At 39.8% G+C, this 135000-nt stretch overlaps 18 protein-coding genes and 1 long non-coding RNA gene across 23 annotated transcripts; 8 read left to right on the top strand and 11 right to left on the bottom strand.

Annotated features, from left to right (window-relative positions):
- Positions 1-29: 29 nt before the first annotated feature.
- On the bottom strand, positions 30-981 carry LOC110052164 (prostaglandin E2 receptor EP4 subtype-like). The gene has a single exon (XM_089280505.1). It carries the CDS (start codon positions 840-842, stop codon positions 30-32), a length of 813 nt encoding a protein of 270 aa, XP_089136631.1. The 5' UTR covers positions 843-981.
- Positions 982-10015: 9034 nt separating this feature from the next.
- On the bottom strand, positions 10016-12262 carry LOC149097724 (cytosolic Fe-S cluster assembly factor NUBP2 homolog). Its single transcript, XM_089280416.1, has 4 exons — positions 12238-12262; positions 11862-11932; positions 11660-11729; positions 10016-11159 (listed from the first exon to the last, which is right to left on the bottom strand). The coding sequence occupies exons 1-4, from the start codon at positions 12260-12262 to the stop codon at positions 11014-11016; spliced, it is 312 nt and encodes a 103-aa protein (XP_089136542.1). The 3' UTR covers positions 10016-11013.
- A 2983-nt stretch (positions 12263-15245) lies between these two features.
- LOC110052175 (uncharacterized) lies at positions 15246-16486 on the bottom strand. Of its 2 annotated transcripts, none has more exons than XR_002297024.2 (3): positions 16224-16486; positions 15743-15883; positions 15246-15334 (listed from the first exon to the last, which is right to left on the bottom strand). It is a non-coding gene; the product is annotated as an uncharacterized LOC110052175 (long non-coding RNA). The 2 variants fall into 2 exon arrangements; XR_002297025.2 differs by lacking the exon at positions 16224-16486 and adding an exon at positions 16130-16217.
- Positions 16487-20994: 4508 nt separating this feature from the next.
- Positions 20995-23846, top strand: LOC149097725 (heme peroxidase 2-like). The gene is made up of 4 exons (XM_089280417.1): positions 20995-21144; positions 21437-21693; positions 22373-22666; positions 23645-23846. The coding sequence occupies exons 1-4, from the start codon at positions 20995-20997 to the stop codon at positions 23844-23846; spliced, it is 903 nt and encodes a 300-aa protein (XP_089136543.1).
- A 1829-nt stretch (positions 23847-25675) lies between these two features.
- LOC110051806 (uncharacterized) lies at positions 25676-29825 on the bottom strand. The gene is made up of 5 exons (XM_089280024.1): positions 29522-29825; positions 28673-28768; positions 28263-28298; positions 27636-27864; positions 25676-27256 (listed from the first exon to the last, which is right to left on the bottom strand). Exons 1-5 carry the CDS (start codon positions 29642-29644, stop codon positions 26628-26630), a joined length of 1113 nt encoding a protein of 370 aa, XP_089136150.1. The 5' UTR covers positions 29645-29825; the 3' UTR covers positions 25676-26627.
- A 1090-nt stretch (positions 29826-30915) lies between these two features.
- Positions 30916-45005, top strand: LOC110051803 (uncharacterized). Of its 3 annotated transcripts, none has more exons than XM_020757870.2 (21): positions 30916-31127; positions 31401-31491; positions 32309-32403; positions 32838-32917; positions 33046-33198; positions 33397-33427; positions 34415-34469; positions 34805-34871; positions 35576-35605; positions 36490-36618; positions 37227-37340; positions 37855-37880; positions 38411-38513; positions 39114-39218; positions 40260-40418; positions 40848-40940; positions 41419-41951; positions 42369-42643; positions 43454-43690; positions 44034-44116; positions 44728-45005. In XM_020757870.2, the coding sequence occupies exons 1-21, from the start codon at positions 31058-31060 to the stop codon at positions 44863-44865; spliced, it is 2667 nt and encodes an 888-aa protein (XP_020613529.2). In that variant the 5' UTR covers positions 30916-31057; the 3' UTR covers positions 44866-45005. The 3 variants fall into 3 exon arrangements, with proteins under 3 accessions (XP_020613529.2, XP_020613532.2, XP_020613533.2); XM_020757873.2 differs by having other exon boundaries at positions 43454-43666; XM_020757874.2 differs by lacking the exon at positions 33046-33198.
- LOC110051808 (EARP-interacting protein homolog) lies at positions 44991-51723 on the bottom strand. The gene is made up of 10 exons (XM_089279898.1): positions 51643-51723; positions 50540-50623; positions 50184-50260; positions 49458-49513; positions 48820-48982; positions 48475-48574; positions 47782-47918; positions 47312-47479; positions 46549-46704; positions 44991-45677 (listed from the first exon to the last, which is right to left on the bottom strand). Exons 1-10 carry the CDS (start codon positions 51682-51684, stop codon positions 45503-45505), a joined length of 1158 nt encoding a protein of 385 aa, XP_089136024.1. The 5' UTR covers positions 51685-51723; the 3' UTR covers positions 44991-45502.
- A 45-nt stretch (positions 51724-51768) lies between these two features.
- Positions 51769-59780, top strand: LOC110051804 (uncharacterized). Its single transcript, XM_020757875.2, has 15 exons — positions 51769-51938; positions 52082-52158; positions 52577-52649; positions 52870-53011; positions 53723-53860; positions 53945-54054; positions 54443-54538; positions 55452-55535; positions 55941-55996; positions 56170-56240; positions 57000-57105; positions 57758-57860; positions 58618-58697; positions 58997-59071; positions 59473-59780. The coding sequence occupies exons 1-15, from the start codon at positions 51851-51853 to the stop codon at positions 59554-59556; spliced, it is 1383 nt and encodes a 460-aa protein (XP_020613534.2). The 5' UTR covers positions 51769-51850; the 3' UTR covers positions 59557-59780.
- A 1019-nt stretch (positions 59781-60799) lies between these two features.
- LOC149097726 (uncharacterized) lies at positions 60800-64590 on the bottom strand. The gene is made up of 4 exons (XM_089279896.1): positions 63819-64590; positions 63025-63384; positions 62197-62230; positions 60800-62115 (listed from the first exon to the last, which is right to left on the bottom strand). Exons 2-4 carry the CDS (start codon positions 63373-63375, stop codon positions 61265-61267), a joined length of 1236 nt encoding a protein of 411 aa, XP_089136022.1. The 5' UTR covers positions 63376-63384; positions 63819-64590; the 3' UTR covers positions 60800-61264.
- A 140-nt stretch (positions 64591-64730) lies between these two features.
- LOC110052083 (uncharacterized) lies at positions 64731-68646 on the bottom strand. The gene is made up of 4 exons (XM_089279895.1): positions 67795-68646; positions 67029-67388; positions 66273-66306; positions 64731-66193 (listed from the first exon to the last, which is right to left on the bottom strand). Exons 2-4 carry the CDS (start codon positions 67377-67379, stop codon positions 65343-65345), a joined length of 1236 nt encoding a protein of 411 aa, XP_089136021.1. The 5' UTR covers positions 67380-67388; positions 67795-68646; the 3' UTR covers positions 64731-65342.
- A 476-nt stretch (positions 68647-69122) lies between these two features.
- LOC110051805 (uncharacterized) lies at positions 69123-72682 on the bottom strand. Its single transcript, XM_020757877.2, has 3 exons — positions 72110-72682; positions 70879-71239; positions 69123-70237 (listed from the first exon to the last, which is right to left on the bottom strand). The coding sequence occupies exons 2-3, from the start codon at positions 71227-71229 to the stop codon at positions 69371-69373; spliced, it is 1218 nt and encodes a 405-aa protein (XP_020613536.2). The 5' UTR covers positions 71230-71239; positions 72110-72682; the 3' UTR covers positions 69123-69370.
- Positions 72634-74177, top strand: LOC110051810 (F-box only protein 36-like). Its single transcript, XM_020757884.2, has one exon. The coding sequence runs from the start codon at positions 72686-72688 to the stop codon at positions 73298-73300; it is 615 nt and encodes a 204-aa protein (XP_020613543.2). The 5' UTR covers positions 72634-72685; the 3' UTR covers positions 73301-74177.
- Positions 74178-74538: 361 nt separating this feature from the next.
- Positions 74539-82734, bottom strand: LOC110051802 (cytosolic carboxypeptidase-like protein 5). The gene is made up of 13 exons (XM_020757869.2): positions 82209-82734; positions 81172-81516; positions 79564-80651; positions 79336-79471; positions 78840-79024; positions 78361-78509; positions 77976-78166; positions 77839-77889; positions 77477-77586; positions 76973-77112; positions 76681-76741; positions 75983-76085; positions 74539-75158 (listed from the first exon to the last, which is right to left on the bottom strand). The coding sequence occupies exons 1-13, from the start codon at positions 82578-82580 to the stop codon at positions 75042-75044; spliced, it is 3048 nt and encodes a 1015-aa protein (XP_020613528.2). The 5' UTR covers positions 82581-82734; the 3' UTR covers positions 74539-75041.
- A 525-nt stretch (positions 82735-83259) lies between these two features.
- On the bottom strand, positions 83260-101062 carry LOC110052081 (ATP-dependent DNA/RNA helicase DHX36-like). 2 transcript variants are annotated; one of them, XM_089279893.1, is made up of 30 exons: positions 100857-101062; positions 99694-99848; positions 99384-99594; positions 98654-98883; positions 98293-98331; positions 97710-97784; positions 97356-97451; positions 97175-97254; positions 96622-96696; positions 96109-96210; positions 95458-95522; positions 95154-95235; positions 94394-94582; positions 93900-94002; positions 93207-93294; positions 92994-93049; positions 92596-92660; positions 92005-92059; positions 91326-91414; positions 90640-90757; positions 90270-90368; positions 89527-89700; positions 88214-88300; positions 87622-87699; positions 87251-87350; positions 86683-86767; positions 86210-86333; positions 85213-85365; positions 84313-84462; positions 83260-83779 (listed from the first exon to the last, which is right to left on the bottom strand). In XM_089279893.1, the coding sequence occupies exons 1-30, from the start codon at positions 100975-100977 to the stop codon at positions 83732-83734; spliced, it is 3192 nt and encodes a 1063-aa protein (XP_089136019.1). In that variant the 5' UTR covers positions 100978-101062; the 3' UTR covers positions 83260-83731. The 2 variants fall into 2 exon arrangements, with proteins under 2 accessions (XP_089136019.1, XP_089136020.1); XM_089279894.1 differs by lacking the exon at positions 100857-101062 and having other exon boundaries at positions 98654-98845; positions 99694-99832.
- Positions 101063-101081: 19 nt separating this feature from the next.
- Positions 101082-105022, top strand: LOC110051811 (Rieske domain-containing protein-like). The gene is made up of 3 exons (XM_020757885.2): positions 101082-101320; positions 102320-102354; positions 103061-105022. Exons 1-3 carry the CDS (start codon positions 101137-101139, stop codon positions 103310-103312), a joined length of 471 nt encoding a protein of 156 aa, XP_020613544.1. The 5' UTR covers positions 101082-101136; the 3' UTR covers positions 103313-105022.
- On the bottom strand, positions 103027-108914 carry LOC110051807 (GPN-loop GTPase 3-like). Its single transcript, XM_020757881.2, has 8 exons — positions 108756-108914; positions 107809-107917; positions 107569-107656; positions 107234-107313; positions 106311-106551; positions 105471-105564; positions 104827-104955; positions 103027-104466 (listed from the first exon to the last, which is right to left on the bottom strand). Exons 1-8 carry the CDS (start codon positions 108912-108914, stop codon positions 104416-104418), a joined length of 951 nt encoding a protein of 316 aa, XP_020613540.2. The 3' UTR covers positions 103027-104415.
- Positions 108905-114789, top strand: LOC110051812 (ubiquitin-conjugating enzyme E2 L3-like). Its single transcript, XM_020757886.2, has 5 exons — positions 108905-108966; positions 109385-109480; positions 110470-110547; positions 112061-112169; positions 113059-114789. The coding sequence occupies exons 1-5, from the start codon at positions 108940-108942 to the stop codon at positions 113211-113213; spliced, it is 465 nt and encodes a 154-aa protein (XP_020613545.1). The 5' UTR covers positions 108905-108939; the 3' UTR covers positions 113214-114789.
- A 265-nt stretch (positions 114790-115054) lies between these two features.
- On the top strand, positions 115055-120670 carry LOC110052080 (retinol dehydrogenase 16-like). Its single transcript, XM_089279897.1, has 4 exons — positions 115055-115867; positions 117952-118134; positions 118618-118851; positions 120002-120670. Exons 1-4 carry the CDS (start codon positions 115540-115542, stop codon positions 120208-120210), a joined length of 954 nt encoding a protein of 317 aa, XP_089136023.1. The 5' UTR covers positions 115055-115539; the 3' UTR covers positions 120211-120670.
- Positions 120671-125664: 4994 nt separating this feature from the next.
- Positions 125665-130828, top strand: LOC110051985 (retinol dehydrogenase 7-like). Its single transcript, XM_020758103.2, has 4 exons — positions 125665-126063; positions 128310-128492; positions 129300-129533; positions 130253-130828. The coding sequence occupies exons 1-4, from the start codon at positions 125736-125738 to the stop codon at positions 130447-130449; spliced, it is 942 nt and encodes a 313-aa protein (XP_020613762.2). The 5' UTR covers positions 125665-125735; the 3' UTR covers positions 130450-130828.
- The last annotated feature ends 4172 nt before the right edge of the window (positions 130829-135000 follow it).

The following is a 135000-nucleotide window of genomic DNA, read 5'->3' on the forward strand; positions in this document are numbered from 1 at the left end:
TTCACCCCCCACCCTCCACTTTCCCCAAGTTATTTTATATAATTTCTTACCACAATTGGCAGCCAACACAAGGAATACGACAAAGCCATAAGTCCTGTAAGGTTGGACAGGATGATGGACTCTCGATCTCCGGCAAATTGAGCTCTGATCACCCCCACACCTACAGGCCGGTTCATTTTCCTTAAAGCTTTCAAGACTGATACGTTCATGATAAGCATCAAAATGATGGAGAGCGAGAAATTACAAACAAATGCGTGCACCACGACTGTTTCGCTGAAGCTGTGCGACGTAAGCGAGTATAAACACACAGCTATGGGCTGCTTTGTGAGTTCGACACTATTCAACGTCAGAGGAAGACTAGCGAGTATGGCCGAATGTACCACGGTGTAACCAACTGCTGCCGTGATTTTGCGAAAGTCTATCAGTTGTTGGTAGTAGAACGGACAGCACATGGCGATGAACCTTTCAGCGGACATCACCAGAGTTATCATCACAGTCATAGTTCCAAAGAACAGCAAACAAAACGTGCCTAAGAAACAACCGACACCGCCTACCGGCCATTCACCCGTCAAATGGGCAACCGCCGACCAGTTGTAACCAGTGAGCGCCAGGAAAATTCCCGTGACTGCTTGCAAGCCCATCAGGAAGTTGTTGTATTGCTTCTGGTTGAATTTCGAGGCTTTCTTGAAGACAAGCAAGTAGTAGGCGGCTACAGAGTTCACCATGATAGTCACAAATGCAAAGATGATCATGCAAACACCCAGCAAGAGGTTTTGTTCAACTTCATATGCAATCGTTTGATTGAGACCTTGGCCCCGCTTGGTTGAAATTTTGGTCTCCATCACAGGCTATAAGACAGTCCAAAACCCAGTGAGCGTAACGAGTGATTTTCGATAACTTTCCAAGTAAAGTATATGCCGTTTAAATTAAGTCTTGTTCTTCCGACTAGTCAGACGCTTGCCTTTGATGCCGTTTCCCTAAAAAAAAAATCTTAAGAAAAAGATGTCATTCAGAAATGGAAATGGTCAAGATTTCGATTTGTTACCTGAATTTAACGTGAGGTAAACGAAAAACGAACACATAGCCGTTATGTGACCTGATGGTCGCTCACCACTAGTTTGAAAAGAGGCACAGCAGCTTCATGGCTTAAGTTCAATTTTTAGTCTTTAAGGTTAGCGGATATCGAAAGTACCACTCTTTTCGAAAATCTGCTTGTGTTATGAAAATTTGTCGATTTAGCTGAGAATCTTGCACCTGTGGTGATTAGTTCGGTAATAGTACGCAGTAATATGCGTCATACTTTTGGCATTAATAGTTTTGGTCTTGTGTGTAAAAGACAATGGATGCATTTATATGAAAATCGGTTTTAAAGAAAGCATCCATGTTCATTTTGTATCGATGAAAGAATGATTTACATTCAAAAGACGTTGACAGCAGCCTGATGAAGTAATTTTATTCAGTATCAAATCAAAGCTGATCGAAATTCTCCGCTCAGGTGGATCAAAAAATTGATTTATATTGAAAAGTTTTCAAATACAATGAAGCGATTATCAGCAGGTAAATGGGAACCTGATTTGTGTTTTTTTAATCTCATTTCTTTCTGCGCAAACACAAATTACTTCGGGATTGAAACACACATTATCAAAAAAACAAGGGATAAAAAAACAGCTTTGAATTCAGCTGCATAGAAATCAGCGTGATTTGAATTCAAAAGGTTTTTCCATTAAGCACGTTCGTACTGAGACAATAATGGCGTTATCATCGAAATAGGACACAAAAAAAGGTATTGTACTCAAAATTGCTTTGGCAAATGGAAACAAAAATTGTTGCAAAATGAATCCTGAAATTAAAGCAACTTTTCCTGTTTCGACTGTTTCCTGCATGCCATCATGAGTCTGGCGATTAAAAAAAAAACTTTTTAAGTGGATCGGAGGAAAGAGGTTTTGCCAAGAACGTTAGAGAAAATATTTTTGTTGTTAAAATGTAATGTTGTGCATATAACAGAAGATGATCGATCAAAATCAACTTACGTCAGGCTGTCATTAATGCATTTATCGTCGGTAATTGCGAGAAACGAATCATGCAAATCTCTGATACATCATTGCTAGAATTTGCTACAGGGCTTGGTTATTTAATTGCGCTTTCCATCGGATAATTCACCGTCTAGTAGATAAAGTAGTTGGTTTTGGTAACACCTGCCCACTGCATGAATAATAATTAATTCTGGGGAGAGGGTTGAACAGCCCTTTCAATAGCAGTGCACAGTTAGTGTACAGCAGTTGAGTATATATGTAATCCGCGCAACCAAGGTCTAGCACGCATGCTTTGGCTAGAGTAGACTACTATTTTCAGTTTAAAGCAAAGCCACATCATCTTTAGCAACGAGATTTCTGTGCGGCTGTACCATCGAGATCAGATTGGAATTCGGAGATGTTGGTTTTTGCTTAGGAAAACAGGAGAACCCGGAGAAACCATCACCCCCCCCCCCCCCCGCCCCCCGCTTCGATCCTGAGCAAACTGCGAGAATTAAACTAACGGCAAGGGCTTTTATCCAACATATGACACTCAGTCACTTTGGTACCAAGGCAGTGTTACTGTAGCTGTCACTAAATACTCTATTGGACTCTGTTAACTGGCCCCGAATGAAAACATGTACCCTCCCCCCCCCCCCCCCACCCCTAGGTCTGCATAATTATTAGCATAGTTCTTTTTGAGAAACAACCAAATTGTAGGATTTCTTGATTGTCTTCAAAAAATAAATGCTGTGCTTTAGTATTTCGGAAAACAAAGACTTCTGTATTAAGCTAATCCGGTGAAATTTTGAATCTAAAGCCGAATCCCAGAAATAAATTTTCTTTTTTGGGGGAACTTTCTCAAAGAACAGAGGAAAAAATCTGCAAAGATGGCGAAGTAATACGTTTCGTCAGTTTTAATCGGCTTTCAGTAGCTGGAACACATTACGGAAAATTTTACTTTCAATGAAGCTTCTCTACCAGTATTTCAGTACTAGCTAATAAAAGATTCTGCGGAGATCGTCTAGACAGGAGTGTCGTCTTTGGGCTTTCTAATTAGAGCAAGTGGCCGCGGAAAGAAAATATTTTCAAGGTCGAACATCAGCCGAGTTGTGTTTAACTAAAACGTAAAAATGCTGGCTTTTTTCGCATTGAGATATAACCGTGAGTTGATAGTAATGTTGGTCAAGCGTGCATTTGATATGCATATTCACAGTTTACAGATACCCGGTTATCTACTAGTACTGTTGATTTTAAAAACAGTATATGTGTCAGTGAAAACATGGTCTCGAAGAAAGTCGAGTAACGTAAAAGTCGCGCTACTCACCTCGGTTTGCAAGTCACCAGTCGCTGAGAGCACACGAGTCGACGCGAGGGAACAAACAAACGTACTTAGTTACTGTGTTGCACATGTATCAAGATTTATTTAAGAGTGTGATTTGCAACTGTAATTAAGCGACTCGCTCGACCCACTTACGGAAACGTTTTTCAGTGAGATGGCAGCTCGATTGCTTTATTTTTCAAAACAAGTAATCATACAACAGCTTCGAGTATATTTTGCCGCCTCTTCATTCGTTCATTTCTCACAGTTGTACGTCATCTTCGAAGTGTGACGAAACTATGACCTAACACGGTTTGACGCAAAGGACAGAATTATTAGTGTGTGTCAGTTTTTTTTTTTTTTCTTTTTTCTTTTTTCTTTTTTTTTTCTTTTTTCACAAAGGAACTCATCACCAAGTCTTTACGGCGACTTTTTCCCTCAATTATGCAGGGCGAATGGACTAACTTTGATTGCACGAGACGTGAAACTACACCTAATAACATCGCTTACCGACCTTAATTCATTGTTAGGTAAATCCAGAACTTAAGTAGCATTCAGCGTAAGACCTGCTGTTACCGCCGGAGTCAGCTGGAGTACCGCGTCGGTGAGATATTTTAAGAACACAGTCGGATTTCGGGCAACTTTATGTAAAACTGAAACTTTTTGTCATATGAAAGGTTTATACTTGCCTCGGGTTAAACCGCCGCGAATATTCAATTAGAATTCGAAAATGACCCGAAGGTATTAAAGTTGCTTTTCCATGTGGATTTAATCTACAGCAGGAGCCATAATCGGGGACGGAGACCGTAAGCGCGCGCCATTTCTAGTATTGGGGTTGTCCCCATGATATGGGACAATAATTCTATTTTTAGAACAAATTGGGCCATCGCCTGCGGCACACGCGCGTACATGCTTCGAGCATTTTTGCGGATGTCGCGCGGGGGAAATGGCGTCCGAAATTCCCGAAATTTTTCACGTTTTTGGCCCACAACTCAACGCGTTTACGTCTGTTGGAATTTTGCTTAAGTATTTTCGTCGTAAGCTGCTCCAGTTTGAGTGAAGTAAGACAGTGTCGAATTTAGGTATGTTCCGCTGTAAGCTTATATATATCGCTGACCAAGTTGTGTTCCGACGGATGCTTCTTTTACATGAGCTGTGCATTACTCCACTTTAAATTTCACATATGTTGAAGGTTAACAGCTTTTCCATTACACAGCAAAAAACTAGCTGGATATATTTAGATATAGCAGAGCTTCAGGACCTCATAGTTTCCTAGCTCCTCTTGCCACACGCTTGCGAGGAATTTGTCAGTCTATCGCGACCGAAAAGTAAAACAAAATAATTGCTAGTTTGAGTTTCGCTTGAATTGTAAGCAACGCTTGATGTTTCATCAAGGCCCAATAACTTTACGTCCGTAGATACTGCTCAGTTGTATTCGTGTAAAAGTCCAGTAAATTCTCTGTTTGTCGATGAATGAGAGCGTCCGCCGATGCGTGTTTTGTACAGTCAGTAAACATGACAAATTGTACTTCCGCCGCACTTTCGTGTGAAAGCGTACATCGAACTCAAACAATAATTCTATATTTTTTAAATATGTTTGAGATTAGTAAATGTTTGAGAACATATTAAAAGCTAAGCTGAAAATATGTGAATAAAGCAGAAATAATCAGCAAAGTTACGATGACGCTTTCTTTAATCAACTTGGAATAACGATTTCGATTTTGTTGATCGAGTTACCAAAACTCCTTGTCTATTTTCATTTTCGTAGTGTAAAACTTCACTATGCTTATGTTGAAGAAACACATATGATGTTAGTAGCCTTTTTTGCGTTCGTGAAATTTGTTACAGCATCTCAGCACAAAAGATAACGAAATAAATCTTTGTCAAGATTTGTTGACAATTGAAACCACCGACTCGGACTTGAAAGTGCACGAGCTGCACTATGCAAATGAGCAGCTTTTTATTTAAATATTTCTCATTATATCAGTATTAGGTATTTTTATAGGTATTTTAAAGCTGACGAATTTTGTACCGTGGATAAATAAAGATTATCTATCTATCTAGCTAATTGTACGCGTCAGACTTTCCTTTCAAAAACTTTTGCAAACTCACCAAACAAGCAGAAACAATAAGAAACCGTCAAAACAGGTTTTTGTTATGATTAACCATTGTCTGAGAAACTCACAAATTAACTCGATACCAGAGTAGAGAGTTTTCTTGTTATATTCTTAAGTCAGAACAAACGCAAAAACATACGCGTAAGCTTACAACTAGCGTGAGCAGATCTTATTATTCATTCCCAGCGCGAGATTGAAGTCTTGTTTTCCACCCTGAAAAAACCACCTTTTCCATTAGCTCAGAGCATAAAACTACATATAAGCGCCCTGGTTCGTAATCCCTGCCTTATTCCCTGTCTTCCCTGTCATCGCTGTGAAAAATACGCAAGAGAATCTCTTAACTCTCACCATTTGATCACGCAACGTGACAACATCCACGCGAGAGCCCCCGACATGTGCGTGAATCCGCGCGGATATATGACGTCAGGATGGCGCAATTTGTTCCAAAAATAGAAAAATTGTCCCATATCATAGGTGCGCGCGAATCCTGAGACTTACGGTCTCCGTCCCCGATTATGGCTCCTGTTGTGATTGAATACAAAGTTCTCACAATGCACGACAAAGGATCCTATTGGCTGGTTAAAAACACGCCACAGTTATTTGAGCGACAGTTTTTGCGCCAGGTTATTAGGACCACGCGGAAAAAGTAGATCTTTGCAGGGGCTAGAAAAATTGGGGTAGCAACGCATTTTTTTGAGATAAATAGCCTTGAATCTCAACAAAAATGCTGACATCACCATTTTTCTGAGAAAGAAAAAAGAAAAGGATATTTCTTCACAGGTTTCCTTAGAATTTGCCTTTACATACAGAAAAACAAACACATTTGTAAAGATCTTAAAACTGCATGACACATGGTAACTTAAAAACCATTTTTGGTATGTTTTTAATAACAAAATCATTGCAACAGCGCTTTTAGCGTCTCTGACAGCCTTTCCCTGGTTCAGCTAAAATACAAGCTAAATACCTTTTGCTCACAACCAGAAACTAATCACGTCTATAATAGGCTTCTCACTGTCATTTCATAACATAAAATGTGGGGGGGGGGGGGGGGTAACCACGCGCTTTTTAAAGTTATTGATCTTTTTCTGGAAACTTTTACGGTGCCTGTTACATTTTCAGTTTCCTGTCACCTCCCCAGTAAGGAAAACATTCGTGTATCTCTCACTTGTTTTGCGTGAGCACTACGCCATCTGTCAAAGTAAACTACTTTGACAATGTTATGACGAAATTTATTTTCAGGAGGACAGATGCATGAAAAACTAACGTCGATTTGTTTTTTACAACAACAAATTGTCAAATTTTACATTCGCTCGTTGAGCGCGCAAGAATTTCTTCAGTCATCGTAAAAAGACTATTATTTAACAAATTAAGAAGCCTAAGCCGTGTATTACACTGTGATAAAACACGACGGGCATTTGAAAACATGAGGGAAATGTAGAAAACACGAGCCGCAGGCGAGCGTTTTCTACTTTTCTCGAGTGTTCTCAAATGTCGGGAATGTTTTATCAAAGTGTAATTCACGGCTTAGGCTTCTTCATTTGCTTTATGATATAGAGGTAATGTGGGGAAAAATAATAAAACACAATTTTTCTATGTTTTATACTCTGATAAAATATGGGTTTTTGACCAATCAGAACGCGCGCAGGGTCGTCTATAAACCAAAAAAAATTTTGCTCCGCGAAAAAAGGCCTACAGTCTCCGACAAAAGTCTTGGCACACCTTCCCACACCTTCCCACTTCCCACCTTCCCACTATCTGTCAGGGCAGTTTATCAGTTCGCCCCCTCCCCCCCCCCCCCCATTCAATGTTGTTTATCGTAATGAAGTCGCCATTGCCCGCTTACAACATTGACGGGGGGGAAGGGGGTTCCCTATTGTAATGATGTCATTAGGTATTGTCCCAAAAACACCTTGTCAACGCATTTTCGTGTTATCTGATCCAGGTGTGCCAAGGACTTTTGTCTAGGATTGCAGGTACGAGTTTTATCGCTACAGTGTTACGAAGGACATGTAGGTCGTGTAAGAAATGACAACAGAACACAAAGGTAAACTATTCATTCTTTTCATTCCTTTATTAACTGTCTTCCTACTCAACAAGATTGTGTGCTCCCTGTGGACATACCTAACTTCGACACTGTCTTACTTCACTCAAATTGGAGCAGCTTGCGACGAAACTACTTAAGCAATATTCCAACAGACATAAACGTATTGAGTTGTGGGCCAAAAGCAAAAAAAAGTTCCGGAATTGCGGATGCCATTTTTCCCGCGCTACAGCCGCAAACATCCTCGCAGCATGTACGCGCGTGTGCTTGACGCGTGTGCCGCATGGGATGGCGCAAATTGTTCTAAAAATAGAAAAATTGTCCCAGCTCATGGGGACAGCCCCAATACTGAAATAGCGCGCGCTTACGGTCTCCGTCCCCGATTATGACTCCTGATTAGAATTTGAGGCGACACAGTGGTTCTTTCGTTTTAAAACAGATTCATTGCGCGGTTCAAAGAGGTAAACTTACGTCTCTCATTAAGTGACAAAACTTTTTCTGTAACTGACGTTTTTTGATCGTGACTAAAACACCACACGAGTACATACGAGTACATACGAGTACATACGAGTACATACGAGTACATACGAGTACATAGAGTAACACACGAGTACATACGAGTAATAAACGAGTGACAAACGAGTAACATACGAGTACATACGAGTACATACAGATACATACGGTAATATAAAGGTTATATAAGAATGCATTGGCTACATACGAATACACAGGAGCAACATTCAATGCCAGGAGGGTAATAAACACGAAATGTACCATTTTTCTCTTAACATTTTATTTTTACATGTGCACGGGTCATGTCTTGCACACACACGTGAGCGCGCGCAAGTGTCACACACGCACGCGTACCACGCCCATGCACGTGTGCCACATTTTTTTTTGTCGCCATACGCGCGCCACACACGCACAAACAAACCTGAGCACTGATGTGATATGATGCGACGTTGCGCGTCAAATAAACGCAGATTACGATGATTGCACACAGGATTTAGCCCGCGCAAATGTCTCATAGAATTATTTTCTTCAAAGTAATAGCATAGTAAAAACTTCGGGGTGTGTGGCGTGCTGTTCAATGAATTGAACCCCAATCCCTTTCCTCAAAAAAGGGGTGAAATAGTCTAACTTTCCTTCAAATTTACAAACTTTGGTTATTCCCTTAAAAATTAAATATCCATATATATTTTAATCCAGATCAAATTTATTGGTTATGTACAATAATTTACTCTTCCATAGTGCAAGTCAGAAAACGGTTCAATAAAGGTTGGAAATGATAACATTACTTTGAAATGAATTTTCCACTTCACAAAGTATTAATCAATGTATATTGAAAATTGGCAATAACCTATCTTTAGGCGGGTAACTGTAAACAGACATAGTCGAGAACTGCAACAAACCATAGCGCTATGAAAACAAAAGATAATGATTGGCCTACACGGACTTAACCCTCGTGAATTGTGATAGCGATGCATTTTACTCGTTTGTACTCGTATGTTCCTCGTATGTACCTGTATGTTATTCATGTTGCTCTATATACTCGTATGTTACTCGTATGTACTCGTCTGTTATTCGTATGTACTCGTATGTTACTCGTATGTACTTGTATATACAAGTTATAACATATATGTTACTCGTATGTACTGGTATGTTATTGTATGTACTCGTATGTACTCATATGTACTCGTGTGATGTTTTAGTCACAATTACGTTGTCACCAAAAAGGCTCTAAGGTGTTGGGAAGGGTAATGTGACAAGGAAACTTGCCAAACTCTGCAGATTTCATGGTTTTTTATGTGTTTGGTTGTTTCAAGTCTCAAGTTAAGTAATGCTGTTTACTTTCAATAATGTCTTCTTGTTTAAATGGGTTTTGAAATCGATATTAATTTGAAGTGGTTTTGTGGATTTTTTTTTGGGCATATCAAGACCAAAAAAAAAAACTACAATCATTACTAGCAACAGAATAAGACCATGCTATTGCGTGACGATGTCAAATTTAAATCGGTTCTTGTTATAAAATGAGTCAGAAAAATTATCCAGAATCAAGTTAAGTCAACACCAATCTGTCGTTTACCATTAGCTACTATTACAGACTGCATAATGTTTAGTCACTGATCAACTGTTAAAATCAAACCTTGATAAAAGTAGGCCTGCTTGATATCACATTTCCTAAGGTAAAACGAATTCTTAAGTTGTTTTCTTTTTCGCTGTACATCGTAACCAGACAAACTTGTTGCATCAACTTTATCATTTAACTGTAAGAGTCCACTGAGTGCTGCTACCTCCAGGGGCTTTTAATTTACGCTTGCACACTAACCCACTTGGTAAATTAAAAACATAATAATAAATCTGGTGACCCCGCGTTAATTTCTCTTACACGTAAAAGTAACTCAAACGTTGATTATTCACGTGAACCCATTGTCATCCCCTTCTTCCACTCCATATTATCTTTCCAGGACGTGTTGGAAAAATGACTAGTTTATGCAATTCTAACAATCACAAAATACCAAGCTGAGGCAGTGCCACTGGTATTTATTTCCATTTTTTTTTTTTCATCGACCTTTCAGCTGAAACATTTTATGAGTTTCTGAACAAAGAATCTTAGGCATATTATTGGCCATGTAAAATTATGATTTCAACTATCTGGATTAAGAAAGACCCCATTTAAATTATTTTTCTGAATGGAGATCATTTCTGCAACAGTCTGCTTGTCAAAATCACTAAAGTAAAACCACTTAACGTCATCTTGCTAGAGAAAAACTGCATTCAAATCTTACTTTAACACACAGTTACACTAATGTATACAACTGCAAAACTAGTTACGTTTATGACCCCTTAATTTGGTCCCCATAACAGATTTAAATCCAAGGTGACTTCATGTAACCATGCATGAAATATAAACCTTGATACCACAAGCTAAACTAATAATTTTCATTTTTATTTCTACTTATTTATTTATTTACTGGTTTATTTCTATCTTATTATTATTGTTTCTATCTGGTTAAATTATTGTCAGTTGTTATTATTCTGTATCAAGTAATATTTTTCGTGAATGGTTACATGAAGTCATCCCAAATTCAAATCTTTACTAGCGACCAACTGAAGAGGTCACAGACAAAGCAAGTCTCGAAGTCGCATATATTATGTAACTGTGTATCAAAGGAAAATTCAAACAAAGCTTTTCCCAAAACAAGATGCTGTTCAGTTATCATACTTTCTTGCTTTAACAAGTAGAACTTTGTGATGGAGGCTATTGTGCGTGGTTTATATGCTCCCACAACAATACAATGATTGGTTTAAGTGAGTGGCAAAAGCGTCCATAGAGGGGTGAAGCCATATTTTTCTATGTTTTCTTCATTAATGACTAGAGCAGGGCTTGAAAAAAGTGCTGTCCAGTTGTCCACAACAAGTAGATTTTGCTACCGGGCAAGTTACTTTTCATTCTCAATCAGCCAATGGAAAAGGGTCCAGGCAAGTCGTCCTCCAACTAAATAACACTTGTTCCTTCAATCACTGATCTCCATTGCTTTCCATTTGTAACACTTTGGAAGTGATTACATTCACTGCATTTAGTGTTGGTGAGTTAGGAAACAAGTCAATAAAGGCTTGGCCATCTCCTAAGGATTGCGTTAGACTGGGATCCAGTGGAATAGAACCTACAAAGAAGAAAAAAATCATTCTTTCAAGATCTAAAAGCAAGATATAGCTAGAAGACTCTCCTCTGTGGAAACTGACTGATTTCAATGCCAAATTGAACACATTGCATCAGTGAGAATTTTCTGCAATTTGTAATGACTCCTAGCTAGACTAGATCACAAACAATCTGTTCTGCTATGTGATAAGCTTGACACAACAAAGAATTTGGTTGACATTCCTTAAGCTTCCAGCAAACAAGACCTTCGCATTTCCAGACAACGTACTTCACTGCTTTTTTTGTTTAACAAATAAAGAAACTTAAGCTGTGTATTACACTGTGATAAAACACGACAGGCATTTGAGAACACCCTCTAGGGAAATGTACAAAACACAAGCCACAGGCGAGTGATATAGACTGAGGTAATGTGGCAAAAAATTTTACACGAAACATGATCTAGATTGCCCCTAACCTCTCTATCCCCCTTCCTGTGTAGGCACTGATGTTAAGAAGTATTTTTACCTAAAAATGGAACATTGAAGCTTTTTGCCAAGGCTTCACCTCCTGCTTTTGAAAATGCATTTGTGCATTCCTAAAAGAAAGAAAGTGGAATATTCTTACATACTATGAAGATGAAGAAGTAAACTTTCTGAGATCCAAATAAGGCTTATAAATAATTGACAGCAATAATTTAGAAAGTTTATAATAAATACTTTATGCATACCTGAGGAGTAGTGACAAGAATTGCTCCATCTGGATTATATAATGTCGCAGATTTTCTACCACTGTAATGTGCTCATCAGATGTCACTGGATTGAACAAAACCAATCTTAGAACAGAGCAATAATGATAGGATTACACTGCATACTGCAAAATGAGATGCGTACTATTGTACTATCAGCAAAGTAAACAAATCGAATAAAGAGTATATCTACTCTGATCAAGGGAGGTCAACTCCAGTCTCCTAGTATGGAGTATTGTCCCCTCCCCCTTAATCTCCTTAACATCCCTGTCTTTTTGCAGTTCAGATTGCCCAACAACTTGTTAGTATTCATTTCTCCTCCTATGTGATGAGAGGCATTGCAAGTCAAGTCTCTCACCTACGAACGCAGTACAAAGACCCATGGAATCCAGGCCTATTGATCTAGAGTGTACGACATTAACCACTGGGCCACTGTACCTCACACATCATATATTGTTGTCATACCTGGAGGTGTATCAACAATCTGGCAATCCAGGTCACCCCAACACACATCTGATAGAAACTACTTGATCGTTGCTAAAAAAAAAAAATACCAATAAAAACTGTTGCGTGAGAATTCAAGGAAGTCTGCCAGAACATCAAAATGTTTGTATAAGCACTCTATAGAATTTGCTCCATTTTAAAAAATCATTAACATGAAAAGCACATTGCAGACAGTATGGTGCACTGGCCTGGAACAAAGTTGTTTTAAAATAACAGTAAAACATTTTGCTAATTCATTTTCCTTTCAATCAAAAGCCCAGAAAAGCCACTGTGATCTCAAAATAATTTGCATAACTTTTGTACAAATTGTTACACTGTAGATCCAGTGGTGACCAGCTGTGGTATCGCTTAAAATATTTTGCAATATGTATCAACTAAACATAATACCACCCCCAAAAAAGTAAGTACTGTTTGCTCGCCATCAACAAAGCCTTATTATAACTACCCTTACTTAGAAAACATTTTTTGAGGTTTCCTGCATTTTAAACTAAGGGTAATTTTGTGCATTACAAAAAATAACTCAATATGTGGTGGCATAGCTCCTTGAAGTGATTTCAGTAGAGTTTCACTAATGATGAGACACTCAGATCTAGCTTTGATTGACAAGCTTGAACAGGTCAAGGTAAGTCAAAAAATATATAAGCTAAGAGCATAAAGGAATAAATACCCTTTTTCTTAGGTCCTCTCCAGTCAATGACATCATCTCAGTCTGTTGTTAAACAAGAAACCAATTGACATAACAGCCAGTCGTTGGTCCTTGTCTGTGTAAACTGGAACCCAACTAAAAGGAAAGGTTCAGGTGATCTTTAAAAGATACTTGTAAACACCTTCGGCAAAGAACACAGGGAAGCTTTGATTTCAATAACATATCAGCTGATCTTATAAAAAAGTTTAGAAGGTGAGGTATGTATATGAAAAGTATGATAATTAAAACACAGGAGCGTTTATACCCGGGGGGAGGGGAGGGTACTCCCAGAAAAGTTGGGTGGTGGTGTGCCGCCCACTTCCCAAAACCCTTACCCTATTTATGACCACAATCTGTGATTTTCCCTACTCTATTTATGACCTGGCAAAACATTTGATACCCTTCTTGTGACCGTTGCCAATGGCACAGTTGCCCTAAACATAACTTATGAAGGGCTTTTGTTGAAGGTCTTATTGATAATGATGAAAGAGTAGCTTCTTCTAGGAAACACCCAATTCAAGACTAGTGCTAAAACCATACCCTATTTAAGACCAAAATGGCCAAAATCAATACCCTAGTTTTGACCAAAACGCCTGCAAAACCCTCCCCTTTGGGGCTGCACATACCTATATAGCCTATATAAGGGAGTACCCCCATTCCCCCCTCCCCCGGGCATTTATAATGTAAATACTATAATTTTTGTGAATTAAAGAAGTTCCCAAGATCACGCAAGTTCACAAAAGTTCCAAGGAAGTGGGGTAGTGGCCCCTGACAGACCAGCGTTTCATGCAGGAGAAGTTGCAATACTTCATGTCAGTTTCTTGCTATCACGCTGGAGATAAGGAATTCTGCTGTAATGAGCCACTGAAGTTCATAGACATGTACTTTTTTACTGCTACATGTATATATCAAACACAAGTATGAGTGTTGTTTCACAATGTAAATTAAAGTTTTTAAGGAAAACGACCACTTTTTTAAGTTTAAAAGACATGTTTCGACAGAACTTCTGTCATCTTCAGTTGAATGAATGATTACAAAGCAAGTTGAATAGTAAGTAGGCAAAATGCTAATTAAGACAAATAGTAACAACAGAACGGGAAAAGGTGTAAATTAAAAGGATAATTTTAGATTTACATGGTGTAATTGCTGATTGAGGCAAGGTAGTTCTTTTTTAATATTTAATTTAATTCTACCTCTCGGTTGAATCGCAACGAGACGTTAAACAAAACCTTCGCGTTGAACTTTCTTCACAGGACATTTGCTCTTCCAGCTGACTATTTTGTAAGAAAAGCATCTGGAATGCAGCCCTGTAAGTTTCTAGGGAATATTAAATTCTCAAAAAGAACCTTTTCCCTGCCCATTTAATTGAAAAAGTGGTTAACCGTTACATCACTGGGACCCATAGCAATCATTGTCCCCGGGGCTACCCCGTTACCACCTCGCCCACGTTTTACTTTAACCTGCCGTACATAGGCCATTTTTCTGTCATCACTCAGAAGAAGATTCGACACTTAATCAAGCGCTATTGTAATGATTTAGACATCAAATTAGTTTTTTCTTCCTTTAAGATAGGTAACCTTTTTGGTGTGAAAGACCCTATCCCCGGCAGGCTTCGTTCACACGTGGTTTATAAGTTTACATATGCGGGCTGTAATGCCTGTTATGTCGGCGAAACCTCCTGACATTTTTCCACACGCGTACGTGAGCACTTAGCCATTGATAGGGACTCTCACATCTTCAAACATCTTCAGAATTCTGAACGTTGTCGCTCATTGTGTTCAATAGACTGCTTTCATATTTTAGCTCACGCCACTACCAGCTTTCAACTCAAGATAAAGGAGGCTATCCATATTCAAAAAGAACTACCTTGCCTCAATCAGCAATTACACCATGTAAATCTAAAATTATCCTTTTAATTTACACCTTTTCACGTTCTGTTGTTACTATTTGTCTTAATTAGCATTTTTGCCTACTTATTATTCAACTTGCTTTGTAATCATTCATTCAACTGAAGATGACAGAAGTTCTGTCGAAACATGTCTTTTAAACTTAAAAAAGTGGTCGTTTTCCTTAAAATCTTTACATGTCTGCTGCTATCTAGACCTTTTGTAAATTAAAGTATATGGATAGCTCCCACGGAATGGCTTACGAAGACAATCCTTTATGTTATGACTTACCCAGTGTATATCTTTTCCCTCTAAATTCATCATCCTTGGAATGCTTGGTCCACATAAGTCAAGACACCATCCTGATCCAGCATGCCAACCTGGAAGATAAAGAGATAACAAAAAGATTAGCCATTTATTGTGATCAAGGTAGTACTGCTGTAACAATACATCCTTGAAGACAATTCTCTGTTACCAGTGGCAGATCTACAGATTTTCACCGGGGTGACTCTGGGGTAGGGGGGAGAAAGACAGAACGTGCTGGGAGGAAGGCAAAGTGAATATTTTGAATCCGAGACAGGATTTTTTTCTTAAAAGTGTCACCAGTTCACACATCATGTGGCCAATACTGTAAATATTCTGATAACAAATCTCTCCCAAACGTAAAACATGAAAACAAGACCAATCCAAAACATAGAAAATTGTCCGATAAATTTTCTCCCCGCACCCCTTTCCCAACCCTCCCAATGCGTACGAATCAGTGACTGAACGCAACGATATCAGCTTACCTTCTTTCCTTTGCGCTTGCTGTAAAGAGTCCCTGCTATCTGTGTCGTAACAGTACTTTTACCAACTCCTCCTTTACCGGACAACTAGAATCACGTGCTTGATAGATTTTATCACTTCTTCAAGAGTTTGCTCTGACTGACCTGAAAGTTACAAACAAAAACCACATCGTAACACAGTGGGAATTACAGTCAGCGCCTTTGCTGTACTCTGCTCGGACTCTAGAGAGAGAGGACAATGTCGCTAAGCATGCCAATAACATATTAAGTCTTAGTTTGTCTTTAGCCTTCAGACAGAAGGAATTACCGCGACTGAGCACATTTTCCAGCCCTTTTCCGTAGAGGAAGCTGGAATTTTTTTATTCGAAAAAGTAACATAAAAGGACTTACACTTCGGCCTAGTTTTACTTTAAAGAAAAAAGAATAAATACACCCTTTGTGCAAACAGCAATTTTCAACAGATTCGTTGTACGACAGTACTCACCCGTCCGCCATCTTGAATTTGAGAAGGAAACTGCTGGTCATCCTCTCCTACAGTCGGCTCTAGAGGCTTTCCAGCACTCGCGCTTGGAACCTCTAGCTGAAAGGTCATCCTCGGAGACCCAGGGGCAGTTAGAGTTAGTCGTGACGACGCAATATTCTCGGTCGACGCGATATTTTCTAACTGCCCCTTGGTCTCCCAGGATGCTGACAGGTTGGCCTGAAATGTCAGTCATCTTCCGCCTTCAGCCTAATCTCCAGGGGATTAAGCTGAGGGTGGGAGATGATCGGCATTTCAGGCTACTGAAAGATATGTACGAAACCCATATGAAATCAGGGACCGTGGAGGAGGAGGAAGGGCTGTAGCCCTACAACTTACTTGTTTGGATTGAGTTTTTCAGGGTTTCAAATGACATGGACAATGTACGAATTTTGCTACTGGACTGGACTGAACTGAAATGGCCGAACAGTGACCCCTTTATGGAATAATTATATCCCACGAGACACTTAATTTTTTTCGGTACAAACACGAGCCTTTAGCCGAGTGTGTATACCAAGAAGATACAAGTGTCTCGTGGGATATTCCTTGGTATACCACTCGAAAGCGACAGACAGTGCTCGACTTGCCAGTCAGTCGATCGTGTTATAAGTCGATCTGGTCCGTTGAAAGTGATAGGTCAGTTTAGCCATGATGATATTGGCTGAAAGACTCCTTTTAAGGTTACCGAAGATGTTTCATTTGCCGAATTAGTCGAATTCCTCTGGGGGACAGCTTACTATTAGAGTTATCTTCATATTGTTATAGCGTAGAGTTAGAGTTGCAAAATCCTGAATTCAAGATTTTGGAGGGCCAAAATCCTCCTGAATTCAAGATTTTGGCGGGCCAAAATCCTGAATTCAGGATTTTGGCCCTCCAAAATCTTGAATTCAGGATTTTGGCAGTCGTTAACTCTAACTCTAAGTCATAACTCTACTGAAATAACTCTATTGCTAGTCAACCTCATTTCTTTGGGAGTACTCGATTTTTCCGAATTACTCGGATCTTCGCGGAGGTTATCGAAGGTTACCGAAGATGTTCTATTTGTCAAACTCGTCGGATTTCCAAATATTGACTTCTTCGAAGATGTTCGATTTGCCAGATAAATCGTATTTCTGAAGATATTCTTAGCATGCTTTGACAGTGCTCGATTTGCCGAATTAGTCGGATGACCGAAGATGTTCGACAACGCTTCCATTTTTCTCGGAGGTTACCCAAGATGTCCGAAGTTTTCCGAAGGTCACGAAATATCGGACGATGAATAATGAATGATACCGTGAGCGCAGTTCCTGTCTTCAGTTCCAGTTTCTACAATGCGTATAGGTACAGTTCGGAGGATTCTAACACCCATAACAAGGCTTCGATTGAGCCTGGAAAAAACGTGGTATAAGCCCAATCAAAAGTTAGAAATAGTCACAGAGAGTCATTTTTCACGCTAATTTCACGCTTGAGCATGACACAGCCACACAGGACTATATAGGTCTACATAACAATACATTTTCATACAATTGAGCTGCTATAGCCCCACCGAGAGCCAGTTATAACATCTTCCTGATAACAACACAAAGCCTTTGTAAACTCATGTAACCACATACAACCAAACTTTAAGCTAGCTTGGTTACATTCCAGAAAGAACTTTAAAGTACATTGTCATTCAAAACCTTACAAAGTCCTACAGGACCATACATCATTAGATATTCCCCATTGTTTTACATAGTCCAACATAGCATTACATATAAGTTATTGACTAAGCGTGAGGTCAAGAGAGCTGGATATCAGCCAAGTTCTTTGTTCGTTGAGGCCGGGAAATCGCACTGGCTTCATCGTAGAGAACATCCTGAGGATAGAGCAAGAACCTTTTTCCTGTCGTTTGTAATTTATAACAAGTCAATAAACTGTTTAGAAACAACAAAAGAAAATAATTAGTAACTTAACCACAAACCCATAAATTTTATCGTAACTTCAGTATCATCCATAAATTTTCTTTTCACGAAGAAGTTCTTCTAATTCTCGATTACCGGCAGCAACCCAATAAATAAGTATTCCTTCTTTATGCAGAAAATAGAAAGACAACATGCAAACGCTGCCTAAGCACACAGTCCATTTTGACGTAAGAAAGACTCCAAACCAGTCTTAATCCATGTCATGCATTAGGTCAGTGAAGCATTAATTCGACATAAAAACTACTCCTGACCTTGTCAGTGCTTCTAGAAGCAAAAACTATAATATCAATTCACATTTTAGCCAATGGCATTATTGCTGTATATGAACATTAATAAATTTACTGATCCAGTTCGTTGTTGATCATACAATCCGCGGATATTGTGTCCACATTTCTTCCTTCCTCCAAGTTACTGAGAAGTACAACTAGCTCTTGAAAAACCCAGATCAAGTGCTTATTCATTAGAATTTTGACAGCAGAAAAAAAAGCAACAACAACAACAAAAACGAAAACCTGCAACCCCAGCTTGAATACAGACACAGTCCTCGGGGGGATCCATATAAGCCAGAAGCGCTGAGGCAGTTCAGGCCCGGTCAGAAATCAACCACCCTATTCCGACACTCCTCCCAGACTCATGTTTCCAGTGGATTGTCGCATGGTAATCATGATACCTGCGTGCTGTGTCCAACAGGATAGGTTTCCAACTTGCGAGCACGGAGCTGGACTAGTCGACTTCTCGAATGCAACCACACCTCTGGACGTGAAAGTAAAACAAGCACTAAGAGGAGCGCGCGAAACTCTCCACCCAGCTTAGGAATGCATGATTGCCGTCTGCGATCATTCCGATTTCAAAATGGACGTTTTATTGGCTCGTTTTAGCGCGGATCTAGGATTCTTCTAAGAAACAAGTTGATAACTATGTCCTTAATTACTTATTATCCTATCGTTACCAGAATTGTTCACAGCCGGGTACGTTGTTCTCAGGAAAGACTTTTCCACTTGCCATCCCACTTGAAGGTTTTCTCAAATTTCCTGCTTCCTTGCATCCATCTCTTCGAGACATTTCTCCGGCCAAGAATCACTCCAGTTTTTCCATAGTATGGATCCTTATGAGCCACAAGTGAACCAAGCTTATGATCAGTAGACTGTTGCGACACCGATATGCATGTGATGTACGTACTGTACAGTCATCAGCGCGTCAAGGACCAATCTGGAGAAAAATAGGTGTTTAGGTTAATAATTCACGATGGAAAATTAAGTTTAAACGTTTCATAATTACATGTTGTCTTTCGTGACTTATCACATAGAATTTTTATGAATGAAACTTATTTACGAAGAGTGTAAGGGTAAATGTGCGAGAGTAATCTCCCCGGATAAAGTAACTGCTTTCCATATACTTGATTTCTAACTCAAGCATTTTAATATAATTTTAGGATCATTGTTCCACGGTACTGTTGTTGAAGTTTTTCTAGGAGAATTAAACATCGAGTTTTTGCTGGCACTGTGAATTGTTGTTGAGCCCGAAAGTCACCTAGAGTTACTTTCTTAAAAGATTGTTTAGCTTTTTAAATATCATATGACCAGTAAAATATCAAGAAATGCTATTAGAATAATTATTATGTTCAATCTATTTGCTAATTATATTGAATGAGGAACTCTTACCTTACCTCTAAGAAGGCTTTTTCCATTGCCTTGCCCCTCTTATCTGTCTCCGCATACTTCAACATGGTGACTGTTTCTAAATGTCTCACCGGTGAAGAAGGAATTAAGGCGGATTACATCGTTCAGCACCGTTTATCCTGTTTGTCGGTTTCCATTAAAGATTACTACAGTACAGTTCTAAAATTTCCTAAGTGGTGAGAACCACAGAGCCCAGCAATGCTTGAAACAAACCGTGTGAAGGAACGTTGCCATCTTGTCAAGCGAGCTTTCAGTCTCATGGCTTCAAGAAACTTGTTCACGTGAAATTGCAATCTTGCTCAATGTTCAAACAAACCTCGCTGTATCCCTTTTTAAAAGCTTCGCTGGCATCGGTTAAAGTCAGCAAACCTGACGCGAAGTAGATACAGCTCAAACTGAACTAAACGTCGGTTGAGAAATTTTAAAATGACATTTGACTAAGGTGCGCATGGACAAAGGAAACTGCGTTGTTAATTTTGAATTTCATTATCAAATTTGTGAATTTCTCGCGTACAGCAAGGAATTTAAAAGGTATCAAATCAGCACAGTTAAGTTTTCATTACATCATTTACATAATAGGCAAAGTATTACTTCAGAGACCACTGATTGCCTCTTAATTCCCTTGGCGTTAGTTTCTAAATATACTGGTGCATTTTTCATCTCGCTTTTGACCGCATCACATTATGTTGCCTTTCGCGCGGGAAAACGGGAGATGGAGCCGTGGCGTTGCCACAAGTGTTAAACTCACGTGCTCCAGCGAACGAAGATCCCACGAAGTCCCGAAATCAAATCGCTCGACATTCGGCCAAAGCGATTTGATGTTAGACAAGCATCCATGATGGTACATGTAGGAGATTTTTACACCACGTATCTATGCACGATAAAAAAATATATATCTATGCGGGCTTTGACGAGGAAAACAAAAGGAGAATGACTCCGTCGACGCGACTGCGCATTGCCAGCGATATTCGTTTCAGCAATTCTTTAGTTCGTTCAAAGGCACAACTTCTCCTCCAGCTTAGCAATTAAAAGTTAAACCAGGAGCCATAAATAAGTGTTATGATTGGCTCTTTTGCACTGCTCTATTACCGTATCAAGACCGAAGCGTTTCTAGATATGATTATGTGCTACACGAATTTCCTGAGTGCCATGGGCTCCATTACCAGCCGCTGTTCGGGACAGGAGCCCGCGTTCCGTTCTTGTCGGGGAGGACCCTCGGGAATCGGACCTGAGAGAGCGGCGGAAATCGAGCCTGTGTTCGCCAGAGTTTTCGATGAATCCACGAATTTTCTAAAAACCCACTTTGTTTTCTAGAAGAAAACGGTCATCGAGGCAGATCGGATCTAGTTCAATTTCACCAGGAGAAAATGATAGCAGAAACGTCTAATCAAATTCGCGGATTCACTGTAATTCACCGTTGATTTCGGCTATCGGGGAACATCCATCTAAACAATGCAAATAAACAGTCGGAACATTTAAGATTTTGCCTAATATTGTTCTAGTCATGGCTACCTTGGTGACAGATCTTGTTAATTGCAGTTGCCCTTGTTTTTGACAGCTAAAGAAATATGACCTAAAAATCGAGAGCTATTGCGGCTACAATTCATCAGTTGATCCTACCATTGCAAACAGTTTTAAAGCAGCTGTTCTGAGATTCGGACACAGTACTGTTGACAACGTATACATACGGCCCGGTCACTTTGATGTTCCTATCAGCGACTTTCATAACCCGACTCCATTATACGATTTACAAAGCGGCGGAGTTGACGGAACTTTAAGGGGCTTAATTGAGCAATCTGCCAGGAAGATTGACAGGTGAACTTTATGCCGTTATTTAAAAGGGCTTGATTCACACGTGTGTTTTGCAGTACGTTAAACAAGGTTCGCTAGATAGCTTTAGCTACACTGGCGCCATTCTTTGGAACAGTCTTCCTTGGAACGTAAGGGAAGCAGGGTCCCTCGGGCAATTCAAAAGTCTATTCAAAGAAGAACAGTAACGCACGGCATTCGTGGAAAGCGGCTTTTTAGCTAAATATTTTACATTATGTTGAGTATAGATTAGTTATTTATAAATTGTTCTTTGAAACTGATAGATTTTACCGTGGTTAAATAGACCATGTTCGTATTCTCGGTATTGCACTGGAACTAGCTTGCAGCTGAGACTAATGCGGGGAATGACATTAATCTCATTCTAATGATACTCCTCGGTACGAGCCTTCATTGCAAGCTAGTTCCAGTCCAATCCTGAGAATACCAAAGAAAAAGAGACGATAGTTGAAAATTAGGGAAGGATAACAAGCTCCAGTTTCCTTCAGTAACTATTCTAAAGCCGAGCGAATAGTGAAAACCTTTTTTCAAGTAGTTCTTTAACTAGTTGAGAGAGTAAATTACTGAGATACTTGGGGTTAAGTTTATTGAAAAGAATGCTTTAAGCGATATTTAAAGGCTGAATGTGATCAGCTGCTGATTTCCCTATGGCTGTGTTATTTTCAAGGTACTTTTCTTGGTCGGTGACGAAAAAGTTAATTCCTGCACCTGGAGTAGTCGATGATCTCGTAGCTATAAATATCCAGCGAGGCAGAGACCACGGGCTTCCTCCGTATGTAAGGTTCAGAGATTTTTTCGGCGTAAGCAATGATAGCATTCCAGCAGATGTAATGACAGAGCTGCTAAATTTGCACGCTAACGTCAGAGATGTCGATTTATACGTCGGTGGACTCTTAGAAAAACCCGAAGATGGCGCAAATATTGGACCAACATTCTCTCATATTTTAGCTGAAGGACTCAAGTAAGTCCTCGTGTTACCATTGCTGTAGCTGTTCTGGTTCTTCTCGCTAAAGAACATTTTGTCGTGACGATAAATCGATTCGGATCTCTTTACGATATAATAGATAAGTCAATTCCAAGCCCGCTCATCTCCTCACTCACTCCTAGGCCTTTGACGCAATGGGGATTTTGTACGTGCCAGCTGCTCCACGGTGAGGCATTTGCCAACTTCTGAATACAAAATGTCAAACACCCTGAGAAAACTACAAATGCCCCACCCATGGGATAGCGTCAAAATTATATTCTCTCGCACGTGGAAGAACAACATGAATTTTGGGGGGTGGTGGTGGGGCATAAGCTAGTTTCTAAAAAAGACTTAACAATAACTGCCGAAATTCTCGCGCGCTGGCTAAATTTTATTGTCAATATGCGGACAGACATATGAATTTATAATTTGTACGATGCGTCAACGAGCGAGAGCGGACAATATGACAATTTGTTCTTGCAGAAAACAAACTGACGTCAGTTTTTTATGCGTCTGTCCTGTTTTTGACAATGAATTTCGTCATAACATTGTCAAATTAGTCTGCGGATCCACAGCTACTTTGACAAAGTTATGACGAGATTTATGATCAATAACAGAACAGACGCATGAAAAACTGACGTCAATTTGTTAAATTTGCATTTATGTTCTTTACGTAGGGTTAATCCTTTCGATGTTTAATAAAGCAGGCTTTCGTTTTTAAAAAATACCGATTTATAATTCTTCGTATTTGACTAAACTGTCAGATGCGCCAACCCCCGGGGCCTGCGTGGCCCTTTGCGTGCGGATGCCCCACGCATGGTGGAGACCTACAACCTTTCAAATACCCGTCAAATGCCCGGGGGGAGGGTGGGCGGGCTTGGAATTGACAGAGCCATAATCTCTTTTAAATTTCCCTTTGAAGTTCCTATTTGCTACTTTCGAAGGACTGTGGGAAATTAAATTGTGTTGTTTCAGGAAACTGAGGTTGGGTGACCGTTTTTGGTATCAAAACATTGGTGGTTCCGCAGGATTCAGTGCTGCTCAAGTGTGGGAAATTCAAGCTACTTCCCTCGCAAAAATAATCTGTGACAACAGTGATGGCATATTGGAAATCCAGCCTCACGCGTTGTTAACAGAAGGCCCCAGTAATGAACTTCCCTTCATGGACCTCACATAATGGAAAGAGTAGGTATACTACGTGATATGTTCTTCTTCATTTCAAACTGGGTAAGAGGATAATGCAATTCAAGGATTTTCATTGGCTTAGCCATCATGGTATATGAGCCATTAAACTATGCTCTACAAATATGGTTAGCGTACTTGAAATTTTTAGAGCGTTTTTATCATTATCTTATTTAGTTTTCTTTATTTTGGGGACGTTTTTAATGAAACAATTTTTCCACCCGTTGGATATGGAGTGATCACAGCCCACTCGGTGCTGATCGTCTCGTTGGCTACCTACCATCTCGTATCCAACGCGCGCTTGTGGAATAACTGTTAAATAGACTAAAAATAATCAATTTCTCAGTAGTAAAATATGTTCCAAGTAAAAAGTTATCGATGAAATAGAATAATAGCATGCAAGAAACTCAGAAGAACACTAATGATCTCTTTGACCCTAAAAGCCAACTGTACAGCCGGTCACACCACAAGTAACTCCGGAGGATCACTTCCCTTTGCCAGATTCTCTGCCAGATGCGACCTTCAATGATGTGAGTATACAATTTTCTTGGTCACTTTTACCCAGGTACATTGATCTGCCATGCCTGAAATTTCTATACACTAGCTAGTTCAATTGTGCCTTCAGGAGAGGGGATGGGGGTCTGGGGAGGGAGCGACGATGGCGCAAGTCATTCCGTGGAAGCCACACGTATAAATACCAGTCTGACCTAGACTCCCACTCATAATAGCGCAGATTTAAATCCTAGAACTGGTCCATATTTTCCACTTCCAGGTCAAGGCTGAAACTGATCTTGAAAAAATCTTAACCGGCACGCTGCCTATGCAGAAACCCTTCAAAGGTAGGTAGCTTGAAGTATAATCAGGTCTAATTGCTGCCAGTTTTGGCGGTTTCTTACCGGTCAGTGACGGTCAATATAATTCTTTTTCGGGTGGCACTTGATGCTCTGTGCTATGAAGGTCTCGGCTTAGGTTAATATACCTCACTGGTAAAGGTCTTTACTCTCAACTTCATAGATTTTCTTGTTGCTGTTAATTGTTGTACGTGTATGATGACTATCGTCGATAGCAGTGTCAGTGATCCTCTGGTCTGTGAACAGACTCTGTAGCCGTGAATAGTTTGAAGACAAAAGCCAGCTAGTAAGGAGTGGAGAAAGGGGGGAGGGAGGGGGTATGGGATACTCCTCGATCCCAAGTTGAGAAAACGATTCTCATCAAAGTAAGCAGAAGCGTGTTTAATTTTTTCACGCGCTTTAAATCTTAATCATTCAAAGAAATGTGAACCATGTATTATATTGCCATAAAGCACTGCAGGAATTTGAGAACACTTATAAATATTTCGGCCGTGTCTTATGACAGTATAATACATGGTTCAAGCTTCTTTAATTGTTAAGTAAATCAATAGAAAACCCGAAGTGTTGGGTGCCCTAACTTCTGAAAACTTCTGAACTGTCGCCTGTTCTTTACAAACCACCACCCGTCGCATTCGCCACTTTTAAAGCGAGAAGAAATCTGGGCTGAGTTTCAACTCGAGGCTCCTTCTGGGACCGGTTCTGGAGACGATATGACTCTTCACTGCGTTGTCCCAAGAAAACGGTACCAAAAGAGACTGCGAGCTGCCACTCGCCCCAGATTTCCTCTCGTGTCGGTAAGGGTGACAAAGATGATCCTAGTGTACTCCATCCAGTAAAACATGTCAATTGAAACAGCTATGTTACTGTGTTCTCTTTGAAGAGAAAAGACAGATGCCAACAGAGAGTACTAGTGTCAGAGAAGAAGCAGACATCATTGGAAGTGCAGACTTCAGGGAAAATTAAAGCATTGGTGTTCTCTTAATTATGTGCTTAGGTTGCTTGAACCAAATCATATTGTTTGTATATTCGCACTATTCACATGCATTAACCCATTCTGATTGGGAGACGGGAAGTCCCCGCGCTGAGTTAAATTATTTCAATGTTCGAGTGAAAGCCTCTAATCGGCTTTAGTGTGACATATCATTGCCTCCGTGGCAACCGTACATAAAGTAGTTATGTTTTGGTTTTGGCTTTGGTTTTATATTTGTTGTCATCTTTGAAACTGGTTCAAAAAAAAGACACATGCAACATACTCCAACCAATCAGAAACAAAGGCGTAGTTTCCCAGCCAGTTAGGAATTGGCTGAGGCGGCGTTTTCCCGCGCTTGCCCCTGGTTGCGTGTTTATGCTTCGGTTTCTGACTGGTTCATAGCGTGAGTTATGTTTGATATCATTGTCGAGAGTGATCAGTTTTTTGTTTACAGCGACGGAAACGCTACTTTTCAAATGTACGCATCAGCGTCATGGATATTACGCACATTAAAATTATTTTTGAGAATTAGTGTCTTACAGTTTTCTTTGTACTGTAATTAAACAAAGTCGCAGATCACAAGTATTAACATTGGGAGAAGTCTAGTCTAGGACGATTCTTGACAGTAACAGTAAAAGATGCGGTTCCTCGGACGCGTTCCCTTGCGACAAAAAACGGATCTCCGGCTGGTGTTTCATCCCACCGAAAAATCTTGGTAGAAATTGTTACATAGTTAGTTCTGAAATAAAAAAAACCTACTTCTTAACATAACTTGAAGCTCCGACATGGTAATAATAATTGTCATAGGATTGTATGTTTCAAAAGCTCTTTCCTTTGTTCGGACCGGTACAGAATCTTAGTAGCAATCGCAAATAATTTGGTTCTATTATCTAAACCTTAATTAATTAAGTCGACAGAGTTTCCACTAAGCTAAGTCTCCAACTTAAGTTTGTTTCTATCGCACCATCACCCAGATAGGTTTGTTAAGATAACAGTAGCCTGCGATACACTTGGTACCAACCGCTTTGTTGTCGTCAGAAGTGACGTAATTGTTTGAACTCTCAGCACTATTCCACATGTCAATCCACTTATCAGTGCCCGTGTGCGCCTCCGAAATCCCCTGGTTGTTTGAATAGAAGTGCAGTTTAGTTATTGTGACAAAACCTTCACTGGGACTCCTGCCGTTATTGTTTATAGGGTCGTACTTATAAAATCCATACACGTTCTTTTCCAACTGGGACGATTTCCCCATTAGGAAATCTTCGAACTCTTTCTTCTCATTTTGTGGTGCGCCTGCTTTCCTGTTGTAAATAACCCGGATAGTGTTGACGTCAGCAAACCGGAACATAACTTCTTCCCAGTCCCCTATGTCGGGATGGATATGACTCGCGGCATCTGCGTATTTAGTTTGCGCAGCCATTGCGGAAAATGTAGTTTTGATGAAGGGGAACCCTGGAGACACCTTTGTAGCGACTAGGGTCCAACCTCCGCTCTCAGTTTCCATGTCGCAAAAAGCTTGGAACGAGTCATCTGTTGACCCACCGTTTGGATCGATCCAGTACAGTCCACTTCCACGACTCTGACCTGAGAAAACAGAAATATATCTTTGCTACAGACGAATGTGAACCTAATAACTACTTATTGACCGAGAGTGAAGTCTTTACGGGAAAATAGCCGAGACCTGGCCGTACGGCAAGGCCGATGTTTGAGGTTTTCCCGTAAAGACCGAAAGTTCAAGGTTAATAAGTTGTTTACTATCAGTGGCTTTTTGCTTTGTTTTTGCAGGCCCGTAATCGGCCCGTGGGCATTACGGGAGAATAATGCTCTAGACGTAGCCAATCATTATATCGGCTGCAAACACAAGCCATATTAATAATACACAGTGATAGACAGCTAAAAAAAGCAGTATCTAGCACTCAAGTATACTATTCAAACACACTGATCTGCCGCATTCAAAATTCACCTAAAGTTAAAATATCCAGACAGTGACGGCCTGGGCTATAAGCCACGTGACCCTTCCCAGCAGTCAACACCGGTAACCAAGCACTGCCATCACAGAGTAGCAATGAATTCTGGGAACTGCTGTAACGAACAGTTCCAGCGGTACTCAATGTGCACTTGTCAGCGGTGTCGCTAAATTTGATAGCACCTTGTGGTGTCTGTCCCGGTGGACCAGGTTCTCCCTTTTGCCCCTAGATAAAAAGAAAGGACTTTGGTTGGAAAATCCAGAAACCTATTGTAGAATTTTGACAGAACTGATTCCAGTGTAGCCGAAGACAGGTGGTGTCAGGTAACGATAATGGCCCAACTTACGTGACAACAGGACTAGAGAGAAGAAAAAGAATGGGATTTGGAGTGGGGAGGGGCTGAAACAATCTCATTCCTTGAGGACGGGTGGAAAGCGGGAGAGTGGGCTCCGGGTACTGATACGAAATCCTGGATAGGGCGCGAGCAAAAAATGGAAGGGGAGAACGCACGTAAAGGTTAACGTAGTTGCTGTCGTTGTTGTTTGTTTTTGAACTACGGGAGCTCGTACGTCAATCAAGACTAGTGTCACAACTCACAGAGGTCACGTGACTGAAAGACATACCGCTTTCCCAGCATAACCCTGTGGTCCACGCTGGCCCTGAATCATAGAAATCAGAATAAATTAACAAATGAATGAATTAACGAGACCATCAAAGCTAGAAAACATGGCAGATAGAAGAGAATAGCTGAGCGGACGTCTGAATAAACGAATCAAGAAAAAAACCTAGGGCATCACCGAATGCAAAGAAGAGGAAGCCTGAACGATTAACAAGTATTCCATGAAATATTTGCTGCCATTACTCAGTCCTTCCCCACCCCCGGGTAGTGAGACGTTTTTAAACTAACTTTCAGGAGATTGGATTTGCGTAAATAAAAACATAAATGAAATGTGACATAGAAATTGAGACTGGTCGGAAATACAAGCAGGGAGATTTTTATGCCTTTTTTTTTTTATCAAAAATAATACTCGACCTTAGCACCATCTTTGCCATCTTTACCGTCTCTTCCGTCCCTTCCGGGGGTCCCGTTGTGTCCATTTTGACCATTACTACAGGAGCAAGGGCATGTCTGCAAAAAAGCAGATTGAAATAATCTAACAGAGTTATTCGACCTAACATAAAACTTTCGCGTGACTTAATTCCCGTACAATCCGTTTTATCTTCGTTTCCCCTTTTGCGATTATTTTAAATGCGTATTTTTAATTAAAAGTACTAACTTCCAGAATAACCCAGTGAGGATTTCGATTATTTTTTTTGGGGGGGGGGGGGGGAGGGGGAGGGACAACGCAAACTCAGTTAAAAGCAAACTTGATGATGATTATAGGTGTAAAATTTTCCTTTCATTTCCAGACTACATGTACATCAGTAACATCTCTGACTGAATATACTCTTTTGATCCTATCTCTATCCCTCCCGTAACAAAGCGTTAGCATCAGTTGACCATCTGTTACACGAACTAAAAGGTCAGAAAGGATGACCTCCATTAAATTTCCTTAAACCGAATTCCTGCACGCAGTAGAAACGAGTTCATGCTTGTTTGTCTTAACCTGTGAAACGTGCATTAAAAGTCTCTGCTTCGAAAGCATTGTTTGATCTCCGCAATAAAACATCATAGGGTCAATACAGAAAGATAAAAACAAATTCAAAACATTTTCTTTAATTTTATAATCATGAACGCACTCAGTTGCGTGCGAAAGTAGAACTTGACTAGCAACAACGCTTTCGCCGGGCGCTTTCGATTACTGAGACATTGAAACCAAATCTGTTTAAATCTGTTTTTGCATTATACAAAAACGTAAAAAGGAAATTTTTAAACTCTAACCTGGTCCGAAAAATTATTGGCTTTTGATTTCTTTCCCTCAGCTGGTTTCTGAGTCATTCCTGGCTCAATTCCAAATACCACCAAGAACACAAGAAAACACCACAAAATGGCTGTTGTGCCCATGTTTAACTGATTTTCCCTAGCACAATTTCACAAGAAATTGCCGACAACACAACAAGACGAAACTTTTAAGCTGACAAAGTCAGAAACTAGAAACCAGACCATTCAAACACAGTGCATATTCTATCAATCTGCGCAGTGACAGTCATATGATAGCGGTGACCAGTTTGAAACGAAAGAACAAAATGATAACTGGCATTCCACATTGTGACAACCTGACTCGCAGCCTGCGAACGCAGACGTATTTCCGGCTGTCGCTTGTCTCCGCCGAAAATAACCTCTGCGAGCCAGAACCAGGAAACGATTTCTGTGACGTAGGAATTTTAAGCCAATCACAGTTTAGCTCAAGTAACCCCAGAACTACTGCGCGAGGTATTCGCCGCGAGGAGCACTCGAGTTTCATTGTATCGTGGAATCTGATTGGCCAAAGAGAAACAAAAGTCATTACATTACAGAAATCGTTTCCTGGCTCGGTTTCGTAGACGTTATTTTTCGGCGGAGACAAGCGTCAGCCGGAAATACGTCTGCGTTCGCAGGCTACCTGACTCCGAGAAAGTTCACATGGCACAACACTAATTTCCTAACCATCCGAGCTGATTGCAAAGCAATGTGACTGGTTAATTTAAAAAAAAATTAAAAAATTAAAATGGTTCAGTCGTCCCTAATAGACCTTTCCCGCATTCCAGCAAACAATAGCACCGAGTCGAGGTCAGGGTGGACAAAAATACCATAAATGTATGAAAATGTCCACCTCAACCTCCCTCTGGTTCTATTGTTCGCACGCACTGAATTGAAATGGAATGCGGGAAAGGTCTACAAACGGCTGTTGTGCCACATGAACACGTTGTGCCTGGGATCCCGTTTTTTCTCTTATTGGCTTCCGAAAATGTTTTCAGGACCTTCGGTTATCTTTCCTTTGAAATGGTAAACACATGCATTTTTTCGTTATGTTCTAGGAGCTTATCCTATGGCTGGAGCCGTACACAAAAAAGAGATGTGATGAACAAAGAGATTGATTTTGTTCACGTCACGAAAGAGAGAGTTCTGGGTATGAGATTCATAATACTGGGGAAGATAAGACGAAAGAAGAATTCCTGTCTGCATAACTTTTTATCTGCGAAAAAATCTGCTGGTAATACTAGTAAACGCCGTTTAGAGAGTAGGATAGGAAGGCCAGGCTAGGGCCTCCCCCGAGGGGGCAGCTAACTTGTACCCAGATTTCCACAGCCAACAAAAATAACTAATGATCGACTTACCCCACTCCAGACATACCAACCGAAAATGTTAGTTTCCAGTTCGCACGTGGGCAACATGGCAGACGAAGTGAGGTTCTATCCAGCTGAGATTCCGTGTTATATTCCGCCTTTTACGTCGTAATTGAAGGACAAAAACATTCGAACTGTATCGCTGTTGAACATGGCTAAGACAAGAAAAAGATCAGGGCCAGAAAAAACGGCCAAGAAATCCAACAGCTCCATGAATCCAGGTAAACAAGCTCTTACGAAATCGTTCATGTTTTTATATAGCTTTTTAACCTTTTTACCTTTTTAAACGCACTAAGCTCCAGGAATGTCATTCCCTTTTGGATTGTTTCCATGTGATACATATTTATGTGTAGTTTTGCAACTGTAGTCATTGAGCATTTTTTTGTACAGTGACCATTTTCACAACTATGAGACACGTACATGTAGCTTATCTCAATTTAAATGTCTTTTCAGTCTTTTCATGTTATTGATGGTATATTATAATTTATTTTCAGACCGTGCAAAACCAGCAGCTGGTTCCAACATGCGAGACAAGTCAACCGTCAATAGGTTGAAGATGTACAAATCAGGAGGAAAAGCTGTGAGGTGTACAGACTAGAAAATATTTAGACTTGCACCACTTGTAGTGACAACAACAACAGCAGCAACAATCTTCATTTTCGTTCAGTTTACATTTTTACAGTTAGAGTTAGCTAGTGCTTGTGTACATGAGTCCAGTTGGGCCAGTCTGTCAAGATCTAATTACAAACGTTTTTATCAATGAGTAGATTACAAATTTAGGAAAAAGTAAAAAATTGGCAAGGTGGGAGAAGAATGAATGATAGAATTGATGGGTTATCAAAATAATTAGATAATATATGTACATCTATCATTATTTTATTTATTATATGGCTTGTGTTTGTAGCGGATATAATGCGGGCTCTGATTGGTCAATTGTGAGGCATTATTCTCCCGTAATGCCCAAGGACCGATTACGAGCCTGCAGAACCAAAGCAAAAAGCCATATAATAAACAACTTATCAACCTTGAATGTTCGGTTTTAACGGGAATATCTCAAACATTGGCCTTGCTGTATTGACCTGGCTTTCACTCGGTCAATACAACAAGGTCTCGGTTTGAGATTTTTCTGTAAAGACCTCACTCTTGGTTGATAAGTACTGGAAGTTATTAATCTTCAGTACTTCAGTAGTGATCTCCAGTACTGTGGCAAAGCAGTTAACTTAAATGTTTAGAAATGACTTCAAATGTCTGAAAAAATTCCTTGACACTACATGTATTGTTGATGCTCCTGTTCTAGCATATATAAATTCCTCTTAGAATACCAATTAAGCTATGTCACCATTTCCATCACAATAACCCTTAACAGTAAATAAATTTCTTAGTTTTTGTTTTATTTTTTCAGAAATAAGAAGGGAAAAATTGTGAAGCCTGCACCATTCCAGAGTTCAGTTACATCAGGAGAAGTTGCAAGAGTTGCTCCAAACAGAAAGTGGTTTGGTTAGTACCACAAACTTTGTTCAATTGAATAGGCCAATTCTGATGTATTAAAATTCTAACTTAGCTCTGAGGCTTAGGGGAATAAAACAAGAGAAATTGCATTCAGGATGAGGGATGAATAATTAATTTCTTTTGTTTTATTCCCCTAAGCTTCGGAGCTAAGTTAGAATTTTAATATATCGGAATTGGCCTATTTATCACAAATTCATTTTGTGTGTATTCATTTGCATTCCTGTGTTGCCTAATGTTAAGTGAACTCATTGTTTTTATGCTGCTTTTTTTACTTTTCTTGTAAATCTGGCAAAATAGAATGGTTGGTTGTTAATGTTATTGTACAGTCATGTTATGTTTGCACTTAAATGGACTCAGAAGCTTTTAGAGTTGGAGGATCAATGAATTGTAATGTAATTATTTCCATCTTTGTAAACCAACAGGAAATACAAGGGTGATATCACAAAATGCTCTACAGTCATTTCAAGATGAAATGGGCAAGGTGCTCAATGATCCATATAAGGTATTTCAACTTGATTCTCATTGGTCAGCTTTTGAAATGATTACTTTATAGAATTATTAACAATACACTTACAAGTCATATCTAATTGAAAATTGTATTAATCTGAGTATTATTTCTATTGCTAACAGGTCGTGATAAGGCAAAGTAAGCTACCGTTGTCCCTTCTAAATGACAGAGCTCAGTCTGCTAGGGTGCATATTTTAGATACAGAAGGTTTTGAGACAACATTTGGACCCAAAGCACAACGCAAAAGACCAAACCTCAAAGCAGCTGATATGAAGGTTTCAAAATATTACTCCTTAATTAATTAAATGCAAAGCCCATTTCTGTAACCTATTAATATGCACATCATAATTTCACAGGCATTGGAGATACATAGAGAATTAGCAGATGTATGTATTTTTGAAAATTGTTAACATCTGGAGAGAGTTTCCAAACTAGATTTAAGTTTACAAGGAGGTTTCTATTCATCTTTTCAGGGCTTTTTGGAAGCAGCCCAGTTGTCTTCAGGTAATTTATTTGTTATTACATGTGTATATGACAAGGTTTCCTAACAAATTCACTGACCTATTACATGCATATTGCAACCCATACAGTTTTCCTTATTTATGTTAATGCCTTAACAGTTTCAATTTGTCATGGATGATTGGTTTTTGTACAGTGTAGCTTTACTGATGATTATACAATAATTAAGTGAAAACTAATTTTATTATAATATAGAGGGGACCCTGCACTTGCTCTGATTGGTCAAAAACCCATGTTTTACCAGAGTATAAAACATAGACACAGCATGTTTTATTGTTTTTCGCCACATTACCTCTATATCATAAAGCAAATGAAGAAGCCTAAGCTATGTATTACACTGTGATAAAACACTCTGGACATTTGAGAACGCTTGAGAACTGTAGAAAACACTTGCCTTTGGTTTGTGTTTTCTACATTTCCCTTGTGTTCTCAAATGTCTGGAGTGTTTTATCACGGTGCAATACACGGCTTTGCCTTAGGCATCTTTATTTGTTAAATGAAAGGGTATGTTGGTGCATCTTGAGTCTGATTTCTAACCAATCTTCCTAAATTATTCCTGTTCTGTCTAGGTTTGTTGTCACTTCTTTAATGTTTTTCTTCCTTTAGTTAACTATAAGTAACTGTGAGGCCAGGGTTTCCTTTGATTTAAAGTTGATGTATGTCACAAAAAAAGTTCCTCTAGTTAATTACAATGATACACATACAGTAACAGGTGCTTAAAATATGATCATTCACTACCACTACTTTCATAGACAGATGTACATAACACAAATATAAGCCTGACCTCAGCTACTGACACATGGGAGGGTAGAAAGGAAACCAAACACTCCCGCCCCTTCCCACAGTATTGGGTTATGTTGTTAAACATTGTATTTATTTGTACCTACCTGCTATCCTTTTGGTAGATAACTATCTGCACATATTATATTGCAATTTTGTGTACAATCATGGACATGCTTTTTAAACTTGCAGAAATGTATGATGAAGAAAAAGACATGAATCTTGTAAGGGAAGATGATGGTGAGAAGTAAGTTGTTCAACTTCAAGCTTTCCCTTGATTGGAGGTCAAATAAATTACTGACCGGGCATAAATTGCATCTGTCATACATATTGTTTTTTACATGCCCATAAGTGTTTTGGACCAAGCCCTGTTCCTGCCAATTGATGCCGGTGTAGTTACTTAGAACTGTACCACTTGGATTTGCAGACACAGGCTGTGTGATTATGGTCATTGAGTTGCAGATCTCACGCAGTGTAGATGATGCACTGATTACAAAATTATAAGTGTTACTAATTAAACTGTTGGGAGTTATTTGCCTGCAGAGTATGTTTCTTAACTGAATGACAGAATTCTTCTTGTAGAGTGGAAGCGAAAGAATCGCTGTTTACAAAAGGCCAATCAAAACGAATTTGGAATGAGTTATACAAGGTATAGAAGATAGATGTACATACATTAGTCTGATATAAGCTCCTGGTTATAAGGCTGCTTTGAAGCAGCTGCTGAACATATTATATTTTTAATATTACTTACTAGATTTTAGTAGACTTGAATTGACTAGTTACTATTTAATAGACTTTTTTTATCACATAAATAATTTTAAATAAGTTATAAATAAATGTCTTGACAAGAATTTGTTTGAAGTTCAGTTACATTTACCCAGCTTTTCACACCATGTTCTTTTATAATATTCAGATCTAGATCCCTGGGATAGGGGACTCCCTTGTAAAAAGGACGGGGGTGCTCGTCATAAATTTAGAAAAGAACCCCTAAGAGGAACCAAGATCTTGTTTTGTGGAAATGACTTATTTTATAATTTTTTTTTTTGCCTTTAAGAGGTACCAATTCTAAGGCAACATACATTTTCCTGTCATATTTTTTCAACTCAATACCCTAAAGGGTACCGCAAGAGCTCTTACTGTGGACCTTTTGTGGCTGAACACCAAAACCGCTTTTTTAACCCCTGAAAAGGTACAACGTTTTAACCCCTTAAAGGTATGACTAGCACACATGCCCTTTTTGTATGGGAGTTTCCCCCGCCTCCCCAGGATCTAGATATGGACCTTCTGGGTGTGAGCCCCTTGAAATTCTCACAAAAATGCAATTGTTAATTTTTTTTCTCTGTTTTACTTCAGGTCATAGATTCCTCTGATGTTGTCATACAGGTAGGAAACTTCATAAAAAAGAAGTACAGGAATCGGATTTAATTATTTAATGTGAAAGGTCATTCAAAATTGAAACCCCAGGATAAAGTGCCAACAAACCCCACCCCACTTTGAAAATAGTGTATTGATCAAATGATGGAGATGTTTCAACACTTTTTATTAGTAAAGAAGGCAACAGTTCATGAAAAACGTAAACTTTAAGAACACGCTAAAGAACTGAACAACTTGTCTTATATATTTACAGTATATTACACCTTACATATTTAGAAAATAGTGAATTGGTCATGTGGTGCCTGCAGAACTTAAAATCATCAATATATTAACTTCTGAAGTGGCCTCCGTAATAAGCCTGGTGGTTTCTTTTGGAGGTCTCCTCGCCACTTTTTGAGTATTGTCAATATCTTAATTTGTTATTATTTACGTGGCAAATAAATGATGATGTTGATGTTATGCAGGCAATACTAGATCTCTTGAGTACCAGCTCACCCCTTGGCAACAGGTATTAGTTTTCATCGTCATCTTCGGGCATCGTCATCATCGTCTTCATCATCATCATTGTCGTCATTGTTGTCATTGTCGTCGTCATCGTCGTTGTCATCGTTGTCGTCATCATTGTCGTCATTGTCGTCATCATCATTGTCATTCCTTTATGCCCCCTGGGGAAGCATAGGGCGTTCACAGCTATAAGTTTTAAACCCTAACTTTCATCAAAGAAAAGGGTCACTATCTAGTCTTGTGCTATCACTGCTCTCTTTCACAAATCAGTGCAGCAGGGATGTAAAATTTTATGGCTGGCCATGATAAATAGAACTGTGCATTGAAAATTTATCATTTGTTTTATGGCATGCTGTTTACAGATTATTAGTATCTGGTTTTCACCTCAGGTGTTAGATGCTCGTGATCCAATGGGGACACGGTCCAGTCATATTGAATCCTTCATGAAGAAAGAGAAGCAACACAAACATCTGATTTTTGTTCTGAACAAGTGTGACCTGGTGCCAACCTGGGTAACGGTAAGAATCTGCCATGTTTATCATAAGATTATAGCAAGCAAAAAGTTATAAAGGCGAAGTGGAGTTGTTGTCTTCCTCTTCCTTCTCCCCACTTCCTCTCCCCTCCCACCTCCTCCTCTCCCCTCCCACCTCCTCCTCTCCCCTCTCCCCTCCTTCTCATGTAGAGCAGTTCCATATGAGGTCATGGCAGCCATATTGGTGTTCCAAAACAATTCAGCCATGTTGGTGTACCAAACGGATCCTGTGGGAGTTGAACTCTTTTCTTATGTAAACTATTTTGTTCCAATAAATATGCATGGTAGCTGGCCATGTGAGTGAAAATGATCCATTCACAGCTGGCAGCAATATGGTATCACAACACCAATAGTTCATTGAATTTCTGGTCCAAAAATATGAGTATGAAGTGTTCAAAAGGTACGATAGTAAGTTTTAGGTGTAGCCCCTTTAAGCAAATTGAAATTTCCAACTGTGAATGTGAATACGACTGTGAATGTTAACAGAGAACTGAGCTTGTTAGTTCTTTAGCCACTTGGCTGTTTAAACAGATGGTAAGCATGACAACCCTTCCTGTGATAGACTAAGTTAGTTTTCTGATCTCCACTTTACAGCAAAGATGGGTGACAGTTCTGTCAGCAGACTATCCTACTCTTGCCTTTCATGCAAGTGTTACAAATCCGTTTGGTAAAGGAGCCTTGATAAACTTACTTCGACAATTTTCAAAGGTATGGCTAATTAATTTGTAAAACGATGCCAGAAAGTTTCAGAAGAAACTACCCATGCCTCAGAAAGGCAGCGTGGCCGAGTGGTTTAGGGCGCTAGTGTTGTAATCCAGAGGTCCCGGGTTTAAGGCCTCCACCCTGCCACTAGCGGGTTTTGTTTCTCGGTAGTCCCAAGTTCAAATCTTCGGTCACGCTTTGTAAATGGCCAACTGGTCTGCCTCCTGCCAGTTGGGATTTTTAATTATGTTACGTTTATTTGAAATATTTGTTTCCTTTGTTTCCTTTGTTTCAGTGGCATGCCTGGCTTTGTGCTTCTATAGCTAAGTGCATGACCACTATAAATAAGATTTACATTTTACATTATAGAAAGTAGCAATAAATATCACGTTTTTCAAGAAAATTCTGAAAGTAGTGGTCTTCCTATCTTCGTTTTAAGCCTATCTCAAGCCTAAGGCTTTATATTTTACATGTAGCGCCTAACTCGTATGACCTGTGCCTTTTGCTTCCTGTTTCACAGCTTCATACCGACAAGAAACAGATAAGGTGAGATGGACTTTTTGTTGTTCCCAACTTGAAATTTTATACGACTTATACCGTAAAAAGGAAGTTTTCTTTTAAATTACATTGTAAAAGGCTGTAACCTTGTATTGTGTTGATACTTTGATTTTGTTCTGGGAGTGAACACGACAGGTCTGTAGGTGCAGTTGTCAACCATCATGAATCTCATTCCAGTACTGGTTAATCAATGATTAAAAAGTCATTCTTTAATGGTTTAGGTATTATCAAAGTAGGAATTCTCTTCATACATTTCCTTTAATGACAGTCGTACATAAGAATGCAGTGATATATCAGCACGGGTTTACGGTCACTGCGCTCCATGGTCACTTCGTTCCAAGTCACTTTGGAACGAAGTGACCAACGGATGGAACGAAGCGCCCATGGAACGAAGTGGATATCATCAGCACGGTAGTTATCCCCCTGTGGATGATGATACTCCATATTCTCCTCACCTGCTTGGTTGATATTGTGTTGACTGTGATGTTGTAAGGGGAATTTGTTTCGTTCCTTTTCAGTGTTGGCGTTATTGGTTACCCTAATGTTGGCAAGAGCTCAATCATTAACACTCTCAGGGCTAAAAAGGTTTGCAACGTGGCACCGATTGCAGGAGAAACAAAGGTAAACGTAATGTACTTTTCTGCTTGAGGTAGAGTTACGTTAGAAACAGCTCTTACTAAAAATAGATTTGTTATAATCCCTCGTGAATCGTCAAACAAGACATTGTGACTGAACGACAAGCGCGTTCTTAGGCCTATTCCAAACGTCGTGCTACTGCCGTGCCGAACTAAATTTTAAAATAAAATTCGACTTAAGCACGGCAGTAGCAAGACATTTGAAAGTCACTTCGGCAGGCTGAATTAAGCGAGACTTAGCTTCAAACGGCTTACTCTTGCCGTGCCGAACTGAATTCACAGTCTACTGCATCAGCTGCCATTGCTTTCTAACATTTAAAATGGTCTTTAGCAAAGCAAACTTCTTCCGATCTTCGGCGCGACTTATTTGTCTTGCCACTGCCGTGCCGAACTCGAATGAGTTCGGCACGGCAGAGGCACGAAGTTTGGACTAGGCCTTAGTCAGATCAGGAGATCGTCCGCCAGCTCTGCAGATAACGTGATCTGAAAGAAACTTCAGAAACCCCTACTTACACGTGTGAATTTGGAAATACATCTATATTTTGGCAGGCAGACTTAAAACCTTTTGTTGTCTCTCTTTTCGCAGGTGTGGCAATACGTGACGCTGATGAGGCGAATTTACTTAATCGATTGCCCTGGAGTCGTTTATCCGAGTGGTGACAGTGAAACTGATATCATTCTCAAGGGAGTGGTAAGTGAGTTAGTTTAGGACCTTCATCAGGGTATAATAATATAGACATAACAAGGGGGGTGGAATCCCGGGGGGTTCTCCCCGAAAATTTGGGTGGGGGTGTGCGGCCCGCTTCCCAAAACCCTTACCCCATTTATGACCAAAATTTGGGATTTTCCCTACCCTATTTATGACCTGACCAAAAATTCGATACCCCATTTATGACCTGACCCTTGGATCAATACTCTGTTTCAGACCTGCCGTATAATTGCTTCCCTAGTTTAAATCAATGATCTTACCAATAATGATGAAAAAGTAGCTTCTTCTTAAAAACATACCTAATCCAAGAATAGAGTGCAAAAACAATACCCTATTTATGACCAAAACAGCCTAAAAACCATACATAACTATACACGCATACTCCTATATAAGGGAGTACCCCACCCCCCGGGGAACGGGATAAATGGAGTAAAGGAGCCAAGGAGCCTGCGTGCAAAATTTGGCGCTAATCGTCACATCAAATCTCGGCGATTTCTCAGGCCCCATCCACGCTACGCCGGAGGAATTTGAAAACGGAGGCTTTACTCTGACTAAACGCATCAAATGTTTTCCGTCCACAATACGCCGGTGGAATTTAATAACGCAACAATCGCCGGTCATTTTGGCTTCGTGTCTGAAACCAACTCGGGCAAGGAAATCACGTGATTGACGTGAGGTCATCGTTATCAAAAAGCGCCTTTTTCAAACTGTTTTCCGTCGAACCATAGTTAACTATGGTCGAACGCACGAAAACGAAAAGCTGGCGTTTTCAAATTCCTTCGGTTTGAAGAGCGTTTCCGAAAAGCTCCGTTTTCGTGACGGATTAGTGTGGACGGAAGGACAATCCGTAGAAAAAAAGCTGCGTTTTCAAATTCTCTTCCTCCGGCGTAGTGTGTGGCCTCAGCTATCAGTATTTTTTTGGGATCTCAGATCCCAGCTGTCGGTAAAAAAAACTCGCCATTTTTTAACTGTTAATCAAAAGACGTCCTTACCGTCTTTTCTGATCTTGTGTCGTTGTCACAGGTTCGTGTGGAGAATGTCAAAGATGCAGCATGTCATATTCCTGCAGTATTGGAGCGAGTGAAGCGGGAATACATTGCTAAGACTTACAAGGTGTCATCGTGGAATGACCCAACAGACTTCTTGGAACAAGTCGCTCAAAGGACTGGTAAACTACTCAAGGTAGATAACGTCACGTGTTTTGTTATTCTAAATATATCACTAACTCAGTTCGTCCTTTGTTTTTTGTTGTTGTTGTTTTGTTGTTTCATGTTGTCAATCATTTCGTCAGACAACTAATCAATGGATATTTTTTAGATATAATAACTCTCTGGACACATTTAAAAATTGACGTACTTGTTGCCAGTCTTGTTCCCATTCTTATCACACCATATATTTTCAAAGTGGTGTATGTGCTGCAATATTTACCCGATAGCCTGTAAAATCTGGTGTTCAACTGAGGAGTTATACGATACTAATTTTACCTAGACAAGTTACTGAGGTCTGTTCTAGAAAATGAATGAAACTACCTTGCTTGACATGTTCTATTGTTCAAATGAATTTATTTCATTCTGTTCCGTAACCTGCCGCATCCAACAACTTTTCTTTCAGGGCGGTGAAGCTGACGTTAACACGGTTGGGAAAATGATATTAAACGATTTTCAGCGGGGCAAGCTGCCATATTTCGTGGCACCACCGAGCAAGGTAAAAAGGTGTTGTAAAATCCTGGATAAGATTGTCGGCCTCAGTGGTAAAGGGAGGGCGGTCTGATAGTAAGCGCGCACTCTGCTTGAGGTCGAGACGCTCACGGCGAGTGTAGGTGTAGTAAGGCTCATAGTGTGGTGTTCTTGGGCAAGACGCTTCACTCTGATGGCGTGTCTCTCCTCACTGGAGTATAAATGGGTAGTGGCGTACTGTAAGGACAACCTGACTGAATTCTGAAGGGGGGGGGGGGGGGGTGAAGGTACAATCGATGGATTGGCATCCAATCCTCCAATCCAGGTGGGGGGGTTACCGTTAGTAATTCTCGTAGTTACCCAACGCTACAGAAACGCAACGATGAATCCTCTGCCTGGCTCCCTGAGTTTGGAATGGACTTTCTCCAGTACTCATTTGCTCTCCTTTTACAATCTGTGTACTCTTGTTATTAGAGTCTCAAAAGTCAAAGTTTACTCTTTTACAGGAAGGTGAATCAAATTCCGAGGAAACAACGAAGAAAAGAAAAACAGCGTCACGTATTCCACCGCTTGCTGAGAGTTTTGTTAAAGAAGCAACCTCCACCGCTGCTGACGAAAACACGACTAATGAAGAAACGGTCGAGGATGATGGGAGCAAGGAAAGCAATTCTTTTAAAGACTCGAAACAGGAGACAAATACAAATACAGATACAAACAACAAGGACAGCGCTGAGGAAAATTCCCAGAGTAATGAAAGTACGAAAGATAGAACTGGTACAAATGGAGAGATAAGTGAAAATACCGAACTTTCAGTTCAAGAGTCAAAGAATGTAAACTTACATGTGAAACAAAACTTCGGGGCCATTAACGTGGGACTTGAATACAGCGGTGATGATGTGCAGCCTTTAGAGGAGAACAGCGAAGGAGAAGAAAACATTACTGTTGAAAGTGAATCTGAAGCTGAGGAGGATGAGAGCGAGGGTGAAGAAGGGACTGGTGAACAGAGAGATGATATACGAGCTGCGTATGGGAAATACGAGTGAGTATTGAACTGTTCAGTGAGAAAAAAGCTATTGTAAGCTAATCATGACTCAATATATTACCATTTTACAAATAGCTAAAAAAGCAGAGATATTTCAGCCGCCGGTCAGAGATGAATTTGTTTTACTTCTTCTCTGGAAGAAATAAACTTCTTAATTTTCCACGGTTTTTTGGTCTTCATGTCATATCTTACGAGTTTATCGCCCTTTGTAAACTTCAATACGAAGGTTTTTGTGAAATTAAAGATCGTTTTGTTTGGAATTAAAATACTTCAGATCTCGCGCATATTGTTCACTGATTTCTTACCCACCTAGTCAAAAAGGAGGGTCTTAAGTTTGTGCGAAAATCAAACCTCCTATGATGTTATTGAGTGTTTTGAGTGGAAGTCAATTTTTGTTGTTGCTGTGTTTGTTAGAGATGAAGAACTCGGAAGTGAAGAGGAGGAGGAGGAGGAGGAGGAAGAACAAGAAAAAGGCAACGAAAAACAAGCAAGTGAAGTGAAAGTGAACACGACTGAAAACAACTGCGAGAGCGATAGTGAAGATGACGACTATGAAGATGATAGCGAAATATCAGATGAGGAAGAAGAATCCGAAAATCACGAAGCTCAAAATGATTCCGTGACTGAGGTAAACACGGAGGATGAGTCAAAGAAACAGAGGTTACTCGACAAATACAAAAATTTACCAGGTAAAAAGCGTTGAAACAAGAGTTAAAAGTTAATTTTGATTTAAAACGATAAGAAGCACCACACTGGTAATCTTTTTTCACCATGTTACTGTACCCAAATTTGTAATCAGCCAATCAGAAGCCGTGTCTACTGTCCTGATATCCTGAGATATCAAGTCACTGACCTGATATGGATACGCTTTCATGGTCACTTGGCCAAAATGATTTAGGTTCGCTAAATACCTAATCGTACCTTTTTAGCAGCATACGAGGCTCGTTTGGTCTCGCCATGGTTCGTATTTTGGCTCGATTACGAACCATGGCGAGACCAAACTCACCTGCTATGCCACCGAAGCATACCAAAAAGGTGCGATTAGGTATAAAAATGCAACCGACGTGGAGGGAAAAGTTTATCGCAGAAGCTGGGAGGAGAGCAGTATTGCTAAGTAATCTAGCCACTAAACAGTTTGTTGTAAACAGAATATAATGGATTATGTGCAGGACTGTGCAATGACTGCGGGCTGTTTGTTGAATTTCACTGCTCGTCATGTTAACCTATTCATTCGATCACAAGAGTGATCCACTTAGGAGATATTGCCCTCATGTATCATCAAGTTCTCATAACTAACCTTTAAAGAAAGGTATAGGAATCAGTAAGGAGAATTCATATTCGAAGTTGGGAATGAAAAGATTTATTTTCTGGTAAGATCGCCAGAATAATGTTGTGTTTGCGTAGGTGTTCTGGCCACGCGAGACAGACCATCGAAGACCTACCGAGCACTAGTCAGTGAAGATTTGGGTTAATCGTGTTTTTTTTTTTTCGACTATTAGACGCTCGACGACTGGCATCTCGTCAAGTACAGGAGTGGACCACGCCCACTGAAAAGCGATTCTCGGTTTCCGTCAGCCCTTTCATCGCGTGCGTGGAAGCGGAAAGAAGTGAGGAAGATGAACAAAACAAAAAACGCCATCACAACATGAATGTAAATAACACACCTAAAGCACGTCCAGGGAGACCAAAGAGCGCAAAAAGAGAAGCTGCAGGTATCAAAAAGAGTTCTAAAATAGGTGAGAGGAGATAAATGTAATCTTTTTACCTAACCTGTATATTATTTGCTAGCAGCGGAAAATGTCAAGTCTCAGGATCATATATTAAGTCAATCAGTGGGTAGTTCACTTCACAACTCTAAATCGGATGGTCACGTTGCGTAACTAGAAAGAAGGGAAGGGCCTGGGACTATTCTTTTGTTCGAGGAAGCGATCGCGCCGTGACTTCTGCGTTAAATTCTACATGTGTTTTGCTAGAGTCATTTAATCAATGCAGATACTGTCGTTTCTCGCGTTATTCCTTAGTTTACCTTGATCATTCAGTTACACTTCCCTGCTTATCTTCTGGGTTTGTAATCAACAGATGATAGAGGTAGTGGCAGCAGAAGACGCGGTAAACGGAAAAGTGACGACGACAATAGCGTTGATGACTCCCCTAAATCCAAGGTAAAGAGAAACAATTTACTTTTCCTCAAAATCGAGAACGCACACGACGTTTCTACGTCAGCCGGTGCCCCAACGACACATCCTGTTACTTACATATAGTAGTAGCCTTACTAGCCAAAAATACTGACAACCGCGGGCTCACTTTATTTGCTGAGTTTGTGGTTACCATAAATGAGTAATAAAACAATAGCCTCAGTACGAAGCTCTGGAGAATAAACCCCACAAACTCTGTAGTTATTCCCCAGAGCCTCGTACTGAGGTCTATTGTTTTAGGCTGAATTTTAATATATCGAAATTGGTCTGTTTACCGTAAACTTCCGAAAGCAACGACCCCCCTCGAAAGTAGCAAGCCAACCCTCCGAAAGTAACGTCAAAAAATTGTGGTCGCAAGTAAATCCCGAAAGTAGCGTTTCCCCGAAAGTAGCGACCCCCCGAAAGTAGCGACCTTCGAAAGTAGCGACCCCCGAAAGTAGCGCCTGGTTTTTATGCCTTGCCTAGCGATGTTACAGTAAAAAACGTTGTGTACCACTTATCTTGCAACGCCGTCACAATTCTTCCGGTCATGTCGCACGAAACATCGCGCCTTAAACCGCCATCTTTTGTTGTTTCAGCACCCACGGTTGAAGACGAACAAGCAGAAAATTGGTGTTCGTTATTACGAGGCAGTAAATGTGAAAAACAAGAACCGTAACAAGAAAGCGAAACATAAAGAAGGACAAACAGGAAGAAAGGGAAGAAAAAGACAGTGACTGAATGAAATCTGAAGTGGACATCATACATGATATAAATAACTAACTGTAATTGTGGACGAAATTCCCGAAATAATGAGAGATAACTTCCCAGTATTCTTGGAACCTAGCTCTCCAATAAAGAATTATTTGGAAGGACAGCATTTTTGTTTATTATGACTGAAGTAGAATTGCATTTAAGTAAGTCTTTTTTTTTTCAGTGGAATCAGTTCAACCGTGGCGAGAACACCTTATAATCTATATCTCATAAATGTACAACGAAAGAGGAAAATGTTTTTAAAACTCGAAAAGATTTTTTGCATCGTAAATTTCCCGATGGGACGTTATGTTTTTAAAAAGTATTACTTTTTTGTTTTTACTACTTTTTTGCCTTGATTCATTTGGCAACCACTAGGTCAAGTCATCAACAGAACAGTTGGCGTTCTCAGACGCAAATTTTTAACGGCGACAGCTGTATGGAAGGAATTCAAATGTACCTATTTTACACGTAACCGACAGCAGAGAACCCTCGAACTGGTAGAAACCTATTTTCCAACTCCTCTCCTCTTGCACGTTTTCCTTAGGCAGGAATGACTTTGATCCCCAGATAACTTTATTCAGTTGATGAAGCCCTTTTCATACACAGCACCACGTTTCTCTATAAGAGGATTTTGTATTTTTCTGCTCTGGGAACTCTGTTGATCACTAATCGTCCATCGTACGACAGCGATGCAAACACCCAGGGGTCAGCGGTAGACCACTCCACAGCATACACACTGTCTTCATGTTCATCAAACGTTGCTATGACGCCATCTTTTGTAGGCTCTCGGGACCTGGAAACAGAAAAGACGTAGAGGTAGAATATATTTTTGAGCGGCAAAATCAGTGCGCCCAGCAGCAAAAAAAAAAAAATCCAGGCATACTGACAATTTTGTAGCACTAACGTTTCTTTCTTCTCTGCTGGGTAGTATTGAAATGCTAAAAATGACCATCCTCCGAAAAAGCACGTGTCACTCAACTATCCAAAATGGCAATTCGATTTTGTAAAATGGCAATCGACAAATAACAAGTACCCATTACGAAAGATATGTAAAAGAAATCTTGAGGATTGAACACGACGTAAGGGTCTCGTTTTCAAATTTTGAATAGAATACACACTGATTAGCTTGTACAGTGAACGCGCTCATTTTCTGCCCCGCTGGAAAGACTTCTGGGATTCCCGCCAAAAAATGCCAAACTGATGATGACGTAGTTCTAGATGGATTGTCTCTGATTGGTCTCTCAGCGCAGGTAAAAAAAAAAACAATCACACGGAATTACACGGATCTCTGTACAGAGTCCTTTCGCTTTCAATCGAAGTTTATTCTCAAATGTGCAAAAAAATGTTCAAATGTTGTTGTTGTCAATGTGCTTAGCTACACCTAGCTAGTTCACAGGCATGCCACTTTAAATGAAAGAAACAAATACATCAACTAAACGTAATAGGCTTAAAAATCCCAACCGGCGGGAGGCAGACCAGTTGGCTATTTACAAGCATGACCGAGCAGTTAAACTAAGGTCTACCGAGAAACAACTCCAGCTAAGTGGTCAGAGCGGGACTTGAACCCGCGACCTCCGGATTTCAAGTCCGGCTCCCTAACCACTCGGCCACACTGCCTCCTCGAAATTTCTTCTTCGTTTATTACAGATTTAAATCCAACTCACCCTTTGTCTTGCATTCCATCGTCTTCGTCTTCCTCATCCAAATGACCAAAAGGTTCAGATGATAATGACACGATGTTATTTAGAATAACTCGACTGTCACTGCTTGATGTCAATAGAAGCTGATCGTGGAAATGATTATATCGCACACTCCACACCCTGGGATCAGTAAAATAACGACAATATAAAGCGAACTGCAGTGCTCTTGAGGAGTGCTGTGACTTAATGGTTGGTGCGTTGAACTTCAGATTGAGTGGCGGGGGTCAATACGTTGTGTTCTTCGGCAAGACACGTTTCTTTTTATCTCACAGTGCCTTTCTCTATCCAGCAATATATTAAAATTAATACTAGGAAATTCAATGCTAGGGGGTAACCATGCGATGGACTACCTAATGCATTGAAAAACTCATCATATCCAGATTGAGGGTGTTTTTTAATTTGCTTATTCGTCGATGTATGTTGCACGTGTAATGCTGTGATGGTGAACATGCGAGACGGGCAAGACACTTTACTCTCACAGTACCTCTCCCCATGCCCTCTCCCAACGCTAAGTCACCAACGTCCTCTAAAAAGAGTCAAACCCAAACCTCACTCGTCAATATGTAGTTCAAAAACCCCACAAGATCAGCGTGGCAATCTGTGTAATTTTTGCGATTAGGATCTCTCCTCTTTGTGCTACTTGCAAACAACGTTTTAACAGTGGATAGATGGAAGAGCACGTCGAAAATGGAGTTGCATATAAGCAGACAAGGTGAGAAATGTTTACCAGTGTGAGTGATCTTGCAGCACCATCAGGGGATCTGTGGTGTTCCTTGTGTCCCAGAACCTCATTTTACAATCATCCCCACAGCTGACCAGCACATACTGCTTGTTCGGATTAAAGTCCAGGTCACGAACCAGTTGGCTATGAGCGTTCTCTATTGTATAGACAGGCCTAAGAGATAACAGAAGTATTTAATATTAAATAACAATCAGACTATGAGCCAGAGTTTACAGTGAACGAAGAGACAACAAGCTACAGTCCAGGTGATGTCTGTTAAGTTCCTGAAAGTCACAGGTGCAGCAGCTCTCGTAAGCTTGTAAAGCTTTTCACAGTTGACCCATTGTTAGCAGCTGCTATTGTCGTGGAGCTAGGGGCATTTTTTCTGTTGTTTGTTCTATTGTCCTCTCAAAGGGTATCAAGCCATTCATGTGAGACCTCACGAGAGCTGCTAGCAGATCCCTTCAAATGCTAACCTCATTGTCCTGACATCCCATCCTCTGATGGTTGCATCATTTGCTGTTGCAATCTGGGAACCGCTGTGATGAGGGTTCCACCGACCTGTGGTGAACTTGGGTTGACCTTTACCCTCTAGACGAGCTGAGTCGATGGACTGTGTAATAAAAAAGTATTCACAGACACTCTCTGATATACAGGAGGGAGGGTGGGGGGAGCAGATACAGGGGACAATACAAAGTCCAAAGGGCAAAAATATATATCAATCTTTCTTGTTAATGGAGTAAGAAAGAGCCACCTTGAATCCTACCATTTTTGGAATTATGTCCATTATCACTACAGTATCCCTCTTTAGGTAGTCTCCTTCAAAGCCGTTATTAGGGTCATCACACAATGTTCCTCCCTACTAGGGAGAAGCATTATGTGACAACCATAATAACAGCTACGAATTGAAGCCAAGAAGACTACTATTTGGGCACCCCTGGGTCAAGCAAAAGCACAGTGCGCATTTTATGATAACTCAGTCAACTTCTCTCTGGAGAATTTGTGAAGCCAGGAGATTTTTTTCCCAAGAATCTCATTTGGGACTCTAAATTTCCATTATATGCATAACGTTTTCCAGAACTTCATTGGCACTTCCCCTGTCTTGTTTTAAGCATCGTCTTCTCTTGTGCGGCACAGTCACATGAACATCATATTCAATACAAACACACCTCTGCAGTTGAAGCACTTCTGTCAAGATCCCACAACTCAAGATGCTGTTCGCAAACAGACACAACTTGACTTCCATCACCAGATGGATTCCATAACACACTGTAAGAATTCAAAATCACCTATTATGGCTTTATGTAAAAATTCTGAATGAAAACTGTTTTGGTGTCTCTGCACTAAGCTAGGCAAGAAGAAATCAAAGCATTCCTTTCCTCCGAGGTAGCTAATCAACTGGCACAAATTTATGCATTTTTAGACATTTTTACTAATAAAATATAGTCTCTGTTAACTACTGCAAGGCTAACCAGAGACTAAAATGTTTACAATGTACATGTACATACACCAACCTTCTAATATTCTCATGCTTGTTATCAAAGTTACAGATAAGCTGTAATGATCGGGAATGTCCACTTCCAGGGGAAATTCCAGGAGAGTCTAAAGGGGGCTCAGTGTCATCCACCGGTGGAATTCTCCACAGAGCTCCTTGTATCTCAGCCTTCGACTCAGACACTGCATCATTGAGTCAAACAAATTTTATTAGGAGAGATTCACTTAGGCTCAAATGTTTGATTCTTAGACTTAGAATTTTAGTTCACAAACGACTGTTAAAACTAATATCAAAAATTATATGGGTTGTGAAAACTTGGTGGAACATCAAGAAAATATCTCCTAATTGATGAACTTCTTAATTCTCCATAACTGACTGCTTGGTAATGTGTTGACCTTCAGAGGAGAATTTAGCCTGCAAACACAGACGCATTTCCAGCTGTCACTTGTCTCGACAGCCGGAAATACATCTCCGTTCACAGGCTCAGAGTGAGGCTAAGGGGACTGCAGCACAGATCACTATAACTAGGCAGTCAGACTTGAGGGCATTTGAAACAGCACAAGATAAGAACTTCAGTTCAGGGAATTGGCTCCTTGTACTGTGTGTGTGTCACCATTTAGTTATTGTTGGCTTAAAATGAAAAAGATGGATTCTCACCATTGTTGTAACATGTTGCCAATATAGTTTTGTCAGTTGGGCTTGTGTTCATGGACCTAAAATATTTAAGACACAGTAGATGCAAAAATCTGTATACTGCATTTCTCTGCACTTTGAGGATGTATGGGTTATTGACCAAGTGTGAGGCCAAGATGGTTGGATATTGGCCAAACTCTTTTTTCACGTGTTTATGGACCTCGACTCCATCTCAGTCCATAGACTCGCAAAAAAAGAACAATGCCAATATTGAGCCATCTTGACTGAACAAGCTAAGGATTGATTATATGGCTTTCACAGAAATTTTTCTTGTGGGACACGGTGGGTAGTCCCGAGCGGGCAAGATAGCTCCATCTTGTCTGCTCAGGTAGCCAATCACAGTGCAGGATTTGATTCATTTTGCCTGCTCACGGAGCTAGCCATATAATAATGTTTGTTATATATTAGGTTTGGGATGGTAGAAAGACAACATCAATGAAGCCATGAATAAGTAAACTAAAACAAAACTTGTGAGTTATTGTGGTACCCAAATAATGAAGAGATCATGCCTTCCTCAGCTATATCACACCTAACTCAGGTATTTTGCCTCATTACAATACACTTGTACACACAAGTGTTGGGTAATTATTTTGCTCCTAAAATGGCACAAGTGTGACGTGGTGAACGTTTTTGTAAATTACAGGTTTGTGAACATGTGCTGCTTGTCAGTTTATATTTAACAGCCCTCACCATATTTCTCCAGCAGAATGCATAAACACATTTTTATTTATCACATTGCTTTCATCATCAAAGTCTATCAGATGGACCTGAAATTTGCAAAAATTCAGATTTCCATTTTCCCAGCACTGATCTCCATTTTTTAAAACTTTTTTACTTGAACATGTATAGTTGACATGAACAATGCACAGTTTTCTTTTTCCCGATAAATCAATTTTAATGTGTAGTCTATTTTCAAGTGCTTTGTTAGTAACTAATCACATGATTATTCTCATGCAGTTTGGAATAGATAAGTACTCGTAAATTTTTCAATGAATACAAAATTACGATGCACAGTTAAGAATATGGCGTATCAAGATTGAATTTACCTGGTTTTCAAATTTAAGTGACTGAGTACCAACAATAAATCTGATCACATCTGTTTCTGCATGCTGAGGGACCAGAGCTCGAGCCTGAATAAACAAACGTCTAGTAAGTAAGTGAACACAATGGGCAAGGTTTATTCTTCTTTTCCCATCATCATTATCATAATTTAATAGAACATCATGCATGGGCATGCAATTATCAGCATTATCACCTTGCTATACAACATGTCTTAGTGGATTTGAAAAGAAGATATTTTCAGTCCAACCCTTCCTATAGACAGTCGAGTGATATTCAGTTATCTTGATCTGGGGAAGATCACCACCGCAAGAATGGGAGGGAAGGGAAGAAACTAGAACAATAAACAGTACAGTACAAATGGTACGAAAATCAAAACTGAATGATCTGAAAATGCAAGCCACATGTGGCCTCTCGTATGACTGCCGCTCTCATGTCTAGTTAGTCTCCAGTCTTGTTTCTTTTGCTCTTTTTTGGGGGTGGGGGAGGGTTGGGTTTGGTGGGTGGAGTGGGTTATTTTAAAGTACTATGAAATTGTTTTCAGTTGTTAGTTTCATTTGACTTGTACCTACATATATTCCTCCAAATAAATCTCTCTTTGTGCCGAATGGAGCTTTTTGTGTTCTTTGGTTAGTTTTATATTGATTATGTTCCTGTTCCTCACTTCCCAGATTTCTTTGGCAGACACTGACATCCACACATCATGCACCAAGTTAGAAAATCCATCGGTGTATGACATTTACAGACTGCAGACTGCAGACCGCAGAATGCAAACTTCTCAACTCGTGTCATCGTATTCTCGAGTATTCCCATTTCCGAGAGCTAACCGCTATTCAAGCTAACCTAAGTGATATTCAGGCTAACCAGAACGCTGTTTTGGCCCAAATGTAGTCTGCAGTCTGCAGTCTGCAAATGTCATACACCGAAAATCCATCAAGATCAGACCCCGCTGACATCTGAAATCTCTTCATTTCAAACAATTCTTTACAATCCCTGCGTTAATCAAATTTTATACAGAGCAGGGTCCCTTAAAATTATTAACAAAACTTGTTTGTAACACAAAAAGTAAACCAATAAATCGACTACTTACATTTAACTCTAAGCCATAAATAACCGGAGAATCGTCCTCCATTTTGAATCTAACGAAGAAGCCGCTGAAAGTCTGCGGACTCAGGCTGATTCCAGTCTCCCCTCCAAGCCTTGCAGTGCCTGACACAATTTGCAAAATCATACGATCTCTGCCAAAGTTTTGTTTTCTGAACAATTATACGAGGATTATAGTCTCCCATTTCAAAATCATGTCGTCTTTTGCACCACCGAGTAAGAAAGCCAGACGATCGCGCAGCAACGGCACGCCAGTTGACAGCGATGGAGAATTTTTTCCAGGTAATGCGTACAGATCGAGTATTTCTTTCTGAGTGGTCCATATAAAGTTGTCATCTGGGCTCGTGCGTTCTGCGAGACGGCAGCTTTGTAAGACAGGGTGTGTCATTTGACTGAAGTTTGGATGTTTGCTTGCATTCTTCTAGGAATAAGCAAGATTGAATACAAGCCTGATGCAGGGCCCGGAGATAATCTCTGCTTCAAACACTACAATCCGCAAGAGGTAATGATAATTTTGAAGATAACTTATCACGGACCCACTCAAGCGAATGGGCGGCGCTATGCGCGGCTTATTGTTTATCGGCTTTGAACTCAAAAGGATTGATAGAGGACACCGTAACAGTGAAATTTAAATTACTATAATTTCGGATAGAGTGACTTTATTGTTATATAGAAATCGTAGCTAACTTCTTATAGCGAATGGAACTGGTTGTTCACTGTCTTACGATAATAGACATCACATGTCTCATCTGCATGCTGAAGACCTCCCAATGCGAAGAACTTTAGAATCATGATATGCTGATCTTGCAAAGGTAGCAAAAGCAAGAGATAGTAGTATCCCTGGGAAATTTTCATTGATAGCCATAGTAATTCTGGCCAGTTTTATGTTAATGCAATTTTGATATCGTTATAATCAACAGGTGGTTATGGGAAAAACAATGGAAGACTGGTGTCGATTCTCAGTCTGTTTCTGGCACACATTCAGGGGCACAGGTTTGCCATTCTGCTTTTGTGTCTTAAATGTATTTAACTGCATAGTCTAATTGAAGCTTGGTGGAATATCTTCTGAAGTATCTGGTTCCTGAGAACAGTAAAACCTGACTTACTGTTCCCAACCAGCTGCAATTAGGAGTACTTCACATGAACAGCTGAAAACACTTTTGTGGACAACTACTTATAAATTTGTTTTGTTACTGATTTGGTTTGATATTAGGCGCTGACCCATTTGGTTTTCCTACAATTTCAAGACACTGGGATGATGGAAGCAACAGCTTAGAAAATGCAAAACGAAGACTTCAAGCTGCATTTGAATTTTTTGAGAAACTTGGTGTGAAATATTATACATTCCATGACAGGTAACATACACTATAATACAGGCGGGACAACTGTGGGAATTGAATTGTGGTGGTGGAAGGTGTAGTTGCCTAATGACTCAGGGGGTCTCCCATATGAAAAAGTCAGGGATGCTCGTAGGAAACTTTGAATCAAACCTGTAAAGGAGATCAATCTAGGTGTGGCTTGAGCTTTATTTGACCCCTAAAAGATACCACTTAAAAAAGAATAGGCTCGATTACCAGCTGATGTTCAGCAATTAATGTTCAGGCAAGGAGTTCATGCTAATAGACTAGCCCAGACTCGAAACACTGGCAGAAATCGAGCCTAAGAACAGAAATAAGAGCGCTTTTTGTGTTAATTACAATTTCTTTAAGTGTACCTTAAAACACCCTAACTGAGACCAGAATCCTTTATTTATACCCCTAAGCGAGACAACGAGCATCCCAACGTTTTCATATGATAGTAACCTGGGCCTAATGATTTTTTCGTGGGACTTTGGTTCAATATGTTGTCTGGGTTCTAGCTAGGCAGAGGGGGACCAGGAGTCTTTGTGACAAATGTACTGTTTTCTTAGGGATAACTTGCAGCACCACGTAGCCATGTGTATAGCAGCAAATTGTTTGAGAAACTGGTTAAGAGTTGAGTAGGTAGTTGTCAAAGAAAATGATGACTGTATAGGAACCTTTTTATTGAGACTTGGAAAAGTTTTTCAAAGTTATTTTTGCATTTAGGGACATCGCCCCTGAAGGAGAAAACTTGGAAGAGACAAATGCTAATCTAGATCAGCTCACTGATCTTGCTCTTGAGCTGCAAGAGAAGACTGGCGTCAAGCTACTTTGGGCAACATGCAACCTTTTTGCCAATCCAAGGTATTATCATATGGTAATTTATATATTTCACTCTGACAATCAATGTGCATTTTAATGTAATTAGCAGAGTGCTGTTTTTAACAGGTACATGAATGGAGCAGCTTCTAACCCTGATGCCCATGCATTTGCTCATGCTGCTGCTCAAGTCAAGAAAGGGCTGGAGATTGCCAAAAAACTAGGAGCAGAAAATTTTGGTAGGAACAATAAACGATGTCTGACAGTGAAATTAATTAATAAGTTATCCTCGACACTTTGTATGCCCATATGAACTTCTGGTTTATGGAATAGTTGAAATGCTTTCATTGTTGATCACAGTTGCAATCCATCACTGAGCAATTTTTGGAAAAATTAGTATTATTAATAAGCTATTAAATAAATAAATTCACTTTTCAAATGTGAAAATCCTGAACAATATGCCAACTAGAAGGTAATAACAAAAGGAGAATAATTGTGTAAAACTGTCATTGGTTGCTGGAGTGAGAGTCATTTTAATTAGCTGTATTCAGTGACTGAATGATTGTCGAACTCATCTTCACATGAAAATGATGTAATAATGCTCCATCATAATTATCTTGTTTGCAGTTTTCTGGGGTGGACGTGAGGGTTACCATACCTTACTTAACACTGATGTCCGGAGAGAGCTTGACCACATGGGCAGGTTTTTCCAGATGGTTGTAGGTGAGTACAATAGTACATCACCAGAATTGCTGGATATATGTACAGTCAAATCTCTTTAATAATATGAATACTTAAGAGCATGGCGATGATATTAGGAATTCAAGGTTTCCATATTATGGGGATTTAAATCATTTACATCTACGTGACTCCTCATAATTTTTCTCTGTGAACAAGTGAACTAGCCATGACCATGTAATATAGAGGTGTCCCAAGCTAGTTCGTAGGTGTTCTCGGCACAGGGCAGTCTGAATCTATTGTGAGTGGCGACATCACAACTCACAACCTCGAAGCACTTGCCAAGAAGGCAGCCTAGCAAATATTCCCAGATCCATTATCAGCCATTTTCTCACCAATCTTACCAGACAAGACAGTGAAGAACCCAAGGAACTAGGCTGGAGGTGTAAATGTAAAAAATGTCAATATAAATCTTATTTATAGTGGTCATGCACTTAGCTATACAAGCACTAAACTTAGCTAGTTTACAGGCATGCCACTGAAACAAAGGAAACAAATATTTCAAATAAATGTAACATAGTTAAAAATCCTGACTGGAGGCAGACCAGTCAGCTATTTACAAAATGTGACCAAGGATTTGAACTCAAGACTACCAAGAAACAAATCCTGCTAGTGGCAGAGTAAAGGCCTTGAACCCAGGTCGGGGACCTCCAGATTACAACTCCAGCGCCTTAAACCACTCAGCCACACTGACTCCTGTGTCTATAAATTATTATGGTGTGCATAAGGAGACGTTTGACTGTACCTTTGTAGGTTTGCATTCCTTTCAAACAGCTCTATTGTGCCATTTTGCTATTGCCTGCCATGCTTTATCTTGTTATTCTGTTTAGTTTTTATATTTTATTTTGTGGACTGAAGCTATTTCTGATATTGTCTGATGCTGTCATCACATTTTCAGACTATAAAGGGAAGATAGGATTTACTGGCCAGTTGCTCATTGAGCCCAAACCAAAAGAGCCAACCAAACACCAGTATGACTATGGTAAGTGTGGACCAATTTGAACCAAACTCTCCTACAGTTAAATAGGAGGGTCAAAAATTGTACAAACTGCCCAGGACAAAGCAACAACAAAGTCTTCCTACGTATAACGTTTGGCCAAAATCAAACCTCGGGATATCGGTTCAAGGCAATTAGCACTTCTCCAAGTATATGTTACTGCTGCAATCCCCGTTTTTTTCATAAAAGTGTCATAGACGATTTGTAGAACCTCGGTATTGGAGACAGCAACTCCGCCTATAATCTGAATGGTGTCAAAACTACTTTGCCCCAGCCGGCATGATAAAGACCCAGTAATTTGACCTGGTAAAAAACGTTTAATATCCTGCAGTCTTATCTCAGTCCCAGAAGTTGTTGGACAGCTAGATTGCATTCTTTTGTGCATTTCAGATGCCCAGACGGTGATCGCTTTTTTGAAGACATATGGATTGGAGGATGATTTTAAGGTCAGTGTTTGTAAAAATCGTTATGTTTACTTGCTGCCTTGATCACTCTGTTAAAAAAACTTTCTCTGCAGACAGTCCGAATGCCAAGCTTAAAGGTGAGTAGAACGTCGGTAGTGATAAAAGTTCTCCTAAAAACCAATTTGCAAATAAAAGTCTCTTTATCTTCTTCACAGCTGAACATCGAACCCAATCACACCACTCTGGCTGGGCACTGCTATGAACACGATGTTGTGGTAGCGTCCAAGTAAGTCTAACCCAGTAGAAGAAAGCTCAGGAGTAGAAACGTTAAAAACGGTTGTAAACAAGTAAACGAAACAGCGGGAAAACATGTACCAATGGAAAAGCTCTTAAGAAGTCAAGTGATTTAAATCTAAAATGGCTTTTAGAGGGTCCTGCCCAGCCAATGTTTTGCCCAAATCCCATTTCCGAAGCCATTTTCTTGCCCAAATTCCAGTCCCATTCCCAAATGTTTTCTTTGTGATTCCCAATCCAAGCAGGCAGTGAGCAAATTCCCTTTCTTCCAATTAAAAAATAGGCAAATCCCTGGTACAATTTAACTCCTTCAGGGCCCTCCTTTGTATTTTTTTTTAAAGATAGCGTCGTCCCTTTGAAAGGTTAGAACGTCATGCGCGATTTTGTTCTTGGTTCATTTTGTTTTTCCATTTTTTTTAGCCGTTCTGTTACTTTTAAACGTCATCGGAAAGCTGCTTGACTGTTCGCAACCCTCTATTTTCTCGTATTTTTATTCTATCGTTGAACTTGTGGGTAGTATCGTGAGAGAACTGTATGCCAGCGCAAAACGGGAGACTTGACGAGGCAGGGACTTCGCGCTCGCTTTTTCCTTCGCGTGCGCTGAAAAATAGAGAATTCACAGAGAAGCTGTGAAAGTCTAGAAGGCTGCTTAATATTACTAGTAAGTCAAACAGTAATATGGTTGGTTCAATTTCACATTTTATCTCTTGAGTGTCCACCGCGTTTTTTTTTTTGTTTTTTTTGTTTTCAGATTTGGTTTTTTAGGTTCAATTGATTCCAACACAGGATCACCGGATCTGGGCTGGGACACGGATCAGTTTCCCATGGACATTAAAAACTGCACGTTTGTTATGAAGGTTGGTGATTTCAATCAAGGTCTTTACCAGATTGTTTATTAACTGAAACCACGAGGAAGAGAAACGAAAAATATTTGACCCTATGTGATCTACTGAGCTACAAAAGAACAGATGTGAGCAGGCCGTGCGTAGGTTTTTCGTAGTTTGTACAACCGGCACATTTTACAGGCATTCAAACTATTGAGTAAACGAGTGAAAGGGTGGTAAAAGAGAGTAGAATAAACAAGAGACGATGAAATTCCCTGCCAGTGTTTTTATTAATCTAAATGTTTGCTATTAAAGAAAATAATTGAAATACGCAAAATTCAGATGATAAGTTGTTCAACAGGCTTGCGCGTTGGTTGGTTTATTTTCAGAGGTGCTTTTTATCAGTGAAGGGGACGGGCGTGATTATAGCGCATGATAAAACTCCGTAACATAACGATATGACACACACTGAAAACACTTTCAGTACGGTCGTTAAGAAAACATCACCCTTCTCTCTGGGCATACTCTAACGACAAAACATGCACAAAGAAAGCTCGACAATGCGCGACTTAAAATCAAAAGAAGGTAAAGCTTTCTTCAAAAGCTAGTTCTTAATACAAGCTCGTGGGCGTAGCTCTTTATTTCTGCTTTTATTTCACTGAATGCCTTAACTGTTTCTTTGCAGACGATCATTGAACAAGGAGGTCTTGCGCCAGGTGGACTCAACTTTGATTGTAAAATCCGCCGTGAATCCACTGACCTGGAAGACATGTTTATCGCTCATATCGGTAAGCTTACGGTTATAATAATAATAATAATGATAATGATAATGATAGTGATAGTGATAGTGATAGTGATAGTGATAGTGATAGTGATAGTGATAGTGATAGTGATAGTGATAGTGATAGTGATAGTGATAGTGATAGTGATAGTGATAGTGATAGTGATAGTGATAGTGATAGTGATAGTGATAGTGATAGTGATAGTGATAGTGATAGTGATAGTGATAGTGATAGTGATAGTGATAGTGATAGTGATAGTGATAGTGATAATGATAATGATAATAAAGATCTTTCAACAGGGAGCCCACTTCACATACATGTGGTTTTCAGTGGGGCCCTGCAAAATACAATCCCTGATCATTAAAAATCAGTGATACCAAAACAGCTGGAGTCACAGGAGCTCGAAATAACTTCTCAAACAAAGGAAATCATGACCGTGATTTTTTTCCTCCATTTTCTCCTTAGTTTTAGTTTCGATTGAGAAGATATATTAAACACTCAAGACAGTGTTTGACCACATTTCCAAACATCTTGGAGTTCGTCAAAAATACTGCGCTACGCCTCGTGTTTTCGGTGTTTGAATATCCCGATGAAACTCTGTCTCTCGTGTTTGATATATTACATATTACTTCAGCTGTGTAAGTATCATGTAAATTTTTAATGTAACATTTTAAACTTAAATGACCGACACAAGATGCCGCTCATTTTAGTGTCTCTATATTTTCAAGATCACTATCAGTGACCTCCTTTTTTGTGTTTTTAGGTGCTATGGATTCATTCGCTCGTGGACTTAAAAATGTTGCCAAGCTCATAGAAGACGGGACCTTGGACTCCTTAGTCAAGGTCAGTTTTTTTGCTTCTTTTTGTCTTTATTTCGCCTGGAGAAGATAAAGTTTTTTTTTTCGTTACAAAGAACATGTGACACGTTACCTCGCAACGACATTGCTTTGCCACATCAATAGCCTCGTTTTGAAGGAAGGAACACCAGCACGCTTGAAAATTGGTCTTTCACAGCCCCTGGATTTCAAAGATTTTCAAGAGACGCGCCCTCAAAATCCCTTAGTAGCTGACATCCTCGACTTTCCTCTCGTGGCTCGCGTTTTTAATCATGATAATGACTGTGTCTTTTTTCGTACTGCCAGGAGCGTTACTGTAGTTTTGATGAAGGAATTGGAGCCAAGATCGAGAAAGGAACAACTTCTTTAGAAGAACTTGAGGTATGTAAAACTATTTTTGCCTCACCCTCTCCCCCCAGGCTGTAGGTGATGGCTTCCGCAATAAGGAATTAAGTTTTCCAGTCATAGTATACGAGAAAATTTGAAACACTTGGTTTTAATACACATTTTCGTTGTTGATGATGCGGTGGCCTACCGCTGCGCGTTAGACTTTGGATTTCGAGCGCTGGCCATGGTCAGTGTTTTTTATCTTAGGCAAGACACTTTACTCTCTCAGAGCCTCTCTCCACCCAGGTGTATAAATGGGTACCCGCCGGAGAATTGTATAGGCAGCCGGACTTTGATAGGCAACCTGGCGTCTGACTAGCATCCTACCCAAGGAGGGAAACTATACGTCGGGTATTTATTGTTTATTTAATTGTTTATTTGTTTGTTTGTTGTAGGCTTTCATTATGGAACATGGAGAACCAAAGCTGATATCAGGAAAACAGGAGAAATGCGAAGCAATTGCCAATTATTTTGTGTAGATGAAGAAACGCTTTTCCGGCAACGAAAGATATATCGGAAATGATCAAGATCATCACAACTGGAATACAATTTTTTTCAGATAAATTATTGTGATGGCAAACGCACCAAAATAGGCAGCAATTTACTTGGATTTTGGGGATAATATATGGGGAAGGGGACAAAAATACTGTGTTTTAGACTAATATGTCATATTTCCCGAAAATAAAGTGGGCGAGAATTTTAACTCGGCTCGTGATTTTCAAGAGTTCTTCCCCAGTGTTACACAGTCAAACCACAGCGTGCTTCCGGACAACGCGTCCTTATTATGTTTAACAGGGAGTTTAAGGTCTGGCGTCCACACTACGCCGGGGGAATTTGACTGAAAGCGCAGCTATATTTCTACGGTTAGGCCCACCGTCCGCATTAATCCGTCATGAAAACGGAGCTTTTCAAAAACGCTCTTCAAACCGAAGAAACTTGAAAACGCCGGCTTTGCGTTTTAGTCGGGACAAAGAACATTTTGAAAACGGAGCTTTTCGAAATCGATGACATCACTATAATCACGTGATTTCCCTGTCTGAGTTTTCCTCAAACACAAATCCAAAACAACCGGTGATTGTTGCGTTTTCGAATTCCTCCGGCGTAGTGTGGACGGAAAAAAACTCGTTTTTAGCGCAATTTTTGTGTGTTGTTTGTGTGTGTGTTTGTGTGTGAGCCATTATGAGTGAAGTAAAAATTGTAATATTGTAATACACCTCAGTAAGTGTAGGTGCCTTTGGGAAAAACAATAACATATGTTTAAGTAAATTTAAAAAAAAATTGATGCGTTTTAAGAGGGAAACTTTCGTATTCAAATCCCTCCGGCGTAGTGTAACCAAGACGGCGACGCCGAGGACGATGTCGATTAAGAAATAAATTTATATTTTGCCCATGAACCTCGCGATACTCTAAAGTCATTTTTGTATCTTTCTCACTGTCAAAATAATCACGAAACTGAATCTGGAACACAGCGATAAATTTTAAATAGAAACTTTAAAAAAATTGCCGTCGTCACGTTCTTCAGACAACGTAGACTTTGGTCATTTCACGTTGTTGTTTTGCAGAGGACGGCAAAGAAATGTACCAAGAATTATAACGCACGAGCACAGCCATTGTTCTGCTCATTAAACCTTTTGTTTAGCGACGTTCCCGTTGCTGTTGCCGTCGTGGTTTTCTTAAACTCCCCATTAACAAGTCCAGAACCAAGTCTATAATAACATCAAGTGGCACTCAAGCATCAGGATAATTTTAATTGAATTAAACAGCGTTTCCTACGGTACAAGATTAAACTGGAAAAAAAAATTCTCCACACAATGCCTCAAGACAGCTACAACATGAATTAAAATACACAGTGCAGTATGCAGATCTCTTCATTGTTCGCAAAATAAGTAAGAAAATATGGACATGGAGTTAGCGTTGAAGTATGTTTAACGTAAGTTTCCGAATCTTATTATAATTGTCGGTTCGATGATGAATTAAGCGATCATTTTGAAATTTTTCACGCTAAGTGAATAAATAGCCATTGATGAAGTTTATCATGATGTAAAACATATCTTGGCTTGTGTTGTTTTAATACCACAACATGATTTTCCCCATTGCACCTCTTCACAAGCTACCTTCTGTGATTAAGAGTTTATCATTATGAAGCTCAGGGCAGTTTTAAGCGCGTAGCCCGCTCATGGTCTTGCTTTAAGTCTTTAATTTGATAATAACTTGCCCGTGGCCTTTATTAACACCCGCCATGTTCAGTTGATTTGTTCCGCTATTGTACGATCCCCCTCCCCCTGCTACACCACTCAATGAAGTCCCAACAACTCCCCCACCGGAATACCCACCCCCACCACCACCAAGGTCAAAGGCGAATGCGCCCCCACCAAAGCCCCCTTGGGATACCGGACATGTTCCCCCAGTTCCGCCATTAATAAAACTTGAGGCCGTCTGTACAATTCCAGGTCCCCCGTTACCATCCCCCTTTAATCCCGCACCTCCCCCGGCCGCTAAACCGTGGTCAATGTTCCCCGTAGTAAGGTTACAGACTTCTCCACCGGACCCTTCCGTCCCACCACACCTGGTGCCATTCTCTGTTGCCTGACCAGGGTCACCGTCTTCAAATTGTTTGCTCGCCGTGGAGCCTCCACCCCCTCCCCCTCCTGCAATGATTAGCGGAGTGTTGTTCAACAAAGCCACAAAGCTTCCACCTCCCCCACCTCCTGGGGCGTCGACACTGAAGCTCACACCACAATGACCCTCTTGACCAACAAGGATTTTAAGTCGTGTTCCTTGATAAAGTTTGAAAGTTCCTTTTATCTTGGCTCCAAGGCCACCGAGCTTCCAAGATACGGGATCTTTGTTACCATTCTTGCTACTAGCGCCTGAAGCACCTGTCACTTCAATGACATAGATTCCAGTCACGGGAACAGTCCAAATTTGGATGCCATAGTCTAATGTTACTTTACCTTCCAGCGATGTTCCCGAATACCCGGATGTGCTCGTCGGTCCAGTTTCTCCTCGGGCGCCCAGGGTGGTGAAGACAAATTCATCTGAAACGTATCGATCAATAAGAAAATAATTTAGTCAATTTGCTGAGCTAATTTATACGTTCTAATAAATTAATGTCTCACCGGTTTGTCCTCCACTGTGTGAGAAAACTGGAATCTGTAAAAAAGGAAGAGAAAACAGATCTTACTGTATGGTCGATGGAGAAAAATTCAGCATGTACAGCTTTGTAACAGCCAGTTCATATCATGATATTTTCGTAGTAAAATTGGCATTCTTTGGAGCGCAAATTAGAAGAAAAAGCAGACCAAGTCTCCCGCTTGTTTCAACGCGAGACATCACTTTTTTTTTCTGCTTGAGCTCGATAAACGTATTGGCAATTTAATACCCAATTAGGGACGCGGTGGCCTAATGGTTAGTGCGCTCGTCTCCGGATCGAGCGGTCCGGGTTCGAGCCCTGGGACCCGTTTCTCGAAAGCCCCGAAAACATTTCGGGCCCGCAAAGCCATTTTTAGTTCATGTGTCTCGAGAAACAGAGAGTTGTACACGCCTAAAACTTCTTGTATCAAGAGAACCTCTGTTGATATTAAGAATATGTGAATAAAGCAGCTCCGTAAACATAAGGTTTGAGATTTTGCTATGGCTTTCCGGGTGCGAAGACTTTTCGGGAACTTCGAGAAACAGGCCTCTGGCCGGCGACATTGTGTTGTGTTCTTGGGCAAGACATTGTATTCTCACATTGCCTCTCTCCGCCCATGTGTATAAATGGGTATCGGCGTATTTAATGCTGGGGGTAACCCTGCGATGGATTAGCATCTCATCCAGGGGGGAGTAGAAATACTCTTAGTCGCTTAATGTTATTGAATCCGGGATAAACTCTGGCCTGATGGGCCAGTTGCCTCGTATGCAGACTTAACCTTTACCTACCTACTTCAAGAACCCACAATACTCACACTGAAGTTAACCAGTTGACTAAATGAATACCCTTTCTTGGTAGAGAGCACATTTTTTCCCACAACCTTGTCTCCATCAAACTCTTTGCTGTTCAGCTCACAGATTCCATTTCGGGTGTTCTCGTAATTAAATGACGTGCAGTTTGGCCGCGCCAAGCATAACTGCGCGCATGCCATAATGTCATAAGTCCGCTGTTTATGAATGACATATCCCGTTAGCACATGATCCTTTGTAACGCAGATTGTGGATGAACGACTGTCATCTTTTCTTATCAGAATCAGGTTGACTGGAGTGCAACAAGTCATTAAGAAGGGTAGCACAATGATCAGCAATCTGTTTTTTGACTCCATTTTAACTCCCTGATATTTAACGAGAATCAGAACATTAAATTTGTTTTCTAGAACAGCACTGGAAAGAGTGAAGAAAAACGGTAATACGAACTAGCCAGAGAGTAGGTAGTTATATACAGGACTAAAGCAATGAAGATTTTTTTACCCCTATTCGATGTTCTGCTAATTTATAAGATGAAATGACCTGATTTGATTTCGCAAAGTGTCATCATACACGATCGTTTTCAACGACGAACATATCATCACAAAACTGTAAAGCTGTAGAGGTAAGGAATATATAACACAAACGATTAAGAGCCATTAAGTTATCACCTTTTTCTATTAACATGTGTATCTTACCTGTGGGTTAGATACGATTTCAGAATACTATATATACTGACTGATTATCAATTTAGCTCAACTCAGTGACGTACAATTTGCCGAAAGCATAAATTTGTTCTTACCTTTATTACAGCTAACCAGTCTCATAGAATAGTCGTTCTTATAAGTTATTTCCCTGTACTCAACTGGGATCAATGAAAAGGCACTTAGTTTGATTTTGTAGCAAAATCGCACCCTTGAGTATTTGACACAAGGTAGCCTTAAAAAAAAAGAAATCACTTGATATCCTTTCGCCAGTAATCTTGATTACATTTGTAGTCACAGCTACTCTTTTGTTCCTTGAAAATACAATTTTAACCAGCCTATGAGAACCACTAATCTAGCTGACGCTTGGCAATATGACCTTCTCCCAAAGAATCTTGTTTGTTTTATTTTCGTAATAAGTAAGCTGTTATTCTTAGTTTGGAACCTAAGATTTGTGATATTTTGTCAATTCGAGATTTTAGATTGAAATAGATTTTTTTTCACTGCTTAGAAAGTATTCGTCGTCCGTAGGAGTATTATCGTCTGTAATATTTGATTTACTGTCTGCTTCGTACTTGTCTACTTGATCTTGGTCTGCGGATATGATCTTCTCCATTACGACCCGGCTTGTCAGTGCTGTCCGTAATAACGAAAGCATGTTCGATTCATGAGATCCCACTTGCAAAGGATCCCTGGGTGTCTGTCCTCTCTCCGTCAATGATCTGGTACTTACACAGTTGAAGGAACAGTCCAACCTTATCTGTAGCAGTTTCGCTCCTGACAGCAGTGCTGACTTACTGGTCTAAATGATTCTACTCAGTCTCTCATAAGCTGTTGGCTCTCCTTAGGCATCTCCACTGATATCGAAGGAAGGCCTGGGTGTCAAATAATCAAGTACCGCAAATCTCATCTGGCACTTTGGTTCTTGGTAATAAGAGGATGGATGGGTGAACTACCTAGCTGGCCTCTAGGTGGCTCATTAATAATAAATCCATAACCAAGTCTATAACAACATCGAATAGCACTCAGTTTAATTGAATCAAAGAGCATTCCCTAATCTTACATTGTACTGTATTTACGCGTTTCCGAATCTTGTTGTTATTGTCAGTCCAATGACGAATTACACCGCAATCATTTTAGAATTTTTCATCTATTTACATAGTAACACCATCCCTGTTGAAACTCACGCACGCACTTGGCCGATGTTCTCCGCAACAGAATTTCTGAACGGAGAGGTAGAGTTATTTTCTAACTAGGTAAGCAAATACGTGACCAGGTATGTTTTACATCAAGTCAGCTCCATAAAAGTACTCTTGTTAATTTATTCCCTGATCTTTTAACGAAAGATCACTGAACAAGAAAACAGTACTCAGCTAACGTCGAGAGATCGTTTGAGGAAGTGAGATGACTAAAGATGGCGCGAATAAACAAGCATTCGATTTATTTACAGTTTTGAACAAACAGGATATTAGATTAAGGTTACTTTTCCATGATTAGATCTCCAAGATCATGTGATTCTTTGCACCATTGCATCTCTTCACAAGTGTTCTATGATTAAGTTAGAGTTGACAATTATTACTCTAAGTACAGTTTTTAGCTAGTGGTCTGGTCATAGTGTTGCTTCAAGTCTTAAATTTGATGATAACTTTCCCGTGGCCTTTATTAACACCCACCATGTTTAGGTGATTTGTTCCGTTATTATACGAGCCCCCTCCACCTGCCACACCACTGGACGAGGTCCCAACAACTCCCCCACCGGAATACCCGCCCCCGCCACCACCAAGTACAAAGGCGAATGCGCCCCCACCAAAGCCCCCTTGGGACACCGGACATGTTCCCCCAGTTCCGCCATTTATAAAACTTAAGGGCGTCTGTGCAATCCCAGGTCCAGGTCCCCCGTTTCCATCGCCCTTTAGTCCTGCTCCTCCTCCAGCTATTAAGCCAGAATCAATGTTGCCCGTTTTAAGGTCACAGACTTGTCCACCGGACCCTCCCGTCCCACCACACCTGGTGCCATTCTCTGTTGTCTGACCAGGGTCACCGTCTTTAAATTGTTTGCTCGCTGAACCTCCACCCCCTCCCCCTCCTGCAATGATTAGCGGAGTGTTATTTAGCAAAGCCACAAAAGTACCACCTCCCCCACCTCCTGGGGCGTCACCGAAACTCTCAGTACGATGACCCATTTGACCAACAAGAATTTTAAGCTGGATTCCTTTGTGAAGTTTGAAAGTTCCTTTCATCTTGGCTCCTAAGCCACCAAGCCTCCAAGATGCGGGATCTTTGCCTAGCTCTGTGCCATTAGCGCCTGAAGCACCTGACACTTCAATGACGTAGATTCCAGTCACGGGAACAGTCCAAATTTGGATGCCATTGTCTAATGTTACTTTATCTTCCAGCAATGTTCCTACATACCCGGATGTATTTGTGGGTCCAGTTTGTCCTCGGGCGCCCAGGGTTGTGAAGACAAATTCTTCTAAAACGTAGTGATCAATAAGAAAATGTTTTAGTCAATTTGCATAGCTAATTTACATGTTCAAAAATTAATGTCTCACCGATTTGTCCTCCACTATGTGGGAAAACTGGAGCCTGTAAAAAAGGCAAATAAAATAGATTTTACTGTACGGTCAATTAAGGGAAATACAGCATGTAGGAGCTTTGCAACGGTCAGTTCATAACATGATATTTTTATAGCAACAATAAAATTTTGTAAATCAAAGAGAAATTTTGTAAATCAAAAAGAAAAGCAGACTAAGTCTCTCGCTTGTGTCAGCGCGAGAGGTTGCTCTTTCCTTCTTAAACCCAAATGTCCCATCTGACATTTCACAGCTTTCCAATTTCCATTTGATGGAAACGTCGGCGCACTTTCTAAAGGGTTTTTGAAGAGTGCGTTAATTTTAACTCCCATAGATCGTCAGGCTCTAAAAGAGTGAGTGCGAGAGATGTCTCCCAGTGTATACTCTATAACTATATGTGCTGTCACGATTTGAGGGTGGTCCCATTTCTGGGCTTCTCCGTCTATATAGTGGAGGCGCGGTGGCCTCATGGTTAGTGCGCTCGACTCCAGAACGGGCGGTCCGGGTTCGAACCCTGGCTGGGGACAATTCTCTTTGGTAAGACACTTTACTCTCACAGTGCCTCTCTTCACCCAGGTGTGAAATGGGTAACGGCGAATTTAATGCTGGGGGTAACCCTTCGATGGACTAGAATCCCATCCAGGGTGGAGTAGAAATACTTCTAGTCGCTTAATGCTACTGAATCCGGGATGACTTTACCTTTGCCTACTTACTCCAAGAACCGACAATACTCACACTGAAGTTAACCAGCTGACTAAATGAATACCCTTTCTTGGTAGAGAGCACATTTTTTCTCACAACCTTGTCTACATCAAACACTTTGCTGTTTAGCTCACAGATTCCATTTCGGGTGTTCTCGTAATTGAATGACGTGCAGTTTGGGCGCCCCAAACATAACTGTGCGCATGCCATAATGTCATAAGTCCGCTGTTTATGAATGACATATCCCGTCAGCACATGACCTTTTGTAACGCTGATTGTGGATGAACGACTGTCATCTTTTCTTATCAGAATCAGGTTGACTGGACTGCAACAAGTCATTAACAAGGGCAGAACAATGATCAGCCATCTATTTTTTGACTCCATTTTGAATCCCTGTAATTTACGAAAATCAAAACATCAATTTGTTTTCTAGAACGTCACTGTTAAGAGTGAGGAAAAACGGTAATACGAACTAGCCAGAGAGTAAGCAGCTACAGGGGGGCAATGATGATTTTTTTCAGCCCTATCCGATATTCCGCTAATTTATAAACTATAATGTCCTGATTTCATTTTGCAAAATGTCATCATACATGACCGTTTTCAACGACGAACATATCATTACAAAACTGTTAAGCTGTGGATGTAAGGAATATATAACACAAACGATGAAGAGCCGTTAAGTTATTACCTTTTTCTATTAAAATGTATACGATTTCAGAATACTATATATACCGACTGATTATCAATTTAGCTCAACTCAGTGACGTACAATTTGCCGAAAGCATAAATTTTTTCTTACCTTTATTACAGCTAACCAGTCTCATAGAATATTCGTTGTTATAAGTTATTTCCCTGTACTCAACTGGGATCAATGAAAAGGCACTTAGTTTGATTTTGTAGCAAAATCGCACCTTTGAGTATTTGACACAAGGATAGCCTTAAAAAAAAAAGAAATCACTTAATATTACTTCGCCAGTAATCTTGATTACATTTGTAGTCACAGCTACTCTTTTGTTCTCTGAAAATACAATATTACCCAGCCTATGAGGACCACCAATCTAGCTGACGCTTGGCAATCTGACCTTCTCCCAAAGAATCTTGTTTGTTTTATTTTCGTAATAAGTAAGCTTTTATTCTTAGTTTGGAACCCAAGATTTGTGATATTTTGTCAATTCGAGATTTATAGATTAAACTAGATTTTTTTCACTGCTTAGAAAGTATTCGTCGTCTTCCGTAGGATTATTATCGTCTGTAATATTTGATTTACTGTCTGCTTCGTACTTGTCTACTTGATCTTGGTCTGCGGTTATGATCTTCTCCATTACGACCCGGCTTGTCAGTGCTGTCCGTAATAACGAGAGCATGTTCGATTCATGAGGTCCCACTTGCCAATGATCCCTGGATGTCTGTCCTCTCTCAGTCAATGCTCTGGTAATCACACAGTTGAAGGAACAGTCCAGCCTTATCTGTAGCAGTTTCACTCCTCACAGCAGGCTGCCTTACTGGTTTAGATGGTTCTACTCGATCAGTCTCTCATAAGCTGTTGGCTCTCCTTAGGCATCTCCACTGATATCGAAGGAAGGCCTGGGTGTCAAATAATCAAGTACCGCAAATCTCATCTGGCACTTTGGTTCTTGGTAATAAGAGGATGGATGGGTGAACTACCTAGCTGACCTCTAGGTGGCTCATTAATAATAAATCCATAACCAAGTCTATAACAACATCGAATAGCACTCAATTTCATTGAATTAAAGAGCATTCCCTAATTTTACATTGTACTGCATTTAAACGTTTCTGAATCTTATTGTTATTGTCAGTACAATGACGAATTACACGATCATTTTAAAATTTTTCATCTATTTACATAGCAATACCGTGGATAAATAAAGAATACCTAACTGACCTAAAACCCACGTACGCACTTGGCCGATGTTCTCTGCAACAGAATTTCTGAACGAAGAGGTAGAGTTTTTGATAGGTAAGCAAAAACGTGTTTTACATCAAGTCAGCTTCATAAAAGTACTCTTGGTAATAGATTCACTGATATTTTAACGAAAGATCGCTGAACAAGAAAACAGTACTCAGCTAACGTCGAGAGATCGTTTGAGGAAGTGAGATGACTAAAGATGGCGCAATTAAACAAGCATTTATTTATTTATTTATTTATTTATTTATTTATTTATTTATTTATTTACAATTTGAACAAACAAGAAGATCTTAGATTAAGGTTACTTTTCCATGATTAGATCTCTAAGATCATATGATTCTTTGCACGTACCACTACATCTCTTGACAAGCGTTCTGTGATTAAGCTAGAGTTGACAATTATAACTCTGAGTACAGTTCTTAGCCAGCGGTCTGGTCACAGTGTTGCTTCAAGTCTTTAATTTGATAATAACTTTCCCGTGGCCTTTATTAACACCCGCCATGTTCAGTTGATTTGTTCCGTTATTATACGAGCCCCCTCCACCTGCCACACCACCGGACGAGGCCCCAACAACTCCCCCACCGGAATACCCGCCCCCGCCACCACCAAGTACAAAGGCGAATGCGCCCCCACCAAAGCCCCCTTGGGACACCGGACATGTTCCCCCAGTTCCGCCATTTATAAAACTTAAGGGCGTCTGTGCAATCCCAGGTCCAGGTCCCCCGTTTCCATCGCCCTTTAGTCCTGCTCCTCCTCCAGCTATTAAGCCAGAATCAATGTTGCCCGTTTTAAGGTCACAGACTTGTCCACCGGACCCTCCCGTCCCACCACACCTGGTGCCATTCTCTGTTGTCTGACCAGGGTCACCGTCTTTAAATTGTTTGCGCGCTGAACCTCCACCCCCTCCCCCTCCTGCAATGATTAGCGGAGTGTTATTTAACAAAGCCACAAAAGTACCACCTCCCCCACCTCCTGGGGCGTCACCGAATTTCTCAATACGATGACCTATTTGTCCAACAAGAATTTTAAGCTGGGTTCCTTTGTGAAGTTTGAAAGTTCCTTTTATCTTGGCTCCTAAGCCACCGAGCCTCCAAGATACGGGATCTTTGCCTAGCTCTGTGCCATTAGCGCCTGAAGCACCTGACACTTCAATGACGTAGATTCCAGTCACGGGAACAGTCCAAATTTGGATGCCATTGTCTAATGTTACTTTATCTTCCAGCAATGTTCCTACATACCCGGATGTATTTGTGGGCCCAGTTTGTCCTCGGGCGCCCAGGGTTGTGAAGACAAATTCGTCTTCTAAAACTTGAGCCTAGTATCAAAAAAAAAAAAAACGTCTTACTCTGCGAATGTAATATGTAGAGCTTTGTAGCAGTCAGTTTATAACAACATGTGCTGGTAGGTTTGACTTTGGCCGTTCCGAAATTGTTCAGGGAACTGGGAGAGTTTCAAATATTAGCCAATCGACAAACGAAAACCACCACGTCATAGATCACGCTGGTATTGGTTATTTGACAAAGTTTGTTGTTGCAAATGAATATATGAAAGATCATATATTTGAACTGTGGAGAAAGATGACTGAAGACGTTAATGATCATCGCAGTTAAATACACAACTTAAGCAGCCGTGAAAGTGTGTTGTTTTTAGGGTAAATAGGGACCATGTTTTAGACCTTGAAACATGGTTCAAAACTGATACAAACTTCTGTAATTGACAGTATCCCCAAAACCATATAAACTCTTTTAAAATTTCTTGCGATTTCTGTGATACTCTTAAAAATGGGCAACTGCAATAATTTTCATGTCAGCTTCTTCCAAATGGCAGCTACATATATGGGTATGACGAGATTTTGCAGTGGTCACGAAACAGATAAACTGAAAAAAATTGATTTATTTTTCATTTTGTTCGAGGGTTGTCCCATTTCTGAGCATATTAATAACGGGCAATACTCACACTGAAGTTAATCAGTTGACTAAACGAATGCCCATTCTTGGTAGAGAGTACATTTTTTCCCACAACCAATTCTCCATCGAAACCTTTTCTGTTCAGCTCACAGATTCCATTTCGGGTGTTCTCGTAATTGAATGACGTGCACTTTAGGTGCGCCAAACATAACTGTGCGCATGCCATAATGTCATAAGTCCGCTGTTTATGAATGACATGTCCCGTCAGAACGTGACCTTTTGTTATGCTAAATATGGATGAACGACTGTCATCTTTTCTTGTGAGACTCAGCTTGACTGGAGAAGAACAAGTCATAAACAAGGGCAGAACAATGACCAGCCATCTATTTCTTGACTCCATTTTTGACTTCCTGTTATTTAACGAGAATCAGAACATTTAATTCGGTAATAAGAGCTAGTCAGGGAGTAGGCAGCTATCTCGCTATCGTAACAGAGATTTGTTTTGGCCCTATCCGATATTCTGCTAATGTATGAACTGAAATGTCCCACATTTCATTTTACAACATGTTTAAGTACAAACAGAACCGCAAGAAAGATCTACTCATTAACTTTCATTTGATTAGTTACCGAGGTTTCATCCAGACTCGATTGCACCTAGAACCACACTTCCATTACTGGTTATACCGGACACCGCTGTGTTCAATATCAAAAGGCTACTGTTGTGACAAGCTCGGTGCTTGAATTCAAACAACTGTCATATCTGTAATCAGATTTCTCTCATCGGATCAGTATAATTAACCAATCGATTGCTATGCCATGCACGATCGTTTTCAACGATGAATGAATAAATGAATGAAAGACTTTATTAAAGCGTTAATAGTATTTAGTTTTGTGATGAACATATCATCACAAAACTGCAAAGCTTAAGACGCAAATAAGTAATATATAAAAGAAGCCTTTAAGGTATTACCCATATCTATTTACATATATATATATATCTTACCTATGGGTAAGATCCGATTTCATGTTATATTAAATTGATTATCCATTTAGCTCAACTTGACGTAAAATTTGCCGAAAGCATGAATTTGTTCTTACCTTTATTATTGCTAATGTTATATTCAACTGATTATCCATTTAGCTCAACTACTTGACGTAACATTTGCCGAAAGCATGAATTTGTTCTTACCTTTATTATAGCTAATGTTATATTCAACTGATTATCCATTTAGCTCAACTACTTGACGTAACATTTGCCGAAAGCATGAATTTGTTCTTACCTTTATTATTGCTAGCCAGTGTTATGGAATACTCGTTCTTATAAGTTCTTTCCCTGTACTCAACTGGGGTCAAGGAAAAGGCCTTTAGCTCGATTTCGTAGCAAAATTACACGCTTGAGTATTTGATACAATGACTGTCTCAAAAAAGACAAAAATCACTTGATTTTCTTTCACCAGTAATCTTGATTCCAATTGCGATGTCACCTACTCTTTTGTCCTCTGAAAACAGAATTTGCACCAGCCTATGAGAACTGCAAACCTTTTCTGAAGCTTAGAAACCTGAACCTCTCCGAAAGAATTTTGTTTGTTTTTAGAATAGCAACCACTGATGTCCCCCGCCTAAACACTTCAAAGAGTCAAATAGCCAGGGCATTCCCGAAAGGAATATTGATGACTCTATTTAATCGAAAAAACCGTCTGTATCGTTATTCCACTGTCCACTTCATTCTAATCCAGTCCAGTTTTCACACCATGGCAACGTAACTATTGGCGACGTTTCCGCTTGTCTTTTTGTAGTACCTAGTCCCCTGACTTATTGACTTTTCGCATTCGTTTGCTTGACGTTCGAGAAAGAACATGAATTTGGGCACAATTTTGTTTGAAAAGACAGGACAGGCTCCATCGCCGAGCAAAGACTTCCACCAACTGCTAGTCACCGAGAATCAAGTGATTTTGAGAACGTGGAGGATCTCAATAAGGAAAGACCAGCGGTACATTCCACCGAGTCAACGTAAGGTTCCAGTCGCAGAGTTCGACGAAGACACCCTTTTGCAAACAGACATAAGCCGTATTTTTGGCGAAGACACGTTACGTCTTGTACATGGCATAGTGTGCAAAGATTGGTTAGCTCGTCTTCCTAAAGACATTGTTATCCACATCGCTTCATTCCTCGATCTGGTCGACATTGCAAGGCTCGGTTCAGTATGCAGGTCGCTGCATAAAGTTTGTTCCAGCGACGAATTGTGGGAGAAGATTTTTCTCACTCACTGCGACACCATATCCGATGAAACTCGAGCCCTGGCGCATGATGTTGGCTGGAAGAAAGTGTTTTTCACTGATAAGTTGCAGCTTCGAGTTCAAATGAGGCGCCGCAAGGAAAGACACAGTGCTGAGCTGAAAAGAAAAACAACTCCAGTGGAAGAGAAGATTCCTCACACTTTTGTCACGCAAACTAATGGGAATTATCATTGACTGGTGTTGTCTGTTGTGTGAAATAAATTAGATTCAGGTTAAGTGTTAATGAGTGTTGATGATAGGGTGATGTACTCTACTTTAGATGTCCAGTTTGATTGACTATTAATTTTATATTCCCAAAGCAGCTTTCTGATTTTTAACATCTGTACTCTTTCTTCACCCACCAAGTCTATAAGATTATGGGTAACAGCAGGTAACAGAAAATTTAATGGTACCCTGGGGATAAATTCCATCTGGGGGTAGTGGGAATACCCCTGGGAGGTTCATGCCATGGAAACTGGACAAAAGCGCCAACTTGATAAAAGCTTGAATGCAGACTTTACCTCACTCTTTGAAAGCATTGCTCCAGAGGCTTTGGATCATGAAAATTTCCTGGCACTACAGAAACCCAGGCAACAGGGATAAATGTTCCCATCTCTTGACATTTGGTTAAGCACTGTTGAACTGATATGTTTTGAAGAAGAAGGGGAATGTTAAGGCTGTGAATGATGATGTTTAGCTTTGTTTTTTGGCTCTGGTGCCTTTTATCATGTAGCAACAAACAACACTGGATTGATAAGCCTCCCAACTCAACAAATTACAGTGCATTTGGTGTTTTTTTATCATTTTTTACTTTCCTATCCTTTCCTGAGCTTCTGTCAAGGCACCTCAACATCTGAATTATACCAAACCAGTGAGAGTCGTGTAGATGATATGTAAGCTGTTTGTACATTACATTGACATTTGAGTTACAACCCAAAATATGCTACTAGCCTGTAGTGCAGGCAGTTTCCATGTGCTTGCGAGTTACTGGTAGAAGGGAAGGGTTACAGAAACAGGTCAAGAACAAAAAACTGTCATAAAAACATTACAATAAACAAAGAACAATACTGTTGTTATTGTGACGTAATTTTTTCACACTTGTTCTGCAAAATTCATTCTTACCCACTTTGAAAACAAGAGTGTAACGAAAAACTGGCATAGGGTTGCGTCACGAGAATGGTAATCTCCATTACTGAACCATCCAAGAAAATGTCTCCAATTCTTATTCTTTGTTCCAAAATAAATTGTAAAACTGATGTTTCAGATAAGATCTCATAGATCTATTGATATTTTGTACTCCAGGCATATGACAACTCTGAAATGTGTAATATTTCAAACACATCAGGCAATCATCATCTTCAGTTGGTCACCTAAGCCATAGCTATTCAGATGCTGTGATTAAGGCAATGCAGACAATCAAAGTACTAGCTCACTGAACAAGTGTGTAATGACTTTATTGTGAGGAGCAAATAAAAATTATTTAACATAACCTCACAAGTTCACATCGTTACCATGTGGCACTCAGATTTCTTCAAAAAAATAGGACTATTAACTTGAAGTTATGAACACCCACAAACACACACATGCTGTCCATGTGTGAAGAGAAACATTTTATTTAAACATTGACATGTATAAAATGATATTTACCTACTTTGTTGGTTCAGTTCTACATCTTATGCTTTAGAACATCTCACTCACACTAAAAACACTTAAAATAAATGCTCCTTTTCTTCTTCATTAAAATTTGCTAAGGATAAATAATGTAAATTGTAAATTAAATCACTTTTTTCAATCTTAATCAAAATATTTTTTGGAAAACAATAAAACAGAAACGTGATGACCATCGCTGTATGTTAGACTTACTCAAGAATATATTAATTTCCATGCAATATTAAATAAATCTTGCTGTTTGTTCATGATCCCTGCTCCCTTGATGTCAGCTGACAGATGTGTTTGTCCAGAACGTCAAGCCACTTGCACTGCTGCCACTCTGGGGTGTGTGTGGCAGCTCTTTGATGTCCACAACTTCACATGACATCATGCTACAGCTTATCTGTCAAACATATATACATAAAATAAATATAATTACCTGAAATGCAACCCTCTTAACCACACCCCTAAGTGAAACACACTTAACATAAAAGATCCAATGAGTTGAAAAAAGCTATATGTGAAAGCTCAGGGTAGGGGAAAAAAAACTTGAAATCCAATTGCCCAGTGGGCCTGCAAATTTCAGTTTTCACTTGCCCCCACTTAAATATTACTTGCCGACGTGGCGACCAGTATGACAATCAAAGGACAAATTCTCTACTTACATAAACCTCTTTTAATTCCCCCCCCCCCCCCCCCCCAAAAAAAAGAAACTTTGCATAGGCATTGTTTTAGATTGCTCTTGGGACATCTTCATGTTCCAGGAGAAATTGTAAATAATGATTATACAAAATTTTGAGGGGTAAAAGAGGTGTATAATGGGATTTGTGCAAGTAGAGAATGCAAACAAAGTATGCTTGGATTCCTCCTGCTTTCAACTCAGTGGTTAACTTAGTCTTTAGTTTTGAAATAGCTTCTGACTGAACATAATCATTTATCAAGCGGATATTTTAATTCACACTCACAAGACTACTCAGGCTAATTTCACTTGCCCACCAGACCACTGAACTTCTATTTTCACTTGCCCAAGAGCAAAATTTACTTGCCCTGGGCAATTGGACCTGGTATTTGTTTTCTTGCCCTGAAGCTGTTGAGGTTGGTTCAGTTCTGTTTGTTAAATTCAACAATTATTGTTGAATTCAACAAACAGAACTGAACCTCCAGCAAACACAAAAACAGTGACAGACTGCATGCCATATAATTTTATATGTCTCAAATTGTACAAACCAAATTCTTGGAACTGTTTCTCCGTGACAACTGAGAGCACTTAGATTTTCCTTCCTCTTCCATATGCACAGTGCTCACATTGGCATTCTCTTCTTCTGGAGCTCTAAAGATTGAATGATGACCAAGTTAAAGAAAAAAATCATGGTACTCAAATCTACCTGTCGAACTTCCTTCCCTGTGTACAAAAATCATTACATTTTGCAGTGAACCAAAGGTTACTGTACATTGTACCTGCAAATGTCCTTCACACAGAAAGTTCTACTTGAGCACTACAAAATATTGAAATATGCAATCTAACTAAGTTTAAGGACCATTTACTGCAGCAGAAACACATTATTTACACTAAACATCACGTAAATGAATCCCTTCTTTAAGAGTTAGCATTTATGTAAGTTAAAACTCAATACCTGATGAACAGTCATGTTATTTACAGTACTGTACATTTTGATGACAAAGTCTCACCTAACTTAACGTACATAGCATACAGGTTTATTATGATGAGTCCTAAGCTCTATTTTGCATGATTTGAAGAGTTTACATCACTTTCAACATGGCTACACCTAACTCTAAATGTGTATTCATGGCATGATCGTGTCATTATGCTGATCTACAGCAGCATGTGCTGTAAGTAATTTAAGGACTGCATTGAATGTTCTAAATAAATTGACAATTGGAGCTTGACTTCTCTGTCCATGTACCTTGGCAAAGAGATTTGTTGCGGTTGCATCTGGTCATTGACTGCTGCTTCCCCAATTTTCTCTGGAAAGTACAAAAAAACATCAAAACACTTATTTGCATAAACAAAACAGAAGCAAGAGTTTTCAACGTTTCTCATACCTAAAAACTGATTCTAATCAGTCTTTGGTTAGTAAATTATTATAACTGCAAATGTTTCATTCTCTCTCAGCAACTTCTGTGTATGGATGAACTGAACAGGCCCATGACGTCTAGTTCGGGTTACAAAATAACTGGAACTATGTAATTAGTTACCTTTCTTTCCTCCATTTTTCCTCTTCTGCCGTAGATTTTTCTTTTTCTTTTCTTCATCACTGTGGCTGTTATGACCATTTTTCACTGGACTTGGTTTTCCTCTGTTAAAACCAGTGAATTGCTTTTGGACATCAATAGTGCTGACGACATGACAGTGAAACAAAGGATCAGCTATCATACTACTCCACAAACAACCCTGTTCATTTCTGTAATTTGTTTTTAATTAATAAACATTTTAAATTTGTTCCATATTTGATGGCCATCTCTCATGAACCTTTAGTTATACCACCTTCAGTTAGTTATCACTTTATTGGTAGTACATCAAAATTTTACAAGTGCACACTTACCAAAACAAAATATCACTATAAACAATAACAAAACAAAAACTAGCTGCCCCATAATCATAGAAATGATTGAACTTATTAGTGCATAGTAATTATCATAATTGAGCTTAACATGTAAGTGCATGGATCCTATTAACAGACAGTCAGTTTAACTTAATACCTCATTTTGATCTCAACAGGAGATGATAAAGATTTACTTGAAGGTGACATGTGAGGCACATGGACTTGCTGTTGATGACGGAAGTTATGTACCAGTCTCAATGTTGGACCCTGCCATGGTAAGAAAAATAAATTATGCATCTTCATGAGTTACCTAGAACCACCTATGTACAGATGATCCACATTATTGATACTAAATTTTCAAAAAACATCCTTTTGCCCACAATCATTTACCACTGAGACTACAATAACCGAATAAACCTGGTTTAAAGGGTGTTTCTTCTGAGCAGCAACTCACTAGAAACAAAGTATGTGAATTTTGATTCACATTGTTTAGAAAATATTTTGTTGACAACCACTTACTGTTTTAGGAAGCTCTAGAGACACTCTTGGTTGTTCTTTTGGTTTATACACCTAGTAGAAAAATACAAAATTAAATCTCCCTCATAAAAATCAAAGTTCGAATTACAATAAATTATTATGAAAACTAGCTGCTTTACCGGTAGCCTTGGTGGACCTGTCCCAGGTAAAGGATCTCTATTGGTCCCTCCTGGCAGTGTCCCAGGTGAAGAGGAGCTTGTATCTTGATTTTTCCCAGCTGAGGTCCCTGGTGTTTGCTGCAATGACTTTCTTGTACTTGTCAAGTTAAATGGACGCCGTGCCAGGCTTACATCTCCAGTTGTCTTTTTACCTAAAAGTTAAAATTAAAGTAATTAGCTCTCATTTTTTTTTTGGTTTCTTAATAACCACTAATCAACAGAAACATGAACTCTTTAGGGTCCCTTAACTGCCAGAAATTTACATTTTTGGTGCTGTGTGTTCAATTATACACTAAGTACATTTTGCTCACACTTTAAAAAAACACTTGCACTCAATGTAAATTACCAGCTTCCTTGATAGCATTTGCACCATTCTGAGAGGGACGGTCTGTTGTTCTGAGTCCTCCAGCAGCATTGTTATCAGATGTGTCACTTGATGAACTTGTCAATATGGATAATTTCTGACGAGTACTTGCTGTTGCACCTGCCACCATGCTATAAAATGTTAAACATTGTTAATTAATATGATACAAAAACTTTATTAAACTGTGTAACATGTAGATCACTTTCCTGTTATTGCACATAAAAACGTGTTGATCTCAACTTGAGTTTCCCCATTTTCCTTGCTACTTCTCTGCTCTCGATTAATTCTCTGCCACTGAAATAACATTTGTAGACAAAATCCTCCTGCTCTTGATAAATTCTCTGCTGCCAAAACTATAAAGCACTTAAGTGCAAAATCCCACCAGCTTAGCAGGCCAAGTTTAAAGATCATGCCTCTGGGAAAGGAATATACATGTAGAAAGTAAAGAAGACATAATGTACCTTGAAGTTTTAGTAATAACCCGAGAGAGTTTCTTGGGGACTGAGGGTGCATTCTTGGAACTCTTGACAAATCTTCTGACCCAGTTCTTCACCCCTTCCAAAGATGTGAACTCACTGAGAGGAAGACGTGACCATGGGTTGGAATTGTTCATGTCAAGCACAGCAACTGCCATTGCTCGTCCAACCTTAAAACAAATGAAGCAAACACCAGTTAAAATTTATACATGCCTGTATACAGTATGTACATCAGAGCTTGACGTTGCGACCACTGGGGTCACCAACACCACTGAATTGTTTTCACTGGTGACTAACTTTCCACACTTTTCACTTGTGAAATACTTTTGCTGGCGAATAAATCTGAAAACTTAGCAGCCAGCTGGAGACAAGGTTTTTTCCTGAAAGTCGAACCCTGTACATTTGTCACCTGTTGTTCGTCAAGTAACCAATGTAGTGGTGTTATCAATGATAAATGGATGCATTTTGTGGTATAAATTACCTCTTCAAAAATTTCCGGTGTATACTTAGGCGGGAACCCTGGTCCAGGAGGAGGTGTGGCACATCCACCATCACAAGTGGCAGGCGCAAGACTGTTCACCGTTCGTCCACAGTTGTAGTTACACTCCAGGGTGTAGCTGGGAATAAAAAATAATATTTAATTACAATCCACTCTCAAATGATCAACAATAATCTCCTTGTCAATAATCTTTATAAGTTTCTTGCCTACCTATGAACAATTCCTGTGGCTTTATAAATAGCAACTCTTCCGCTACCTTCTTTAGACATACCGTCTCGTTTATCCTTGCTGTACATGTTCTTTTCAGTGAAATTGCAAGCAGCAAAGTCAAAGTTAGCTGAATTCATGGAAATAAGTTTTGGAAACAAAATGGAATTGACATAGTTATCTTCATTCTCCAGATAGTTTGCATAAACAAAGCATCCACGCTTCGAGGCATGACCGTGTAGATCAACATAGTATGCGACACCACTATTGCCTTCTGATGAAGTCTTTGACAAACAGTTGTTGCACTTTGGAGATTCTCGTTTATTACTTAGCACCTTTTTAAACTGAGCTTCTTTAAGGGGGCCAATATTTGCCTGTTTCTCCGAATGACAGTCACTTGACATACTACTAGTACTGTCATTTGAAAGTTGGTTGACAACTGAAGTGTCCTTCTGAGTATCAGCGCTTAATAAGTCAGCCTGAACTTTGTCAGGTAAAGGGACATCTTCCAGCGTCAAGGTGTTCAAGTTTGCCGACAGTGCTTCATTCTTGTTATTATTATCATCCTTGTCTAATACTGCACTGTTTGCCAAACTTTGTAATTCCATTTTGACAGACTCGGAATCAGGTGAACCTGGTTTTAACTCTGGAGGAATTGACGCAACATCCAAAATGCCACTCTTGACCACAGATTCCATAGCAGTGTCAATGACTGAGCTGTCCAGGCTATTAAAAGTCTCAACTGACTTCTCAGTATCGCATTCACACAACTTGTTGAGATCTGAATTTTGATTGAAGTCTCCTTTAGTGTGATGATAAGCGATGATACTTTTGGCGGCAAATATTGAAGGATGAAGAAGAGGATCTGGATCAGTGTACACACGGTTCAAGTTCACACCTCGAGGATCAGTGCGGTAATGACCACGTTTGACACCATCTGGATTTAACATTGGTATCATTTTGAAAACATATTGGTTCCGTAATGCAGCAGCCCTAGGATCTTCTTTTCGTAAAATAAAGTCCAGAAATCCATTGAACACAAAACTTGATGGTGTTTCACCAGGATGCACTCTAGCACTCAAGAAAAACACCTGCAATGGTAACACATTGTTAACCAGTTAGACTTGAAAACATTTTAATTTAGTTTACATCACCAAAGACTCTCTTGAACTTAACACATTACCAAACACCCTATGTTAGCTCTCTTCTGTAGATTTTTAAATTACAACATTATTGTATTAATCCTTATAAGCAAAGGTTTTGTTAGTTATACACAGGCAAGTAAAAATAGGCGATAAAAGCGAATGATGTTTCAGAGTTGTCATGACACCATTTTCAAGTTCAAAAAGATAAGAAATAAACTGAAAATTGTGTCATGATGACTTCGAAATGCTGTTCGCTTTTATTGCTTATTTTTACTTGTTTGTGTATTGTATCAATACTGCTAACAACAACTCTGTAGAAAGAACAGGGATGTACCTATATCAATCAACAATATCAATAATGTGAAATTCAGTTGCACTGAACTACTGACATCAGAGCACTAAAAAGAAAGTACTAAAATATAATAATAATAATTATAATTAATTAATCATTTGCCATATTACTTGCCTTTTTTCCTTCAAACCTTTGTGCTCTTGGAACAGTTTTATCAGGAAAGAGATGGGGTAACCATTGCTCCCTGCTATCCAGCATGCCTTTAACAGAAGTTATTGTCAAAAGATCTACTCTAAGGCTGTCCAATGAATAACAGAGCAGTTCTCGATGAAAATAAATAGTGTCTTTTGGTGAAGAGGGTGTAATTTGCTGACATACTAGGAAGCTCCTGTCCAACTCATCCAGCTTTGCTTGGCACTCAGAGTAAGAATATGGATAGCAAAACGCAAAGTAATGTACTCCATTGCGTTGATCAGGAAAGCGATAGGTGAATGAAAGTCGAAATTGCCCATCGATTGTCTGAAATTAACAAGGGATTCTTAGCAAATTAATATGGGTATTTATAAAATAACTGTGGCCTTATGCTCCACTCACAAAGGGTTGAAGAGGGTGAGTGATAAAATAACTGATATTATTACTACACTGGCCCTCATTGGTTGAGATGGTTGTGAGGTTTTAGATTCGCAGGTATTTTTAAGAAATATTTCATAAAAGTCATAGAGTACTTTTCCTGTGTTTACAATAGCCTCATCTAAATACTCAGGGGTTGGGAGATTTTGTGAAAGTTATGCAAACACTTGACTGCATCTCAGGTTTGCATTACTGTCTCAAATTCTCTGAACCCCCATCATGTTTAGATGAGGCTATGTAACCATGGAAAGAAGTGCTCTATTGCTTAAATACAACTGGGATACACTATATTTGGAGTTTATAAGGTCAAAGGACAACAGCCCATGAGAGGGTATTGATATTTTCTGGAAAAATATATTATGTCTTACAAGTATGGTAAGAAAATAACCTTGTAAACAGACCACACCTAAAAGGTACAGATCACAAAGCAATTAACTGCAGACGTGTTCAACAACAGTCCTCTTCAATTAAGCCTAACTTAATCAATTGAACTTTATCAATTAACCTAATTATATTTCGCGATTTTTCCAAACTTTAAATTAAGTCAAAACCGATGAAAATAAAACACAAATGAAACTTACCTCATATTTAGGTTTATCTCTAAGTCTTTCCCATTTATTCCTTGATGGGACTGCCTTCACCAGTGGGGCCATGCCTTGGCTGTATAACTTGCCTTGTCGGTTCAAATTCATGACATTTATTCTTAAAAGTTTTCCTGCTTGGCCCCCTCTAACACCAAAGTAAAACCATGTTCTGTTTGGATTTTCACACTCCATCCCCGCACAGTCAGGAGCAGTCCAAACATTGTAATCATAGTCTGGAATAATCACGGTTGTCCCATCATCTTCGTGATTGGAGGAATTGTTTTCCTCCGATTTCACTCTTTCGACTCGGGCCAAATTTCCCGAGTCAAAGTTTGAGATAAAAGTCAAGGGTCCTATTCTTTCCTCCATAACATCTTCCTTCTCATAATGCCAAACCCTCTGTGCTAAAATTACAACATTACAGTATTTACCGACGCTATCTTTCCGCCATTTTGACCAGTGTTTTATTTAGTCGTTTCCAACTGACCGCCGTTACCTCGCAACCATGTCTAGTACTCAGTCTGCCGCGTTCATTCGCGTGAAAGAGCGTACTTTGAATTGGAACGCGGGGGGAGGGGGCATGGTGGGGGTTCTGGAAATATTTGTAAAATTGTTTTTTTATGTATCTTTTTCCGTGAAATTTATTGGGGGGGGGGGTGCTAAAGCCCTCTAGTCCTCCCGGCTCCGCCGTCCCTGTTTACAAAGGTTATAGTTTTACGGCTCGGTGCACGTGCAAGCTGTAACATTAGCCCATACGATTTCATTGTTTAATAAACAACCAATTTTTGCGGGAGCTTTTTCTTTGACAGTTTCGAGGTCAGTCGCCAAAACGCTGCGGTAGATGTGAGAGTTCTCATTAGCATTCCTTTTGTAAATACTCAATCCCGTGACTGCTTTGACTGTGACTGCTAAAGTACATGTGGTTCAGTAAAAAAAAAAAGCGAAGTTACTTTATTCTCACGCGAAAGCGTGGGTATGCGCCAAACCGTGAAACTCCCCCCTTAATTAAATGATGAACTCGAACTGACCAGGGGTGACGCTAACAGTATCATCTTGTCCACGAGTGTGTTTACTATTTCCGTAATGTTACAAACAAATATTACATTTCCTGTTAGTTTAAAACTTTTCTTCTAAGTCTTTGGCTTTTCACAAACATCTTTTTTCTCGAAAATCAATATTCAAGTTGACTCTCCAGTAACAGTTATCGTTTGTTCGTCTTGTTTATTTACAAAACAAATTGCGAGAGCCACGAGCTTTGCAGATCATCCTCTCTGGATTGTTCCAGTTAAACTACTGCATGGACCAAACCAAAGTCTTTGTGAAGCTATATATTTGGTACTAGCTTGGACAGTGTAAGGCACACGAGAGGTGTCCGCCTTAGCGTGAGCGCAAGTTCAGGGCTGAAGTCCGACAGACCGTATCTTAGTGTCTGCTTCAGAGAGGAAGCAAGCAACTATGCAGTAAATAAACTCCCTCTGGTAGCCCTCTGGTGCTTCTTTTGTCTCACGACAAAAAGCAGTTTAATAATAACTCTCTTCGGGTTTACTGGCGAGAGCCCTTTGTCTTTTCTGTAGAAAGAAGAAAACACAACAATGCATAAGCTTGGATGGAGAGATAAAAACTGTAACCAAACAAGTTTAATAAAAGTTTTGGCTAACCTATGAGCCGTCAGCTATCACCCAAAACGGAAACATACTAATTTTACTTGGTGAAGAATAGGCAAAAAGCTTGTCTTGTGCCCAGACAGCTGCAAAACAACGACAGCTTTTTATCTCCTGCGATAAAGTACTTGGGAGTAGTCATGCGATGAGCTATTTTACAATAACTGCAGAAAATTTTCATGGTCAATAAGCGGACGGACACATGAATTTGTAATTTATTGTAAAAGAGAAAAAAAATTGACGTACGTTTTTCATGCGCCTGTCCCGTTGTTGACCATGACTTTAGTCATAACATTGTCAAAATAGTCAGCGGACCTCAGCTTCTATGACAGTGTTATGACGAAATTTATGATCAATAACAGGACAGACGTATAAAAAACTGACTACAATTAGTTAATTAGCTAGTGACAAAGAAGGCGGGTGTCGGTCCAGTCCCTCACCCAGTTTGTATTCTCTTCACTGGTGATCAGGTCAATAATGGCTCGCAGTAGAGCACTTTCCTTGTTATCCGTAACAGTCCCCACGCTTAGCATCATGTCCGGCTGAGCTATTTTTTGTCTCAACAATTTATCGAGCTCGACTCGTAACTCCTGGAAAGCAAGAACCAGAAATAAATGAAATGTCAATTGAACCTACGAAAATAAAGCCTTCATGACAAGTGCGCTTTTGGCAAATCCTCGTGAGAGCACTGGAAAGGTTTCCAACTACTTATTGACCAATCAAATAATAGTACAAGCACTGGCGTCAACATGACGTCATAAGAATTCGTCTTGTTGCTAAGCAAATTTCTGACAAACACCGCATGCTCAGTCAGTGGGAGACGAGAGTCCGACTCCTTAGTGTACTGAATCGAATGATTCCAAAGAGTGACTGCCAGCAGTTCACCTTGCCGTGGTGGTGAACCCACCCTCAGTACTCGAGGTTTTATTTTTCGCGAGGACCGAAAAAACCCTCTGGCACCCAGGGTACGGTGAAGAAGAGCTATAGCGCCTGGGACTTTGCCAGGTCCAACCATGTCGAAATGGTCAAGGGGTTTAACCTCACGTCGGTGTTTCTACTAGGGACCAATCCAGTCTATGTCGGAGAAATTTGAAAACGTAACAATCACCGGTCATTTTAGATTTGTGTTTGAGGAAAACTTGGGCAGGGGAATCACATGGTTATCGTGATGTCATAGTTTTCGAAAAGCTCCGATTTCAAAATTGCCGGCGTTTTCAAATTCCTCCGGTTCGAAGAGAGTTTTCGAACAGCTCCATTTTCGTGACGGATTAGTGTGAAATTTCTCCGGCGTAGTGTGGATAGGCCCTGAGAAATAGGCTAATTCAACAAATGTTACCAACCTTGACCAGATTAGCGATTCTTGTAGGAGATTTAAATTTAATGAAGTCGTCGACCGCAACTGTTTCGTAGCCTTCCTCGACAAACACAGAAATCTCACCGCCAAAGAAGAGCAAAGGAAAAGGTGCGATCATGGTACTGTCGTAAAGGAACAACTGATGACAAAAAGTAGTTAAAAAGAATGAATATATGACCAGCCACTGTGAGAAATGCAGGAATAGTTTCTTTGGTTTATGAAATCAAAACTTTATGACCTGTCAATCAATGATAAGACGCAGTTTTACAAAAGAGTGCACTTACAACGACAAGAAGCACCCAACATTACAAAAGGAAGCTAAGCGACGGCCAAAAACCCTAGTTCCTGTCCTCCGCCATTGTTAGTCATCTTCAGTTTCTAATGAGAGCTGTCATTTGTAAAGAACTGTTCTACAAGATCAAACCATTAGAGTTAGGGTTCCTACGACCTGGTCATGTCCCTTAACCAGTTGTTACTGAATAATCAAAAAGTAAAGGTTCGAAATTGGCCTCTTAAAATTTCGTTTTCAAGAGTTTTAACTTCGAGTTTAAAACCCTCCTAGTCGCCTTCATTTGTGTAGGTTGTTTACCCGAAACAGACACGAGTGCTTCTTCTGTCGTGGAGGCAACACATTTCACAGCCTCTTCCAGGCATTCAGTTAGCTGGGGCGCAGCGCAAAAAACTCCTGCGGAGCGAAAAATAAAGAGAGAGAGGCTTGGTGCGAGGAACGAACCGCGCCTCTCCCCTATTTTTTGCGTCATTGTTTCGCGCCATTTTTCGCGCTGTGCCCCTACTAACTCAACGCCTGGAAGAGGCTACACATTCTACAGAGAACTAATTGTAAGTTATCACGCAGACGCCAAATTATCTTTCTAAGTGGAAGAACCCAGCTAGGTGAATTAAACACGAAGACTGCACGCAGGTTATGCATGTGCACTGTAACTATGTATCACAATTTCAAGCAGGAGGTCCAGTAAGCGTACCGAGGATGATTTCATCTTTTCATGATAAATCAACCAGTTGTCTTCAAAAACTGTGACTTGAGCATTGACTGATTTAGGATGAAGCCACACTCTGCCATCCTGCTGTGTTCGAATAATTGGAGGTCTGGTGAAACAACAACACGAAAAAGAAAAATTCTTCAGTGCCATAAAAGTGCACTTTCAAACTCGTGCGTTCAGTTATCCTCAAATTACCAAAACCTGTGTATCTGGACTGCAGCTTCCCCATGTCTCCGTATAAATGTCCAACACTTCGCTTCATATAGTTAACAGTTTCACTCCCTCAGAGTCTTAAATTGCACTGATGACTTTCCGTGACCAAGTAAGCAAGGTACCATTAGTATGAGGATCTTAATACAAATGACATAACCGTCATTGTCATCGTCGCCGTCGTCGTCATTATCATCATCATTATTCAAAGAAACAAACGCAGTAAAGATTATGACAATGCTTACCTTTTTAGCCTTGAATGATGTTCTAATTTAGCGACATTTGGATACAGCCCCGCACACAGTATGGCTTTAACAAGTTTTAAATTCTCTACAAAAGAAACACGAGAGTTACGTTAACAAAAAACGAGATCAGTGGACCGCAAAACCCACTCGTACAAGAGTGAACCGCGCGTACACGCGTACACTACAAGAGTTAGTAGCGCGGAAACTCGGGGGGAGGCGAAGGAGGACTAAAAGAGATCTATCGACCAGTGAAACGAGTTTAGAGAGTTTAACACTGCGACTAGTACATCTTGCTCTAGTCGGATCGTGGGAAAACTTGGCGGTGAGGGACGCAATTTGTTCACAAAAGATTTGAGGGCTATTTTACAACGTAGGAAATATAAAGTTAAATATGAGAATATAATGGAAAAAGAGACGCGAAATTTGTCATCGTCATCGTCCTCATTTCGTAAAAACGCGGTATCACATTCGTAACACGAACAGGCTACCCCAGCTAACAACATCTACTGCTGGCCGTTAATTCTATCGAATATAGCACACAAGAAGACAAGTATTCAGACAAAAATACCTGAATTGTAATTAGCGGAAAAAGCCGTGGGGTTTGTAGAATCGAGGAAACCAATTTCATACAATAGTCCGGAAAACTGTTTCTTCATGTCTTTAATCATCTGAAATAAGATAAAAACGTCAAGTGATCCCTAAGGAGAGTGAATATTTCGATGTAATAATGAAAAAGTTAATCAAAGTTTATTGAAAGTATGCCGTTTGTCTCACAATGTGGTCACTTGTGATGTATACCGGGATGTTTCGACTGCTTAAAGCCAGTCTTCATCAGGTGAAGAGGTCGACTAAATATGGGGGACCATTCAGTTTTATCACGCAGGTTGGCCGTGATAACGACCAGATTTAATAACGCTTGGAAACAAAACACGGAATTACCTTCATAGTGTTCGCAGACAGGAAATTTGTCCAGCAGTAGTCTCTCTCGCTTCCTTGTAGCGAAGCCTTCTCCCAGCCCTGAAATCAAAAGCAAAAGCAACGAGGTTAAATCAACCCTTCACATCTACATCTACATGGCCAAGGCTATGCAAGAATATAAATCAGTCCATGCTCCAATATTAGATTTTAGCAAGACTTTTGACAAGGTACCACATCAGCGCCTCCTTAGAAAACTTGAATACTACGGCATATACGTGGTAATCTTGCTTATCTGGTTTGATTCACTCTTAAAGAGCCGCTTTCAATCGGGAGTCTGTGATGGCAGTCATTCTCAGCCCACAGCTGTAATTTCGGGGGTCCCACAGGGTACGGTTTTGGGACCGTCATTATTCCTGCTGTAAACTTGCCAGAAAAATTACAGTCTACTGAATCTGTGGACTCCTCACTATTTATATTCCGTGATAAGTTATAAATGTCTTCGCCCTTTAATGCGATTTAACAATTTGAAACCAAGTGCTCTGCCGTGTACTTGGCCAGCTTTTATCAGAAAAGTTGACTGACACACGTTGACAAAACATGTAACAGTGATTACCTGGAAAGCATTCAAGAGCGCTATATGATCACTCCGTGTATCACCAGCGAACCTGATGCGGGCTTGTTCAGCTTCCTTCTGTTTGCCCTGTAAAGAGAAATTGAAAAGTACAGAATTGTAAACACCGCTAGACTACGAGTAGTCCCTCTTTCGCTTAGTCCGTCGTGCGTGACGCGAAAGAAAACTGCGAGAAAAAAATGGCCGCGCGAAATCCTGGAGCTCCTTTCGCGCACTCCTAGCCAACAGGATTTCGCGCGGCCATTTTTTTCTCGCGAATTTCTTTCGCGTCACGCACGACGGACTAAGCGAAAGAGGGACTACTCGTAGTCTAAAACACCGCTGTCACATAGCTCTCAGCGCTTAATTCCGGTTTCTGAAACATGAAGCAGCTAGGCGTCTTGCTACCCCCTCCCCCCTCCCCCCTCCCTTCCCCTTGATAGGATACTAGTCCAATCTAGAGGAACTGTAGCTTAACAAATTCACGTCAGTTTTTCATGCGTCTGTCCTGTTATTGATCAGGAACTTCGTCATAACATAGTCAAAGTAGCTGTAGAACCACGAGGCGATAGCCGAGTGGATCCGCAGACTACTTTGACAATGTTTTGACGAAATTCATTGTCAATAACAAGAAAGACGCATTAAAAGCTGACATCAATTTGTTTTCCACGACAACAAATTGTCACATTGTCCGCTCTCAGTCGTCGATGCATCGCATAAATTATAAATTCACGCGTCTGTCCGCTTACTGACAATAAAAATTAGCTAATGAGCGCGCGAGAATTTCTGCAGTTATCGTAAAACCCCATGGGCAAAAAACAATGACCTTGGCCCGGACCGCTCGATGCCGACTCCACTGTGCTTACCATTTGGCTATCGCGCCTCCAAAAACAAACTGGGAGGATATCTTTCAGCGTTCTGACAAGTGTAAAGTTCACATTTCGCATCAAAAATAATGACCATGGGAAGAGTGTACGTAGAATCTTCCTGATCGCTGCTGAGCAAATACTTTGTTCACGAAAGTGGAAATCAACGAAAGCGCACAAAGAAGTAAAGCAAATAAAAATGAATTTAAGAAGGCCACTTCCATCCAACCGCCTATTCAGTCCGTTCCTCTGTCCCCAGCGTGAAAGTCCAGCACCTCTTCTAGACCTGTATTTTCATTGGTCCTGTTAACCTGTGGCTTCTATTGTTTCAAGATATAGGAGCATTGTTTGGATCGTTTATGTATTGTTTCGTGAGCCAATAACAAACCGTGTTTGGACAGCTACTGGCCTGCCTTACAAACAGCTTCAACTCTCAAAAGGTAAACTTACCAACGGAAAAACAAAAGGATCTTTGAATCCTAGAACAGACGCCACAGTCAACATAGGGTCCAAACACGAGAAGATTGTACCAAATAAAATCATCTTGCCCACGCGTGGGTCGACGGGTAATGTTGCCAGGTGATATCCGAGCGGTGTCAGCTCTTCATCCGCGTCAAGTGCGTTCTACGCCAAATAAGACGGATCGACATTGAATTTCTCACTACCACATCGACTCATTTCACAAGTAAACAAATGATGAGAATTAAGAAAATCGTCAATGAATTCAAGATTTTTTCTTTAAATCTACAAAGGATGTCCGTGATTTTATGAAACATTACATATGGATTTGATAAGGTTTACATGATAAAACGTCCTCCCACTCTCCAAGGTTAAACTATCTGACGAGGAGAGAAAACGCTGTCTAGGCTCGATTTTCGTCGCTCTTTCATAGTTCGCGTTCGGTCCTCGTTCCTCCCCAAGGGAAGAGGGGATGGAAATCCAAACCATAGGTTGCCTCATCACCAAAACGAGTTCGCGATTGTAAACTAAACAGTTGTTATAGACTTTTTCAACAAGAAAGTGAAAAGAAGGTCTTTCCAGGGTATATAGCTTGGAGGGAAGGGAGAATCAGAAACTCTTCTGTGAAGATTTGAACCGTTAACCGCAATGGCAAAGAAAATTGAAGGAAAGTAGGACGCGCTGATTGATTTCTGACTAAATAACAAGAGCGGCAAATAACAGAGCATACTTACAAGTTGACGAAGAACTTCTAAAGCATTGATGACTGCTTGCTCCTCAGGAGGCTGCAAGGCTTTGGACAGAAAAGGTCGTATCATGCCCAGTTGGAGAATCTACCCAAAAATAACGAGTAAAATGTCACCTTTTTTTCATTTTCGTGTGGAGCCCGCGCCAACAATGAGGTTAAGCCTCTTGCCATTAAAGCACTTAGAAGTGTCTTGCCAAAGAACACAACACAAAGACGGTCACGGCGACCAATGCTCGAAGCTGGAACGCACGATCCAGTATACGAAGCACTCTGCATTAGGCACCCTTGTTTCCTACAGCTAATCTGCATGACTAAAAATGCTCCAACTTCAGTAGCGTACATATGCGTGCGTGTACCTTGATCTGCAAGCAAAGTTCCTCCAAAGGTGTTCGCAACATCTCTGGCAGCTGGTAATCGTCAAGGGACTGGGCACGAGGTTGGGTGAACAAATGAAAGCAGTACCCAGGCTGCACTCTGTTGAAATAATTTAACAGCACTCTTTTACCCATAATGTAATCTTTTTTGTTCTACCTGTCGATTGATCTTGTAAATAGTACTAACGACAGACGCCAAAACACGAAAACACTGCTGTTGAACTCAGTACTAATCTAAACATCAAAATTTTTTTCACGAACGAACGCTTAAAGATGTCTAATACTTGTCGAATTCTAAAAGCTAGATGCGTTTAATCAATTTTGAAAATCATCGAAAATTATGCTGGTGTTTCAATATCTTTTTAAAGCTGTATGCAAGGGAGGGGGGCAGGAAATACAAGGAAGATAAGGAGAGAGTACTTATCCTTATATATCGCAGTTCTCCTTATATTTTCGTTCAGGAAACTGCTGGCTTTGAGAACGAATATCAATTCCTAAAAGAAGAGGTATTTACAGCGATTTACGGACGGGAAAAAAAATCAGTCGTTCTAAAACGGTTTCTCCGGGCTATGAATTTTTACAGTATGACATAGTATGATATAGTATAATACAACCTTAATTGACCAATCAGAGCGTGCATATTACAGCGGTTATCGTACTGTTTGTACCTTCCAGCTCGGCCTCTTCTTTGCCGTGCTGAAGCCTTACTGATCCACACCGGCTGTAGACAGGCAATTTTGTTGTTCACATCATACGTCTGGCGAATAAAAAAGTTTAATTTGACTTCACTTTGCAATTCAAATGACACTACAAGCGATTGCACGACCAAGAATCTGAAGAGGCGCCTCCGTGCATGTAACACATGTTTTGCTAAGGCCCCGTCCACATTACGTTAGAGAAATTTGAAAATAGAGCGTTATTTCTACGGTTAGGCCTACCTTGCACACAAATGAGTCACGAAAACGGAGCTTTTCGAAAACGCTTTCCAAACCGGAGTAATTTGAAAACGCCGGCTTTGCGTTTTACTGTGGACGGAAAAAATTTTGAAAACGGAGAGTTTTCGAAAATGATGGCGTCACGATTATCATGTGATTTCCCTGAGCGAGTTTCCCTCAAACACAAATCCAAAATGACCGGTGATTGTTGCGTTTTAAATTTCTCCAGCGTGGTGTGGACGGAAAACATTTGATGCGCCTCGCCAGTTAAAACCATACTTTTAATTCACGTTTCTTTTCCGGTGATAAGCTACTTAGCTAATTAGTTAGAGCTACGAGACTCAAAGTATTTTGCGTCACAAATCCAAAGTTGTACGTGGGTGAGGGTTGCAGCACCAAACAATCAACTTACCTTTTGTTTCACTTTGCCAGCATCCACAACAAATACAACATCATCAATAGTAATACTACAAAGAAAGGAAGATTGAAATTCAACAAATGGACGACTACGTGGCTCTAATAAACGAAGCAGTGGCTTTATTAGATTGTACATAAGATGACCAAGGCAGTCATCTTCTGACAGTTTGTAGTTACACTGGATTGTTTCATGGCGGCTTTCGAGAATGGTTACCAAAATCAAGTAATGAAGACATGATTAATCGTCGCAGTTATACACCCAACTTAAACAGTTCTGAAATTAAAGCCTGAAAAAAAAAATTCAGGTTTGAACGGGATTCGAACCCATGACCTCTGCGATACCGGTGCAGGAAAATCAAGTAATCACAACAAAGATAATCTAAAAACGCCAAGCACAGGAAAATGCTTGTTATCTTGTCGTGAACTGCTTTTGGTTTTGTAACTGATTGGTTTTAAAAATAGGTGGCGCGAGTTTTTAAACCAATCAGAGCTTGATAAAGCAAAAACTAAAGCAAGCCCGTATTATTTTCAACGCTCAGTTAAAAGCCTCTCTAACAACACCGCATTATCAAGTTCTGCTTTGTACCTGGTTTCAGCGATGTTAGTGGCAATCACTATTTTCCTGACACCTTGAGGAGGACGGTCAAATACCTGATAGAAAAAAAACATAGCGGTTTAAGGACGAAAAAAACTTGGACATCATCCTCTGCAACAGATCCCATGTTAACATCTTCATTCTACATGTATTTCTTCATATAGAGCCTTTACAGCATCCATACTTTATCAAGCAAACAAATAACGAGAAATTACTAAGGCATCTCTTTTCAGGCTCGATTTCCGCCGCTTTCTTCGGGGGAGGAGCGCAGGCTCCTTTCTCGAACAGCGGCTGGTAATCGAGACTAATCTCTTCTCTCAGAAGGGATATTAAAGGAAGCAAAGAGCAATCAGTAAGAGGAATTTTTTTTTTGAAGTTAAGAGTCGTACCTCCCTTTGGCTAGTTGAAGGCATCATGGAGTGTAAAGGAATGATGCAAAATTTGTCTACAAAAAAAAAGATTTGAAATACGTAATAAGCTATTTTATATCATAAAGATAGCGAGAGAAGGAACTAATTTCTCATGAGGAAGAACTTCAGAGAAAAGCACTTGATTACAAGTTAATCTCTAATAGTTAAATTAGAGTTAAAGTTATTGTCTACCTGAACAGAAAAGTCTCTGCTTTTTCAAGTTGTCATGAAGTTTGTTTATATCATCCCAACCAGGCAGAAAAACGAGAACAGCTCCTTCCTAACATCGACAAGAAAAAATATTAGATCATATATTTTTATGCAACAAATCTATTATCGCTAAATACAGTAGATGCAAATTGTCAACGAGACCAAGAAGCCTGCGACTCATATTCACACAAACTTTCCAAATCTCGCAAATGCTAATGCACACTCATGTCTACATGTGTATTTAGCTATTTTTTTTATTCATTACATGTATTTATCTGGGTTTCCTATAAAATAAGCAAGTTTCTCTTTTCACTTGCTATTGAACCCTCTCCCTGCAAGAGAGATGTCTGAAATTTAGCCCAAAAAAGGTCCAAATGATAGTAGCACTGCAGAGATCTTTGTAGTGTCTTGGATTGGCCATAGTTTTGTTTCAAACTTTCACCTGCAGTTTACAACCCATCAGGGACAACCCACAAGGCCGCAACATGGAACTTTGCAGAGCTGTTTTTTTTTTTTTTTTTTTTTTTTGCGTAGAACCTTGCACTTGTGGGAGCCAAATTGACAGAATGCTGGGAGACATCTGTTGCATGGGAAAGTACGGGATATGAAGTGAAAAAAATCATTGCAGCAGAAGCATGTTGTAGCCAGCAATTGATATTAAGATGGCAGCTGTACCTCCATGTGAAGAGAAATGTGAGTTATCACTCGAACCAAAAGTTCCACATCAATCCTTTCCAGATCCATGTTTTGAAGTGTTGTGATTGTTCTTGGTGAATATCTGAGGAGACAACAGACGTAGAAATACTTTGAGCAAAGTGACTGTTGTCTAGAATTCTGTTTTGCATTAAGTGCTCCAGGTGTGGGCCTGGACGGGGCATTGCGCTGTGTTCTTGGGATAAGATTAGCTTGTTCCGGGCTCTCAGTCAGTGGGGATGATCGAAAAAGGGAGCAGGCGACGAGTGTGGTCTGGGAGAGAAGAGGAGAGGACCACCCTCTCCTTTTCTCTTCCGAATCCTACTCGTTGCTAATCCCGCACGTTGGTCACTGATCCTGCTCATCGCTGATCCCGCTCATTGCTGATCCTGCTCATCGCCTGCCCGCTTTTATGATTGTCCCCACTCACGGCGAGTCTGGAACAGGCTAGATAAGATAGCCCCAAATATTGATACCTGTCTCTAAGTGAGTGAAGATATTGCTGCCATTCCAACTCCTTCTCATCCTCCTGACTTTCTGCCATCCATGCCGTAGATTTTTCCAACCTTCTGTCTTTTGCAAAGCTTTTAGACCCCCTAGCCCTATGCTGCTTCCACTTTGGTTGTTTCCTGACAAAGCCAGCAGCTTTTTCTTGAACTTCATACCTTGGGCAAAGAAAAGTTCTCTGCTATTAAGCCTCGCACACAGGCCTACCCTTCCCACTAGCTCATGACCAGGACTTTGCAGTTAGCATTCACCTCAAAAATAAAGTCTGGGGACTAGTATAGACAAATTATACAGATACATACATGCATGAAAAACACAAATTTCTTTACTCAAGAATTGTTCCTAATCCTTTGATAAAAGTCAATTTGTTATTTCAAAGTTAAAATAGTTAATTATTGCCTACAATTTCCTTTAGCAGGACTGATGGAACATACATGTACAGATTTTAAACACGCTTACCATTTGGAGACCATCAAAGATCTTGACAAACAATCCTTACATTTTGATCAAATCGGGCAAAGTTTTAATAGGACAATTACACATATGCAATAATTTATTGTACAGTCATGTACAGTATCAGGAAAATAACTTGAAACCCTGACTATACATATTGAAATTTGAGCCGTTATAATAAAATAATGATAATTACACCAAATTTCAAACTCCAACCAGTGAAAACACATACATCCAGTATATGCATGCATCACATATACTCCCATTTATTCTCACCCTGTCTTTTCAATGATTTCTTCCAGGTAAAGCTCTTGAACAGGATATGTGAAGCCAGGAATGTGAGCCATTTTGCAGTTATCTTGAGAGGAAACACAAAGAATTACCATCACCAACACATAACTCATTATTACTAACCAAAGAAACCAAACAAATTATATAGCAAATGGCACCGTGAACAAAAGGAAGGTGAGAGAGGTGGATGTGTCATTTATTACTCCAACACAAGGGGACACAGCAAGCCTTGTTCTAAGGCTTATTAATCAGTTTTCAGTTTCTGGTTTGATATTCATGGTTTTCATACCAAAATAGGCAGAGAACATCTCTGAATTCAATGTGGCACTCATAAGGATCACTTTCAAGTCAGGCCTGGGGAAAAAACATGGAAAACAAAAACTGCATGTCAATAATTAACATATTAATTAATGGAACTGAGCACCATGGGTGTCACTAACTAGTGTCACCAAGCCTTTGCAGGAGTACCATCAGTGGTACGAGTTCAGTAGACAAGCCTCTGTGGTACGTACTCCTGGGTTCAACCATTTACTTACTAATTATTACATTATGAGCTTGAGAGCAAATAATCTAATTGTTTTAGCAGAATTCTGACTGAATTTTGTTTCTTTCACATGATGGTTTCAAATTTTTTTTCTCATCCACACTTTAAAAAAATCATGCGAACTGAAAGTCATTTTTGTGCATGCGCACTCATCATTTTCATTTAACACTTTTGAGTTTTTAATTCGAGAAACCATGAATGTCCTACTTTTACTCTTCTCAGGTTTGGCTATCCATTTGTTTTTTTGGTTATCCATTTGTTTTTAAATGTTCCTTCAAAACCCCCGAGAAACAACAAAATGTTCCCATTCTGGTGATTAGATTAGACTACCGTAAGTATACTTCAGTAGAAATATTCTACTAATCTATGGGTGCTATTAGTACAAATGTAACTCACCTTTTTGTTAAAAGATCTCTGATAATGATGATGAGGAAATCTGACAAAATATCCCTTTCATGGATCTCATCAAGAATGATGTGACTGCAACGATGAAGAAGGCTGAAAAATAATGAAAAAAAAAGAAATGAATTAAAGGCGTGGCTCCATACAGTACAGTGTGTTGCAGTGTGGTGTGCAGTGCACCATTTCCTGCATTCCTCTACCATCACTATGCTGACCCACATTTTACTCCAATTAAGGGCCTGTAACATTCAAAACATGAGAATATGGTAGCTGATTTACCTTTTAGCTTCAAGTAGATATTAAACTAGTGAGTGTTTCACATGCCCAGGATAAAGTGCAATAGTTTCTTTACAGTCAAATCACTTCCTCCATCATACATGTACATGAACATGTTAACATTTCCAAGGTTTTCACAAGATAGGTTAATTTAACTTGCAGTCATCTCCCAGTCCCTCCCACGCAATGTTTACAGGTACCATTCATAGTCGTTTAATTAAATTTACTCACGGATCATCAACGAGCCATCTAAGAAGCACTCCTGTTGTACAATAAAGAATAGAACCTTGTTCCCGAGGTAGCTTACTGAAAAGTAGAAACACATCAAAAGAAGGTTTTCAGGAAATGTTCCCATAGCATTGTTGACATAAAACATTAAAAAAAGTAAAATCAAAATGTAATTTATCATAAATCCATTGTAACACCATCATCATCTTCATGAACATCACCAACACCACCAGTACTGTCACTCTCATAGTCATAACCATCATTGCCATTATCATCATTATCACATTCACTGTCTTCCACACTTGGCCATTATCACACACAAGTTTCAAACAGCATCTCAATGTTTCAGGCTCAAGCTTAAATACAAATTCTAATTTCTAAATGCAATACAATATTGTTTTTGAGGTTAGGTCTACTTATCACTTCAACAAGACAAACCATCTTGGTTGTTATTGTTTTCTTTTTCTCGATATCTCTCTGCTTGAAATTATAGTGAAAACGTTAAGAGAAATGAGCTGTTGATCGCTTAGTTTAACTTAGTTAATGATGCACAGACCTTTCCAATCTGATCTGATATCCAACACTACCATTTTCACTGCATTCTTCATCCCTCTCTACAGCAACTCTCTCTGCAACCTGGTGAAAAATAAATTTTAGTAAGTACGAGCACTTATCTATTAACCATACGTTAATGAAAAATTAATAAAAATACAAAATGTAAAAAGCACTAAACTCACTGAAATAGCACTGATCCTTCGAGGTTGAGTACAGATCACTCGGCATGTTGATCCACAGCCGCGTTCAATAGCATCATCCAAGACAAACTGAGCAACCTGCAATAATCACTAGAAATAAATCAATTTTCCTCATTCTGGGCTGAATCCTGGTTACGCTACTTATCAACCTAGGTTGACAACAAAAACATTATTTATTATACCAGAAAAAGAAAATATGAATGCTGCAATAATTTGAAGCTCATATCAAATCATTTTGACCTAAACTACATTTTAAACTATACAGTGTAACAACACATGTATTGCAGACCTATGATTCAAAGGCTAAACTATGCATCAGTATGGTTTGAAGCAGACCTGAGTTGTTTTGCCACATCCAGTCTCTCCACTGATAACTAAAACCTGCTCTGAGTTAATAAGGTGAAGTAATTCCTAAAAGAAAGTATAAATAAACCTGTTACTGGGTTAAATGCATTTGCAGGCCTAACATGTTATAAACACCATTCAGTAGGATTAATTAAACAATAAATAACAATTTACAGGTTGGCGAATGGTCCTTTAAAAACCCATGGTCTCGCAAAATTTTCGCCAAATTTCACGGGTCTCACAGTCTAGTTTTTAGCAGTTATGTGCATCTCGCAGTCTCAATTTTTTTCAAGGCTAAGAAAGTCGTTAAGTACCGTTTTGTTTAATTTTCTTTTATAAAGTTACATGACATCACAACATCTTAGAACCTGAACGTCTTAAGTTCGCATTAAAAACACTTTAAAGACTCGGTCTCGCAATTGAAGAAATCAAAATGTCTCGGGCTCGCAAAGAAAAATGCTAGTCTCATTGTCTCGCAAAGTCTCACATTTACCATTTGCCACCCCTAATTTACTTATTTACTCAATTGCAGACGAAAAAATTGATTCGCCATCAGCAAAAAACACTGTCTTACCTCTTTCTTCTCATATGTTGGTAATCTTTTACGGAATTCCTAGAAAGGAAATAAACCAAGACAAGAAAAAATAGCAGTACACTAAAGTTGAAGCTGCACTGATAGATAATGATAGATGAACAGTTATACACAGTCAATTTACATGACATGAAAGGAAAGCTTTACTGTATTTATAAAAAGTAACTTTCTTTAAAGTCAATTCTTGGCAAATTTGAACTCTCAAGGATTGGATTTTTGCCAACTAAAGGAATAATTGTTATTCCACTAGTGATTACAGGGATAGAACTTTCCAGTGACATCCCTTGTCAGTGAATGTGTATGTCATGTACAGTGTAATACAAACAGACGTTCTCCTACAGACCTGCATGGTATTATATCTTGCACTGCCCGACATGACCTTCTTCTGCTGTTCTTCCTTTAAATATTGATCAAAAGCACTGTCCTGCTGCAAAGGTACATCCATATTAAAAATGGACTTGGAAGTTGATTGTTTGCTTCTGTCTTTATCAGACACATACACCTGATCCGGGAAGCAATCATCTTCGTCTGCAAACTGACGATGAAACTTTGAGTCTGTTATCCCTTGAATTTCTAGAGTAAGATAAGCACCCACTGTTTTTATTAAGAGCTACAAGACGAAAATCCTAAATTTTACTTCTCAGGTGCATAGGTCTGATGTACTTTTCAAGGAGTAATAGCAATGGCAAAATTGATTGATTCTTGACAACATGAACTGCTAGACAAGTGCCAAGGGTCATAGTGTATATTATTAGGCGTGGTGATTTACTCTCACAGCACCATTCTCCACCTAAGAGTATAATTGGGGAATGCCAGTCAGAACAGTCATTGCATCATGACAAATAGTACAGGTGAGAGGGGGAACTATCTGCAGTAGACCTTACAGGTAGTAAATACCCCTAGACTGATGTAAGAACTCTGATCTGGAGAAGGAATTTATCTACAACATATGTGCAAGTTCTGATTTCAATGATGCCCAGTTGGCTTGTAAGTCACCTGTCTACCAAAAAAAGGGTCTGTCTATTTGTAAACAGTTTCTGCCTACTCTTCTCTCCCAAGCTGTCCAAGCGTACCTTCATCTCTGCTGTTAGTGTATGATCCTTCGTCAGGATGTTCACGGTTCTGCTCTTCATGAGGGGCATCACACCAATCTCTGCAGGCTGATGTACTAGCTTGTGTTCTGCTGTCATCACTTACGCTAGTACTACTCTCATTTTCTCTTAATTCTCCCAACAACTGACTTATCCTCTCCTCATGATGGCTGTCCATTGTAACAAAAGCACGCTAAATGAAAAAAATTAGTCCATGTTACATCATTATTACTGAAATACAAGGAGAGAGAAATTTTTCAAATTTTTTGAGATTCCACGATGACTCTAAAACCTGCTTAAGTTCCTTTCTTGCTTTCTTTTCATGTCCTTTCCTTGCATACCAGAGGCCAATCTGTTTTCCTGACAAGCCTGAGGGATGCCGTCCACGTCCTCTACCCCTCCCACCTCCACCTCCATCATTTGAAAATTCAGACTTATGACGGATGCCTGTCAATAGTTACAAGACATTATTAGAGGTCTACCTAAAAGCCAAGGTGCAGTCTTTTAACGCCAGGATGTATCAAGAAGCAGACTGCAGTATCAGAACTTCACCTGATATAGGATCCTACTCTGGTTACACTCCAGTACTTTGTCAGGTTTACCACACAATTAACCAGTACCCATTTTATGTAAACTGTCTCGCCCAAAAACACAGTTCAAAAGACCAAACCAGGGCTCAAACCCAGAGGAGTTGATCCAGAACTCAATGCGCAAACCATCAGGTCTCAAAAATATGTCAAAAGGTTAGATCCATCACCCACTTTGTCCTACACCCATGACATAATGAACATTTACTAATAAACGTTAATTATTTATCACACAGAGTACTTTCATGTCACATACATATGCATAAACCTAGTAGATGGCCGTCATGTGTAGACATGAACAGTGAGGATTGTTATATACTTGATAAATGGCCTCGCTTGTAAGCCAAGAGTCTCCCCCCCGGCTAAGTGGCTAGAGAACTCCAGCAGAATTTTGGAGGTCACGGGATTGGGAGCCATTGCAGAATACCCAGCCCAGCCATTAACATGCATCGGTGTGCTTTGAAGAACGAGGTATATAACAATAGTTGCTGTTCTTAGTTGGTGTACATGCTAGCCTGGGTATTCTGCAATTAAGCCCTCTGATGCCCGTGATAAAATGAATATTTCATCTTTATCATTACTTAGATCTCAGGCAGCCTATTACACCTAAAACTAAGAAAGAATTGACACTATTTAACAGTAATATTAAAAGAGCTTGCATTCAGTGCTAAAATGTGATCAAATACGTCATAGCTGCGTGAAACCTCAGTATAAACTGAAACACTAGTCTGCATTTTGTATTGAAGGTACAACCAAAGGTTGTACAGCAAAAAACGAACAAAAAAGCGCGCTGTTTGTGGACTAATTGTTGAGTATTTTCATCAGCTTGGTTCAGCTGTTATCTCAGCTGTTTAATTCTAAACCTTACCTCCTTTATGCATGCTTTTGGAATCGAAACTAGGTCTTCCCACATTCAATGGTCTTGACGTTAAAATAGTTCTTTTTATACCAACGAAGGAGCCCAGAGATCCCCAAAATTTTCGCTGCATTTACCCAACGCGAACTCTGAATTCACAGCTTTTCGTCCGCCATTTTAGTTTCCGTGTGTACCCAGTCCCCCTTTCAAGTTTCTAATCCGCGCTTGGCTCACGTGGGCCTGGTAATAAAAAAAACAACATGTCTATGTTTTTACAGTAACAAATTTAATCATGTCAGAGCGTTCTAAGACAACAGAAATCCCTCAAGAAGAACGTGGCCTCACTTCACCTGTCTTTGTTGGCATTAAGCAGGATTTTGTGGAAAAACAAAAAGTGAAATCCAATGTGAATGGCAGGGATATTGTTGTATTTTATCATAACCAGCAATTTTATGCAATGGACCAACATTGCTACCGTAAGTACTGTCAGTAAACATTTACAGTAGAAATCTTTCCAGAGGAAAAGATTAAACTTAGTATTCAAAAATTATACCAGTGGACTAATCTGGTTAAATAAATATGGTCAAATATATATCTACCTTTTTGGCTCCTAATTTATTGTGTAGGCCAGAAAATATCCATACCTCTCCCACATAAGGGATTCCCACCCCCCAAAAAAACACCCCCCTAGAAATTCCAATTTAAGCTTCATACACTTCTTTAAATTTTTGGTCTTACAGAACTCCTCACCCCTAGGAAATTCCAATTCCTTCTGTAAGGGGAGTATGGATATTTTCTGGAATTGCATATTCAACCTTGGTATGCTAACATCATAGTCTTTCAACATATAAAAAAGATGACTAAAACAGACTGTTTTTCTGCACTGTCGATTGGGCCAGAGTAATGTAACTATAAAAATATTGATGAGGTGTTGATCAGCTTGTTCTCCAGTGCTGCAGTTGGAGAATCTTGGAAGAAAATCCAGAGTCCCAAAATACAGGACTTTGAACCGTCAAATTTTGGACCTCTTAGCTTGCATCTGGTCAGATCCACTGTTTACTGAGTTGCAATTGTCCTACGCTGATGACAAGCTGGTCAACTTCTGACACCATTATCTTTACCGAACCTCACATACATTGCATTTTTGATACCCTATATCATTTCATTTCTGTCACTGTATGGAAATGATTAAGTTAGAGTGATTTTGTGGAATTCCTTTCGTAAATGTAGTCTTCACACCGAATGTCTAGTTCCAGAAAATATCCATACCTCTGCCACGGAAGTGATTATTTCTAAGACCCCCACCCCACCCCTCTGGAAATTCCAGTTAAGCTTCTTACAGGTGTTGGTCTTGCAGAGTACCCCTATCCCCACCCCCAGGAAACTCCAATCTCTTCTGTGGGTGGAGTATGGAAATTTTCTCGAACTGCACAATATTTTGAGTGCTAAGACTAATAGAAACTCATTTCTTTAAGATGCTGGAGGTCCTTTAGAGGAAGGTGATATAGAAGTAGGTGACATTGAATTCCTCATTCCTCTATCTCTCTATCTCGAATCTTGCCAGGAATTTTCCTCTGCAACTTGTGTGACTGAAACATTTTAATAATTGTACAGCTGCCATGTTTTTTTTCCTTTGCTCAGCTGGCACATTTTTGTGTAACATGATGGGAATTAAGGCCCAAATCTCACCTGTCACTCAGTGGCCTGATTCCCAGACCCTGTATGATGTACACACCAACAAACAAACTAGTGGACAGAGTGGATGACGAAGGGAGGGGCCAGACAGAAATAAACTGGATATTAACCTCTTACTGACTGAGTGCGAGGGTCGTCCTAGGGCATATTGGCCAATTGTTGTGACAGTACAGACCGATCACAGTGGGGTCCATACAAAAATTACAGAGGGACAATATCCCCCAGTAGAGCTCAAGCAAGCTGGGTGAATGAGTAGTTTACTATATGGCACTTGGGCCTTGACCTTTCGGATTTTCGAAAGCAAAAAATACACAGCTTATGACCTGATTTCCATGGTCCATAATGCAAAATCCAGACCAAGAAAGAATCAATCAGAACACTCAAAATTACCTCAAGGCTACCTATCATGCCATATAATATTTTTTATTATTATTACTGCACTAACCACTTGCCTGTCTGCTGACAATTTTTAAATAAACCACTCATGTAAATGTATGTCATTTTTATTTCACTTTTATTAGGACGTTGGTGGGCATTGGTGCATCATTTGTCCATACCACAAACAGAGGATAACCTTGGACACTGGAGAGGGCCTGCATTTCTCATTTGATCCTAAAGATTTCAAGAAGCCACCCAAATTATGTTCTAAAGGAACTGTACAGAGAGTCCATCAAGTGCAAGTTGTTGAAGACAAAGTCTATGTGACACTTTCAGACTCAAAAGAATACTTTCCGTCAGACTACTTTTACTCCAAACAAATTAGGAAGAAGTAATTAACATCGCAAACATACTCCACAAAATAACTGTCCCTTTCAATGAAGTTTTCTAAACTTGTCTGCCTTTTATACCTCAAGTAACATCACAACACCAGCTGAAATTGAACTACTCATTCGTGCAGATAAATTATTTCATTTTCTGTTAGCTTATTAATGTATTATTATATACTGATATCATTAATTAGCTAGAACTGGTATAAAATGCTGATCATATAACGTACACTTTGAAGGGTTGTGTAGTTATTTTGCATGTGGCTATGATAAGGTTATATCTTATAACTTGCTGGATTTTCATCAAGCCCTATTTTATAAAAGAAATGGTCACTTCTTGTTAGTGTCGTCCAGTGCAAAAGCTGAAGAAAGTTTGGGAGAGTTGAAAAGAGTAACCCTTCACATGTGGTGCAGGTTTACATAACTTTTGAATTCTCCCAGACGTTTTCTTGTGTTTCCATCAGGCCACAATATGTATTATTATTATCACATTATATCATACACTAACCAAAAGCCCCACCACATCTCCCACCATCAAAAAAAAATTGTTGGCGGTTGCCAATTCTTTTGAACATATCTTCTTTCTTAGAATTTTTGGAAAGTATCTGCCAGACTCACACCTATGTGCATGGGTCTCAAACTTTAATCTTATACAGGGAGGCTAATGCATGGTTCTCAAATCTGGACTTCTCTTTAAATAATACTTAATCTTAACCACTTCTTGAGAAAAAAATATATCTGCATTCAGATTATGCAAATCACACCACTTGTCATGTAAATGTCACCAAAATTCCAAACATCAGTGAAGTTGGATTCATGTCAGTAAGTTGTTAAATGTCTTGAGAAAAGTTCTGAAACCACAGGTGTGATGCAACTTTTTGACAAGACACGGTGAATTAGTACATGTTACAGAGGAAGACATCTGTGTAGATGACTATCCGTGTTGTTGATCTGCCATGTGACGCATAGTTAACATACAGGAATAGTGCCTCCCCTTCCTAGATCTTGCGGTGATTTCTGGGCAGTTTCTACGGTGTAGGTATGTAGATTTAACAGCCACCAGTGAGCTATGCTGCCTTGTATCAGAGAGCGGGATAATGAATTTCGGGTCAGCTATCACCTGCAAGACCAGTGAGATCCTCATCTTCTTGGTCATCATCCTACAACAAAAAACAAAATTACTGCATTCTAGTCAATGCAACATGAAACTATCAATATTGAATCTGATTCTGCCTCAGATAATGCCAACATTTGCTAGAGACTCCCAAGATGCCAAGAACATAGCACCAATATAAATATATAATGTACCAGTACTTTTCCTTGTATTCATAATATCATTATCACAATATCAACACTTTGACAGCACTGTACATAGATCGTGTACCAATAATATGGTCAATGAGTATAACAGTAATGATTACACCTTCATGTCCAGCAAAATTGCCTTGAGTCTTGGCATCTTCACACAGTACACTGATGATGTAGTATAATGTGATTAATTGAAAATATTAAATATTGACCTTCATTTCACGAACATCCAGGTCTTCACCATATTGGATAGCATTGTCGATCTGAATTAGAACATTTGTGATAGAATCCTCGTCACAGAGGTTTAGAGGAACAAATGATACCATGCTGTAGTCATCAATCTGGTAATGCAGAAAAAAAATTATGCACTTACATTTAATAAATTAAAGTAAACTGACAACTAGATGATTTTTGACTGTGTTGGTGCTTTTTGACTGTCAACAAATGTATTAAGATATTTACTGACAAAGTATCTGCTGTAGTTGAATTCTATTTGAAACCATGACTGTAACTTCATGCCTAGCTTAAAAAGCTTCAGATTGAAGCAGGAGAGCATGGATGGCACAGTGGTGAAAGTGCTTGCCTCCCCAATACAGTGGCCTGGTTTGAATCCTAGACACTGAGCATCATAACTGAGTTGAGTTTGTTGTCAGCTCTCATCCCTGTTTCAAGGGTTTGTCTCCCAGTTCTCTGGTTCCTCTCCTCCCACCCTCCACAAAAACCAGCACTCCCAAATTCCAATTGATTCTGTAAATAGCAGACAAAGAGCCTCTTGCTGGATGCACCACTGTCAATTCCTATTTATTTACTACTTTATAATCACAATATAAATCGACTGGAAGATCTATACACCTACCAACCGTGCCAGGGCTTTATTGAGCTTTTTAAATTTCTTGTTTGTGCTCACTTTAAGTTCTTCCACAAGCTGTTGTGGATCAGGATCTAAATACCTACAACAGCGACTAGTCACAATCAATAATATCCTTTGTCCATCTCAAAAATATAATGCATCTTACAATCACTGTAGACACAGGCCAGCAGAACACAATAAAGGCACAGGCCCCAACTTGACCAACAAATTAAGTGAATAAGAATAAACCCCCAGCTTTCCCAAAGAAATTGCACTTGAACCCACAGCCAACTATTATTATATTTAAGCGGGAAGTAATCAAAGTCTCTGAACTATTGATGGTATGAAAAAAATTATGCAAATAAAACCCCTATTTATACTAATAAAAGCAGTTACAGGCTACTAGGCAGCCAGTGAGCCACCTTTTGGCTGTCCAGATCAAGGTTCTTCCATTTTGCAAAGTCACCACCAAGATAGAAGAGTTTGCACTTAGTTTGCTCTTGTTTTTAAAAGGCTAATGATGCATGGGAAGGGGAAAAGACACAATAGAGTCCAAAATGAAGGGACAACTGATGAAGACATTCAAACACAAGCTTATTATAATCATTTTGACCCAAATTATATTTTCACAGAGTGAAGTGATTCGATCTTTTAATTTTTTGGCAGATAAAGTGATGTTTTTACCACACCTTTTGCCAATTTATCATAGACCCATATTACCTACCAACCGTATTAAGAGACCACTTCATGTATCCCAGAAGTCAGAAGTAGGGGTTCAACTGAAGTTTCTAACTGCAGGGTTTTAAAAAATTATTTATGTCAGGGTCAACAGGAAAAAAAGCCCACCTATCTACTTGCTTCATCTGCTTCTTGTTAAGCAAGTCCATTTTGCTCATGACATTTATATGAGGAATCTCCAGCTGAATCATCGCCGACAGTGCGGTCAGGACACCAGCAAAGAACTTGCTACAATCCACAACAAACTGAGAATCAATCAGGAATACACCACACACTCGGAAGTCCCACTGATGCAATGTCTGCACCAGCTGTCGCATCACTGGCATGTGGGTGTACAGTTCTATTTGGCCTGCGGTTTAACAAGGAAAAATTAAATAAGTAGATGGATCTACACCCTGGGGTACTCCCATTTGAAAAGGTTGGAGATGCTAGTCATCTGGCTTTCTTATGTTGTTCATGACAAATTAAGGCACTATTTTTATCTTTCAACATATCTCTTAGGGTGCACTTGAAGAAATAATAATAAAAAACACTCTTATTTTTGTTTTTAGGCTTGATTTCCACCAATCTCTCAAGTCAGGTCTGCAAACCTAAGCTCCTTTCTTAACAGCGGCTGGTAATCGAGCCTATTCCGTTTTAAGTGGTATCTCTTAGGGATGAAATAAACCTCAAGCCACGCCCAGATTGGTCTCCTTTAGGGGTTTACTTGAAATTTTACAACGAGCATCTCCAACCTTTTCATATGAGAGTTCCCCTGGAATCTAGACAGCTGCTATAATTTACTATTCTTTCTGTGGTACCTGATTTAATTTGCCAAGCGAGTGTCTCTCCAATTTGCAAGTGCATGTAATATTTTGCTTCACTGGTCAGTGTAGGTTCAATTACCAGCCACTGCTTGGGAAAAGTGGCTCCACACCTCTCTCCGAATTCAAGGAAACAGATATCAAGCTTATAAGTTGGCAACCCAACTAACAGTTTGGTTGCAACAATGTTATTAATATCTTACTTGCACAATTTATTTTATTACTCACCTGGACAATCAAACAAGATATAATCATCATCAACATCTCCCAATTTTTCTTCCAGCCAATCAAAATTCTGCACCAGGTATCTAGGTGGAAAAATTTTAAATTAAATGATTTATCTATTAATTTGCATATAGTTGTATTGTAAAGATGGATTAAAATGCCAAAAAACCTTCAGGAATATAATTATGAGGCACATGTTTGGTATACTCACTTAGCATACTTTATAATGTAGACGTCAGAAATAATACAAAACTAAAAGCAACAGTTGCTTTTAGTTTTATTATAAGTGGAGCAGAGATCTGTGAAGTTCAGAAACATATTAAGAGTGATTTTCTTACTCCATACAGAAAACAAGTCCTCCATTTGGCCCAAGTCGTAAATCTTCAGCTTCCATCACATCTTCTAGTTCTACTAACTCCCTTACATCTAAAAAGCACAATAATCACTCATAAACAGGTTGATTGTTTTCTTATAAGAAACGATTTGGAAATACATGAGAGTTACAAGGAATTTTCAGGTTAACAATGACCTTGAAAGCAATTTTAATAGTAAATAACTCATAACATAATTACACACACCAGCGAGGACTTGATAGTTAAAGTGTTCCGCAGCAGGATCGAGGTTCACCACATGCACTGAACGTTGTACATTCTCACAGTGTTGCAGTATTGTATTGCAATAAGTTGACTAGGAAAAAACAGAAGAAAATAAAGCCCTGGCCAAATGGACTCGCAAGTAGTTGTAAGTAGTCGCAAGTAGTCACAGGTAGTCTCAAGTTGAACTTGGGGTTAGGGTTAGGGTTAGGGTTAGGGACTCGCAAGTTTACACCCAAATCACACACACAAAAAACATTTAGAGGCTACATATCTTGTGTTTCATTTTCTAATAGGTTGCTATAACAACAAATAAATACGGTATCTTTCAACTTGTGTTGACTTGGGTTGGGTGGCCAAATGGTGAAAAACTTTCATGACTTGCATGCAAATTTACCTCAACCAGAGTGAGCGCAAGTCATCGCAAGTCAACGCAAGTGTAAATGGAGTCAAATGGCCGAATGAAGTCGCAAGTAGACACAAGTTTTCAACTTGCATCTACTTGCGAGTCTGTTTGGTAAAAAATCAACAACCTGCTTAAAATATTGACAGTATGGGCTAAAGGTGCCTAAAACCTAAGCAGATTGAGTAGCTATGCTTTTCTTCGTCACTACCACCCTATCTCAACCTCCGCCCTACAATATCCTCCCTACCTACCTACATGTACCCCCCCCCCACAACCCGCCATTAAACTTGCAGCCCCCCATAATATGTTAAAAACACGATTGTATCACAAATTACCAGTCAAAATGAGCTTATGCATGGCAAGAAATAGGTTTAGTCTGACCGCAGCTGACATGTTCAGGCACCCAAGCTTTGTGTCTCAGTCTTTGATCTTTTTCTTCGTTTGTTTTTTATAGCCTGGCGATTTTTACATGCATAGTTTTGAGAAGGATTTGTATTCCAAATGTCCAATAGATAAGCTTACCAACCTTTCCGCTCCCAGCAGGTCCCATAATCAGTTGTGCGTACCTCATGCTTTCAAGGAACTTTCCAGAGTTGAAAATGCTCTCCAAATGCCAGGCGTTTCTGTGCGCTTCTGCGCCATTGCATCGTGGGTAAAAGTTGCTGCGCGCGCGGGGACTGGCCATTAACCGGCGAGAAGTTCCTTAGAGCATGGCGGCGACACGAAGGTTGACGAAGGTAGGTTATCTTAAAACTGAAACTCGCTTAAATAGAGCTCGGAATTACTTCTCTTCGAAATTAAAATCGTTTAATGATGTTTAAGCAAGAGAAATTTGGGTAATAATGCGCTGACCTGTGCATAATTTAAACAAAACGTCGCTGAAATTGTTGATCGGAATCCTGGTCTGACAAATTGAATCTGATCTCATTTTGTTCCCAAACTGCAGCTGTCTGTTTTATTTAGTTCATAGTTTCACCAACCTGATCTCAAATGCCCTCCTCTCAAGCAATAGTCACGTATTTTGTAATCGTTGGAAACGAAATGTACAATGTTGAATTTCATTTTGTGGTTGCATATTTATTACATCACAAAGTTTCGATAACTTGCAATCGTTAATTTTGCTTTGTGAACTGACCTTTAAGTTTTCCGTTACAGGAACTGACAGACCTCAGAAAATCTGGAACAAAAACTTTTCGTGATATTGTCGTAGATGAAACTAATATTCTAAACTGGCAAGGTTTAATAGTACCGGTAGGTGGTTATTTTCTCTGGAACTAGTTGAATTGTACTTAATAATTTCACTTCATTATTTGTGTTCAACTTCCGTTCACTGCCTATTCCAGAGCAGGAAAAAAAGTTTGAAATCCAGTTGTCCAGTGGGCCAGTACATTTCAGTTTTCAGTTGCCCCCACTAAAATAATCCTTGCCCAATAGGTGTGCAATGTTCATGTCTTATCAACTAACAAGGACCACGCAACTTCCATTTTCACTTGCCCAAGAGCAAAATTTACTTGCCCCGAGCAATCAGACCTGGGTTTTTCACTGCCCTGTATTCTTGCTCTAATGAATCACTCTAATAATTATTTTCTCCCTTTTATTTCTTGATTGCCTGTTATGCCAACCACATGGGGTAAACCTGGCCAAATTATGTCAAATAATTGTTAAGGTTGATTTTAACTGATTAGTTGTTTATCAACAAAAAAAGTAATGTTACTAAGTCATATTTGAAGCAAAACCTTGCACTACACTGTAGTTACTGTTGTATCAAGTTATTTAATGAGATATAATTGTCATATTATATATTTACACTGTAACCTTTAACTGTAACTAGGTTTGTACACTGGTAGATGTTTGATATGAAAGTATGCTGAGAGATGCAAAATTAAATGAAGTAGAACCTTTCCCCTATGATTACGTGACATCTTTTCTAGCTGTTCTGGAAGCCCTGCAATAAATGTTATCAAAAGTTTCATTTTCAAATGTTGGAATGCTCTGGAAAACAAGAAAGAAGTAGCAGGTTCAGTAAAATTCAAACAAAAGAAAATTAGTGCCAGAGTTTGGTAAGGTATTATGAAACAGAATGGTTTTGTGTTTGTCTTGTTTTTCTTTCCAAACAACTTTTTTTAATTTCATTGGCTGTTACATGCTCGCTAGCAATGGTTTTGATACCAAATTTGCAGATTGAGTGTTGGAATTCTGAATATGTGGGGACTTTTAAAATGTTTGTTTCTTGTTTACAGGATCAGCCACCTTACAATAAAGGTGCTTTTAAGATTGAAATTGTTTTCCCTGCAGAATATCCTTTCAAGCCGCCAAAGGTGAGACTTGTGTTTTTGTCATAGGGAAATAAATGCCTTCATTCTTTAAATTGTGGTAACATGACTTAATAAAATTAACTTGACCATTTCAGTCTGGCAATTTCCCGTCAGGCTGACATTAAAAGAACCTTGCATGCAAAAATTTAGCTTGAGGGAATCCAATTTTAGTGAGATATAAGTTAAAAGATAAATTCATACCCCTAAGGGCAGTTTAGCAGGAAAGTGAAGATATTCAAGCCTAGACTTGCCACAAGCCGACCTCATGAGTTTCAGGATAGAATAGCTAAGCAAGCCAAGTGAGTGTCAACGAAGTCATGAGAGGCCAACTTGTGTCGCTTGAAGGGTTTTCATGCGCATTTCGTGCCAAAAGTAATGAGTGGCATGACTTGCAACGGGTGTCTCAGATTACATATAAAATGTAATTATTACATTTGCGTGTCTTTACCAGAATCAAAAACAATCCCATGTCAAAGACCAAATTTGTTTACCATGCTAAAGTTATTACAAACAAAGGTTTGAAACAAACGTATAAGGGGGACAAAAAAAGGCCAAATTTGAGTTAATTGTTGGAAAGGAGATCTCCCATGGCAAAGGTTTGACAAACATCTTGTGTCCAAATTGCGCAGATAAAAGCAAAACCGTAGTTCCAGGTAAGATGCTAAAGTTAGGTCTGAGACCTCATCTTTCATTAGGTGAAATCAGCGGTACCACCATTGAGACAACAACGTTGCTATTCTCTCAAAAGCGTATGCAATCAACCCCATATTGAATTCAACTGTAAGTCACATTTCGTTGCCCCTTATAACTTGTGTTTGACAGTTCGGTCCCCAAGGAATATCCATGAGAGCTCTGATTGGTCAAAGCACAGCAACCCATTTTTTGCTCCCTAAAATTGGCGACAATCAAGTACAGAAAGTCCTTCGTCTGGCGGGTAATAAAATTATAAACAAGACAAAGCACTTTTCTGAAAGCCTAATTCAAGCCGCATAAACTGAGCTTCAGTTTACAAAAACAAATCCAATAAGCTCTTAAATTTTGCAGGACACCCAGTGACACTTTTGTAATCTACATGCAATCTACATTAAAGGAGCTACGTAACAGTTTGCGCATTTAAAAAGTTTAGCTTAAATTTTGTAAATTTGTCGTTTTTAATCCATGTCAAACTTCTCCATCCTCATCCATCCTCTTTCCTTTATGGTTTATTTTTATGTCTTTGGTAGTGTTCTATCTTGGTGAACTACTATTCTCAGGTTTCCTTCAGTTTAAAGGTAATTTTGTATGTGGCCAAAAAAAAAACTGAAAGTGCAGTGACTGAGCTCCTTTAAAAGGTCAAACAGGAAAATTATATACCATTTGGGCCAATATCTTGTCTGTTTTAATGGCAAAAAAATGAATTGAAAATCACAGCATCTGTCAATGGGACCACCTTTTGGGCAAAATGTTTTTAACACAAACCAGGAGAGTAATATTTCTTGAAAAAGGAATTGAATGCCAGTGCCTATGACTTTTTCAGATTACTTTTAAGACGAAGATTTATCATCCTAATATTGATGAGAAGGGTCAAGTGTGTTTGCCAATCATTGGCCCTGAAAATTGGAAGCCAGCGACAAAGACAGACCAAGGTTAGTAACTTTGATCATCTGCACAGTGACTAATTCCAACCTGTTTTAAGCTGTTTACACGTAAAGCTTGGCAGGTAAAGCTGTTTTAACAATACCATCCTTTGACAAAGTTTATCCTGAAAATTGTCCTTTAGTGTTGTAGAACTTTAGTTTAGTAATGCCTGCAGGGAATCATGGTAGCTGTATTCATCTTCTTGGACTGGATATTAATTGTTTTGATGAACTGCCATAATTCCCTGAAGGTGTTGCCATCTCACAGAAGGAATTGACCATTTTCTTAGTAACACAACAACAAGAACGACAACTTTTATTTCACCCCAGAGTTAGAAATTACAATGTTTTAGCTAGAGTTAGAACAAAAATGGTGACAAGAGAAAGACAACAAGAACACAGTAATTTTGGAACTCAGTAGTTATGGTAATTCTGTTAACTCTGTCATGATCATTAAATTTGAAAGTCAAAACCCTAGGTTGTGGCTTATGGCAGTTCATGGCTTATGACTGATGGTCTTACAGGGAGGTTTGGTCATGTTAGCTTTATGTCTCAGGTCCCATCCACACTACGCCGGAGGAATTTGAAAATGCAGCTTTATTTCTACAGTTAGGCCTACTGTCCACACTAATCTGTCACTAAAACAGAGCTTTTCGAAAATGTTCTTCAAACCAGACGAATTTGAAAACACCAGTTTTGCATTTTAATGTGGACAGAAAACATTTTGAAAATGGAGCTTTTTGAAAACATTGACATCACAATAATAATGTGATTTCCCTACCTGAGTTTCCCCTGAACCACAAATCCAAGATGACCGGTATTTGGTGCAATTTCAAATTCCTCTGGCATAGTGTAAATTTCTTGGCTTACAACAGTCTTGACATGTTCTATTTTTCAGTAATTCAAGCTCTTTTGGCTCTTGTACACGATCCTGAACCAGAGCACCCACTCCGTGCAGACTTAGCTGAAGAGTATACAAAGGATAAGAAAAAGTTTCTCAAGAATGCAGAAGAGTATACAAAGAAGCACGCTGAAAAGAGACCCTCTGACTAATAGGCTGTTTCGACTACTTGTTTAATTCTAGGGACACATAACAGTCCAAATCTAGCTTTTGGCATCGTCATTTGTATATGCATTGCAAAATGTGCTTTTCATCTAACTGCTGATAGTTTTAGTTTTCTGTCTTTGTAGTAGTCAACTGCTCCAGTGTTAACTGTGTTTAACCCAGTGTAGGCCAAGTTCGTTCTTGCACATTTTGCTATAACTCCTAATTGAATTCATTCCCTGATCTGCACTAATGGCCTAAATTGATGTATTTGGTAATGCATGGATAATTGTTTAATTCTCACTTTACAATCATCTGTAATGGGCTGGAAGAGTAGCTTCACATTCAAATCGCTGTCACAAATTGCTGTCACAAATTGCTGTCACAAATTGCTGTCACTCCATCTTCTTTCTAGTTATTACTACAGCAAACTAAAGTAATTTTTAATGTAGTCTTGTAGCCTTGTAGCCTTGTAGCCTTGTAGATCAGATGTATCGGAACCATTATACAGTTTTCCCATTTTTGATTAGTAATGGTAATTAATATTTTTGGCATGTTTTGTTGGTTTTTTTAATCCTTTCCAATTCCTACTGATCAAAGAACCTTCCACACACTCAGGCTAACTTGGTTGTTGATCTGTTCATACATTAGGAAAACCAAGATAATGATGTCAAGAGCATACTTTAGATTGAGTAACAGCTGCATGTTTCACTGTATGACAGTTTGAATGGCATTAGGGTATGGTTGAGCAAAATGTTCAGCAGCTAGCCAATCCAAATCCAACACAAGGCTTTGTGGTAGACTTTGGCTTATATCACATCTGTTCTCTTTCTCAGTACTTAAAGTGACTGAGGAGTACCAACAGAACAGAGGTGGTAATCATAACATCACATCAAAGAGTTCTGGTTTTGTTTTTGTATTGTGGTTACCTTAGAGGAGAAAGACCCTGATTATTTCATCAAATTTTACTTAAAACGTTTGTGTCCAAAATTGCTTTTAGGTACTTTTATTTATTAAAGGCATAGCAAGCTGAGTTATTTCTCTTCACTGTGTGGAAGCAATGACAAAAACATTACTCTCGCCCATTGCTGCATTTATCTGCAGAGAGGACAGCGAGATGTATTCTGTGGTTAATTTTTTTTCCTTACTTGGTTAAAAATAAGTCAGATATCGACTGTATGAGGAGAGTCAAAAGTGTTAACCCTTTCATTTCCCAGCAATGGCTAACTTGCTTTCTTACATTTTTAACAACAAATTTCAAAATGGCAGGTAATGAGATCATCACAGTGAGGACATCATGATTAAAAACTTAACTCTCCCAACGTGAGGAAAGAAAATATGTGACAAATAGTTGGGAGAATGTCAGGCCAGAAATGTGAAGGTTAATGCTGATTTAATGTGTGGCAATGTTTTCAAATGATTTAGTAAAACTGCACATTGTTTCACCAATGGAACTTTTGGTTTTGTTTTATGAGGTGGTAGCAATGTGTGTTTTCTGCACTGTCACTCTAGAGAAGAAATGTTAGTAAAATTCTCCTGTTGCTTAAAGTGTATCCAGTTTTTGAATAAAAAGAAATTATCAAAGTCTTGTTGACAAGCTTTGGCTGTTCTTCAGCTGCATTAGCCAGCGTTGGTTTTAGGTGGAAAACAATGGGAAAAAGAGGCATCCAAATGCAGGCAAAAGAGGAGAGACCCTGATTTGGGAACTGTGGTTAGTTCGGGCGAATGAAAAACTAGATTTGACCAACACCTTCATCAACCCTCTATGGACCGGGGGTAATCTCTAGCCCAGATCTCCCATCATTTTAGCATCAAACAAAGTGAGATCTGGGTACGAGATTACACCAGGAGAAACCTTCAACGATCACAAGACGATGCGAGTTATGTGTTATAGACTTCAACTAGTCTCTCTTGTTTAGTCTGTCGAGCGCGACCGTAAGTAAACCGCGAGGAAAAAATGGCCGCGTGGAAACCAGGGGGTGAGACGCGCCCAGGAGTCCACCCCAAGGAGTTCGCGCGGCCATTTTTTTCTGGTGGTTGTCTTTCACTCGTGGTCTGAGAGTTACCGTCACAGTGTGAAGAAAAGTTAAGTACTTTTTGTAATGGAGTTGAAATTTGTAAATAAGTTGACATAAGTTAGGCAACGGAAATATCATCCAAATTCATTCCTTGGCGTGGATTGCTCATGTCTACGTCTGAAGACGAACGTGACAGTATTGTTTGCGTTACTCAAAGTGCGTGATATTTCCGTTGCTTAATGTCACGCTTGACATCTAATGATAATTTATCCTCGTCCGTTCGCGTTCGCTTACTAGATTCAACTTAACTCCAGGTATGTACCAAACTTTTCTTCTTGCTGGGGCGGTGACCCTCGTCGTCCTATGGTTAACTTTGAGGTTTCTTGCAAAACGAAAAGTGCAAAACTTGCACACTAAATATGTCTTCATTACTGGATGCGACTCGGGCTTCGGTCGTGAAACCGCCATTCGTTTGGACAAGATGGGAGTTCATGTATTGGCCGCCTGTTTAACGAAGCAAGGAGCACAAGATTTGAAATCGATGACGAGCGACAAACTGAAAACATTTCAAATGGATGTTACAGATTCTCAGCAAATTAAGGATGTATTTAGACAAGTGAAGAACCTGCTACCCTCGGGACAAGGTAAGGAAAAATGTTTACCTCGGCGTCCACATAAAATGACAGGAGTCATCCGAGGAAATAGTTCTTGTACTAATCTACCTTATGATCCCTTTATTTTCGCGAGACTTAAAAATATTCGCGAAATTAGTCCCCCGAAAATTAAAGCCGCGAAATTTAGTGACCTTTATAAAATCCATTACTTTTTTTCCATCTGTTGTGAGTTTACATTTCAATTAATTAAATGCGAGTTCAGTCGAATGTTCGACTGATCCAGTCGAATGTACGACTGAAGTTCGACAGTTGATTTAAACGCCGCATTTTACATGTGTCGAATCTAATTCATAAATTATGTTAAATAAATTATGTTAAATAAATTGTGTTTGCTCGAATGGGAATTAACACGTCGCTATCGCCCGCGCTCAGCAATTTTTTTCGGCAAAAGATGCGACGTTTAAATCAAATCAGCCGAACTTATTCATTCGAGTCGACTAAAATTAGTATTTGATTCGGCGCATGTAAAATGCGACGTTTTAACTGGGCCTTAGTTACTGTAACACTTCCTCAGTACAGTCTTCAAATTTTCCACCGGTATCTGGCTCCCTACAGTTCTCTGTGATTAGCTGCTTAAGCCTCTTCACGATGGCTTCGTTCTTTTCAGAAGAATAAAATACAGAAATGGAAGTTTAAAAACGAGCGCCAGTTAGTTGATTCGCGAAATTTAGTTACCTTGAAAACGGTGATTCGCCAAAATCGCGAAATTTAAGTCCTGCGAAATATTTCTATTCCAAATTTGCGAAATCAAATTCGCGCGAAAATAAGTGGTAATTAGGTAACCTGCCTGGGGAGATACAGCGAGCGAGCGAGCGAGCTAACGAGCGCGCCTGGGGTGAGCAAAAAATCCTTATTTTTCGCACTCGCTCGCAGTTTCGTTCCCTTCGCGTGCTTTTGCAAATAATGAACCTAGTGTTAATACAGCTTAACGCTGGTTTTCCAGTGACGGATCTAGGGAAGGGGCCCGCCCCCCTTATTTTGGGTAAAAAAAGAAAAAATCACAGAAGAAAGAAAAGCCGGCAGGGCAAGCAAAACAAAACCAGGGCCCCTCCTCTTAGCTCAAGGTCTGGATCGGCCATTGTTTTCACTAGCAACGGAGTTAGAATCGGAGTAGCAGTCGGAGTTGCTAGTGAAAATCGAAAATCTTAATTTTCCACCAAGAAAGTTAACTGCAGAATACCCTGCCACTCGATTTCATTCACTTGATCATTCATGCGCATTATGCGCAAGTAGAATTGAGAACAATAGTGGCGGGGTATTCCGCAGTTGCTCTATAAATAGGCTATTTTTGCAATATTCGAATCATCGTTAAATCTCAACGTTAGAAGGCATTCGTCCGAAAATTGGTGTTCTGGCTATTTAAAACATGCCCTTTCCAGTTCTGAGATTCATTTAGCTGCAAAAGTTTAGAAATTACGTTCGCGTGACCAATTGGTGTAAAAGACCAATTTAAGCTTATTAACTCTAATACTATGATAAAATTTTAAATATATTTTTTTAAACAGAAAATCGGTAGCAGGGCACCCAAAATAACATTAAGAAAGTAAACTAGTCGCGTACAATCAAAAAGTGTGAGGGTATTTGAAGCACTCGTGCAACCTCATAAAAATTCTTGTTCTTCGTGCAAAACTCGTTACCAGGGCCCCAACGAGGTTAGTACTCACGAGTTCTTCACTTTCAAGTCAGTGATGTTGCTGAAGGGCTTTCGTGTTCACAACGCGACTCTATGGACCACCCTAACAAAATAGAGGTATCAGATCCTGTCACTATAATTAACAACGCTATGAGGACGCAATATAATAGAGGAGCTGGTTCCTCTGACTGGATACTTTTTCCAGTAATGCAACAAAATAGACCAATTTCGATATATTAAAATTCAGCCTAAAACAATAGACCTCAGTGCGAGGCTCTGGGAAATAACTACAGAGTTTGTGGGGTTTATTCCCCAGAGCCTCGTGCTGAGGTCTATTGTGTTAGGCTGAATTTTAATATATCGAAATTGGTCTATTTTGCCGTTAAAATGATTATTTACTCTCCACTTAACTAAATTCCAGGCGTGTGGGGACTGGTGAACAATGCCGGAGTTTTTACCGTTGCGCCAATAGAATGGACACCGCTGGAACATATGAAGCACATCGCAGACGTCAATTTGTGGGGAATGATTGACGTCACTAAGACCTTCCTACCGTTGATTAAGAAGTCCCAGGGAAGAGTGGTTAATTTGTCGAGTATGGCAGGTTAGTTATAGTACACGGCATCACAAAACCTCTCCGTATTAACGGGTGGCCGTAAGGCAGGGTTTCACTGTAATATTATATCAGTCAATAACGCGATGTTTCCCCCAACATTTCTCGTCTACTTTATATCGATTTGCCATAGAAGTATTCCGCGCCCCTTGGAATTTGAATATAGCCAAAGTCCTTGTTTTCGTTTTCGCTACCTAACACAACGTAAGCGGTGTAAACGAGTTGTTTCACGTGCCTTGCAACCAACTTTTTTGAAACTTCAGCTGCTGGTGCTGTGCCCTCTTGGTGCATCTCTTTTGTGTGTATGTAATAAACCTCTCTATGACTAACTATCGCGTTGAAACGTTTCCTGTAAACAGGACGTCATTGGTCATGGGCTCGTGTTTTCCAACCCTCTTGACTTGAAACGGAGAATGCGTTGCTCTTATGAGTTTTGGTAGTTACTGCTTTCTAAGGTATTTTCTGTTGTTGCAGGTCGCATGTCGTTTCCTCGTGTATCCGCTTATTGTATCTCCAAGTATGGCGTTGAAGCCTTTTCAGATGCCCTCAGACGAGAAATGAGCCCGTGGGGAGTGTTGGTCAGCATGATTGAACCTGGAATGTTTCAGACTGGTATAGCACACACTGTTGGTGAATCAATGAAACAGCTTTGGAATAATCTGAGTCCCGAGATGAAGGAAGATTATGGAGATAAACGTCTTGACGGAAGTAAGTTAAACTGTTGTTGCAATGCCAAGTATAATAACATAAGAATATTTTTTTAACAAAAATAATTTTGTTTTGATAAGAAGCAAAAACGATGTAAGAGTAAGATTAAAAAAGGTAAGCTAAACTCAAACATAAGGTAAGGGTTTTCTACTCAGCTTACTCGATCTAAAAATAATTATCTAAGCGAGGTAAAAAAAAAAAAACTACCCCTAATTGTTTGTACAATACGCTCTTAAGAATATAATGCTAACATTTTTTTAGAGGTAACAGAAAACGTGCGACCCTCTTTTATGCTATTACACCTACTTGGTAATGCTACTGTGGGATTAACGCTTCGAATATTTCTACTTTGCTGACTCAAGGTGTGTATACCAGGTCAAAGCTTGTCCCGCGCTGCCGAAGATTATCGTTGTAAGGTCCATGTAAGGAGTGATGCAACTTTAAACGTCACTGGTATCAACATACCGAATTATAACCGAACTTGAAATGCAAATAAAAAGTAGTTTTTTTTTCTCTGAGGCAGATGACTGTCAAGTACCGACACTCTATTCAGTGGCGGATCCAGACCTTGAGCTTACGGTGGGGGGGAGGGGGGGTTGCTTGCCCTGCCGGCTTTTCTTCCTGCTGCGATATTTTGGGGGTTTTTTTTATCCAAAATAAGGGCCCTTCCCCAGATCCGCCATTGCTATTCACAATTCTGGTGAAAACACTTCGATACATTGTATATATAAATATTATGTGCTGTATCGTAAATTTTCCCCCACCCCCTTCAGATACCCCACTGTTTATATATGGCACACCTCACAAGCCCCTCCCCTCGCAGTCCGTGGTACTACAAGTGAAATACAGTTCACAACTCTTGGCAGACATGTTGCCCATCAGAATATTTAATTCATCTCTTGTAAGGTTCCATTCTTTGGCTTGTGAGCCACCCTGGACAGAGACCCCTTCCCTGATGTCATAAGTCTTGTTAAAACCCCTTACGAAGTTGCATAAGCCCAGGGCTTCATGGTGCCCTTTAAAAAAGACAGACCTTGTCAAGGGGCACTTTCCAATTTGTGGCAAAGCGGAAGAAGGAACCTGGTTGTTTGGTTACCATTAGTTCTGCGACACTAATGAAAAAACTTCGGTATTTCTCTATACTTTATAGTTTCCATGGCGAAACGAACGCAACGCGTGATAGAAAAAGAAACCTCACCAGACACTTACAAAGTTGTGGACGCGATCGTGGATGGCCTGACGTCACAGGGACCCCAGACACGTTATGTGGTTGGCACGGATGCAAAGCGAATCGTGCTGATGTCGAGTTTCCCAACGTTTATTGGTGATTACACTTTACGTGAGAAAAGGCGCAAGTGATTTTACTCCACAGTTTTTACTTCCTCTTGAGAGCTGCATGTCATACGGGAAAAATTTAAACTGACAACACCACCTCAACAAGAGTCTATCATGTTTTGTTCTCAAACTCATTAATAATTCATCAAGTTAAAACAAAGAAAATCACAACCGTGAAGGATGATTTTGACGATTTTACTTCTCCTTTTACTCCTTAGTTTTGTTTCAAACACTCGAGACATTGTTTCATCGGGCTATCCAAACACCTATTTCGTCAAAACTACTCCGCTGCGCGTCGTATTTTCAACTTTCTTCTCGGTGTTTGGATATCCCGAGGAAACACTGTCTCTCGTGTTTGATATATTACTTTAAAATGTCCCACCTTCAAATTATCGACTGAATTCACCCCAACACACCTCCTTGAAGTTTTACCCTGTCCTGAGTATTGTTTTTACATTATTAAAATATAAAAGGAGTTACCGTAGTCTGCACGAACAGAACTATATATTTACTAAACAAAGCAAAAAGTGTTTCTGTCGAGGAGCTATCGGTCTGATAGTTGCCCCGCGGAAATTTGATGCTCTTAAAACTGGCATATTTGCCCTCGAAGCTTCGCTTCTCGGGCAAATATTTGTTTTAAGAACATCAAATTTCCGCGGGGCAACTATCACCCGATAGTTCCTCTACAGAAACACACTATTGTTTACTTATAGTTCACCACTAAATTTTCTTCCGTGCGCCAGTTCAAAAATCATAATGAATTATTTTAAACATTTTCAGATGAAAGCCGTGACAGGCAGATGTAAAATTTGAAAAAGAAAACCGACAAAAACCCACTTAATACAATTTCAATTCTTTATTTTCTACAAACCCGCTTGTTTACAGAAAAATTTTCACGGACGAGTACTATCCATCCGGGTATTTTCCGCGGACGGGCACTATGGGCTGATAGTGTCTCTCCGCGGACGAACACTATCGCACCACGTGATCAATTTAAACCAGTAAGACTCGCAGAAAATTTAGTGGTGAGCTACAAGGGCTGACAGTGTCTCTCCGCTGATGAACGCTATCGCATCACGTGGTCAATTTAAAACAATAAGAATTACAGAATATTTAGTAGTGAACTATAATCTACCTTAGTTGACCACATGATCTTCTCTCGATGAAAGATCAAATTAAGGGAGTGAATCATAAGTTATTTTCAGACATGGTACCCAGTTCTTCCGAGGTTGTTACTCGCGCGACGCGAGGATAGCCCAAGCGGAAATTTCGAAACTACTTGAGATGAAATGGAGGGAAATGTGGTGCAAAGTCCTTTAGTTTTGATTTTAATGGCACAAATGTTTTCTGTACTCTCAGCCGTCTTTTTGTTCGACTGGGCTTTTATTTGCTTTGCTTTGCTTTGCCACGTGCACATTACGCCGGAGGGATTTGAAAACTCAGCTTTATTTCTCCGGTTAGACCTATCGTCCTCACTAATCCGTCACGAAAACGGAGCTTTTCGAATACGCTCTTCAAACCGGGGAATTTGAAAACGCCGGCTTGGCGTTTTAGTCGAGACAGAAAACAATTTTAAAACGAAGCTTTTCGACAGTAACGAGGTTAGAATAATCATTATACAGGGCAGTGGAAGCTCTCTTAATGGATACTCTTGTAGGCGGACAGCTCTACTCAAAACCCCGTTTGAACTCCCTAAATGAAACGTAAATCTGAAGTCCGATATTGACTTTAAAAAATCTTGGCTCTCTGACGTGAAATGTCTGTGAAATGAAATTAACTGAAAGACTTATGGAAAATTGCGTGAAAATCGAGCCTGTTAGATGGTCAAGGATGGATTTTGAGAGCTAAGGTAAGGTAAATTTGGTTGACTTGAAATACAAATGAAAACTGAAACACACGAAAATGAGATCCCGCACGCGTGATAACCGTTGTTATGGCAATCGTTATAATTTCCCTCAACTGATGCGCAGCCACGTGCTTAAAAGAATCCTCCACAAGAAAAATAAAAACACAAGGCGACTGGTATATTTATCCATAATTCATGGCACAGCCGCCATCTTTTTTTCTTACGAAGGATTAGTTACGTACACCCTCTGGTATCATGTCAGTTGCATGTTTTGTGTTTGTTTAGCTTGATTTCGAGCGACACGTGTTTTTATACCAGCTGTAAAGTGAAATTTCACCATTCCGTCCACCCTGGTTTAATTGGGAAGCTTATTAGGGAGCACAAGCAAACCACGACGAAGACGGCAACGAGAACGTTAATGAGCAAAACAATAGCTGTGCACGTGTGTTATAAATCTTTAATTGTACATTTCTTTACCGTCCTATGCAAAACAAGAACGTGAAATGACTAATTCTGTTGTAGATAGAGAGTAGCGTAGCAGTGTGCGCTTGTTAACGAACTGGCGGCCGCTTCTTTACATTTTCGAAGTGTCTGTGAAGAGGATTTAGATAAAGTTTTGAACGACTAGTAGATTCATACTAAAACAATTGGATTATTCGCTTTCGATTTCTATGCGTGATAGAAATCTCGAGCTCATAATCTAATTGTTAAATAGAAACACGATTTTAAACCAATCAATTTACAGAGGGCTGTTTTCTGATTCTTTGCATCTTCTTCTCTTTCTTTTCTCTTCTCCCCATCCTCGACTAGAGAGCCCGTTCACAGACTAATGCTCCTGAAATCCTCCGCGCGATTGGAGAAGCTAAAATTTGGCAAATAAGGGAAAGAAACGAGGAGGTATAATGGGCCTGGGGACCATTTCTTAAAGGTCGCGAAAAGTTTTCGCACCCGAAACCCGTAGCAAAATCTCAAACCTTATTACTTCAGAGCTGTTTTATGCACATATTCTTAATATGAACAGAGGTTCCCTTCATACAAGAGGCTTCATGCGTATACACCTCTTTGTTTTTAAATACCGATGTCTCCAACTACACAAAACAACAGCAGTAAAAAAAAACCGATTAACTAAAAATTGCTTTGCGAGCCTGAAAAGTTTCCGGGGTTCCTGGGGTGCATTGAAGCGTAACGATGTCACGCAATCGCGGTTGCTTGTATTTGCGTGATGTTCAGTTTGTTTGCAAGGAAGCTTCGGTTGTTCACATTTTCGAGATGCGAAATGCAGTTTAGAACCAACCACCTTGGCCATTTTCTGCTAACGATGCTGCTCCTTGATCGGCTGAAAAAATCGGCGCCGAGTCACGTCATTAACGTGTCTTCTAAAGGGCATGCAATGGGGTCTGTGAAGATAAACTTTGATGATATCCACTGGGAGAAGAGTTACAGCGCTTAGCCAGCCTATTACAACAGCAAGCTTGCAAACGTGCTCTTCACACGAGAGTTGAGCAAACGCCTGGAGGGTAGCTATGTGACTGCCAATTCACCCAGGAGCTGTCCAAACTGAACTGGCACGCCATACCATTTACTCCAGAGCAATCGTTTTCCTAGTTCTGTGGTACGTAACTAAGAACCCTCAAGAGCGAGCCCAGTCGACCATTTTCTGCGCAGTTGCAGAAGAGATGGAAGGTGTAAGCGGCAAATATCTAGCAGATCCCTTAAAAAGGTTTTACAGCCCTCAAGAAATTAGCTCTCATAATTCCCTTACCAAGGTCCAATCATGCTCAGCCTCTTGAACTTGCAATGATTATATGTCACTGGGACAAAATTACTTCAAAGGTACTGTTGTGTGAGTTTAAAAGCATTTTGAGCACATGTGAGCCTAGGGGACATGTCCAGAATTATTTGGGAGTGTCTCTTTGTCAGGCCTAATCTCTCAGTCTTCTGTATGGGTCACCAAATCTCCCAGACATGAAGGAAAGTGTTTTAATTACATATTACCACGCATAGTTTCATTGTTTCTGGGCAATGTTGGGGGGATAATTGATGCAATTCTGTGCCAGTTGTATCGGTGGAACTGAACAATATAAATACGAGTTACATTTTTTTTAGGGGGGGAGGGGGTAGGTGGGTGGTGGGGTTGAGAAGAGGCAAAATGTTCAACCTACCCAAGTTAAACATTTTTTAGGTTTGCATCTCTCGACTTGTTACTGGAAAACTGCAACATGTTCCCAGCATGTGTCCCTACTACATTACACTGTTTTGCATAATTTTTTAGATTTAATTCATTTTAAATATGCGCAATATCACAATACTTGGCATAAATTTGAATTCGAAGACTTCCTACCCACCCCAACTGGAGATATTTCGTAGTACCATTTTACCATACCTTGTATTTAAACCATATTACCATCTTTGATATGTATTACCTTGGGACAAAAGTATTTATAAGGACACTCTAAGTAAAAATAAAGTGTAAACATGTGAGTTTAGGGCAAACAACTGCTGTCATACTTCATATCACCATATTAGATATGTATTACCTTGGGACAAAAGTATTATAAAGACACTCTAGGTAAAAACAATGTGTAATGTAAGCTTTATGGCAAACAGCTTCTGTCAATGAACTTCCTTCGATCAATTTCTGCATACTGACAAATAAACTAGAATTTGTACAAATGTCGCGAACCGTAGAAGTCGTGTAGGCTAGTCAATCCCATTTTGCACTGATACTTTCACAAGATGTGCTTAATTCTTATGAAAAGATCTCGTCATAATCTGAGCTTTCACTGCCTTCACTGGATGAATTATCCACGCTTACCGCCAGTCCTGTAATAGTTTTTGTCGAAACTATCGCATGACTTAAGACCATAACTTTGTTCTGATTGGCCGTTCGAATAGTGCGCGCGAATCAAAAACCCCCGCGGGTTTCTAAAAATAAAAAGATATGCGCAAAGTTTGTCTCATAGGGTTTGTATGGGAGATGAAGGCTCCAGGTAATGGGCTCCTGGTACGGATGTTAAAGGATTAACAAGAAAACACAGTTAATTATCAGGAACGTCCTCCATCAGCTGCCCATAAAGTTAACGATCCCCTGCGTTGAAACTATTCTGTACCCAGAGCTCTCACGTTTAAATAGGCAAGCAAACAAATCAGCCCGAACCATGGGCGCTGGGAATCGTCAGCTACTGCTGACAAACGTTTAAGGATATTTTACCTCTCTGATCACCACCAAAAATCGTATTTTACACATTCAGTGCAAAAATCAAGTGTTGTTGTTTAACCCTAACCCGAGTACCCACGTCCTGCGTGCCCAGTCCACATGTCCCCACGTTCACGTGTTCCGGCGTCCCGATGTTCCCTAGTCCCAGGTCCCGAGTCCACACGTCCTCGAGTCCCTCCACAAGTCCTGAAGTCCCACATTATACGTCCCAGTCCCCACGTCCTAGTTTTACTTTTAGTCACAGCAAATTTCTTTGCAACAATTGTAAGTTTGGGGTCCCACGAGTTTACAACGGATTCTTATGAAATGCCGCCTTTTTACTAAATTCGGCGTGGTAAATCGAACAGTGAGTCTTTGTTGTTTGTCAGAAAAGCGTGACCGCTTCTTCAAAAAGGTCCATTCTTGTTCTCCAAATACGGTCAGCTAAATCATGTCACGTGAAACCATTCATCCGAACATCACACAACCAGAGCACGATCTCCAATCATGTACCAAACTTTACTCCTTGCTGGGGCAATAACACTCATCGTTTTGTTGTTAAGTTCAAAGTTTCTTGCAAAACGAAAAGTGCAAAACTTGCAAACTAAATATGTCTTCATCACTGGATGCGGCTCGGGCTTCGGTCGTGAAACCGCCATTCGTTTGGACAAGATGGGAGTTCATGTATTGGCCGCCTGTTTAACGAAGCAAGCAGCACAAGATTTGAAATCGATGACGAGCGGCAAACTGAAAACATTTCAAATGGATGTTACAGATTCTCAGCAAATTAAGGATGTGTTTAGACAAGTGAAGAACTTGCTACCTTCAGGACAAGGTAAGGAAAACTATTAACCTGGGCGTCCACAGAAAATGACAAGGATCATTTGTGGGAATAATTCCGGTGTTTAATCCGTTTAATAATCCAGCTAAAGGACGGTTTTCACTAGCGACGGAGTCAGAATCGGAGTAGTGGTCGGAGTTGTAAGAGCGCTTATGAAAATCGAAAATCTGAGTCTTAAGCGGAGTCATATAAACCTTGCTGGAATTGTAGTCGGCAGAATGAGAAAGTTTCCATTTTCTTGCCATTCCACTTACAACTCCGTCGCTATAACTAAATGATTTATTGAAAGCTAGATTGTCGGAGCGGGCAGCAGAAGCGGAAGAACAAACACATCACAATTTTAGTTTGCAGACTTCTGAACTAGTCTTCTCTACATCATAAGCGACTGAATCGTAAAGGGAATCTGTATTCTACTTCCGATTCCATCGGTTTAAATTTTCACAAGACGGGTATCGCTGAGCTTCTAATTAAGACACCGACTGCGACTCCGTCTCTGGTGAAAATCAGCTTTAAGAGAACGCATAACGCTTGCAGTTCAATCCGTTATGCTTTCCTTCATCCTTCCTGACCAGTTCAGGAAAAAACTACATAAAAACAAACGCATCAAATAAAATTTTTAAGCTACGCAGACATTCTTTAAGCTCGTCACGCAATCTATGACAAGCGTAATGGCTGTTACAGATTCCCATGGAGACGACCCCTTTATAAATAGGACGGGGGTGCTCGTCATACCTTTCAGAGGATAAAAAAACGTTTTTATTACCTCTTAGGGTGTTCAGTCTCAAAAGGTCTACAACGGGAGCTTTTCCAATTCCTTTTAGGGTATTGAGCCGAAGGAGAGCCGAAGAAAATATGACAGGAGATAATGTATTGTTTAAGAATTGGTACCTTTCAGGGGTGAAAGAAATTTCAAGCCACGCTCACAAAACAAAATCGTGGTACCTCTTAGGGGCTCTTTTCAACTGAAATTTCCGACAGACGCCACCGTCCTTTTTCTGTGGGTGTCCCCGCCGGGCAGATTAACAGCGCTCTGCCCGGCGGGGACCCCTATAAAAAGGACGGTGGCAAATGAAACTCTTGCTACCCTCGGAAAAAGGTAAGGAAAATTTATCCCGAGCGCTAGCTTAAAAATAACGGGGATCATCTTGAGGATTACGGGAATTGGTGGTAATCCAGCTGGGAGTGAACATGACGCTTGCAGCTCCATCACATATAGATTCCATGTTACCGTGCGCCTGTTCACAGATGACGTCAAAATGTGATAAGAAGTGACGTTACGGAAAGAAAAAGAGAATGTTGCAGTGATGCAACAAAATTTCGCCGTTGAAATAACTATTAACTCTCCACTTAGTCTCCTCCGCAGCCGTTTTTTGGGATGTCACGCAACGCTCCCCCCAAAGAAACGGCTGCTCACATCCGAACCACATTCTTTTCCTTTTGTGTTTGTGGTTTGTTTGCGCTCTGTTGAACAGACCAATCACATAATAGCAAAGTGTGAATGACGTAAGCTTTCGCGCGAAAAGGTCTGCGGTGCGAACACGCGAGGGATTTCTGGTTTTTGTTTCACGCCGCACGTCGCCAAAAATAGGCGGTGTTCGCAGGTTACGATCATGACGGACGAAAAAAATTGTAAATGAAAGTCCTAAGTACAAGTGCTTCATGTGCTCATCGCTATGTCCAGCTATAAATGAGACTATATATTTTCTCCAAATGTCAAATTGTAAGCGTCAATCAAGGGCCAAACGCTTCCTACAGATTGTAATCAGGCCGGAAAGAGCGGCATTCAGAACTCGATGTCAACAAATCGAGCGAAGCTACTTGATTTCCTGGTTCCTTTATTAAGTTAAAATAGATATCTTCCTTCTCGACAGTAATTTTTTAAGTTGAAAGCTTCTAATAATTAACTTGAACTTTGAAGAGTCTTCAGCTACATAGAAAGCTCGTGCAAGCGTCGCCGGTATTTTTCGGCGTCCCTAAACAAAAGCCGGAAATCTGTATGTTTATTTGTGACATCTCCCACGACGGAATACAAAGATAAAAAACATTCCCTGATTGGACAAGTTTCAAAGGGCGAATTTGGCGCGAAAACGTTCTTGAAAATGGAACGGAAGCGGTGATTGGCTAATTTCGTGAAAGGAATGTTGTTCGGATGTGAGCAGCCGTTTCTTTGGGGGGAGCGTTGCGTGACATCCCAAAAAACGGCTGCGGAGGAGACTACTCTCCACTTAACTAAATTTCAGGCGTATGGGGACTGGTGAACAATGCTGGCATTGGCATCGCAGGACCAATAGAATGGACAACGCTGGAACATATGAAGCACATCGCAGACGTCAATTTGTGGGGAATGATTGACGTCACTAAGACCTTTCTGCCGTTGATTAAAAAGTCCCAGGGAAGAGTGGTTAATATGTCGAGTCTTGCAGGTGAGGTATAGCACACAGGGTCATGTGCACATTAGAAAAGAAAAATTGTGGCGGCAATATTATATCAGTCAATGTTGGGATGTTTCCCGAACATTTCTCGTCCGCTTAATAAATGGATGTAGCCAAGCCTAAAAGGGGAGCTCCTGATTGCAATATAAACTGTAACCTGACTTGAGCCTGCAATTAAATCGAAAATCAGTACCTGGGCAGCGGTCAACTTCAATAAAACGCGTGACCTCGATGAGCGCTAAATTAAAATACTGGTCAGCAGATATCTTGTTTTGACAAGTGTCAATTGACCTTGGATGTCCAATATCGATGACGTACGCTGTAAACCAAGGCTGCATCAGGACTGTGATTGTGCTCGGCAACTTTTCAGCAACTTTTCGTGGTTGCAGCAACTTTTTGCGGCTCTAGCAACCTCGAGCAAGTTTTGCCTTTCTGAGCAACTTTTGAGCACAATATGGGTTTAGAACACATATCAAGCACGAAAAAAGCCAACGATTTCATACAAAACTTAAATTTATTCGAATTTCTGGAATGTTTATCAACCTTTTGAGGTTTAAAGTTTGAAGTTCCTTCATATCGAGTCGGCAAGACGTAAAATGAACCATGTGTTTTGGTCCGTTTGACCTAGTTATATTATATAACAGCGAATAGACAATGATGAGATAGCCAATCAGATTAGCTGATTAACAATAGAACACAGCTAAGCGGCTACTAAAGGCTGATAGTATGCGAGAAGCTCAGCCAATCATTTTGCAGCATTTGCATCAGTTAACTGTCTAATGTATATTTTTTATACAGGTCGTTTGTCGCCTTGTTTTGCGTCCGCTTATTGTATCTCCAAATATGGTGTTGAAGCCTTTTCAGATGCGCTCAGACGTGAAATGAACCCGTGGGGAGTGATGGTCAGCGTGATAGAACCAGGGGCGTTTCAGACTGCTGGAATACACAAAATTGCTGACTCAATGAAACAGCTTTGGAATAATCTTAGCCCCGAGATGAAAGAAGATTATGAAGATAAACGTCTTGACGGAAGTAAGTCTTAAATGTTATTGCAAGGTCACGTATTCCCTTAAGGTATGTGCGCTGGGTCAAGGCGTGTCCCCCGTTGCCGAAGATTATCCTGTTTGCTTCCGTAGAAACTGGCACGGAAGCAACTAGGAGTACTTCGCAGCGCCTATGAAAGTTTCAAGGTGCTATCATCAAGTCTATGTAAGAAATGATACATCTTTATTATAAGCAAACATTACATGCAACAGTGAAAGTGAATGACTGCATCGATACTCTATCCTCAATTTCTGGAGAATGCAGGAGAATGTAATAGCCGCGAGCTACTATGTCGAGCACAGGAGGCAATGTAGCTTCTTTAGTTGCTTTAGTACCTTAAACAACATGGCGGAAACTACATACAAAGATCGCAAGGCACGATGGTTCACGTGGTGCTTACATCACCGGAAGTGCATTAGAAGTACATATCATCACAGTGAAAACACCTTGAACAATATACTATTTAATTTTTTTGTGTGTTTTGCAGAGTTTTTATGCTGCTTTTAAGCTACCCTGGACATAAGCCCCCTCTCTACAGTTATAAGCCTAGCTAAACCCGCTTGTGAAGTTGCAAAAGCCTAGGGTTTGGTACGGTGGTACCCTATCAACGAAGAAAAATCCTCAACCCTATTCTCAATGAAGCTGTTTGTTGCGATCAGTTTTGACACACTAATGACAAAACCTCTGTATTTCTCTATACTTAATAGTTGCCATGGCCAAGGAAATGAAGCTCAAGATGGAGAAAGCTGCATCACCGGACACTTACAAAGTTGTGGACGCGATCGTGGATTGTCTGACATCACAGGGACCCCAGACACGTTATGTGGTTGGCCTGGATGCAAAACTAATGGTGTTCATACCATATTTACCAACGTTTATTGGTGATTACGTTTTCCGAGTGTAATAGGCACAAGTGATTTAACTCCGCAGACATCGGTGTACTTTGTTGCTTCCTCTTAAGAGCTGTATGTCACACGGCTAAAATTTGAACTGACAACACCAGGAAAACACGAACCAATCATGTATCGATAAATAATAATGTTTAGATAACCCACCTTCAAATTATCGATTACTAAATTCCTCTACCCTTGGGCACATGCATGCCAAGATTAATTAACGAAAAGGTAAAAACCACCCTAAAACACCTCCTTGAAGTATCACCGTGTCCTAAGAAATTCTTTTTAAAATTATTAAAATATAAAGGGATTTACGCTAACTACACATGACCACAGGATCACATGATCAACTGTATGTTGAATAAAGCGTGATTTTCATGACAAAAATCTTTACTTGCCATTTTCGTAATCTCTATCAAGAGACCATGATCTATGTCTCTATGCACCTCTGTGAGCTCCGATTTCTGGTTGAGAAAGAAATATGAGAAAATCTTCTGTCTAGAGACACAGAAATAATTGCCGCTCAGTATTTAGACGTAATCCAATACCAGACGTTCTGTTTGTTTGTTTGTTTGTTTGTTTGTTTGTTTGTTTCTATTCTTGATTTAGAAACTCTCCAATGCGGTCGCGCTGTTCATGTCACAGATTTCACAACAAGCCGTAAAGGAGTGAATATAAGTCTAGAAAATAAACCCTACCGTAAAATTCCAAAAGTAACAACCCGCCCCTAATAGTAGCGAACGCCCTCCCCCTAAACTGTGGCACCTGATAAATCACGAAAGTAGCGACCCCCTGAAAATACTGAGCCCGCCCCGTCCCCCTCCCCCGCCACCAACAAAAATAAAAAAAATAAATGAATCGCGAGTATTTTTCCAAACAGTAGTCCAGTCAAAATGACATACGTTAACTTGACTGATAACAATAAACGAGGAAAGGTATCATTTAATATGCTACAAAGCATCATACAAAATGTCAAGTCGTGCCTCATAAGTTGGTGTTGCGCCGGTTCAAAACAAAACCTTTAAAATTTTTATCAGAAAACAGGAACGTTTCTTCAAGTTAATATTGACTACACACTTTTTTACATAAGAACGTCAAATTTTGGAGCTGAGGCTGAACGTTCTTATATTTTTTGCGATTTGAGGCTGAAAACGTTCTTAACATGTTACATTTTTGTTACCTTTATTTTATGATTGTCATTTGAAAATACAGATTAGCGAAATAAAAACGTTCTTAATCTACTCTCAGCCTGAGGAATGTTGTTAATACCTTCTAAACATTTTGGTTAATCTCAGCCTCAACGTTCTATAAATAAACGGCACGTAATGCATGCAGAAGCGATGACGTTTTAAAATTGTTCCTAGAAGATTGGAACATGAGCAGACAAACTGATTCTTAAATTTTGGGGTTAGAAATTTTAGGGTTTTACATTTAGGGTAGTCCACTGGTGGTTCATTCAAGTAGTTCATGTACCAGGTCCATCTTGTTAGTCCATGTGCTAGGGGTCAGCGAAATGTACCAACCCAGATAAAAAGCACTCCGCTGAAAAGTTCCTCTCTCTGAAATCAACACCTTATTATCTTTAAAGATATTTGGCAAAGCTAATTACCTCACCGAAAATTAACTTGTTGTTTTAACCATATACTTGTCCAAGAGAAAATCATTTTCTCTTGACTTGTCATATCGCGTGTGCGACCCGCTTGTCTATCTAAAATTGTATGTATCGAAGATATGTTATTATGAGTTTGCCCGTGAGCACAAATTTATTCGACAATGTATAAGCCAAAATCCACCCCAAAATCTTCGCTTAAAAGCTGAAATCAAAAGCACTCCGCTGATCCTACAAACAGCAAAGGAAAGCCGCAAAGTACAAGTTTCTCTCTCTGAAATCCACACCTTATTATCTTTAAAGATGTTTGGCAACGCTAATTACCTCACAGAAAATTAATTTGTTGTTAACCGTATACTTGTCATCAATGAACATTCGTATTGTCTTTACCCTGACAAAACGATTATCGATTGTTTAATAACAACCACTCTTTCGTTGACAGAAAATATAAAACAGCACATTTCCAAAACTTCATAAAAAACTGAAAACTGCAAATGAATCGTACCCTGACTTCATTATCACTACTGTAAACTGTAAATTTCAGTGCTCATACAATGCTCATTCAATTCACTTCAAGACTGGCAAAAGTACAACTGCGCTACCAATCCGTAAATTTTATGTAGACCCTTCAGCTATCGCGTGTGCGACTTGCTTGTCTATCTAAATTTGTATGTATGGACGATATGTTCTTATTACGAGTTTGCCAGTGTCGACCAGTGAGCGCAAATTTATCCGACAATGTATAAACCAAAATCAACCCCCAAATCTTCGTTTAAAAGCTGAAATTAAAAGCACTCCGCTGATCCTACAAACAGCAAAGGAAAGCCGCAAAGGAAACCCGCAAAGGGATGTTACACTCTCTGATATCGACACCTTATTATCTTTAAAAATATTCGGCAACACTAATTACCTCACCGGAAATTAATTTGTTGTTTTAACTGTATACTTGTCATATCGATTAAAAGCAGTCTGCTGATCCTACAAACAGCAAAGGAAAGCCGCAAAGCCTTCACCTATCGCCTCTGCGACTTACTTGTCTATCTAAACTTGTTTGTATGGAGGATATGTTCTTATTATAAGTTTGCCCGTGAACGCAAATTTGTCCGATACTGTTTAAACCAAAATCCACCCCTAAATCTTCTTTTAAAAGCTTCAATTAAACGCCCTTCGCTGAACCTACAAACAGCAAAGGAAAGCAGCAAAGGAACTCCCAGAGTGCATTTCGCTTCCACAGGGGGATAAATCGTGCGCGACATGAGCGCACGGACATAAGCGCGACAAACTATGCGAAATCACTATCCAAAGGAATGCATGCATGCCAGCATAAAGCGATGACGTCACACAATACCTCATCGCTTAAAAAGGTTCTTGTATAAAAAAAAGAGTGTATACCGTCACGGACTTATTAACCTGAAGGAGTGATCATGGATTACCTGTCGGGTTGGTTTGAACTCAGAGTCGTTGCGGATTGAACTCTACCGGATTCAACTCTCACGGATCTCGTGTTTTTCTAGACTGCTGACAGCCAGTCTTTTCTTTTAGAGTCAGAAGAGTGTTTATCCGGGCTATCTTTAAAACGGGGAACGGGGAATCGGGGAATCGGGGAATGGGAATGGGAATGGGAATGGGAATGGGAACGGGGAACGGGGAACGGGGAACGGGGAACGGGGAACGGGGAATCTTTAAAATGAGGAATCTTTAAAAGCGGGAATCTTTAAAATGGGGAATCTTTAAAAGCGGGAATCTTTAAAATGGGGAATCTTTAAAAGCGGGAATCTTTAAAAGCGGGAATCTTTAAAACGGGGAATCTTTAAAAGCGGGAATCTTTAAAATGGGGAATCTTTAAAAGCGGGCATCTTTAAAATGGGGAATTTTTAAAAGCGGGAATCTTTAAAATGGGGAGTCTTTAAAAGCGGGAATCTTTAAAACGGGGAATCTTTAAAGTGGGGAATATTTAATAGCGTTAATCTTTACTGAAAAGTGAACGAGAATCTCTCAGTTTCCCACCGGAAGCTATTCATTCTCTCACATGTATCAACTCAACAGGTACAGAGACAGTTGTGGAATTTATTCATTGTAATTTTATTGCACGCTATTAAAGCACATCGATTTCGCGGGATAGTGGAGCGGTTCAAATCTCGATTCTCACTCTGAGATCCGCTAGACCGACCAAAGAATCTAACCGCCTGGATTTATCTTAACTCCGGACTGTGACGTTTAGTTTCGCAGCGATGGATAGTTGTCGTAGCCTTATCATGTGCTAATGGAAGGACTTACGACTTAACGACAAATATATAGCAGGGAAAACACGTTTTTGATTGTTTAATCGATAAATCAACAGTCCCCTCAGATGACGTCGCTAAAATTCAAACTACAAAACTATTAATCATCCTGAGATTTTACTTTCATGATGTGTAAGAGCAGCTGAAAACTAATAGTCATACAAATTTTTGCTCCAAGTGGGTTCTTGGTTTTGTAATAGACTGCGCTTGAATTTCTAATCTTTTGCGTGACGCGGCATTTACATGATGGGCAAGAAAGCTGTCATGTTGGTTAAAAGAGTGACTTATTTCGGGGAATTTGGCTATCTGAACAGTTCATGTATTAGAAAAAGTATTATTTTTAAAATGTTTTTGAGTTCCTGAAGAGATAAATTCACGCTTTTGTAGCAAAATTCAGTGACAGATGTTTCTGTTGGTTTCCGGCCGCCATCCGGATGGGCGCCAGCATGGCGTCTCCATCAAAATCTCTATAAATTTGGGTAAAAAAATTCTCCGCATGTCTTGCGTAAGAAACATTGCTGTGACCTGAATCTTAGCGAAAGTCATTGCATATTTACCTTCTTTCTCTTCAAGATTCTGGACTTTATCGTTTGAACTGTTTTGAGTTTTATTTTGTTTATTTTGAATGGCATGACACTGAAAACCGGCAATAAAGCAATTCGATGCTC

Source organism: Orbicella faveolata, unplaced genomic scaffold (genome assembly GCF_042242905.1).
Source record: "Orbicella faveolata isolate gen_17 unplaced genomic scaffold, um_ofav_v1 contig_47, whole genome shotgun sequence".
NCBI classification, from domain to species: domain Eukaryota; kingdom Metazoa; phylum Cnidaria; class Anthozoa; order Scleractinia; family Merulinidae; genus Orbicella; species Orbicella faveolata.

What these genes read in the sequence shown, in the direction of transcription:
- LOC110052164 (XM_089280505.1), bottom strand. Translation starts at nt 842, where the DNA reads ATGGAGACCAAAATTTCAACCAAGCGGGGCCAAGGTCTCAATCAAACG.
- LOC149097724 (XM_089280416.1), bottom strand. Translation starts at nt 12,262, where the DNA reads ATGGGTCTTTGTACTGCGTTCGTAG. An exon ending in TTCTTGTCACTACTCCTCAG is followed by an intron (nt 11,730 to 11,861) that starts GTATGCATAAAG and finishes TCTTTCTTTTAG; the next exon opens with GAATGCACAAATGCATTTTC. An exon ending in CTTCAATGTTCCATTTTTAG is followed by an intron (nt 11,160 to 11,659) that starts GTAAAAATACTT and finishes TCTTCTTTGTAG; the next exon opens with GTTCTATTCCACTGGATCCC.
- LOC149097725 (XM_089280417.1), top strand. Translation starts at nt 20,995, where the DNA reads ATGATTATGTGCTACACGAATTTCCTGAGTGCCATGGGCTCCATTACC. An exon ending in TCGAGCCTGTGTTCGCCAGA is followed by an intron (nt 21,145 to 21,436) that starts GTTTTCGATGAA and finishes TGTTTTTGACAG; the next exon opens with CTAAAGAAATATGACCTAAA. An exon ending in ATTTTAGCTGAAGGACTCAA is followed by an intron (nt 22,667 to 23,644) that starts GTAAGTCCTCGT and finishes GTGTTGTTTCAG; the next exon opens with GAAACTGAGGTTGGGTGACC.
- LOC110051806 (XM_089280024.1), bottom strand. Translation starts at nt 29,644, where the DNA reads ATGGGCACAACAGCCATTTTGTGGTGTTTTCTTGTGTTCTTGGTGGTA. An exon ending in CCAATAATTTTTCGGACCAG is followed by an intron (nt 28,769 to 29,521) that starts GTTAGAGTTTAA and finishes GCTTTTTTGCAG; the next exon opens with ACATGCCCTTGCTCCTGTAG. An exon ending in ATGGCAAAGATGGTGCTAAG is followed by an intron (nt 28,299 to 28,672) that starts GTCGAGTATTAT and finishes TCTATGATTCAG; the next exon opens with GGCCAGCGTGGACCACAGGG.
- LOC110051803 (XM_020757870.2), top strand. Translation starts at nt 31,058, where the DNA reads ATGGCTAAGACAAGAAAAAGATCAGGGCCAGAAAAAACGGCCAAGAAA. An exon ending in TCAAAGCAGCTGATATGAAG is followed by an intron (nt 33,199 to 33,396) that starts GTTTCAAAATAT and finishes TCATCTTTTCAG; the next exon opens with GGCTTTTTGGAAGCAGCCCA. An exon ending in TGGTGCCAACCTGGGTAACG is followed by an intron (nt 36,619 to 37,226) that starts GTAAGAATCTGC and finishes TCCACTTTACAG; the next exon opens with CAAAGATGGGTGACAGTTCT.
- LOC110051808 (XM_089279898.1), bottom strand. Translation starts at nt 51,684, where the DNA reads ATGGAGGACGATTCTCCGGTTATTTATGGCTTAGAGTTAAAT. An exon ending in GGCAACATGTTACAACAATG is followed by an intron (nt 48,983 to 49,457) that starts GTGAGAATCCAT and finishes TCAATGATGCAG; the next exon opens with TGTCTGAGTCGAAGGCTGAG. An exon ending in GATGGAATGCAAGACAAAGG is followed by an intron (nt 45,678 to 46,548) that starts GTGAGTTGGATT and finishes TTCTGTTTCCAG; the next exon opens with GTCCCGAGAGCCTACAAAAG.
- LOC110051804 (XM_020757875.2), top strand. Translation starts at nt 51,851, where the DNA reads ATGTCGTCTTTTGCACCACCGAGTAAGAAAGCCAGACGATCGCGCAGC. An exon ending in AACCTTTTTGCCAATCCAAG is followed by an intron (nt 53,861 to 53,944) that starts GTATTATCATAT and finishes TGTTTTTAACAG; the next exon opens with GTACATGAATGGAGCAGCTT. An exon ending in CTTCTTTAGAAGAACTTGAG is followed by an intron (nt 59,072 to 59,472) that starts GTATGTAAAACT and finishes TGTTTGTTGTAG; the next exon opens with GCTTTCATTATGGAACATGG.
- LOC149097726 (XM_089279896.1), bottom strand. Translation starts at nt 63,375, where the DNA reads ATGGAGTCAAAAAACAGATTGCTGATCATTGTGCTACCCTTCTTAATG. An exon ending in GTCAACTGGTTAACTTCAGT is followed by an intron (nt 62,231 to 63,024) that starts GTGAGTATTGTG and finishes CCTTTTTTACAG; the next exon opens with ATTCCAGTTTTCTCACACAG. An exon ending in ACACAGTGGAGGACAAACCG is followed by an intron (nt 62,116 to 62,196) that starts GTGAGACATTAA and finishes GATACGTTTCAG; the next exon opens with ATGAATTTGTCTTCACCACC.
- LOC110052083 (XM_089279895.1), bottom strand. Translation starts at nt 67,379, where the DNA reads ATGGAGTCAAAAAATAGATGGCTGATCATTGTTCTGCCCTTGTTAATG. An exon ending in GTCAGCTGGTTAACTTCAGT is followed by an intron (nt 66,307 to 67,028) that starts GTGAGTATTGTC and finishes CCTTTTTTACAG; the next exon opens with GCTCCAGTTTTCCCACATAG. An exon ending in ACATAGTGGAGGACAAATCG is followed by an intron (nt 66,194 to 66,272) that starts GTGAGACATTAA and finishes ACTACGTTTTAG; the next exon opens with AAGAATTTGTCTTCACAACC.
- LOC110051805 (XM_020757877.2), bottom strand. Translation starts at nt 71,229, where the DNA reads ATGGAGTCAAGAAATAGATGGCTGGTCATTGTTCTGCCCTTGTTTATG. An exon ending in GTCAACTGATTAACTTCAGT is followed by an intron (nt 70,238 to 70,878) that starts GTGAGTATTGCC and finishes TTTTGATACTAG; the next exon opens with GCTCAAGTTTTAGAAGACGA.
- LOC110051810 (XM_020757884.2), top strand. Translation starts at nt 72,686, where the DNA reads ATGAATTTGGGCACAATTTTGTTTGAAAAGACAGGACAGGCTCCATCG.
- LOC110051802 (XM_020757869.2), bottom strand. Translation starts at nt 82,580, where the DNA reads ATGGAGGAAAGAATAGGACCCTTGACTTTTATCTCAAACTTTGACTCG. An exon ending in GCCACAGGAATTGTTCATAG is followed by an intron (nt 79,472 to 79,563) that starts GTAGGCAAGAAA and finishes TTTTATTCCCAG; the next exon opens with CTACACCCTGGAGTGTAACT. An exon ending in CTCTAGAGCTTCCTAAAACA is followed by an intron (nt 77,587 to 77,838) that starts GTAAGTGGTTGT and finishes TTACCATGGCAG; the next exon opens with GGTCCAACATTGAGACTGGT.
- LOC110052081 (XM_089279893.1), bottom strand. Translation starts at nt 100,977, where the DNA reads ATGCAGCGAAAATTTTGGGGATCTCTGGGCTCCTTCGTTGGTATAAAA. An exon ending in GATGTGGCAAAACAACTCAG is followed by an intron (nt 97,452 to 97,709) that starts GTCTGCTTCAAA and finishes TGATTATTGCAG; the next exon opens with GTTGCTCAGTTTGTCTTGGA. An exon ending in AGAGATCTTTTAACAAAAAG is followed by an intron (nt 95,523 to 96,108) that starts GTGAGTTACATT and finishes TTTTTTCCCCAG; the next exon opens with GCCTGACTTGAAAGTGATCC.
- LOC110051811 (XM_020757885.2), top strand. Translation starts at nt 101,137, where the DNA reads ATGTCAGAGCGTTCTAAGACAACAGAAATCCCTCAAGAAGAACGTGGC. An exon ending in AATGGACCAACATTGCTACC is followed by an intron (nt 101,321 to 102,319) that starts GTAAGTACTGTC and finishes CATTTCTTTAAG; the next exon opens with ATGCTGGAGGTCCTTTAGAG. An exon ending in TAGAGGAAGGTGATATAGAA is followed by an intron (nt 102,355 to 103,060) that starts GTAGGTGACATT and finishes CACTTTTATTAG; the next exon opens with GACGTTGGTGGGCATTGGTG.
- LOC110051807 (XM_020757881.2), bottom strand. Translation starts at nt 108,914, where the DNA reads ATGGCCAGTCCCCGCGCGCGCAGCAACTTTTACCCACGATGCAATGGC. An exon ending in TATCTTGTTTGATTGTCCAG is followed by an intron (nt 106,552 to 107,233) that starts GTGAGTAATAAA and finishes GTTAAACCGCAG; the next exon opens with GCCAAATAGAACTGTACACC. An exon ending in ATAAAGCCCTGGCACGGTTG is followed by an intron (nt 104,956 to 105,470) that starts GTAGGTGTATAG and finishes CTGCATTACCAG; the next exon opens with ATTGATGACTACAGCATGGT.
- LOC110051812 (XM_020757886.2), top strand. Translation starts at nt 108,940, where the DNA reads ATGGCGGCGACACGAAGGTTGACGAAG. An exon ending in GGCAAGGTTTAATAGTACCG is followed by an intron (nt 109,481 to 110,469) that starts GTAGGTGGTTAT and finishes TCTTGTTTACAG; the next exon opens with GATCAGCCACCTTACAATAA. An exon ending in AGCGACAAAGACAGACCAAG is followed by an intron (nt 112,170 to 113,058) that starts GTTAGTAACTTT and finishes TCTATTTTTCAG; the next exon opens with TAATTCAAGCTCTTTTGGCT.
- LOC110052080 (XM_089279897.1), top strand. Translation starts at nt 115,540, where the DNA reads ATGTACCAAACTTTTCTTCTTGCTGGGGCGGTGACCCTCGTCGTCCTA. An exon ending in CCTGCTACCCTCGGGACAAG is followed by an intron (nt 115,868 to 117,951) that starts GTAAGGAAAAAT and finishes ACTAAATTCCAG; the next exon opens with GCGTGTGGGGACTGGTGAAC. An exon ending in TAATTTGTCGAGTATGGCAG is followed by an intron (nt 118,135 to 118,617) that starts GTTAGTTATAGT and finishes CTGTTGTTGCAG; the next exon opens with GTCGCATGTCGTTTCCTCGT.
- LOC110051985 (XM_020758103.2), top strand. Translation starts at nt 125,736, where the DNA reads ATGTACCAAACTTTACTCCTTGCTGGGGCAATAACACTCATCGTTTTG. An exon ending in CTTGCTACCTTCAGGACAAG is followed by an intron (nt 126,064 to 128,309) that starts GTAAGGAAAACT and finishes ACTAAATTTCAG; the next exon opens with GCGTATGGGGACTGGTGAAC. An exon ending in TAATATGTCGAGTCTTGCAG is followed by an intron (nt 128,493 to 129,299) that starts GTGAGGTATAGC and finishes TTTTTTATACAG; the next exon opens with GTCGTTTGTCGCCTTGTTTT.